The following is a 141,475-nucleotide window of genomic DNA, read 5'->3' as shown; positions in this document are numbered from 1 at the left end:
ACTATTCATTGCACCACCAACCCAGCACACCTGTTTACCGTTTGTAATCACCCGGTCTATTTAAGCTCACTCAGAACGCTTTCGTGTTGTGAGGTATTGTTAACACCGTCTGCATACTGAGTGTTTATTCTGTTCTGTCTATTGCCCTGTTTTTGACCTTGCTTGTTTTTTGTGTTTGTGAATGTTTGCTGCCTGCCCTGACCTACGCCTGGATTATTGACTTCTGCTTTTGGATTTCCTTTGATGTTGTTGTTTGCCTGATGTGTGACCCTTGGCTGTCTTGGATATTGCCTAATAAACCAGCACTTGGATCTAACCTGTTTCACGTTTGTGACAGAATAAATTGCCTTACAAGATCCAGCAGTTTATTGCATCCACCCTGGTTTCATCACTGCATCAGCCATAAACCCAACGACCAAATCCAGCATTCCCAAGTCTTCCGGCACCTTCTCTGACCACTGATCTAAAGATTCAGCAGTGATATTTCCCCGTACTGATTGTTGTGTTCCCGTACCCCGACATGTACAGATACAGCGGCATACAAGTTCAAGTGTTACCCCCCTCCACTGAAGAAGAATGGTGGGACAGGTTGGATGACTTGATGTCTCTCCGCCAACAAGGATGAGTGGTGAGTGGTTTTGCACAATTGTTCTGGACATGTGCGACTGGTTTGAACCTCAGCAACGTGGAATTAAAGTTGTACTTAAATGACTGTTTGGATGAACCTTTGTCGCAAGCAGAAATGCAAAGCTTACAAATTTTGGACTTTGAGTTATTTCAGCAATTTAGAAAGTCGAATCTGATTGAACTTGTGGGAAACCCCGGATGGAAAATCGGGTGACAATATGGCCGCCACTATGCTGGTCTCTGTCCCTAAACCAGCCGCTGCCATGCCTGCCTCTACTCCCAAAATGGCCACCAACACGCCTGGCTCAGATCATAAAATGGCCTCTACTATGCCTGAACCCTTGTCTAGGAGGGCAATCAGAAGAGAACGCTTCGCAAGCCAGGCTGCCGGGTCTGCAAATACCCCTAAAATGGCTACCATTTTACCTGCCCCTGTTTTCAAGAGGGCTACTACTGTATCTGCACCAGCTGTTAAAAAAAGCCACTGTCCTGACAACACCTGTCCCTCAGAGGGCCGTTACCATCCTGGCACCTGTTGTCAAGGTGGCTGCCATTTCCGCATCCCAACCACTTCACAAAATGGCTGCCACATCCCAACCACTTCACAAAATGGCTGCCTCACCTACCTCTCCTGTTCCTGCAAAACTACTAGTTTCTAGTCTACTGGACCCCCAGATGATGTCTCTATGGGTGTCTAGGAGTCAAAATCCAGTTATGTCAAGTTTAATGATTCCCAGGGCTACAGAGGTACGTTCTCTCGGTTCCATGTCTCCTGTATTGGCCATGGCACCGCGGTATGCTTGCTGCTCTTCTGTTTCACCAGGCAGTTCCCAAATCCATGAGTCGGAACCATCTGAATCTGCTGCTGAGTCCTCTGAACCAATGGAATCAGCTGATTCACCCAGACCCACTGCATCACCTGGACCATATGGACTGAGCTTCTTCACTGAGGATGATGTGGAGCTTGTTGACACACTGACAATTAACTCTTTGGAACAGTTCAAACGTTCACCCATGGAATTGTTTCGGATCGACAGCGGTGACACCTCCCGAGCGCTGTTCTCCACATCAGTCCAGGGCTCTGAGGTAACGGAGATCATTGAGGATCCTTTGGAGATTGAAGTAGTGGAGGTTAAAGGTCACTGTGGCGGTTCGATAGCAATCAGGGCTCTAACGAGTCCATGCCAGTGATTTCTTTCAAAGAGGCCATGGTGAAGGATGCAAACATGTCTTGTATTGATGAAAAGACTTTGGAGTTGAGTTATCCAAAAGCTGGTCAAAACATTGCTGGTCATACGCCATACCACATATCCCCTGAGGAGACTTGGGCCCCCAGTGACCGCAGCAGCTTAACGGCTAAGATGTGCTTGGGATCAGACAGTCAGCAAGGAGCATCAGAGTCTGGATGTCCAAAGAGTATACAAGAGAGCAACTCCAGTTCTTCTAAGGAGAAACACTCAAGTTTCCTGTCTTTGAGCTGTTTCAAGGACATTATTCCAGATATCACCCACAGTGACCACCACCACCCACTCAATGCCTGCTGAAGTCAGCTCACCACCGTCCTCTGAGGTTGAGGAGTCTCTATCAATGTCTGTTGAGCAGGGGATTCCTACGGCGAGTGAATCGACGAACGAGGACGAAACGTCCTACTCTAATGGACACGGTAGATCCTGATTTTAAAGTAAACATGTCTTTACCTGTGAAGATGGCCAACTATGAACTCTCTGCCTGGCCCAAGATGGTCATTTCTGGGTTCCCTGAACACTCTGCCTGGCCTGAACCAACAAATTCTCCTGTGGTTTTTCACCTGCTTTGCCTGTTCCTTTTTACAGACCCAGAATACCTCCAGCACCGCCTTGTATTGTGATGCTGACCAGTCTACCGAGTTGCTCTGCCTGCGGCTCCACCCTGGTCTCCAGTCCTGCTCTGGTCTCTGGCTCTGCCTGCGGCTCCACCCTGGTCTCCAGTCCTGCTCTGCCTGTGGCACCACCCTGGCCGCCAGTTCCCCTATGGTCTCTGGCTCTGCCTGTGGCACCACCCTGGCCGCCAGTTCCCCTATGGTCTCTGGCTCTGCCTGTGGCACCACCCTGGCCGCCAGTTCCCCTATGGTCTCTGGCTCTGCCTGTGGCACCACCCTGGCCGCCAGTTCCGCTATGGTCCCTGGCCTCGCCTACAGCATCGCCCAGTCTACCTGCTCCACCCTGCCCTCTACCCCCACATGGACCTGGCCTACCGTTCCGCCTCCGTTCCACCACCCTCCGGATCTACGTTGGAGTGTCTGGAATCCACTCTTAGCTCTGTTATGTGACAGCTGTATTTGTCAGTCCTTTATATTTTAAATATCTATAATATTGATATTGCACATTTGCTGACTGCTGTATTCAACTTAACGTCATGCTCAAGTCGGCATCTTATGACATCAATGTTTGCAGCTTAACTGCAGTGATATTTTAAGAGTACACTCTAAAAAAAACGATTCGTTGGCTGAACAACCATTACTTCTAAAAATAAACTAAACACAAATAACAAAGTAATTTTAACTTTCCAACCTCTACTTGGCATATATAGTCTGTAACATAAATATGTTACAAGGTGAACCTAAGTGTATGCCAAAATGTCACATCAACTAGTATTAAAATTGCATCAAATCTAATTATAACATAATATTTTAAGCATACGACTGAGCCACGTGATATGCAAATCTGGAAAAAATGATGGATCCATCTGGGGATGCACACGTGAAGACGGTGGAAAGAGGTAAGCTTAACTTTCTATAAACTAAGCAAAATATTTGATTTTGAGGTTTTGACACAAAACACTTGTTTGTAGTGTTAGGTGAAGATTTTTTTTTCTGAAACAGAAAGACAAGATGCTGAAAAGAGGTAAGATTTGTCGTTTTAACGTACATGCATTTGTGTTAATGCGTTTGTGGTCTAGTAAGAAACCTTTTTTAAATTGAATTTCTGAATTGCTACGAATTTAGCTTCAACAATTAGAAATGTGTTGCTTGAATACTTAAAGTCTAGTTTGTACAAGTAAGTTATTGTATGAAAGGAGGAACAAGTGTGCATGCGATTGTGTGACTGCTAAAAGCAGTGTGCTTCCATGGAATGAATGTTCTAGTGGTTAATTTGTTTATTTCAGAAGAATATGACCATGCACGTTTGCATTAAGAATTCTGTTCCCGCCCTGGTCCTTGTAATTAGATCATTTTACTATATACAATCTTTTACTGAAAAGGTCTGTTAGTAAGACAATGCAATGTCTTGCCTATTCATACTAAATATAAAACTTTTTTTTTTCTCCTTCTAGTTCAGAGCAAGAAAGAGTTGAAAAAGGGGCAGCATAAAGGAAGTGTCCTGTTGGAAGTGAACTTTCATTTGACATTTGTTGTACATTCATGATGTGTGGTTTTTGGCTTCACCATTGCATTGCAGCCTGTTTCAAAAAATAAAGTGAAATGCTTTATTTTGTGATTTGCATTTGTAATTTATTTTAGTGAAGTGACATGGTGACCCATACTAGGAATTTGTGCTCTGTGTTTAACCCATCCAAGCAGCAGTGCAGTATGCAGACCAATAGCTGAAAATCTACAATAAGTTAAAATTTTACATTGGTTCAACTCAATTAATTGTCTTTTTTTTTTTTTTTTTTTTTTAAAAACATAAATGAGCTTAAATTAAGTTAACTTGTAATTACTTAGTAGATTCTATCATGTTACATATATTTTAAATAATGTTGAGTGTACCCAAAAATTTAAGTACATAACGGTGTTCTGGTTAATTTTAAGTCATTTTTTTTTTTCCAAGTTGGGTTTACTTAAAGTGTGATGCAAAAATGGTGCATACATATTTTAAGTATATCCAACACATCATTTTTACCAGTGTAGCAACCAATCTGGTTTGACAAGCAACTTCAGATATCAACAGACAGGAGTGTATATGTGCCTCGGCATGCTCTCAGGTATCTAAGTAGTATTTAATGCCTTTGAAATGTTAGCGTTAGTATCACAAATCCAAATTCTTTAAAGCAACCCAATACACATTTAACTAACGTAGGCATGTGTACTTTGCATGCTCAGCTATTCCAAGTAAACAAATATTTAAACAGCTTGACTTACTCTTTAAAAATGTTACGTGACAGCCTGTCCAACAACCTTTCTTCCTTATTAGAGGTTTAACTTCCTCAGACCTTTGGTTGCTTTGCTCCACCCTCTCTCGCTTTCTAGTATTACTGCTTATATTACTGGATCGGTGTGTTTCATGTTTTCCCTTCAAACTCTTCTGAGGCCTGGTCATACAATAATAACAGTTATTAATTTACACAGTATCTTGGGAAAAACACCAAACAACTTGAAGAATTAAAGTATTTAATTAAACATAAGAAACCGTTTTACATTTGTTTTTTACTTTTACAGCATGGATTATCCATCTTGCCCTACATATGTTGGAGTATTTTTTTTATTGAACTTAATGGCCCCTTTTTATTTGCAGCTCCAATTGACTCTAAAATATTGGTTATGAAACTATCACATGCTGGTATGCGCACCAGAGAGAACCAAAGCTATTTTATGTTATTTATTATATAATTGGTTATTAACCACTCTGGACCTTTGTACCCGGGTCTTGTTGGCGCTTTCGTATAAACCCCTGAGCAATTTAAACCTCTGGTGCATTCCACTTGGGCTTCCTTTGGATTGTACTTATGTAACAAATTGGGATTGAATGCCTAATTAATAATTTGTAAGCTATGTATATCAAATTGCTTGGGGAAATGTAATTCTTGAAAAGAAATAAAATCAGTGCATGTGATATTTGCATATTCAAAGTTCAATAGAGCTTAAATGATTTTTATATGAACCACAGAGCTACAGCAATGCTCTGTAGACATTTAAAGAGTGAGAAAGTCTAGGAAGTAAGAAACAATGCAGACCATGCAAATTAACCATATCTTTTAACATATAAATCAGTTACCTAACTAAACAAAATGAATTGTTCACATGATTCCATCACTTTTCTTTACAATTTAAAATGTAGACAGAATGGTCTCTGAGTAAAATGAGTCAACAGGTTGTCCTAAATCTCTGTGCGGAAGCTTAAAGTTGTATTCTTCATCCTCTGTTTGTAATGTTTGTCAAACTGCTCGTTCTGATGCACAGTGAAGTGATTCTTCCAGTCACCAACTTTACCTAGAGGAAATAAAATGTAGAAACAGAGAGAAACAACAGACTGTAGAAAAATACAAAACAGATTATCAACATCTTACATTTTGTTTACGGTTACTTTGCATTTCACAGGAGTAGACATATGTTCACTTAACTTATGTGCCCAGTACCGTGTCTGACAGCTTCTTGGCTAGTTACATGCATTAAAAGCAAACAGAAATCATGAATTATATGAATTCTTGCATAGGGGACAGCTCAGCAAAAGCTATTACACTACAAATATTTACAATAGATATTATAATAATAGAATTAAACATGAGAAAACTCAACTTAGAAGATCAGCTTAGTTTCAACTCTTATGTAATAAAGACAATGGAATACTTACTTAATGTTTAAGCTTTAGGACTTAATATACATGACTTCAATATCCAAAAATTTTAAATTAGAGTTATGACAATGGCAATTAGGGGTGAAGAGAAGAAATATGTCCATATAACAATCAGGCTATCACGTTTTAAAGTGCAAGTCAGGAAGTCATGTTTCATCATTTTACCCAGCATATGCTTATAGAAATTTTAGAGTTGGAATGTGGAGAACAGGTTATCCAGATATTAAACACGTTATAATAAAGTTTCCTAATGTAAGGAGTTATGTTACACAAAGATCATAAAATTATAACATTCAGGAAACATTATTTTATCCTACAATTACTGTTATTGTGCAGGCTGTAAATGTAAATATAAATATTAACAGCAAATATTAACATAAATATTAACAGCCCATTGAGATTTGAGGCATGTTAACCTTTACGCATAAATGGTGAGATCTTAAAATCCATGGCAGAAACTGTGGAGTAGTTGGTCATCTGGTTTTCCTTCATGACATCAAAATGGACATTTTTGGTAATCTTCTCTCGCTCTTCTGTTGGTTTAGATAAACCGAGGAAAGAGCACAACTGCTCTACCTCACGACCAGTGTTCTAGATAAAAGAAGGAATTATTGTAATCAGAGCTAAACAATATTGAGCACAATGTTAAAGCTGTGCTGCACCTCTACACAAGACAAGACATCTGTACAGTATAATCTATAGACAAGCTAATGTACTTCCCTACCTCCACCATATCCTCGAAGAACATGTAGTGAAGATTAGCATAGGTCTGCTTCTTCTCCCAGAAGCCGCAAACATGATCATACCAAGGTCCAAACACAGCTAATAAAGGTCCAAATAAGTAAAATAGGTGTCACTAATTCACTCCGCAAGTGATCACATTTGATTGACTGTCTTACTCACTCTTTCCATCCATGAACATCTGTAGATAATTGTTCCAGTCTCCTGGATGAGGTTGTACTTTATTCATAAGATCAAAGTGGAAATAAGACACAGCATTGTCCTTGGCATTGCGAGCTACATAGATGACCTAGAGAGACACACAGATTTTGACAATCTGGACCACAGTATATAGAGCTAAATACACAGTATGTGCTGAATGTCAAATCTTTCTAAGACTTTTTTTTATTTATTAATTTGACCTCATCACAAGATGTTTGCCTGTGGACTGTAGACACCAGTCCCCCTTTCAGAGGTGGGTCCTAGTATCCCAAATCCAGGCATTTTTACTTGTGTGAATCTTAACTCATCCCTTTATTTCACTTTAAAAATACAGTTAAAGCGCATAGATTGAAGAAGTCTGACATTGTACAGTACTTTGCAGTTCTGTTCCCAGAAGGACTTGGGCACAAGCTGAACAGGTAGATGTGTTTTGATAAGTCGTGGTCTGGTGGGTAAATTATTTGCTAGTTCAACCCCTATATGAAAAGAAAAACATTAAATGTGAAAAGTCCTAGCATCAAGGTCTATGCAAAAGTTTCATTGCATATAAGTCAAGAGATGAGGATGAATCTGGCGATTACTACATTAATCATATGTGTATTTTACTGGAGTTAGCATGACTACTGACCTGTATCCATCTCAGGAATAGTCATCTCCAGGAAAGGAATACGCATATAGATGGGCATTGAGGTCTGACGCTCTGGTTCTGTATTGCCAAAATGAAGTAGATCTAAGATGTAGGAAACCCACGTGGTTCCTGGTGCAAATTAATTGGAGAGAGTGGCATTAGGTGTATTTTCTTACACCTAAGTATTACCGTCTAAAATCTCTACCTTCTCTCAAGGTTTCTTTCTTATATCATCTCATGGAGTTTTCCCTTGCCACTGTTGCCTCATTAAGGATAAATATAATTTTGCCAAATTTATTCAGGATTTTGTTACTTTAAAGTTGCTTTAAGACAATATCAATTGTAAAAAGCACCATACAATTAAATTGAAAAGAACTGAATTAAAATGTTTCAGAACTTTACTCAAAAAACATTACACATGGTACATAATTGTAACTGTACATGGTAATTGATTAAAGTTGTATATTTTCATGTCTCATTAACGTAATACAGTTTCTATTTAGATTTACTCATATGAATACTCTTGGTCATCAGAGTTTGAAATTAACAGCCACTCAAAAGCAGTTGTGGTGGGTAGCCTAGTGCTTAAGGTACTGGACTACCAATTTGAAGGTTGTGAGTTTGATTCCCATGTCCACCAGGCTACCACTGCTGGGCATCTGAGCAAGGCGCTTAACCCTCAATTGAAAAGGAAAGTAAAAGTTTTAATACAAAGTGGAAAACTATAACTCCACAAATCAGATAATGTATTATGAGGACTGCTGAACATAAGCTGTGACGTAATCAATCCGGTTTATTTATTTCTTGAAAATACACAGAATACCTGCTTTGGGGTAAGTAGCAATGAGGATGTCGTCTGGTCTTGTCTGGAAGTTCTGAACATTTTTCCAGTCATCAGTGAAGTATTGGGTCATAGAGATGCCTTCAAACTCAAGCAGTTCTGGTCGACCGGTTAACTGTTGCATTTAACATTATTATTAACTTAAAAGAACATCCTGACTTTACCGTTTGAATATGATTACATATCTGTTGAAACAGTAATTCATTAAATCTTTAATTTTTAAAATTATTAATTGCTAGCCTGCATTTTGTTTGTAATAATCTAAATAATTAGAATTCACCAACTATTTCATGCATCAATACAATTCTTCTGCCATTGATTCATAAAATGATCTTAATGGTTGTTTAAATGTTAAGTTTAAATAATTTTGCTTTTTGATGTTTGCCAGATAAATTCACAAAATTATTAAGAAAATGTGGATTTTTTTTTTAAAGAAGTTCACTAAATTAACATTGTTAAAACCCAGAAGATAATCAGCTGAACTATTTGTAAATTTCTGCTCATTCACCGCATCCATAATTCAATTATGAACACGTGTTATATAAGCTGTTTTCTATATATTATGTGTAGTATCATTACAGTTTAATACACTATAATATAACTATAATGTCATTTAACCTTATTTACTATTCTCTGTTTTGTTTTTTTTCATGTGGATTTTCCGTATAATGGATAAAATATACCAAGAAACAATGTATATAATATAATATAATATAATATAATATAATACCAAAAAAAATTCAGAAATAATTTTTTTTTATCTGACTTACCAAAGAAAAATCCAATCCTTTCATGATGAAATAAGAAACTGTTCTTTGTTTTATAATTTTGTTTTTCTGTCATTCGGGTGTTACTTTCTCTCAAAAGCTTTGATATTTGACATGCTTCCCATACACCACTCTCGTATTTATCCCAGCCGGCCAATTTGCCTACTTCCCTTTCTAACAGTGGATTATGAAACCCTTCATCATTTAAAGCCATCCGAGACATTCCTGCATTGCATAGGGCCTCTGCATGACAAAGCACACATACATAAGCTCTACCAGAATAGTCTTTGCCTCCCAGTAGGTTCTTATTCTCCAGTACTCCAGTGCCAACACCGCTGACACACCCTCCACCTCTTTTGAATTAAATATGTACAAATATTTAACATTGGATGTTTTTTTATTGACGCATTTAAAAATCAATCACACAATACATGCACACAAACTAATGCTGTGTCATTTTGTAACCTCCCATATTTAAATACAGCATTAAGTGTATAAGAATATTTGCTTTAAGTCTAATTTGTCATTTGCCTGATCCAGGTTTAATGATCTAGTGCCTCAGATTCCTGATCTTGGCTCACAAGAGTGGAACCCAATGTGATCTTCCGCTGTTGTAGCTGATCCTCCTCATGGTTTGATGTGTTGTGAATTCTGAGATGCTTTTCTGCTCACCACAAATCTAGAGTAGTTATATGAGGTATTTTAGCTTTATTGTCATTCCGCTACATTTTGGGACATGCAGTGGAACGAGATGTCGTGTCTCACAGGTCAACGGTGCAACATACATACAGACATAAAACATAAAACAACAACGAAGCAGGGGGACAGGTACAAACTTTGCCATCAGTACAAACAATACACTCTATGTATTTGACAGATACATAGGCCGGAGCAAGAACAGACTATACAGCTAGTACAGACTATACAAACTATGCAATAGCATACTATACATAGACTTTCAATAAATAAATAAGTGGACTATACAATGCTTCCCTTGGTATTGTACATGTGCAACAGGAGGCATTCAAAGTCAAGCAGCTGGTAGCAGGCTAGTACAAGATACAATGTGCAACATGAGCATGTAAACATGTGTATTGTCTGTGGTTGTACACCGTTTTTGTTTTTGATGTGCCAGTGTGCTAATGCTGTGGTGATGTGGTGGTGATGTGGTGTTCTGGTGGTGGTCAGGTGGGTCACGTCACAGGAGGCCTGTGTGTTTTCAGGGTTGGAAGTGGTGGTTTGAGTTCAGGGCTCTCACACCTCGGGAGAAGAAGCTGTTCTGCAGTCTGGCAGAGCGTGCTCTGATGCTCCTGTACCTGCTTCCTGAAAGGAAGGGAGCTGAAAGATGGAGCTGAAAGATGTTGTTGGAGGGATATTCTATATTTATCAATATAGAAAAAAAATCAGCATTGGTCATGACCTTATTAAGCTACTCAATGTAGACTGCGTTATAATTATGCATGTACATTCAAAGATGTATTAGCCCATGAAGATTTTATACATTTCTCTACCCTGCTTTCACACAACCGCTGCAGGGTGATAAACTGTATGCTTATGTAACATATCAGGCTTCTCAGAAACCCTTACGAATTTGTGAGGTCCTAACAATGATATTTCAGGCTCTGTATACAGATGATATTGAGGCTCTTGCTCTTTGAGCAAATGTATGTCTGCTCATAACAGTTGAAGGGTATGTAATTTCAAAAAAATTGTTCACTCATACTGAAATCCATAGCAATTTAGGAAGCTTAAATGGATTAAACTGGAAATAAAACACTACATTCTTCTATTAAAAGAACAAAGCAGGTTTGAATAAAGTTGCGGCTTTCGGGAACATTCCATTTTCAAATCCTATTTAACAAATCCATTACTAATGATTCTTCATGCCAGGGCCAAGTGTACCGTGTTTAGTAGAAACTCATTATTGCTAATACTTTTTCATACAGATTAGCAAAAAAAAAAATACCGATTTTACCATTATCTAATCCTGAATGACTTTACCTAACACCTAGACTTTAACTAGATATCTTTTTCCAGCTTTGTCTGGCAGGTTTTTTGATAAACTTTCACTTTCTCAATGTCTCTAAAAGCTGTAACATTTTATATGTTCTGCATGAAGTGCTGAAATTCAGACAGCTATGAAGTAATGCATTACATGGTAAAGAACAGATTATCCATAAGGAGACTGGGTTGTCCAAGTCCAAGCGGCATTAAGCATGGTGAGTTTCATGTTTTAGGTTTTTAAGTGAAAGGTCACTAGTTTGAATGTGATGAATGTGGTGATGAATTTTTTACTCTTTCATGTAAAACTATTGCTGTGCCATAGGGCTATGTTGATTGTAGGACTATGTTAAATGCTAATATTCATAAAGCCCTCATTTCATCTGCAGTTTTTTTTAATTCCATTGAACTTTTTTGAGTGACCTAGTGGCCAAAAATGGGAACTAAAACTATAACTAATGGAACCAAATTGATGCAGAAATCCATTCATCCGTTCATTTTCTGTACCGTGTATACTATTTATCACATTACATGTATGACATGAACATTCATCAATGCCCAGGCTCTACACTTTAGTGTTGGGATAAAGACATAAAGAGATAAAGAGAAGAACTTACTTCTCTTTGCATTGAGCCCTGACAATCGAAGCTCAAACACATCCATGTCAAATTTACGTTGCTATTGGTGTTGGGATCATCCCTCATAGAACATCACAATATTAGCTTTGGCCTGGATTACCCTTAAGCCGTTTTTTTTCCTGCAGAAATCCAGACAGGTCAAACAAGCATTTCAAGAACTTGCAAGCATTATTTGAAATTCTAGCTGACTTGTGCATACTTGCTAATACAACAGATAGTCTTTCTAAATTATGGAACATAATTTTTTTTTTACTTATTTCTCTGTGATTCATAGTGTGAATATAGGACTGAACTGATACCCATCAACTGTTTCAAGCTTCAATTTACAATAAGCCCTGCTTGGTGTAAATGGATATAAAAGAATAATAGCTACATTATTCTTGTCTGTAATAACATGTATTCAAATGTTTAGCTTTTGTCCAAAGTGATTTGAAGGAAATCCAAAAGAAAAACACCATGGTCCAGGTTAAAGGTAAGACGTCCAGTGTGGATTGGAGAAAATGCAAGAACTGAGTTGTGCTGCAACATTAGACAGTTAACACCTGGGTTTAACACTATTAGCTTGTGTGAATTTCCTTCGATCGCATTTAATTTACTACAATCCCTGGATACGTTACTCATTACGGCATTCAGTGAAGTTTAAAATGTACATCCTAAATCTATATATTTCTTTAAAGTTGCTATCTGACAAAGTGAAATGTTAAAAAGTGCATTACAATTAAAACTTTGTCGTCTTCTGCTTGTTATGCTCCTGAAACTTCCTTTGAGTCTATTTTTATGATTGTCCTAAAAATAACCCTGCACTTGCCTTGTTTGAACCTGAAGCAATTTAAACAATTAATACAATGATTCTTCCAAAAAAACATATTAACCTCACTTTTTAATAAGGTGTTTAATTTTCTATAACAGAAGCACTGATAATAGAAATAAAAGAAAATAAAGGTTGTGTTATGTTTAATACACTTGTTCAAATACATTATAATTTCTAGTGAAACAACTTAGAAACATTGTCACTAGCTCTGACATTTTAGACCCCATTAGTACAAAATCTTCATACTTAATGGAACATTTTTTGATATGCAAACAATTTTAACAATTCACTATATATGAAAATTAACCCATGAGCTCACCTGATGACTTCGAGTAACATTTTGAGTACACATAAACTTCTTTTGAGACCTATAAACTCTTCTCTGAAGAGTTTATAGGTTTTACAAAACTGCTCATGACCTTGTTTATGCTGTTCTAAAACTCTTTATAAAAACTTATAAAACTTTTGTAAAACTTTATATTGGTAGGAGAAGGTCAAAGCCCAAACCTTTATTATATTTGTATAATCTCTCTCTGTAAAGAAGAGAGACCTTACAGTTTGTATCATGTCACACTCAATATCAAGGTGATAGTAGAGTACATTTATATTTTTAAAAATACAATTTTTCTCAATAAATCAATCCAGGCGATATATCTAGGAAGATGCTGTTATATATCTGCACCTGCCTTTTTATATGATAAAAGTTATAAACATAACAGAAATTTATAACATATTTGATTTGTTTGTTTTATTCCCTTTCAGGTTTTGCTGCTTAACTTGACCTTAATAAAAATATAATGTAAAAAAAAAAAATTCTAAGATTCTCATGACGTCCTAAATCTGTGTTCGAAATTTTAAAGTTGTGTTTTTCATCTTTTCTTTGTAGTGTTCATCAAACTGCTCATTCTGGGCCACTGTGAAGTGATTCTTCCAGTCACCGACTTTACCTGGAGGAAATTTCAGAAAGAAAATAGAAATTATTGATCAAATATGATCATGTTATTAGCAAAACTAATAGTGAGATCTTCACTTCAATTACTTGAAATTCTTATTAATCAGTCCAGTGGAGTATAAACTGGATTATGAACCAGAATAGTTCATTTTAGTGACATCAGAATGATTTTTATATTAAACCTTCAAAAGTGTACTGTTTATGCCATACAGATTAACCTTGCACGGTCATTTCAGTGTATTCATATATCCACAATAAAAAATCATAGTAGTAATCAAGTAATAAAAAGAATCAAAGGACTGGGTTCAAGCAAATATTTGTACCAGCATGTGCTTGTAATAATTTCATTCGTTAATTTTCTACCGCTTATCTGAACTTCTCGGGTCACGGGGAGCCTGTGCCTATCTCAGGCGTCATCGGGCATCAAGGCAGGATACACCCTGGACGGAGTGCCAATCCATCGTAGGGCACACACACTCCTTGTAAAATTATTACAAGGATTGTGTGTGTGTGTGTGTGTGTGTGTGTGTGTGTGTGTGTGTGTGTCCTGCGATGGGTTGGCACTCCGTCCAGGGTGTATCCTGCCTTGATGCCTTATTTTTGCTCCATGAAGTAACCATAAACAATTTTTTTACGTCTCCTGTGGATTTAAAACATAATAACCTTTGCGCATGAATGGTGAGATCGAAAAATTCATGACTGGGAGTGTGGAGTAGTTGGTCATCTGGTTTTGCCTCATGGCGTCAAAATGGACATTTTTGGTAATCTTCTCTCTCTCTTCTGTTGGTTTAGATAAACCGAGGAAAGAGCACAGCCGCTCCACTTCACGATCAATATTCTAGTTTACAGAGAAAAAAAAATGGATGTTTGAAAGCTTAAATACAGGGCCCACTTTAATAAGCCTCAGGAAACAATACCACAGTAATGTGTACACTGTAACAGGTCTCCTTAACAGTTACATAGAGTACACTGCCAGTGGACAAGCTGTTCCTCTTTCCTTACCTCCACCATATCCTCAAAGAACATGTAGTGAAGATTAGAGTAGGTCTGCTTCTTCTCCCAGTAGCCACACACATGATCATACCAAGGACCAAACACAGCTAAGAGACAGAATAAAAAGAATTATACAGAAATTCTGATAATCAGGGGTAGAACTGTACTGTACTACATGTAACACACTGTAACTGCACGTCAATGTCTATTTCTAGTCATATTATTTTTATTTCTTCTCATTTTTGTTTACTTAGTTTCATACATTGCATTTACTTATGTATTTATTTATTTACTTACATCCAGATATTTATTCTTACCCTATGTTTAGAGATTTATAAAATGATTATTATTGTTGTTGATGTTGTTTTTATTTGGATTCTTTAATATTTAAAATTTTTAATACTTGTGCTTCTTCTTAATTACCAGGGAAAAAGAGGATTTGCTGAATCAGCTACAAGAATCCAAGAGGTTGGGTGCGGATGTTCTAACAAGAAGGCCTGGTGTACAGTTGATGTTTCAATTCATCCCAAAGGTGTCAGATAGGTTTGATATCAGGGTTTTGTGCAGGCCACTTGTGTAGTTGTGTAGTTCTTCTACATCTACCTTTGTAAACGATGATATCGCTTTGCCATGCTGGGGCTCAGCCACATAGACATTTTAGTCAATTATATGTTTACAATGTTGAGGCAACAAGACAACAAGTGTCCACATACAGTACATTTGGTCGTGTAGTGTAGACCTTAGCTCTAAGTCTTTAAAATAGTAAAGTTTTAACAAAGTAATAATAATTTAACAAAGTTTGTTTGATTCATTGATAATTTAGTTTACACAACTGGATAGACAGCAATTATATGATAAATACTGAAAACTTACAAACCTAGATGATGGTTTCAGGTAAAACAGCATAATTGCTTTAAAAAGTTATAAAACCTTTCAAACCTAAACCTGACTCATCTAATTTCACTTCTAACGTCACTTCTTAATGCTTGAAGCATTTTTTTTTTTATGGATTTTTGCTTTTTACTTTTTTTTTAGTTTTTTACTTTTAATTCCACTTCCATACCATTAATTAAGTATAATTACTTTAGATTATTTAGTACTTTTTCAACCACAGTTAATGATTAATATTTCTGTTACTAAGCCCCTCCTCCTGTTATCTTGTTTGATATAGTAACTTACTCTTTCCATCCATGAACCGTTGTAGATAATTGTTCCAGTCTCCTGGATAGGGTTGTATTTCATTCATGCGCTCAAAGTGGAAATAAGACACAAGATTGTCTTTGGCATTACGTGCTACATAGACAACCTGGTGAGAGACACACACACAAACACACACACACTGGCTGGAGCACAAAAGATGTGTAGATGTACTGAATATTGTCAACTATTTTTAATAACACATTGTTGTATGTTATATTTTGGGTAGAATCTTAGACCAAAGCATTACTGAGAATCATCCACTACACATGAAAGCATTAGTTTATGTACTACAGTTTTTATTAAAGAAACCTCTTTGTTTAAGGTGTAAACTTATGATGGACATTAAACTTAATAAATAGAGACAGTAAATATTAAGCGTTCCAGTTCCTACAGATCTTAGATTTGAATACACCCTGACACTTCCATGCACACGGCATGCACATCACAGTCCTTTTTTCCAGTCCGTTACTGTTATGCTGCATTAGATTATTTTTTACTGTGTTAACATTGGGTATTATTCTGTACAAAAAAGAAAATACTGAGTAATATTGAGTATAATTTTAATGATACGTGATAACTCAAATGTTGATTATCACCTTCTGAAGACAGCAATCAGTATAGTCAGAGTTATAGGTTTAACCAGGTACTGTCTGTATATTTACTGATCTAAAGCCAATACTGCTTTAAACTCATTTTAAAGTAGAGAAGCAGCTCTTTGGATCTGCCTGGTTGTTCTTTTGAATTATGTGTGCTCTGATCTCCTGACTCTTGTTCTGTAAGACCTGTTGTAATAAAACCTCCAGCATATGCAATTTGAGCATTTGAAACCCTCTACTGAATCTCTGTCATTACACTTCTTCACATCACTTTAATGGGTTGACAGTTAAAACCTCCATACAATTAACACCAGTAACCCAGAAGGACTCCCAATTATTGTACCTTGCAGTTCTGTTCCCAGAAGGACTTGGGCACCAGCTGAACAGGTAGATGAGTTTTGATGAGTCGTGGTGTGGTGGGTAAATTATCTGCTAGTTGAACCCCTGTACAGTGTAAGCAGCAAAAGCATTAAATGTACTTGTATGTGTAGTTTCAATGGATTAAATTGTGACAACAGGGATTAAGTTCTGATTCCCACATGAATCATATTGTCTGTTATACTGGAGTGAGTATGGCTACTGACCAGAAGGTATCGTTGGAAGAACAGCCTCAATGAAAGGCACTCGCATGAAGATAGGTATTGAGGTCTGACGCTCTGGTGCTGTATTGCCAAAATATAGTAAGTCTAAGATGTAGGAAACCCAAGTGGTGCCTGGTGAGAGTTGGAAAGTATTGGAAAGAAAGTGAAAACCTAGCGATTACATGAAGAACTTTGTCGAAGTGTAAAATTTAATAAGCTGTTTATAGGTTTTATATATGACATGATTAACAGCATTGTAAGTACAACTTCTTCTTCTTCTTCTTCTTCTTCTTCTACCGCTTATCCGGGGCCGGGTCGCGGGGGCAGCAGTCGAAGAAGGGATGCCCAGACTTCCCTCTCCCCAGACACTTCCTCCAGCTCTTCTGGGGGAATACCGAGGCGTTCCCAGGCCAGCCGAGAGACATAGTCCCTCCAGCGTGTCCTAGTTCTTCCATGGGGCCTCCTCCCGGGTGGACATGCCCGGAACCCCTCCCCAGGGAGGCGTCCAGGAGGAATCCGAAACAGAGCCTGAGCCACCTCAGCTGACTCCTCTCGATGTGGAGGAGCAGCGGCTCTACGCTGAGCTCCTCCCGAGTGACCAAGCTCCTCACCCTATCTCTAAGGGAGCGCCCAGCCACCCTGCGGAGGAAACTCATTTCGGCCGCCTGTATCCGGGATCTCGTCCTTTCAGTCATGACCCAAAGCTCATGACCATAGGTGAGGGTAGGAACGTAGATCAACCGGTAAATAGAGAGCTTCGCCTTGTGGCTCAGCTATTTCTTCACCACAACAGATCGGTATATCGACCGCATCAATGCAGAAGATACACCAATCCGCCTGCCGATCTCCCGCTCCATCCTTCCCTCACTCGTAAACGAGACCCCAAGATACTTAAACTCCTCCACTTGAGGCAGGAGCTCTCCACCAACCTAAAGGGGGAAAGCCACCCTTTTCCGACTGAGAACCATGGCCTCGGACTTGGAGGTGCTGATTCTCATCCCCGCCGCTTCACACTCGGCTGCAAACCGTCACAGTGCACGTTGAAGGTCCTGGTTTGAGGAAGCCAGCAGGACAACATCATCTGCAAAAAGCAGAGACGAAATCCTGTGGTCCCCAAAATGGACTCCCTCCGGCCCCATACTGCGCCTAGAAATCCTGTCCATATAAGTAATGAACAGGACCGGTGACAAAGGGAAGCCCTGCCGGAGTCCAACATGCACCAGGAACAAGCCTGACTTACTGCCGGCAATGCGAACCAAACTCCTGCACCGGTCATATAGGGACCGGACAGCCCTTAACAGAGGGCCCCGGACCCCATACTCCCACAGCACCCCCCACAGGTCACCACGAGTGACACAGTCGAAAGCCTTCTCCAAATCCACAAAACACATGTGAACTGGTTGGGCAAACTCCCATGAACCCTCCAGCAACCTGGCAAGGGTATAGAGATGGTCCAGTGTTCCACGACCGGGACGAAACCCGCATTGTTCCTCCTGAATCCGAGGTTCGACTATCGGCCGAATTCTCCTCTCCAGTACCCTGGCATAGACTTGTCCGGGGAGGCTGAGGGACTTAAACAGAGGGAGCACCATCCCAGTCTGACAGTCCAGAGGCACTGTCCCCAACCTCCATGCGATGTTGCAGAGGCGTGTCAACCAAGACAGCCCCACAACATCCAGAGACTTGAGGTACTCGGGGCGGATCTCATCCACCCCCGGTGCCTTGCCACTGAGGAGCTTCTCAACTACCTCAGTGACCTCAGCTTGGGGAATCGAAGAGTCCACAACTGAGCCCCCGCCCTCTGCTTCCTCAGTGGAAGACATGTCGGTGGGGTTGAGGAGAACCTCGAAGTATTCCTTCCACCGTCCGAGGATGTCCCCAGTCGAAGTCAGCAGATTCCCACTCCCACTGTAAACAGTGTGAGCTGGGCACTGCTTCCACCTCCTGAGGCGCCGGACGGTTTGCCAGAATTTCTTCGAGGCCAACCGATAGTCCTTCTCCATGGCCTCACCGAACTCCTCCCAGACCCGAGTTTTTGCCTCCGTAACCACCCGGGCTGAAGCTCGCTTGGCCCTTCGGTACCTATCAGCTGCCTCCGGAGTCCCCCGAGCCAACCAGGCTCGATAGGACTCCTTCTTCAGCTTGACGGCATCCCTAACTTCCGGGGTCCACCACCGAGTAAGGGGGTTGCCACCACGACAGGCACCGGAGACCTTACGGCCACAGCTCCGAGCGGCCGCATCGACAATGGAAGTGGAGAACATGGTCCACTCGGACTCAATGTCTCCAACCTCCCTCGGGATCTGATTGAAGCTCTGCCGGAGGTGGGAGTTGAAGATCTCTCTGACCGGAGACTCTATCAAACGTTCTCAGCAGACCCTCACAGTACGTTTGGGTCTGCCAAGTCTGTCCAACTTCCTCCCCCGCCATTGGATCCAACTCACCACCAGGTGGTGATCAGTTGACAGCTCCGCCCCTCTCTTTACCCGATTGTCCGAGACATACGGCCGGAGGTCAGATGAAACAACCACAAAGTCGATCATCGACTTCCGACCTAGGGTGTCCTGGTGCCATGTGTATTGATGGACACCCTTATGCTTGAACATGGTGTTCGTTATGGACAAACTGTGACTAGCACAGAAGTCCAATAACAGAACACCACTCGGGTTCAGGTCGGGGGGGCCGTTCCTCCCAATCACGCCCCTCCAGGTGTCACTGTCACTGCCCACGTGAGCGTTGAAGTCCCCCAGTAGAACGACGAAGTCCCCGGTCGGAGCACTTTCCAGCATCCCTTCCAGACACGCCAAGAAGGTCGGGTACTCTACACTGCCATTTGGCCCATAAGCACAAATAACCATGAGAGACCTATCCCCGACCCGCACCTATCCCAAGCCCACACCAGCACGCCACCTCTCACCATGGGCAACTCCAGAGTAGTAGAGAGTGTGGAGGTGAGCCCAACTATATCTAGTCGGTATCTCTCAACCTCCCGCACAAGCTCAGGCTCCTCCCCCCCCAGCGAGGTGACATTCCATGTCCCTAGTGCCAGATTCCGTGTCTGGGTATTGCGTCGCCGAGGCCCCCGCCTTCGACTGCCACCCAATCCACATTGCACCGGCCCCTTACGGTTTCTCCTGCAGGTGGTGGGCCCACAGGAGACAACTTACTTACTTAAGAAATACAACTTATGCTTAATATTAATTCTCCATTTCCTTTTTTTTTGCTCTTACTGAGTTGCTCTGTTAAAGGCACAATGTTTGAAAGACAATTTTGACATTTGAAATAACCAAACAAACACATGCCTAACCCAAATGGGTGTCAACCCTGTTTTGATAGCTCCGCCCACACATACATAAGCAACCCAGGCAATTATTATGGCAGAACCTGCTGGGGCAGGTGGCTGAGGGAATATTTTTATCAGTAAATTAACTCAATAAGTAATACTATGGTAATACAGGTCAAATGTGTTTTTGTAGTACCGTGTGTTGTAAACTGAAAGGTATAGCTCCGTTTCACGTGGAAGACGACGTTCAACACCTAGAACCTGAGGCAGAGGTAACGGCAGGTATCCACCATGTCAATGTTTCAATCGCTTTCTGCTAATGTCACACATGCGCACTGAACACTCTCTCCGCCGCATATTGACAAGACACGCCCCTTTCTGCTCATTGGATACACGTTTGTTTTGTTAGTTGGCCCGACTGGAGTTTGGAGTTTTCTGAAGCATTTTTCAAACATTGTGCATCCCGCCTTTAATAAACACCCCTGAAATGTTTGTGATTTGCAAAGGTTTCGTAGGTTAAATAATCACTGTATGCCTACACCTGAGTAAAATGATAGCTCATCTCATACAGATGCAAAAGTACTTTACACAAAGCAGACTGTCCTGAAGTCCCCTCTAAGTGTATGATGCAATCCCAGCAAACTGAGCACTGCTTGCATTTGTTATTCATTTTTAAATGTTTGACCACGTGTCACGTTCTTTGCTCCTGACTTCATGCCTGTTATCATTTGTTCCCAAAATCTATGGACGTTTTGAGTATAGCCTTTAATGAATTTTTCTTATTCTGCTATTTGTCCAGTTAAATCTGGGCCTTAGTTATCCTTCTTGATTTTGTTTCCTGTGATTATAGATGAATGTTTCTGTCTGCCTGTTCTTTGACCCATGGAATGGACCATGACAATGCTTTTTGGATTCACTCCAATAAAACACACAGTTTACTCACTGCACTTTACATAGAAAATGATCCCTTTCACACAGTTGATCCAGCACACATTATCGAGTATAATCAATTTAATAAACTTGATAAATAAATATATTTTTGATCCCCATTAACAGAGAATTCATTCACATTACAGTTACATTTCTAAATACACAGAATACCTGCTTTGGGGTAAGTAGAAATGAGGATGTCGTCTGGTCTTGCCTTGAATTTTTGAACATTTTCCCAGTCATCAGTAAAGTAATGAGTCATACAGATCCCTTCGAATTCAATCAGTTCTGCTCGGCTGGTCGCCATCCTCTGTAGGTTTAAACACGATTGTTTACATAGACAAACATCCTAGCCTTAACTTAACCTTACAACGATTATTTCGTATCAAGACCAAAAAAATATTGCAGTCCACATTAAATCTACACAGAATAAATACAATAGATGCAAAGTTTGCTAGTAATACTTTTAGTTCATTCTAACTAGATTTAAGTTTGAACTGAATAATAATCAGCATGCATTAAACAAATCTGGAGCCATTGTGTCCTTTCCTAAATAGTATACCTACAGTAAGCAAGTTGTAATGTTTGTTGCCTTTAGGTGTTGGATTGCTGCCTGACACAACTAGCGTGAAAGGGGAAGTCTATTTCCCAATAAGTTTCAAAAATATTTTCAGCTACTCACCGAAGAAAAATTAGGATCTTCCATGATAAAATAAAAAGCTGCAAGTTTGCAACTCAGTTCCTTTCACTCAAACTGTTTTAATCTGACCCACTTCCCTTATGCTACACATGTACTGTACATACCACTGGATTATATAACCACCCAAAGCCCTTCCCTCATCCAGCCTTTTTCAGTGCCAAGACAGACAGTCTTGTGTTGCACTGTATAGTAAAGCACATGCTGATAAGATAGTACAAACACTGTTAACACACCCTGCTTACAGCAAACATTTAGACATAGCATGTATAATAGTCTAGTAATCAAAAAGTATATCTGTTGTAAGGAATAAACATTAATTATAGACACACATACACACAAATAAACTGCTGCTGTGTCATTTACTCGCATCCAGATTATAAAGCAGCATTATGTACAATGTAGAGAAACATTTGCTTTACTGACAAGACGAGACTTTTTGTTCAAAGTTATTTTGGCAAACCTTGGAAAGGCATCCTTCTCAGCAGCCGCCTGAGACTGAAGAAAAAAACATCACTGAATGTAGAGACTAAGGAAAGGGTAGGAAATGGCATGCTTGCTGAATATAATTTCTAACAGAATGTTCTTATAGTTCTTATTCTTTAGCAAGTAATTCTTGCCCAAAGGTTATGGCTAATCAAGAAAAGGCAAAAATGAATTTCCACATAAGACACATAATATAATAACATTCACAAGTCTTTTTTAAAAGGGGTGGTGCTGGGCTGGGCATATCTTCAGCTAGACATGACTTGCACAGTAATACACTGACTATGAATGAGATAAAATGATAGGAAAAAATTTTGGCCTGGATGCTGAGATACGATTCTGCAGTCAGCAATACTGTAAGCAGATTCTGCTTATTCATTGTAGAGCAGTAATGTTACTCAAAGCAGACTTTGCCAGACTTTGACTTTGACACTAGAATGTACATTTCCTGAAGAAAATGTGAATGGTGCTTACACGTGGCAAGTTCCCCTCATCATGCTGAGTGTTTTGATATATGACATATCCATGTTGTGCTAACTTGTTGATTTCGCTTATTTTGGGGGCGGGGCTACACGTGACGTCAAGTGCATACCCGGTGAGGTGCCAATACTTGGACAAAAGTTGCTACTGAAATAAAACTTTGTCCGGAGCAAGGTCCTAAAGGAGATGGTCGAGTTTGGTGTAAATCACTCGAAAACTTGTCTAGTATTCTGTATTCTGGAAACATTTTACAATAAAGCCATCTGCCACTGGAACAATTCAGAAGTCCTGTAATAATCAGCTAAATTATTTACAAAGCTCCAATCATTACTTGCTTCCACAATGAAGTCTTGAGCCTGTTACATTCATCTAGCTTTTTTCACATTATCAAAATAATAATATTTAACATAATATAGAACAAAATAAATATTTGCTTTGAAACAGCTATATACCAAAAAATTTATTTGATTCAATATGGTAAAAAAAGAGAAAAAATCTCATAATATTGTTTACAGTATGTGCTAAATGTTGCAATGATCCCGGAAGAGATTGCCGATGAATGAATTGAGTTAACATTTTAAAATCAGAAGTGTCTTAAATCTCTGTGCGGAACTGTAAAGATGTGTTCTTCATCTTCTGCTTGTAGTGTTCATCAAACTGTTCATTCTGAGCCACGGTGAAGTGATTCTTCCAGTCACCGACTTTACCTGAAGATACGAGCAAAGGGGGAAAAAAGAGAAGCAATAAATCAAATAGAACCAAAATAAAGTGTAGGAAAAAGTTAATACATAAATGTTGGGTATGAGACAGTGATTGAAACTGACACAAGGTCAGAAACACACAAACTACACTGCGCCTGGAGCAAAGAAAGAGACGCTGTGACTGGAACACTGAGTGAATGTGAATCAGAACAGAACACACAACAAAAGCTGTGTGTTGGTGCTGAGATAAACAAAAATTATGAAAAGTAAATCTGTGTACAAAGGTTAAGGATGAGGAAACTTAAATTAATTAATGTCTTTTTAAAGAGGGGGATGGTGTTGAGCTGGGTGTGTCTTCAGCTAGGTTCAATCAGGTTCACACAATGACTATGAATCAGCTAAAATGATAGTAAACTGTGTGTGAAATGGATATTGAGATAGAACTGTGTAACTACCAGGAGTGTGCTTTGTCATGATGGCTTGGACAATTCCATGCCAGATCACCCGGCACACCTGCTACTTATATTTCCCCTGAAATACTGGGATACATATTTTCCTATACTTGCTTGACAAATATTAAAAAAGACTCGAGTTGACTTTGACTTGACATTCATGACTTGAGACTTGACTCGGACTTGAGTTAAATGACTCAGAAATGGGGACTCGACTTGACTCGAGTCAGACTTAAGTCGCAAATTTGAGACTTGCTTGACAAATATTAATAAAAGACTTGACTTGACTTTGACTTGACATTCATGACTTGAGACTTACTTGTGACTTGCACATGTGTGACTTACTCCCACCTCTGGTGCAAAATAATAATGGGGCCTGAATAATTTCTGAACCCACTGTATATTTGTTCTAATAGCACACCAACAAATAATCCTCATTCCCTCAGCCTGCAGCCCCTCTCACACACACCACTTAAGACTGCCGTGGAATGATCATTATGAAAACTAAAGACTATTCAGATAATCTAGCTGTTAATAAATAAACTAATAAATAAATAAGCACCCAATAAATGGAAGCCAAAGAGAAAACACAGAACCAAAGCCATAATATGTAGTTAGTCACCCACGCCTATGTATATAAGCCTATCAGTCAATCATTTCTAGGTATTATTATGCACAATTTGTACAGCAACCTGTACAGTTAGTACAGCATACTAACCTTTGCGCATGAACGGCGAGATTTTAAAATCCATGACTGGGACTGTAGAATAGTTGGTCATCTTGTTTTCCTTCATTTTATCAAAATGAGTGCTTTGTGAAACCCTCTCCCTCTCTTCTATTGGTGTAGATAACCCAAGGAAGGAGCACAATCGCTCCACCTCACGCCCTGTGTCCTGGAAAATCAAATAAAAATATTCCCTTATTGCCATCCTGAATTAGGAACCTGAAGGTACAAGAGTAGAGTAATTATTAACTCCTATGCAAATTAAGGCTATTCTTCTTTGTTTGAAGAGAACTGTAAAATGTATCTATCCTAAGGCTATTTTTGTATGTTATGATTTTTATAGCCAGTATACTTTCCACTTTCCTTACCTCCACCATATCCTCGAAGAACATGTAGTGAAGATTAGAGTAGGTCTGCTTCTTCTCCCAGTAGCCACACACATGATCATACCAAGGACCAAACACCTCTACCAATTCAAATGGAATATATTTTAGATTACATTTATTTCAAGACAAGACATATTTCCTTAGAGAATGTTACAGGTACTCTCTCACTTACTCTTTCCTTCCATGAAGTTCTGAAGAAAGTTGTTCCAGTCTCCTGGCTCAGGTTGCCCTACGTTCATGCGCTCAAAGTGGAAATAAGACACAGCATTGTCTTTGGCATTGCGTGCTATATACACAACCTAACGGAACACATTAAAAAGAAAAAAGAATTTAAGAAACTGGAAGAGAATATACAGTACATAACAGTTTAATGGCAGTACATTTAATGTGTATATGAAACTGAAAGGATACACAGACAGAAGAGTATTGCTACATTCACGCTTACAATGAACAGAGATTATGAGAACTGTCAACTTATGTCAACATGTATTACACCAACACATTATATATATTTATAGAATTTATATTTAAATGTTTTCCATCCAGTGTTTCATTTTAACTGCCTTGTCATGCGATTGGAAATAAGCAACCACCAGTAGTGACTTCAAAGTGTGTGAATGCAGCTTCTCAGTTTGTTCCACTACATGGCTTTGAACTACAAACCCTTTGTTCATGGGGTAAAAAAAGTTCAGCTAACAAAACAATGTAAAAAAAAACTTTCAGAGTACACCAGAAAGATGATCTTAATATCAATCTCTGCTTGCAGCCACCCTTTCATCGGTTAACAAACTCTTCATGACTGCCTTTATTACTAATTTTAAAAAATACAGACCCATCTTTTTTAACTTTTATATTTAATGTCAATTGAATATATTTATTTATTTTGCCAATATTTATTTCATTTTATTTTTAATCAAATGTATGCTTCCATGGCATGGAAGGTCTGCTGGATAAAAAAAAAAAGTCTTTCCCACAATAAGTGTTTTAATTAAGTGTTCATTTCTGTATTTTTGCACATATACTGTAGAATAAACAATATGTACAGTACTCTGGTTTCTGTATTGTCTTTGTGTATTGTCTTGTAGTGTTTGCACTAGGTTGCACAGATGCACTTTATGTGGCTAGGACTAACTTACTTAAGTCGTTAGCTCTGTGTTGTTCTATGTAGCTCTGTCTTTGTTCTATGTACAGTAGCACCATGATCTTGGAGAAACGTCTCATTTCACTATGTACTTCATCTGTTATATACGGTTGATATGACAATAAAAGATTTTTGACTTGACAATAAATCTAAGCCTTGGACTGTTGCTGTGAGTATTGTCATGTTTATTATTTACCTTGGCCTGATCTTTCTGTAATTGAAATTAGATCACTACTGCTTCTGTCTGTTTAATACTTGTACTACAATCTTGGAATGTTAAGCTGATATGCATCCTCAAGCTTTGTGTTTGTTTGCCTGGTGTATTCAAAGACTTCTAGGAAGTTGTTATCATGGATTATAGGAGGTTGATTTTGTGGTTTATCTGTGTTCTGTCCTCCTGACTCTTGTTCTAGGACTTGTGTAGGAGGTGTAATAAAATTTTCAGCACAAGGAGTCAAAATCTTCTCCCGAATCACTGTTGTTAAATCATGCGTAGGTTTGATGATTAAAAATACCATTTAATCAAAGACCATAACCGGAAGGTGTCCTAAATTCTGTACCTTGCAGTTCTGTTCCCAGAAGGACTTGGGCACCAACTGAACAGGGAGATGAGTTTTGATGAGTCGTGGTGTGGTGGGTAAATTATCTGCTAGTTCAACCCCTATATAAGGACGAAAAGTTGTTACTGATAATTTTTATTTGTTATTGTTAGCATCATTTATCTGTGTGCAAGTATCATCACTGCTTATAACTCTGCATTATATGTGCTCCTTGTGAATGTGTATATTAACCTGCTGGGAACCCAGGAAAGATTGACTCAAGGAAAGGCACTCTGGAGAAGATGGGCAAGGAGGTCTGACGTTCGGGTGCTACATTGCCAAAATAAAGAAGGTCCAAGATATAGGAGGCCCAGGTGGTCCCTGTAGGAGAAGGAAAAGATGAATAAGAATAAAGTGCTTGTGTGGCAAAGTGGCATAATAAACAAAAGGCTGATATGAACTGTACTCCACAACATACCCCTGTGTCTTATCAAATTAACATAAACTTGTGTATGTAAATTAAATTCATTTTAAGTAAGTAAAAACAACGGTGTATTAGAAATGTCAATTTAATGGTATATTTATCCAGACTAGATATATTTGGATTTATCTGTCCAACAGTAGTTAACCATTTACATGCTGTTGAGATACAGTTTTGCCAAGTGATTTGCAGAAACTTGGCTCAATTCTCAGCAGTGTATAAGATCATGAGCATGATGACACTGGCGGCGGTGTTAGTGCGGAATTTGACCTTTGGAACCTGGTCTATTTTAACAGAGTGTACAGATGTGGAGGTGAAAGTACTGAACATACTAAAAGAGTTAAGTGTGCTACACCAGTCACTGTAGGTAGTGATAAATTCACGTGATTATTATGTCACTATCAATCAAATAACAATCAAATGAAAGTGTGGTTCAGGACAGACCTGTTCGTGTGATGCCAGACTAAAAACATTAAAATTGTATTGTATTGTATTTGATGGTGCTCCAATTTACCCTTTCTAATCAGAAATAATTTTTGTAGTTTGATGTAAATAGCCACCTTATCTACCAGTATGTTAAATGGTGAAACGTTTAGAGTTTTAAATCTGTACATAAAGTATGTAGGTATTTCATTTTATTGCACATTATTATAACAGATAATAAGTGCAATAGTTAAAAAAACTGTTTGCTATTTGATTGAACATAACAATTAAGAAGGAAGCATTACAATTCCTGAAGGGTCACAGCAACAAAAATTGAGAGAATCAATGAATCATGACAGCCTGTGGCTACAACTCATTAGCCCTTTTAGAATTTTAGACAAATATTCCAACTTAGAATACCTGCTTTGGGGTAAGTAGCAACCAGGATGTCATCTGGTCTGGCCTGGAAGTTCTGAACTTTCTCCCAATTGTCAGTGAAGAAATGAACCATAGAAATGCCCTCGAATTCAAAAACTTCTGGCCGAGTGATCGATTTCATCTGCAGTATTTAACATGATCATTGATTTACAAAATACATCAGAGCATTAGTTTTAAATCATTAATAGCAACACAACAATTTAATTTTCATTTCATTTTGTAAAAACAAATTGCTTAAGTATGTAAATCACAAGGAATGTTACAATGTCACAGGATGTAGTATTAACCAATAAAAGACAATTATTTGCTTATGTTAACAAATTGCATTATTCAGAAGAGGAGGAACAGTAACTTGGTGTAACTGAACTGTAGATAAACTGAAGATAAATCAAGATTTCAGTTTGGGATACAAAAAGCACCAGGCAGAAAGAGAGGCAGATAAAATCTAGCAGCTGCAGATGTTTTTGTTATGTTGCTATAATAAAGTATATTATCCATCAATAGTGTCCATTAATAATGCTTAGGAATCTCTGGGATATTTATGCAGGCAAACTTACCGAAGAAATATCAACTCCTTCCATGATGAACTTAGTTGAACAAAACTTTCTTGTTACAGCTTTTGTTAAGAGTCTCCTTTTGTATGTATCACAGCAGAGTGCTTACTCTCTCTCTCTCTCTCTCTCTCTCTCTCTCTCTCTCTCTCTCTCTCTCTCTCTCTCTCTCTCGCTCTCTTCCTTCCTCCTTTGACTTTGGCTCCTCCTGCCACAGATGTCCCACCCTCCATGAAGTCACTAAAAGCTGTCTAAATGACACACTCACACACAATCACTACTACAAAAACTCTGCATTCATTTCCATGTAGATGAATTAATTTCCATTGTCTTTTCATTTTCTAATACTTTTAATACTTTCTAGGGTATTACTTTGCAATTGAGCAGTTGAGGGTTAAGGTGTTTGCTAACAGTCTTGTAATTAGCATTTACATTTATGGAATTTGGCAGATGCCTTTATCCAGAGGAACTAACATTTTATCTCATTTTATACAACTGAGCAATTAAGGGTTTAGGGCCTTGCTTAGGGGCCCAGCAGTGGCAGATTGGTGAACCTGGGATTGGAACTCAAAACCTTCTAATTAGTAGTCCAACACCTTAAACACTAGGCTACCACATCCCCATTTAATAATCCAGATCCTTAACCAGCAATAGTCCTTAAAAAAAGGACACCAAATTACACATAAATGTAATTACACCAAATTACACATGTCTGTGTTTGTGTTGTTAGTGCTCTTTTGCTTACTTGAATTATAATGTAATATAATATTTGTAGCATTATTTTGGATGATACATTCAACTACTTTCTTCAATTTTAAGCATGCTTTACATCTGTCCGAGTCTAATGTATAGTTGGGTTATAATACAAAATGAATGCGGCTTTGGTAAAATGTAGGTCAGGATGTAATAAGAGAACACACTGTGAATATGAACTTGTCACGTGACTTGTCATTCAACAGCTTGTTTTAGTGTGCCTCCTAAGAGCAGTGGAATTCCTGGAATATTATTCCTGTTTGGGTTTTCTTGCGTTTTGTCTCATGAGCTATATCAGGCAGTGTTTTGTCACGAAGCTTCACCAAAACTACTTCTATGTTTTTTTCTATCCCTTGAGATTTCCTTTCTGGCAGCATATCAACAACTTAAGTTTCAAATTGCTTCAGAAGTTGGATTGCAACACCATACTGAGCTTTTGTAGTAACATCTTGAGAGGAGTGTTCAAAGGGTACTACATGTAAAAGGTAAAGGTGTTTATCTGAGCTGTGTGCATGAGAATGTGAACGAGAATGTGCGTGACAATGCCCTCTAGATATGAAGAAAGTTTTAGTGTGTCCTTCCTCCATTCTCACATTCTCACGCAAGCTGGAGGGAGAGGCAAATGAAGTTGTCACGACAGTTTATTTGACCAGTGTTTAATTCTCTCTCTCTCTCTCTCTCTCTCTCTCTCTCTCTCTCTCTCTCTCTCTCTCTCTCTCTCTCTCTATTGATCTCTATCTCTCCACATACTGCAAATTTTTGTATGATTGAGGACAGTGGGGTCAGTTGCATATGGGTGTTTAGGGGTGCCAAAAGTAAAACGTTTTTTGATACCTTAGACAGCGACTCATATAAAATAACATATATTAAAGGTGTAAATTTCAATGGCAATCTACATAAAATTCTAAACACAATTAGCTGTTAATATAATACTAATAAAAATATAAAGCTTGATGTTTATATAAAGATTACGTATGTTAAATGTAAATGTTATATATGAATAGAAATGTAAAATATTTTTAATATACAGTAATATATTCCAAGAATCAATACCCACATACTACTCCAAAACTAGTACAATATGGCATAAATGGGCAACCCTCTCAACCCTGGCAGTGGCTGTGTTTACTAAATTATGCAGAACACAAAGAAGGCAGCTTGATTCATCTATGCTTCTTAAACATTTTTCACATTATCTTGTAACCATTTGGTCTAAAATTAAAGCATTATATTTGGTGCAGATTAAATACAGCCCAATCCCAGGGAAATATTATTCTTACCATCAAGAATGTTAAGGCGTTATCAATTAAGCAGTGTTAAGGGTTTAGAATATAGCAGAAAAAATACTTATACATACATACAACAAAAAAACATTGTGTTACTTTTGGGATTACGAAATTGCCAAAATTTCAACAATACTTTCTGGTAGCACTGTAGTAATATAAGCACTATCTAGCTCAAATATACACTGACGTTGGTGCGTAAAATGAGCCATGTACGCTTCTCGCTTGTTCCTTTTCTGAGACTTTTATTTTAATTCACAGCATGATATTCTTTCCAGTGTATTTGTTTCCAACTAACTTTATCACAACATAATCACATGGTGGGACATCTGGGCACCAACAGCATATCTAACAAAATGCTAAGAATAGTGTATCACCATCATAAGATGTCAGGCACAAATGCACATCCTGGATGGATCCAGATTTAGATCTTACAACAGCTTATGATTTCAACATTGCTTTTTTTTTTTTTTTAAACTTGGCAAGAACGACTGAGTAAGGAATTTCGTTTCTGCTTGAGCATGCTTCTGACATTATGCTTTTTCTGAGAACTGGATATGTGTTTCCTATCGGTCAGAGCAGTTTAGGTATTTCTATGATTGAATATGCTGCTGATCTACACAAACATAAACTAAGTCTTTAGAAGTGATCTGTAGAAATTGAATATCCAAGAGGTTGCTTTATAAGATGTGATGAATTTTTACTGTGGAGAGGTTTATTTGAATTGATATCCTGGAGGGGAAAAAAATCACACGAATCCTTTCAGTATGTATTTCCTAACAGAATAATCTTGACTACACAAATGTGACATAAGTGTTCATTAAACTGCTTATTTTGAGCAACAATGAAAAGATTCTTTACCAAGGGAAATAAATATAGAGGTGGCGAGTTGAATGTTTTGCATTTGAGATTTGTTTTTTCACTCACAACCAGCGCTTCCTCTGATTCTCTGGCCATAATGACCACCCATCTCCTTCCCAATAGGAATGCAGGAATGTGGCTCCCTGACCCGGCTGCTCACTATTCTGTTATCAGGGGCCTCTAGCAAAACATGTTATAGTGAGTTGTTTCACTCTCATTGTAAAAGAGCATAGGTTTTTACTAGATAAGAAGCCATTTTGATACATTTAATACTGCATTATCTGCAGATTTGAGGCCAACTTGCATTCAAACAAACCTCCTTAATTTTGTGTGTGTAGACATCATGAGAAACAGCTATCATAAAAAGTAATTACATATGTGTCTTAAGAAAAACTCTGTGCTTGAAAATCTGCAAATTCAAGTAAATGTCTGAAAGTTTCATCATACATTTTCAGCACACACAAACACACACACACACACACACACACACACACACACACACACACACACACACACACACACACACACACACACACACACACACACACACACACACACACAAATCACAAAAATCAAAGTGAATTAAATTAATCACATTTTGAGTAAAACCTCATTGAATAATCTAGTAAAATTCAATAATTAAACAGGTAGATATGCAACTTTTTCAGAAGACTGTCAAACACATTATATCACTATATTACCATAGTTAAAAACATGCAGGAATTGGTAGAGATGTAGTAACTGTACAATCACACTTTCATTCCATACTGTTTGAAAAGGCCCTTTCTTTATAAATGCCATTCATTTTTGTGTATGAATGAGTAGAGCAGTGGCCATGTTGTTAATATTGGACTAAAATAAAATTTGTCTTTTAATTAAAAAGAACATCAGCTTACATTAAATAGTATTTCTGTTATATTGTATTTACCTCCACCTCTGATTTTCTTCTCTGAGTAGCCATACACAAGGTCCAAACACAACTAAACGAACAAGTCAAAGAGATAAGTTGTCATTTTGTATTGATTTGCAATGACATTTCCCTGTAAGAGAGCCCAAATTATTCGATTGTTCACTTTGCTAAGTAAAAGTGGCATTAAACACCACAAATCACAGGATTCTGAAAGTTTAGAGTCTTGCCCTCTTGGCCTAATTTCACTATTTCCATGGTAGCTGCCATTTTGTTAATTTTTCTGCCTGCTTTACTGTTACAGCCATGGATAATCTTTCTGTGCAACTTCCTGTGTTCTACCTCTAAACCATATATATTATAACAATCTACTTGTATAGAAAAGCAGTGTCTGTAACCTAGCTTTCTAACCTATTTTATATGGTGTGCCACAAGGCTCTGCTATCGGCCACAGTTATACTCTGTGTATATGCTTGCAAGATCAAGCTATCAAATGACTAGTTAGCTTGAATAGTTAGAGTGTGGATGGCTGCAGCAACAGGAGTACATAAATTGTCTCGCTCATTTAAAAAAAAAAAGAAGGTATTTTTACACTTGCTTTATATTTCATTCTTTTGTATTTGTAATTTTTGCTTTTTTTTTCGTTTGTTTTGCTTATATTTTACTTCCTATAAGCTAATGTTATTAATTTCATTAGATTTAAAGTTTATGTTTTATACAGATGTTATGAAGTGAGTTATTATTATTATTATTATTATTATTATTATTATTATTATTATTATTATTATTATTATTATTATTTTTATTACCGTCATCAGGGGGCAATGTGGTGCAGCAGATTTGTGTTTTGAATCACAAATCCAGGGTCTCTGGATTCTAGTTTAGTTTACTGTCTCTGTCACCTTTTCTCCCTTTGCACTTTTACTTATCAGCACAGATTCCGATGTCATTCATACCACAAATTTGTTCAAATACGTATTGTACATAATGTCTGCACTGTAAATGCCCTATCTCTCCAGCAAACCTGATAACCGTATAGTTCACAGAAAGGCACCAAAGCTGAAGAATAAAACAATTTTAATTCTGTCACGCTAGTCAAGTAAAAAAAAAAAAAATCAGTTCATGGACAAAATAATTAAATACTTCATTGGAGCAAGACGTGATAGTCTTGTGATGAAGTCATGCTAACCACTAACTATTCATCTCTCCACCTTTCTGTGTCTGCTAGACAGGAAGGTTTAGCTGATGCATGAAAAGCAAACATCTTTAAGAAATGCAAGTGGAAGCTTTTGGAACTCGCTCTCATGGTAAACTGACTTCAAAATAACTGCAAATATGGAGGTATTTTAATAACCTAATAACATCTCAGAAGTAGAAGCTTCTAGTTTAAGTTAGTGCAATAGACACTGAGTGTTTGAAAGGTATTATGGTCATATGTAAGATATTAGATAACTATCTTGACTAAGTTTTAGAGCTATGTGAGTGAAAGTAAATGATACTGTCTCATGCAAACATAAAGTAATTGGCAGTAAGCCAAAATTACACCAAAGGAATCTGGCAAAGAGAAAGGAACTACACTGAATATTTTCTAAACAGCACAATTTCTGCATTTTGTGTAGCTGAACAGTCTATTCTCTTCCGTTAGCAGTGTTTTGTTTGTTTGTTTTTTTGTTTTTGTTTTTTTGCTATTTTGCTTGCAAATTTTCTTTCATGGTAATTTGCTTTCTAGTAAATTAACCAGGCATATCATCTGTGAGCAATATTCTGGACAAATCTTTTAAATACAATAAACACATTGTGTTGTGGTATTTTATGCATTTATTCATGCTTCCATTCTTTCCATCCATTCATCAATTTTTAGCAATTATCCTACACAGGGTCACAGGGAGCATGGAGACTTACCCAGAGGACTCAAGTGGGGGCCAACCCATCCCAAGGCACAATCTTACACCCATTTACACACTACAGATGATTTAGAGATGTCAATCAGGCTACAATGCATGTGTTTGTACTGGGTGAGGAAACTGGGGAACACAGAGGAAATCCCCAAAGCACAGGGAGAAAATACAAACTCCACACACACTGTGTAGAGGCAGGAATCAAAGCCATGACCATGGAAATGTGCAGCATATGTTCTAACTACTAAGCCACTGTAAAAACAAAGAAGAACTTATAGAAAGTTCATATCAGGGGTATGTATAGTTAAGGCTGTCTGGAATGTGTTAAATGGGAATCTAAAAGTGGTTTTGTTTTCATTGTATATCTGTATATATGCTTGCAAGAGCATGCTATCAAATGACTAGTTAGCTTGAATAGTATGGATGGCTGCAGCAACAGGAGTACATAAATTGTCTTGCTCATTTAAAAAAAAAGAAGGTATTTTTACACTAGCTTTATATTTCATTCTTTTGTATTTGTAATTTTTGCTTTTTTTTCATTTGTTTTGCTTATATTTTACTTCCTATAAGCTAATGTTATTAATTTCATTAGGTTTAAAGTTTATGTGGGGGGCATGGTGGCTTAGTGGTTAGCACGTTTGCCTCACACCTCCAGGGTTGGGGGTTCGATTCCCGCCTCCGCCTTGTGTGTGTGGAGTTTGCATGTTCTCCCCGTGCCTCAGGGGTTTCCTCCGGGTACTCCGGTTTCCTCCCCCGGTCCAAAGACATGCATGGTAGGTTGATTGGCATCTCTGGAAAATTGTCCATAGTGTGTGAGTGAATGAGAGTGTGTGTGTGCCCTGTGATGGGTTGGCACTCCGTCCGTCCAGGGTGTATCCTGCCTCGATGCCCGATGACGTCTGAGATAGGCACAGGCTCCCCGTGACCTGAGAAGTTCAGATAAGGTAGAAAATGAATGAATGAATAAAGTTTATGTTTTATACAGATGTTATGAAGTGAGTTATTATTATTATTATTATTATTATTATTATTATTATTATTATTATTATTATTATTATTATTATTATTATTACCGTCATCAGGGGCAGTGTGGTGCAGCAGATTTGCGTTTTGAATCACAAATCCAGGGTCTCTGGATTCTAGTTTAGTTTACTGTCTCTGTCACCTTTTCTCCCTTTGCACTTTTACTTATCAGCACAGATTCCGGTCATTCTTACCACAAATTTGTTCAAATACGTATTGTACATAATGTCTGCACTGTAAATGCCCTATCTCTCCAGCAAACCTGATAACCGTATAGTTTACAGAAAGGCACCAAAGCTGAAGAATAAAACAATTTTAATTCTGTCACGCTAGTCGAGTAAAAAAAAAAAAATCAGTTCATGGACAAAATAATTAAATACTTCATTGGAGCAAGACGTGATAGTCTTGTGATGAAGTCATGCTAACCACTAACTATTCATCTCTCCACCTTTCTGTGTCTGCTTTTAATCTCTTTATATAATTTAATCTCTTTATATAATTTAATATATAATTTAATTATACATAATTTAGAATAGTTTCATATCTTTTTAAAACAGTAGTACACCTTGCATTTCCATCGCTGTTACTAAGTAACAAAAAGGTTTTGACAATAACATAAGTTATTATATACAGTACATATTTTTTTTTTTAATTACACTTGTATATACATACCATAAATAGTACATGTAATGTACAATATTTAGTAATTTTCTTTTGTATTTTGTTTACCTCAGCAACATTTTGGGGGCTGAGGTAAACAAAATACAAAAATAAAAACAAATATTATTATTATTCCTCTTCAAGTTGTCACAACAGGAGTAAAAAATGGTGTAAAATAATAATAAAAAAATTGTTTTTTTTATTTTACACCATTTTACTCCTATTGTGACATTAATAAATTGAATTGATAATAAATGTACATGTAATATATCATCTTTTATCTCAGAAGAATTACAACATAACACTCTAAGCGTTTGATTGACCCTGGACGCAGCACAAACGGCTCTTTTCTCCTTTGTTAGTGCACTAAATAAAGTATGCGAGTCATTTGGGATTCATCCGGAAGAGAAGCGGTTCACGCGCCTGACGTACAAAAAAACTACAACAAAGATGGCGGCGCCCGTGGAAGAAGCGTTGGTCAGCACACACGTGGAGAAAAAGAAAAAGGTGCGAGTGTGTTTACGTTTAAAACAATGAGTCTTCTCGTTATTTAAAGCTTGTCAACGACTGGCAAAGATGTTGTTTTTGGAAAACCGAGTAAAACTATTTATAATCACTGCTACAAACGTGCTGCACTGCTACTAGCTGCTAAGCTACTGAGTCAGTTTGTGCATGTAATCATCAAGTACAAATTGTTCTCTGTGAAGCTATTGAGGTATCTGGTGTAATGTTATTTCTGTGTTATGTTTACCTCACAGCCCCCAAAACGATACTGGCAAGAAGCGAAAAACGAAGATGACACACATACAGATAAAGAAAAAAACAGTGAAGCACCAAAAGAAGTCACGGACAAAAAACAAAGAAGAACTTATAGAAAGTTCATATCAGGGGTATGTATATTTAAGGCTGTCTGGAATGTGTTAAATGGGAATCTAAAAGTGGTTTTGTTTTCATTTGCTTAGCAACCTATTAGCATCTTTACATATAAATGGTATGAACTAATTCATTAGAATTTGTACCCATTTTATCTAGTATACTTGGAAGACTATTTCCTGAGTCGAATTAAGGCTATATTGTGTTAAAAACTATACAATTTAAATGTCTAACCTCCATCCTAACAATGATGATAAAGTATAAGGAAAATATGAGCGAGAGTCCAATATAATACTCCAGTAAGATGGAAAGAGATTTTTTTCCCTCTTGAACATGTACAGCATTTATTTTTCCCCTAATGTGATGATTGATTATTGTACTTATTGATTTAATGTCAATTCCAAAGAAAGAAGACCCTTTCCCTGGTGAGGCCCCTATTCCAGAAGAGCAGCTGAAGAAATTCCAGAGAGGCAAAAAACCTGAGAAGGTGAGCTGCAGAAGTCCGATAGTAACATATTGAGAAGACTTTATTCTCTCTGCATATACATCCCACACTCTTTGAATGAATAGCATTATTTTCTTGTAGGAGTGAAGATTTGTCATTATTTAGTTCTACTGAATGTCAAAGGAGAAAAAGGCTGAATCCTGAATTGTAAATTGTGAATTCTTGTGTTTTTTTTCCATCAGTTGAACAAAGCCAAACGTAGGGCGAAAGCGATCATCGCCCGGTCTGAGGCAGCGTCTGATCTAGTACAGAAAGAGGCAGCAAGATACGATCTCCTACTCCCAGAGGATGCTGGGTAATGTCCCTGAATCTGAAAATTGTACACTTTTGGCACTGACAATTGTTGGTTGTTCATGTAAGCTCACACTGACATAAGCACGCACGCACTCACTGTGCCACCAGGTTCCTGGAGGGAGATGAGGGTGAGGACACGTGCACTGTATTACAGGAAGACATTGCAGAGGCTGTTGATATTACATCTGGAGCAAAGGTGACACTTAGAGATATCTTTATATTTTAATGCAAAAGTTTTTAAAGATGATAATGTTTTTAACTTCCATTTCAGACTCTGGAAAACGATGTGCATTGTCTAGGCTTGTTGTTGTCTTCTGGTGCTTTCTATATCCATAATGCATTCTCTCTCTCTCTCTCTCTCTCTCTCTCTCTCTCTCTCTCTCTCTCTCTCTCTCTCTCTAAGACAAATGGGATGAATGCTGAAATAAGAAATTATTAGAACTAAACCCTGTAGCTGGAAAAATATGCATCCACCCTATTAAATCCAGATAGGTGTATACAGGGTGTCATATAGGCCACAATAGACTGACCCATGGGTATTTATTGAAGAATTGTAAAACTTATTTTTTGGCCAGCCAAAAATAACATGAGACTGCATGTTTTAATCAGACATACTTTGAGACTTTGGACCCTGGAAACCTTTTTATTTTTATTTTTATTATTTTTTTTAAACCTTTTATAAAGTGAATTATATGAATTGCATTAAATGTTTATTGTCTGCATTTGTCAGAAAATAGTAATTGAAGCTGGTATTCCAATAAATTTAAATACAAATCAAATCTCTATGAAAATATCTTTCTCTCTCTTGCAGTACTTTAACTTGCATCTGAACCAGTTTGGACCATACAGACTAGACTACAGCAGAACTGGCCGGTCAGTGCTACAAGAGTGTTTATATTTCTGATGCTGATATTGTTGTGGGTTTTACAAATGTTTAACGTCTAAACGATTGCTTTCAGGCATCTGTTGTTAGGTGGAAGGCGAGGTCATGTGAGTTGCATAGACTGGCAGACCAAAAACCTTACGTGTGAGATGAACGTCATGGAAACAGTTCAAGATGTCAAGTGAGTGCAGACACACAAGTACACATACTGCAAACACACTAATGCATACAGACAGATACATTTTCTACCCACGCCTATACGAAATCCTAAATGGAAAGTGTGGAATTTGCACATGACAGTGCTGGAAAACTGTGTTAATGTCACCAGCATCTTCAAAATGTGAGGTGAAGTTTCATCTACACGATTTACTCTGGGAAGAGAGATATAATCTATGTTAATAGGTCAATTTTACTTTTTAGCCCTTAGTTCTGTGGTGTCTAATGTAACACCAGGGTCCTGGATGAACGTTGTTTCATTTCGCTGTGTACTGCATCGGCTATATATGGTCGAAATGACAATACAATCCTCTTGACTTAATCCCGTTTATGTACAACCTGAATTCCTTGTTACATGATTTGATTTGTTTTCATGTCTGTAGCTGTTTGTCATTTAATTGTTCCTTCCTTGTATGTAGCTGGAAGCTTATTAGAGTAACCCTCGAACCATCAGGATCAGATTACTTTCAAACAGTGAACTTTTGGCATCTATGCTCTCTTGAAGCGAACCCTATATATCTAGCTCCATATGGACCAGATAACTGTACTTGTATTTGTATCAGTTTAGAGTTGTTTATTGTGGATAATGTATTCAAATTCGCTCGCATCTCTCATGCTCACATGTGGTTACTGAGAGTTAATGCTCTGTCCATTAAACTCTAATTTGCTCTTTCACATTCATCCACTAGGTGGCTCCACACCGAGTCCATGTTCGCTGTGGCTCAGAAAAAGTGGCTCTATATCTATGATTCCAAAGGCATCGAGCTGCACTGCATCAAAAAATTCAACGACGTCCTACGCATGCAGTTCCTCCCCTACCACTTCCTGCTTGCCACAGCGGTGAGTCAAGACAAGTGTTTGCATTCCAAAACCTCCATCATAAAAAAAAGGTTATGTTATGATATTTTTGGTATGTGTTCTCATGTGCATCTTACTGTCCCAGAGCGCCACAGGTTTCCTGCAGTACCTGGACGTGTCCGTAGGAAAGGAAGTGGCGGCAATCTGCACAAAGTCTGGCAGGCTTGATGTGATGGCACAGAATCCCTACAATGCCATTATCCACCTGGGACACCCGAATGGCACCGTCAGCCTGTGGTCTCCCAATCAGAGAGAGCCATTAGTTAAAATGCTGTGCCACAGAGGTGCAGTCCGTTCGCTCACCGTGGACAAAACGGGCACGTACGTATTGCTGATGTTGTGAAATTGTTTGTAGCTGGCTTCAAGCATATAGAGCAAAACTGTTTTGGCAGGGATGTTGGGTAATAGTATGACATGACAGCTGAGATTTGCTTTTTGTGTGTGTGTGTGTAACAGGTACATGGTGATGTCAGGTCTGGACAGGAAGCTGGCTGTGTATGACATTCGAGCATTTAAGCCACTTCATACGTACTTCTTGCCTGCTGGAGCCTCCTGTCTCTCCCTCAGTCAGAGAGGACTGCTTAGTGCTGCTACTGGAGATGTAGTACAGGTACACACACATGCACACACGGCTGCTACTGGATATGTAGTACAGGTACACAAACACACAGCTGCTACTGGATATGTAGTACAGGTACACACACGTGCATACACACAAGGCTGCTACTGGATATGTAGTACAGGTACACACACGTGCATACACACAAGGCTGCTACTGGATATGTAGTACAGGTACACACATGTGCATACACACGGCTACTACTGGAGATGAAGTACAGGTACACACACAAGGCTGCTACTGGAGATGAAGTACAGACACACACACAAACGGCTGCTACTGGAGATGAAGTACAGGTACACAAGTACACACAGCTGCTACTGGCTATGTAGTACAGATACACGCACTCATACCACACACACACACACGGCTGCTACTGGAGATGTAGTATAGGTACAAACGCACACTAAGGCTACTAGGTACATACATAGGTATACACACAGCTTAGCACTGCCAATGGATTTATAGGAGTGGCAGTGTCAGGTTTCAGACAATTTTTATGTATCATGAAATATTGTACTCAATGATCACCCTCAGGTTTACAGAGACGTGTGGGGAGGCGGGCCGATATCCAAGCCCTACATGGCACATCGTGTAAGGGGTTCAGTGTGGGGCGTTGGGTTTTGCCCCTTTGAGGATGTACTCGGTATTGGACATGGAGAAGGATTCACAAGTATGATTGTGCCAGGTTAGTACAGCAAACAATTGTTTGCACAGTCCTGTACAGAAACATCCAGTTTTGAGATGTGATCCAATTGCAAAACAGTTCCCTCTGAATACACAAGTGACAACTCGGGCCGAACTTGTACAGGAAAACTAAAAGAAAAAGTGTCACTTTTTTGTCAAAAGTTTTTTCTTTCATACAACATAATTTACTAATGTCAGAATCTATTTCTGTTTTTGGATTTGCACAATATCAGGAACTTATGTAACAGAAAGTTATATAATAATCTATTTCCTTGCCTGGAACAGTGATATTGTCTGTTTCCTGAAGCATTATTAGGTTGTGAGTGAAAAAAAAATGTTCAAAACATAATCCTAGAACGATCAGAGTTTGTATTATATTATAAAATCTAAAATGTTTATCTGTGTGGTCACTGTTTCCTGAGAGAGATTTGAGTCTGGAATCCGATCAAGAAACAAAAGATTCATTAGAGCAATGTGTGTACACGTCGTCCTGCATCATACTCGCTTGTGCACAGATTAGCCTTTTATTTTAATAAAACTGTGAGTATGTGTGTAATGGTGTGTTTTGTGTATTGATTGATTTATTTTTTAATAGGTGCGGGTGAGCCAAACTTCGATGCTCTAGAGGTAAACCCATATCGCAGCTTAAAGCAGAGGCAGGAATGGGAGGTCAAGGCTCTCCTGGAGAAAGTGCAGCCCGACCTGATTGGCCTGGACCCAGGGCTGCTGGGTAAAGTGGACCAGGCCACGTTTGAACAGAAACAAAAAGAAAGAGTGGAGGCATTGGTGAGTTCACTGTGTATACATAGAGTACGCCTGTTGATATTTAAGAAACAGATACATAGAATTCACATCACATCCCTGCTGCAAGTGTTCATCTATCTATGTATTTATTACAGCCAGAGAGCCAAGTAAACCTTTAAAAAAATCACAAATAAAACATTAAAATTGTCATTAAGGCAATTAAAATGATACATTTAAATAATATAAATAATATATATTTTAATTACAAGACCATTCAAACTAAACCACTGTAAATATGTTGGTTAAAATTTTCCAGTTACTCCATTTTTGTGATTTTGCGATCTGAAAAATTAATGATAAATAAAGCAAACGATGCAATATTTAAGGAGCTTGCACTTTTTTTAAACTTACCACCAAGTTTCTGCAGATTTGTGCCAACAAGTATCAAGTGACATTAACACAACACGCATGCTAACCACTATGTGCCTTCACTGGTAGAAGGTTACAAGAAGAATCTTGTGTTTGTAGTCTCAGCATTTATGCAAGTATTTTTATGCAAGTAGTTTTATGCAAAAAATAGACCAACTGCAAATTCTGGATATATTGATTTTTCACACTTGACCCAAATAAATAACTCTATCAGAACAATTGTAACCATTTCTGTGCTTAATTGGTACCAACAGTCAAGCAGAGAATAACTGATTTCTGAATTCACAGAATATCTTTGTGCAGGAAAACCTGCGAATGAGGAGCTGTTTATACAGACAGTGAGCTAATTATAGTGTTCCAGTCCTGTGAAAGTGTGATTCTTTATATAAATAAATATGTTCTGTCTCGTCTGCTGGTCACAACAACACTTTCACATAACAATCACCTTGCAGGGAGACCATCAGTCAGACAATCTGTTTGTTTTTTGTTTTGTATGTATTTTTCAGGGCTATGATCCACTAGCAACTAAAAAGTTTGAGCCGAGATTTAAAAAGAGAGGCAGAAGTGCATCTGGTGCTGTGGAGAAGAGGAAGAAGAAAGTGGCCCATGAGGATCAGAGGGTATTTCATTACACTCAAACAACAATCTTTTCTTTTGCTCGAGGTCTTTATTTTAAACACAATTCAGCACAGCTCCTTTTGCTCATCTGTAATGTTGTGTTGCTGTAGGACGTGATTCGAAAAACGGTCAACGAGAGAATGGAGAAAGAAAAGAAGAGGAAGGAGAGTGCCAAGCGAAAGATTGAGCAGGAGAGGAAGACTACGCTGGACCGCTTCAAGAAGTAGGAAGAAGCTTTGTGTCGACGACTTTACAGGAACAAAGGACTTATTCAGAACGCTGGACCAGGCCCAGTGTTGCAAAAATACACACACACACGCACACACACACACACACACAGTGACTGTCTTCAAATCCTGTAATCTAAGTGGCATCTAACTTTAGGACTGCTTTCCGTCTTGTGTGTGAGAGACCCTGAGAGTCATTTTTCTTCCAAATACCAACTGAGAATTGTCTAATTAAACTGATATGCGTTGAACTATAAACATCTTTTTTCTGCAAGGATAAGTTGGTGCATATGTAAAATTTATTTCTCTCTCCATAGTGGTCAGGGTCATGGTTATCCTAATTTCTCAACCTATTCTGGAAACACTTGTAGTGAGATGGAAATACAGTCCATCGCAGGACTTCATATACAAACATTCGCTTTCAGACATAGTGGAGATTCAGCATGTCTTTGTGGTGGGAAGAAACCTTAAAAACCCTTAATGACTCTTGCACAGAAACTTCACCCACTTATTCTGTATAGCACCTTTCATTTGAATTTCAGAATTTCCTGAGGTTTCATTTCCTCTTGGATCAGTAAAGTATCTATCTGTCTGTCTTAAAGCTACATCTTAAAATCACAGCACATTCCTATAAAAAAAAATTATTTTATGTCATGAAAAGTCCATTTCTCATCAACACCCCCACACTAGCACATTCTCAATTAGAGTCAATTTAAAAGAGCTTCAAGCTTCACCCAGAAGTTTATTCACCTGAAACACTGGAAAACACCTGGACAATTGTAACCAAAAGGACAATTTGGAATGTCCTGAAATAGAAAGAAACCACTGGTGCACTTACCACCAGAAACGGTCAACCAAGAAAAACGACGACAGCAACTGATGAAGAAAACATTTTGAGGAAGAAGCCAAAAACTAGTGTGTTCTCACCACCAACCTCCACATGGCAGGGCTGGAAAATCACAGTTCACAGTTTGAAGAAGACTCGGAGAGCAGAAATATATTGTCTATTCAAAGAAATGCAACCCACTCATTAACAGTAAGGATCATATTGGAGAGCAGATTGAAAATACAGAGATGAGCCAGAAAGGTCATGGAAATAAGATTATCCTCTACCAAAGTGATGGAAAGGCCAAAGTGTGGAAAAGGAAAGGCATCTGTTCATGATCCAGGCTCAACAGTGAAACATGGTAGAGATAGTGTCATATATTGGGTGTGCATGACTGTCTCTGGAACAGCCATGTAATCATTACTGGTGATGTGATTAATGATATTTGTAGATGAGTTCTGAATTAAATTTCAGAGTTTAGAAGTCTACAGAAACATTCTGTCTGCCAGTTTAGAGAAATGGATCAGGTATAATAGAGATGTACTTCATCATGCAGTAAGACTATAATCACATACATACACAATGCCAAAACAACAAAGGTCATCAGGTGAAAAAATTCTACGTTTTAGACTGGCCAAGTCAATCACCAGACCTTATATGAAGCTCGCCAGGGAAAGCAACAGAAAAGAATGCAGCAGTTTGCTGATGTCTGTGAGTCATGGGATTGATGCAGCTACTGCAAGCAAGGGATCTGCAGCCAAATCAAATATTTACGTTAATGTCTGTTCCTATGGTTTTGCTCACCTGGGTGGTTTGCCACCAAAGGTGCCATGTAAAAACTGCCATACAATTATTATTTTTTTTTTAAACACATCTAAAACTGAGATTTTGAGCTATTGTCAAATCTCCTTTAAAAAAAAAAAAAAAAAAAAAAAAAAATCAAAAACAAATGAATCATCCTGGCTGTTCCAATACTTTTGGAGGAGACTGTGGCAGTCTTCGTTTAACGGCATAAAATACGTGTCTGCATTTTCCTGCTCAGATGAGATGGACAAATAATAAATAAGCTCACAGACTGTAAGAGTGTTTTATTTTGAAGTCTGTTACAGGTAGCTCACGTTGTATTGAGCGGATAACACAAAGTCACAGAAGGTCTTTAGATAAGACAAAGCAAGCAGTACTAACCAAGAGGACATTTTAACACAATACACCATTTCAAAAAGCATATTATAATATTACAAGATACATTTTGCACATCCAGTTTTATATGCTTCGAGCATCTTGGATGCCGTGTGTTCAGCTACATTGTGATGATACAGAAGACGTTCACTTGACCATAAATGTAAAATTGAGCATTAAATAAAAAGTGGAAATTTATTACAAATGTTAAGCCCCCCACACACAATTTTTGCTATACAGATTCTGATCACATCCTTATGGCTTTCAGTAGTTGTGAAATTAATTAATATTAATTGATATTAATTCCGGGGGGCACGGTGGCTTAGTGGGTAGCACGTTCGCCTCACACCTCCAGGTTCAGGGTTCGATTCCCGCCTCCGCCTTGTGTGTGCGGAGTTTGCATGTTCTCCCCGTGCCTCGGGGGTTTCCTCCGCGTACTCCGGTTTCCTCCCCCGGTCCAAAGACATGCATGGTAGGTTGATTGGCATCTCTGGAAAATTGTCCGTAGTGTGTGAGTGAATGAGAGCGTGTGTGTGCCCTGTGATGGGTTGGCACTCCGTCCAGGGTGTATCCTGCCTTGATGCCCGATGACGACTGAGATAGGCACAGGCTCCCCGTGACCCGAGGTAGTTCGGATAAAGCGGTAGAAAATGAGTGAGTGAGTGATATTAATTCCACTCGATTTCTCTGGGTTAGTATCTCAACGTCCAGCCTGGACAGTTACTTCATATAGTTTTTATAAATACTTCTTTAGAAAAAAAACTAACAATGAGTTGCAATCATTTGAATTCGTAAGCATAAATATGCAGTGCTATCTTCTTTTTTCCTTCCAACTATCCATCCATATTCTGTACAGGGTCTCAGGGAACCTGGAGTCTATCCCAGGGCACAATTGCAAATATTACAGCCAACTTAGAGATAAAACCCCTAAAGAAAACTCCTAAAGCACAAGAAAAACATGCAAACTCCATACACAGGACTCAAACCCCCAGCTCCAAAGCAGCAAGGCAAACATGTTGAAAAGTAAGCCACCCTGCCCACGTCCTGTGGATTATTAGCAATGTTATTCATTCATTCACTAAATTCAGGGTCACTGTGGATTCTGAAATCAGGAACACACACTTAATGAAATCATCAGGAGAAATTTAGTTTCCACAAATTTTGAGCCAATCCAAAGAGGCGAGTTTTTGGACAGTAGAAAGAAACTTGAGAACCCAGAGAGAACCCAAACACACACACACAGGAAGAACTTCTCCACACAGACAGTAACCCAAACTCAGGATCCATAGGCACAAATTCGTTGATTTTAAATAAAGCTCCCCATGTAACCTCTGTCCCTTTAATATGTTGCCTGAATCCATGTTCTTTTGATTATTTACATTTTCCACATAAGTGAAGTGACATAAGGCTAAGTATGGTGACCCATACTCAGAATTCGTTCTCTGCATTTTTGACCCATCCAAAGTGCGCACAAACACACACACACACCGTGAACACAGACCCGGCAGCCATTTATGCTGCTGCGCCCGGGGAGCAGTTGGGGGGTTCGGTGCCTTGCTCAAGGGTACCTCAGTCGTGGCCAGCCCGAGACTCGAACCCACAACCTTCGGATTACGAGTCAGACTCTCTAACCATTAGGCCCCACAATTGTCCCCTAATTACAGGAACTTGCATACCTCTTCACATATTCAGAATTTTGTTTACTTTATGTAACTGCATTTTGTTGTCCTAGATACTTCAGCATTATCCCAGTGACTTAACAGATTAACTGTCCCTGAACATAGCTATATATCTGGATGTGGATAAAACTACAATAAACTATTTTCGGCTTTGCTCCCAGCCTTATGGATTAGCATCAATCTACCTGTGGTGATGGGTCACATTTGACTATGTGCATGAGCCAGTGTAATAAAAAAAATACATAAATACGCACTGCATTCAATAGTATAAATAATAGCAATGGAACTATGCAAAAGCTCTTATGAATATTCACAGTCTTGCCTTTCAGTGTTCCACTGTATAAAGCCATTCACAGGTTTTGAGAGCAAGGTCAAAAGTTGCATTTTAACACCTTTCTTCCTAGAAAAGATTTTTTTTATCTTCAAAATCCAAAAATATGAAAGTTGAAAGACAAAAACTGGTCAAGCCCAGAAATCTCACTTTAGTTTGCATTCAGAAATTTTGTTGCTTTGCCCTAGTTGTAAAACACGAGTCATGAAAAAAATCTAGCTATAAATTCAGACAGTGTTGTAGTGAAGCACAAACAGTGTATGGTGTTTTTGAAGGTGAAAACCAAGTGCTTGTAGAGGGAGTGTAATAAATAGCACAGACATTCAAGTATGTGACAACTGGTACATTATTCAAGATAAAGCTATAAAACAACTATACATGGGAGTTTGGCACATAGATCCATTTGGGTTTCTTCATGCTCTATAAGTGTGTGTGTGTCTAAGAAATACTGCATAATCTTCTTGGCTCTCCATATTTATAATCCAGGCCATAACAAGTCTCCTAGAAGTGCTCTCAATTTACAAACACCAAGTGAAGTCCGGACGCCCACCCAGGAGCATGGAGCTTTGGAATGCATGTCTGCCCAGTACTGGAGCATTTCCTCAGGTTGGGTATGATGGACAGACACCATGGCCTGGTAGCAACAGCGTGAATACGGCACGGGTGGTCCTCCAGAGAAAAGTGGGGAATGGGTGGGTGTGATGCCAGCTGTGTGGGCACACAAACCTACAAACACATCTTCTGGGGGCAGGGGCTTGGGCAATGGTGCAGCAGCTGCTGCCAGAGAGAGCTTAAGCACAGCAGGACGGGAAAGCACGTACGCTGTACCGCTGCAGTAATCAGGGAAGACAGTACCTGTGAAAGCATCTTTAGAAAAATAGTGCTTGCTGGCTGGATTATGATCCGGTGCCACCCTCAAGTGAACCCGACCGAGGTAGAGTTCATCAATCTCCCGCTCTTGTGCCCCCCAAATGATGTTGATGTACTGTAGCAGTGCACTAGGGTTGAACATCACATCATCATCCACCTTGGCTAGGAAGCGAGCTTCAGGGCAAAAACGCCGTGCCCAAGCTAACATGGACAAGGTCTTTAAGGTCAGGTTAGCATAGGAGTCCAGAAAGCGACCCTGCACCAGGTCTGCCTGTTCCCGTGCCTCATCTGTCAGTTGTTTGGTCAAAACAGGATCTGATGTCTGCCCCAACATGAACAAAGTCATGACCCGATAACCTCTCACGTGCACTTCACCACCCCAGGTGTCACGGATTGCCTGACGAGCTTTCCTGTTCGCAGGAGCTGAGGTCACCAAGGTGATGAGATAGGGCTTTGCGCGCTGGCAAACAAGCGGACTTGGCATAAGGAGGTATTCCTCTGGACGTGTAGGGGGCACGCTCTGAGGAAGAATCCCACCGTGGGTACCTCCGACTCCATTCATTCTTAGAGAAGTAACCCATGACTCTATGTAATCGATGAAGAGACCTGCAAAAAGGCAGACAAAGACCAGGAGGCACAGGAACCGGGTCAGCCCAAAGTGCTTCACCAAACGGATTTTACAAACCCACAGGCCACGGATCACCATTCCTGCAGACACAAGTTCAGCCACAAACCATCCGAAATGTTTCTCTTCTTGTTTCGCAGTCTCACTCCTGTTTCAAACGCTGTGAAGAAGTCTTTAGTGTCGATGGTTACACCCAAAAGTGCCGCAAAGCATTTGCACAGGCAAACGAGCGCATCAGCATATCTTCAACACGACAGCCTGTTTAAGAAAAAAATAAAATAAAAATTCAACCTATAACTATAATACTAGAAATTCCTGTATTCTAGATATTCTAGAATTATAATACAAGTGACTCACACCGAAGAAATGATTTACACTGCACAGCTACAATAACATTTTGTGTGCTTAACATAACAAATAAGTATAATTCAATTATACAAGACAAAACAACACAGCACAATTTATAAAGTAGCACCTGTCTGTTTACACCACAGAGATAAACAGATCAGACTGATTATATAAAAAAACTATTTCAGCTAATTTTCTTATATTGATGTATACACCCATATCTATTATGTATATAATACTGTAGCTAACTTGTATCTAAACTGTATTATTTAGAAAACCTGCAGCATGAGCTGAAATAACCGGAAATAAGATAGATGGATAAAACCATCAGCTACAATGTTATTTAACAACAACAACATGAGATCTGATGACTTACTTGAGACGCACCTTTTCTTTGTTGAAGTTGCTATATGTGGGTTGTCAGTGACCAGGACTCTTTAAGCAATTACTCTGCATCTCCTCTTCAAACGCATTCATCTGGATTTTGGCTTGTAAGAGACACAGGAAACGTATCAACCCCAAAACGTTGGTACACAATCGTCGCTCATGCAGAACCGAAACTGGGTCGTGCGGTTTTGTGCGCCATCTAGCGGCGAAGTTGGGTATCGTTGTGCTGAAAATAAAGTGCTGTTTGACGAATTCATCAAAGCGTGATTTCTACTTTTGCAGTCAGTTTTTATGTCATGCATATTCTCTCGTGCATTATTTGTTATGGCTTTGAGGACAAAATGGAAAAGAAGATTAAAATAGTTTTATTGATCCCTATCAGATGTTCCATATCAAACTCTTCTGTTGTCTGTACACACACAATGAAAGAGAGAGAGAGAGTTTTTCCAATGCTTCGTTTTGTACTTGCTTTGGCAACACAATACAATACAATATGCAATAACTTGTTATGCCAACAGAGCACATAAAAGCTGAAACAGAGCTTCTGTATTACATTAACTCTATATTGATCACTAAAGTGTTTCAGAAGATTTAATCAGATTGCTGAACCTGTGTGCCGTTTTGTGCATAATGTCACTTTAGAGTACCACCTCTTACAGCTGGTAAAGATGTTCTGACAGGTTGAGCAGCTCAGACTGTGTTTTTTCAGCTGGTCAGACTAAGCTAAATCTACAGAAAATGCTCTTGCACTTGTATTTAGTGGTTTATTTAATCATTTCTTGAAGGCATTGCATTACACTGTAAACAACGAAAACAGATCAGAGCTTCAAAGGATTACAGGGCGGTCACGTGCAGTGCATCAGTCTGACAGCATTGTTCAAGTGCACACTGTGTTATTAAACCTCAATGTGGAAATCCACCAATCAGCGCGCGTTTGTGGCGGCAGGCGGGATGACGTCAGCAGGTTTGGTCGTCGTGGCTGATGCGCGCGAGCGAAGGCGAAAAAGGGGGGCAGAGCGCGAGCGCGCGACAGAGAGGAAGAGAAAAAACTCCCAGCAGGCCGAAACGGGGTCACGAACTATGACCTTTCACAGGAGAAAAACAATAACAAATCATTTGGATTAACCGTAACGATTATAAAAATACGTCAACTAACTTCACAGGTAAGTCGTATTTGTATTTTTTTTTGTTCCCAGCGACCGTGGACGGTGCGTTAAATAGGCAAGATAAAAAGCGTTTTTCTGTCGCTTATCAGCTCGGGGAAGGATCCCGGTAGTACGGAGAGTTAATGACAGGCCCTGTGATGCTGACAGACCGCATGTTTACTAGCCGCTGGCTGAAAACAAGCGTGTCGATCACATTGTGCCATCTTTTGCACACACACACGCCTTCCTCAGCAGCTGTTTTATTATTATTATTAATTTATTTATTTTTACAAATAAACACTCATGTAGAATGTAGCTGGAATTTTTATAGGAAAAATATATGCGCGCGACGTAGTGGACTGAGAATTAGCCTATTAGCCAGTAGGCTAACCCTATCGGTGTGCTGCAAAGCCTGACTTCTATACTGTTCATCACTTGTTTCTACCCGTATTCCTGGAAACCGACATTCTGCGCTTCTATTGGCTATTACAAATGATCTGCCTGATTGGACGGTTCAGTGGCAAATCCAAGCGCAGGAGTCGGGATGATCTTCAAATCATATCAGAAAGGGCGGGATCTGTCGCAATATGGGTGGGGAAATAAGGCGACCCTTTTACCTTTGCCTTCTCGGGGAGGATGTTTTTTTTTTTTTCTTTTCTCCCCCCTATCCGAATATACAGTATGCACGAATCCGTTTATAATTCGATAGACTTGCATGAAGTAACTCCCGACGAAAAATAAAATAAAATAGATGTTTCAAATTGATTTTAAGAAACGGCATGCAATATTTGAGTGTCCTTATTTTGGCATTCCGCCAGATTCACCATTTTGTGTCTTTGCCCCTCTGATAGGAGTGTGGGGGATTTCTGTAGTTTCTCTGCTGTCATAATACAGCACGAGTCAGCGTTTCTAAATAAAAAAAAAAACTTATTTAAGTTTTTAAAATAGATTAAAAGATAAATTGTGCTTTAATGTGTATATTTAATAGACGCTGTATGACATGATTTTAGGTTCAGTATCTTAGTGAAAATGCAGCGTTCAAGAGCATTAGGACAGATGACTTATGTGAATTAAAATATAATAGCATTATTTATATATATACAATTTTAAAACGACCATTTGCTTGTGTATACCTCACAGGGGTGTAACTACTCTTAAAATAATGTGAGCTACCGTTATAATAATGTACTGAACCTTGCATGGCATGCGCCTTCTTTCAAATAATCCACTGTACTTATAAAACAATGCACTCTACTTTCACAACAATGCTGTATATCTATAAAGTAACTGAATGTTGATGTGTAATGAATCAGTTTGACTTGGAGGTCATAATGTCATTCGAAGAAGTTAAAAAAAAAAAAAAAGCATTGCCTGTAAATGTGCAAGATGATACCAAACTGTTGGAGATTGGAGTGTGATGTGTCAGTACAGCAGTACATCTGCTACAGTAGTATATCAGATTTAAAACTGAAATCAAACATTAACGATGATTTACCAAATGTCCAGTTTGTAAGCATGCTGACTGTGCAGTCTCCTTAAACTAACCCTCAGTGAAGTGCATACCCTTTCATTGTTATTTCAAGTGTTTGAATGGTTGTAATAGTATAAAAACAAAACATTAAATCTTGAGTTTACATTTCTTATTTTATTTATTTATTTATTAGACAGAGGGAAATAGTTAAAAGCGCTATACTAATAAATTGAATAGAATTTTTTGAATTTAAGTTTTTTATGTTATGCCACATTCTGCCACGGTGTTGGGCTACGAATCAGAAGGTTGTGAGTTTGATTCCTATGTCCACCAAGCTGCCGCTGCTGGGCCCCTGAGCAAGGCCCTTACCTCTCAATTGCTCAGTTGTATAAAAATGAGATAAAATGTAAGTCACTCTGGTTAAGGGTGTCTGCTAAATGCTGTAAATGTAATGTTACATAAAGCTTTAAATAACATTATTTCTGAGCTGACTTTTCTGGTTGACCCTGTAAAAATATGAAATATGATAAATTGGTAATGGTGTGTTCTGGTTTTCAATTTAACATAAAAGAAAAAAATAAACACACAGACACCATGGCTGGGCTTGTTGCCCTGTTCTTAAAATGGCTCGTGCTTGATTGAAGTGAAAACCGACACCTGCACCAGGTTTGTCTGGAAAAGGTTGGACACCCCTGGTTTATAGTTACCTCAATATTGTTTACAAATCCTGGTACTGACATATAGTATACAGACTATATACAGGTAATACACAGACCAAAAACCTTTAGTTGGTGAGCATGCCAGATGCCAGATGATTCAGTGAATGTTTCTGTGTACATAGCTGTATGAGTGCAGTGTAATGTTTGACATGTGCTGTTCATCTGGTGAACAGGTCCATCGGGACATAACAGATGCAGCAGTGGCCTTGCTTCAGTAAGACACTTGCTAATGACCTTATATCAGCATGACAACCAATCTGGCGATGCTGGCTCAGCAGATAGTGACCACTGAGCAGGTAGCCGAGGTGAGTGACCTTCGTGTAAATGTGAAGGATAGATTGAGTGAGACAACAGCCTCTGTTAAAAGTGTAGATTAATCAGAATTCTTCCTTGTTATTTCTTAAAATAGAAGATTTATCCAGGATGCGTTTTTTTTTAATATATTATAAATTTACTGTACTGTACACATGGCATGCACATATATTTGAAGTCTTGAAAAAACTTGAGTTATCCGATGTTTCAACAATCCCACCACCTTCTACAGAAAGTTTAATCAATCCCACCACCTCCTGCAGAAAGTTTAATCAATCCCACCACCTTCTACAGAAAGTTTAATCAATCCCACCACCTTCTACAGAAAGTTTAATCAATCCCACCACCTCCTGCAGAAAGTTTGATTAATCCCATCGCCGTCAGCAGAAAGTTTGATCAATCCACCACCTTCTACAGAAAGTTCGGTCGGTTAATCCCACCACCTTCTACAGAAAGTTTAATCAATCCCACCACCTTCTACAGAAAGTTTAATCAATCCCATCACCTTCTACAGAAAGTTTAATCAATCTTACCACCCCCTGCAGAAGGTTTAATCAATCCCACCACCTCCTGCAGAAGGTGTTGGTGGGATTGATCAAACCCACCACCTCCTGCTGAAAGTTTACTCAATCCCACCACCTTCTACAGAAAGTTTAATCAATCTTACCACCTCCTACAGAAAGTTTAATCAATCTTACCACCTCCTGCAGAAAGTTTAATCAATCTTACCACCTCCTACAGAAAGTTTAATCAATCTTACCACCTCCTACAGAAAGTTTAATCAATCCCACCACCTTCTACAGAAAGTTTAATCAATCCCACCACCTCCTGCAAAACGTTTGATCAAACCTGCCACCTTCAGCATAAAGTTTGATTAATCCCATCACCGTCAGCAGAAATTTGGATCAATCCCACCACCTCTAGCAGAAAGTTTGTTCAATCCCTCCAACCCATACAGAAATAGACTAATCTCACTCCTCCAACAGAGAATCAGACCAATCCCATTTATTTCAGCAGAAATTTTAATCTTTCCCCCTGCTCCAGCAGAGATTCAGACGAATCCTCCTTGCTCTACCAGAATGTTTAATCAGTCTCAGCTGCTCTTGATCAACACCTTAATATTTTAAACTAACCAAGAAACCAGTTCACAGAGAATCCACACACCAGAAGCCAACAGTATCATGACTGGAATTTGACAGTTTAGCACGTCACGTGACATTAGATTATGTGATTTTAGATTCAAGTTGGTATGAAAAAAATCTCTGTGAAAATATATTATTCTACTTAATGTGAAAGTCACCAGCATGCGTGTTTGTACGGCTCTTTGTGGCTCTTTTTATTGCATGGCTGGTCTCCATGGTAACAAGGCACACATTATGACCCGCAATGGACGAGTTTAACGAGAGGACATCTTGCCCCCATTCTCTTATTTGCTTTGTGTGTGATATGCACATTTTGATTTAAATGTCTAAGGGTGTTTGTGCTTTGCAGACACAGGCATCCCCAGCAGACAGCCCGCTGATGAGTGCTTCTCCACAGCGCATTCAGATCATCTCCACTGACTCCTCTGTCACCACACCGCAGAGAATACAGGTACATGACTTTTATTTCTACACATGGGTCACTTTTAAACAGAATATAAGAAAATGACTTTGATGACTTCATGTGTCCAGGAAAATTTGTAAATGTTTTTGACTTATGGCTGGAAGTGAATATCAGGGAAGTATTAGTAAGGTGCAAACACTCGCTTTTAGGTCGTTTAAATGACATATTTTTTGCATATTTCCATTTCAGCTCATATATTATTTGAAATATATAAAATTAGAGGAAGTCACCAGACTTTTTGTAGTTCAGTGACTAAGGTTCTCTTCTGTCTTGACCAATCACCTGCATTTAAATAAATGATTTACTCAGTCCTGAGAGATAGAGAGGACTTTTATTATGTTGGCTTTGTAGCAGCCAGCATTCTGTTTTCCTATTTAAGATTAGACAAAAAATTATAAATAGTAACTCCTCCTAGGGCTTTCGAGCACCAAATGATGTCTGATGTTTGTTGCGATTACATTTCTAAGCGATTCAAGTACCAGTACTTCTGGTACCAGGTCTCACAAAGTGGCCTTTTTTCCCCCATAGACTCCCATTATAAATTTTGGAGGTTTATAACTCGGCAAGCTTTCAAACTATCTACACAAACTCGGTCAGCTCCTTTTGGGTGATACTCTGAACAAAGTTTTACATTGATATACTGGCCTTTTGGTTGTCCCGCAGCTCCACCCTCAAATTATGCAACATCAAAAAACTTTTTTCCAACATGGACATGTGACATATCAAAACACTCAGAACAATGAGGGGAACTTCCTCACGTGTATTCTGATGATGTCACATGACGTCACGTGATGTCACATGAAAATCAAAAAATAGCACAACATTAACAGGTAACATATCAAAACAATCAGCCCAATGTGGGGAACTTCCTCAGGAGTATTTTGATGATGTCACATGCTTGTCTCAGCTTAGCTCCAAATGTTTTGGCAACCTAGCTTTCTGTCCACTTGCCTCCAAAAGCAATACTAACCCTTATGTCCCCTTGCCTCCAAAAAGCACCATCTGTTGCGAATACTTGCATCGTCAAAGCCAACATCAAAGTTTGTTGCAACGAACTTTACAAATCTAGTTTTATTTACTCTTTCTCTTTTCTGACTAAGTGTTGAAATGACAGGTTAAAAAAACTATGTTATGCAAACTGAATTGCAGAACAGCCTGCATTTATTCTCCACTTCACCCTTTAAACAGTGGTTCCCCTGTTTAGTGTAGAAGTGTGTAAAAAGTAACACAAACGTGCTTCAAATATGAATCTTGTTTGTGCAGAGAAAGGTCACGTTCTTTAACAAGGAAATTTGATTCAATGTGCACATTTACTGCATTTATTCCTTCATTGCACTAGTTTGTCTTCTAAACTTATAGGTTAATCATGACAAGAGTTAGTTTTAGCTAAACGTATGTGTTATACCTTCATCCTAACAGGAGAATTTTACTGAGCTAGAAGTTCTTTTGTAAGTCTTCACACACAGTGTAATATTTCATTAAAACAAATGATCAAATGAAAATTGGTTGCTGTATTATTTATATTTATTTATTTTAGGTCCTTTGCTCATTAAAAATCTTAAACATGGCATTGACAGGATCTTTTGTTTTGATTTTGCAATGTCTTTTTTTTTTTTTTTTATAAACAAAACTACCTGAATTGGCAAAATTACAAGCACAGGATTCTTCTCTCAAACTACTACCAGTGGAAACACATATATGACTATATGACAGCTGTACTCATGTTTCATGCACATGAATCAAAGAGGGATTTGGTTCGTCTAGCTTGATTTTGCGTCGTCTGCAAGCTATGAATAAAGTCTTCTATAAGGAAAGACAGCTTTTACGTTGACTTCTAAATCTTTTATGTTACAACGTGTCAGATTAAATGTGGAAGAAATCAATAAATATAACCATATAACTTTAACTTTGATTCTGTTGAGATACAGGAGGAGAACATACTTCAGTTCAGGAAAGTCTGTGGTCTTCAAAATTATATGTGAAGGGTTTTTCCAAACTGCCTTGAAAGATTTATGAGAAGCAGGTAGATTCATAAAATGTAGGAGAGCTCCATTTTCTGGACTATAATACAAATAATCACATTAGCAGCGAAGAGGGAAGTTGATTACATTAACATGCTTCTGCTCAGATTGTGACGGATCAGCAGACGGGACAGAAGATCCAGATTGTGACGGCTGTGGATCCGGCAAGCGTGCCCAAGCAGCAGTTTATCCTGGCTGCTCATGATGGAACTGCAACGGGCAAAGTCATACTGGCGTCCCCCAGCAGCCCTAGTACTAAACAGCTCATCTTTACCACAGCTGACAGCCTGGTGCCTGGTCAAATACAGGTACGTGCACACACATGTACACACGGCATGTAGTACATACCTGCTTGTCGGCATCTGTGGAAAACAACCAATAATCAACTACCAACAAGATATTGTTTGGGAAGTGGACTATTTGTTTCACTGCTGCACTTAATTACACACACTGCAATGTCACTACAATTTTACTAGTCACTGATATGTTGAGAATAATCCAGTATACAAATAATATCTGGCCTAGCTATTCCTGTTTTATAGGTTATAACTAATATAATGAACTCCATACATGGGTTAAAGATGATGTATTGAACAAATATGTGTTTTTGTTTTCCTTATGTGGTGGTGCAGTTTGTCACAGATGCAGTCTCGGTGGAGAGGATTCTGGGTAAAGGAGGAGAAATAGGCCGGCAACAGCCTGTAGAGTACTGCGTCGTGTGTGGAGACAAAGCCTCCGGTAATAACACACACATTTACATTTACAAATAACAGTCATCACATGCGAGTTTACCTTCTTCTGTATAGCATATCTAATACCTGTGTGTGGGGGTTTGGTGGTTTTTAGGGAGGCATTATGGAGCTGTTAGCTGTGAGGGCTGCAAGGGGTTCTTCAAGCGAAGCGTCAGGAAAAGTCTGACCTACAGTTGCCGCAGCAACCAAGACTGTGTAGTCAACAAGCACCATCGCAACCGCTGCCAATTCTGCCGCCTCAGGAAGTGCCTCGAGATGGGCATGAGGATGGAGTGTGGGTGTTTTTTTCTTCTTTGCACATACTTGCACCTTACACATACTTTCATTCAAGCTTTTTGCATGCACCAAAGCATTGACATCAAGCGATAGATAGATAGATAGATAGATAGATAGATAGATAGATAGATAGATAGATAGATAGATAGATAGATAGATACTATTACAATGACATATATAACAGATATTTTATTAATAACACTGTACTAATACTGAATATGGCCTCACGTTGGCTCTCAAAACAGCCTTGGTTATTCATGGTGTTGGAAACTTTCATGCTGTAAATTTCTATCACATCCCAATGGTGTTCAACTGGATTCGGATCAGGTGACTGGGAAAGCGACAAGAACAAACACTGAACTCCTTGTCATGTTCATAAAAGCAGTTTGAGACGACATTTGATCTGTGACATGCTGGATGTTACCAACAGAGGATGATAAATTGTGGCTATGAATGGATGCACATGATCAACAACAATACTCAATTAATCTGTCGCATTTAAGTGACAATTTGTTGGTATTAACAGGCAAGCATTCCAAGAAAACATTTCCCATTCAAAGCAGGTTGAGTCCATGGAATCATGCAGTTTGTGCCAAATTCTAACCCAGGCATCTATGTGCTTCAGTAGAAGCTGAGATTACATTACATTACATTTACAGCATTTAGTAGACGCCCTTATCCAGAGCGACTTACATTTTTATCTCATTTTTACACAACTGAGCTATTGAGGGTTAAGGGCCTTGCTCAGGGGCCCAGCAGTGGCAGCTTGATGGACGTAGGAATCGAACTCGCAACCTTCCGATTGGTAGCCAACATTTTAAAAACTAGGCTACCACATGCCTCATCAGATCAGACTTTTTTCCAGTCTTCATCTGTCCGGATTTGGTGAGTCTGTGCTCACTGCAGTTTCAGCTTTCTCTTGGTGGCTGATGTGATCTGCTGTAGTTGCCCTCATCCACCTCAAGGTTTAACATGTTGTGCATTCTCAAATGTGTTTCGGCACAATTGTACTGAGTTATCGGTTTTGTGCTGAATCCTCTGTATTACTGTAACCTTTCTGTCAGCTTGCATCTGACTGGTTATTCTCAGTTGTCCTCTCTCATCAATCAGGGGTTTCAGTCTCTAGAACGTCACTTATTGGATCTTTTTTCCTTATTGCATCATTGTGAGTAAACTCTGAAGACTGTTGTGTGAAAATCCAAGGAAATCAGCAGTTATAGAAATACCAAACCAGCCTGTCTGCCACCAATAATCCTGCCACATGATGTCAAAATCACTGTGCTCCCATTTTTTCTGCATTATTGTATACATTGCACTGCTATCACATGGACACATTAGATAGCTGCCCGAATGAGCAGGTGTACAGTCCAGGTATTCCTAATAAAGTGTCTGATAAGTACTGTAGCTTACCTGGTTCTGTGTGTTTGTGTGTAATACTGCAGCTGTGCAGAGTGAAAGGAAGCCGTTAGACCTTCCTAGAGAAAAACCTGCGAATTGTGCTGCATCAACTGAGAAGATCTACATCCGAAAAGATTTGCGAAGTCCCCTTATAGCAACGCCGACATTCATCACAGAAAAAGACGGCACACGGTAACACACACTGATTTCTTTGGGTTACATTGTTAGTCTCTAAAACACAAACACATACTATGTTTCAGGTGTGGAGATGCTTAATCATAGTCCCCATTAGCTCAGAAGTAGCTTTTTTGTAAATCAAAATCGAGTGTTTTTAACGAGTCTTTTTTATTTCATGTGTAAACGAAAATTGGTTGTTTAAATACATATAATTTGTCTAGCTCTGGGTTACTGGACCCTGGGATGCTGGTGAACATCCAACAGCCTGTCATCCAAGCAGACGGCACGTTACTCTTAGCAACAGACACCAAGGTAACATACTCTTCCAGTGCATTGTTTTATAGATGAATATATTTATCGAACTGTAGTCATGGATACCAATGTACAAATGAGTCTAATCAAATTAAAACAAAATCTTATCTTGGGTTAATTTACATAACTTGTGTGAATTAATGATGATTTGACCTTTAGACAGAGAGCAGCCATGGGGATTTAGGCACACTGGCCAATGTGGTGACATCATTAGCAAGTCTTAGCGAGTCACTCAATAATGGGGATGGAGACATTACAGCCAGCCAACAGGAGGAGTCTGCTAGTGAAATCACACGGTACTGACTTTCTGTGTGTGTGTGTGTGTGTATGAGAGAGAGAGAGAGAGGGCATCTGTATATTTCAGACAGTGTGGGTTAAAGGAAGTCTCCTTGTGTGTGTGTGTGTGTGTGTGTGTGTGTGTGTGTACACAGTGCCTTTGACACTCTGGCCAAAGCGTTAAACCCTAACGAGGAAGGGGAGGGGCAAAGCCTGTCAGAGGCGGAGTGTGTGGGCGGAGCAACTATACAGGTCATCAGCAGAGATCAGGTTACACCTCTTATAGAAGTGGAGGGTCCTCTGCTCACGGACACGCACGTCAACTTTAAGGTGCGTCTCTACACGTGATCAAAATGTCACTGCCATGTGTTTTTGTATATACAATGAAATGTTTTAATAGGGACAATACATGAAAAACGACGTCTACTCCAGAACCAAACCTGAAATTATTACAACATGGTAGCATTTTTATATGCCCTCAATCTCACTTGGTAATTTCTACTATTTACCCCATTAAATTATTTACCTGCAATAGAATTGTTTCCGGCTCCTAATGTTTCTGACTGCATGACCGATTCTGCTTATGGTTCTATGACCGGTTTAAAATGTGTGTATTTGTGAACAGAGCAGGTGTTTTACAATAATTGCATGCAACCTGAGAGTGAAAAAAAAAGAAGGACAAATGCAGAAGAGGTGAAGTAGTAGATTTAATAAAGCTTCTATGCTCTAAGTGACCGAAACCATGCTGTTCTCTATTAAAGCATGCTCGTAGAGAACAGTTTCGGTCTGAATACTGCATAATAAAAGAGCACATACAGTATAATAAACCCTTACATCATCCTATTTATGATTCTTTACATCTTCTGCTAACATAATTGACCTTTTGTTTATGTATACATGCACATTCACACTTTTTTTTCTCTAGTTTACATAGTGTAAATATTGCTATGTATGTACATTCCATCTCATTTCATTTTATACCCATGCTGAGTAGAGTTGCATCTCTCTCTCTCTTTTTTTGCTTCTCATGTTTGTTAAAGTGCCGCATTTTTCTGATGCCACGTTTGCTCTCAGATTAAAGAATCATACAGACAACATTCTTTTGAAATCCTTGATAAAATATATGTGGAAGTAGAGTGAGTGTCTCTTCACAATTCCATTAGCAACTAGACACAAAAACGTAGCACAGTAACATTACACTTGCATCAACTCATGTTGCACATATGCTTAAATGCACAAGTATAAATCAGCCTTATCACTAAACAAAGGAAGAGTTTACAAATCTCTGTCTCTGTGTCCTTCCCTCTCTAGCTGACAATGCCCAGTCCCATGCCCGAGTATCTGAATGTCCATTATATTTGCGAGTCTGCCTCCCGCCTGCTGTTTCTCTCCATGCACTGGGCACGCTCAATCCCAGCCTTCCTAGCTCTCGGGTGAGAGTCACTGTATGTGTTTTTGGCCCTATTCAGACCTGGAATTATGTGGACTGTCTCTGTCTGTCTGTCTGACTGTCTGCCTTTTTACTTGTCTTTCTGTCTGTCTGCCTGTCTCTGTCTGTCTGTGTGCCTTTTTACTTGTCTGTCTGCCTGTCTGTCTGTCTGCTTTTTTACTTGTCTGTCTGTTTGTCTGTTTGTCCCTTTATCCGTCTGTCTGTCTTCCTGTCTGCCCTTTTACATAACTTTCTGCCTGTTCCTTAATCTGTCTCTGTCTGTCTGTATGTTCGTCCCTTTATCTATCTGTCTGTCTGTCTGAATTTTTACCTATCTGTCTGTCTGCCTGTCCCTTTGTTTGTCTGTCTCTCTGCCTGTCTTTCTGTCCGCCCTTTTACCTATCTGTCTGCCTGTCTGTCTGTCTGTCCGTTTATCAGTCTCTCCCTTTATCTGCCTGTCTGTCTGTCCTTTTATCTGCCTGTCTGTCTCTCCCATTATCTGTCTGACTGTCTGTCCCTTTATCTGTCAGTCTGTCTGTCCCTTTACCTGTCTGTGTGTCTGTCCCTTTATCTTTCTTTCTTTCTTTCTTTCTTTCTTTCTTTCTTTCTTTCTTTCTTTCTTTCTTCCTTCACATTATAAACCAAAACATAATGTTCTGATCAAATGGAGCTACAAAAATGTAGTGGATTTAGTGAAACATAAAGGTCATCCTAATGAATATATATACTGCATATATATATACAAAAAAGAAACATAACCGTAAGCTCACTTTAATGTTTGTTTTTACACAGCCTTGTTTTCTTTACAAACCCGTCATTTCCTTCCGTCACAGGTCTATTATTAGAGGAACTTCATTGTAGAATCTGATGTGATGAACACATCATTACTCAGTCTGTTGTAAAATTCGGGTATGAATTTATCGGGATCTCGTACCTCGTGACATTAAACTTTAAAGACTGATGACATCACACTCTGTTACACTGGATTAAGTAACTCCTTTTTAATTTAAAGAATTCCACATGTTGATTGGATGCCGCTGATTGGATGGTTAAATGTTGCATTAAATCTTTAAAATGTTATCAATGTAAAGAAATTTGAATTGTAAATTTGCCATAGCTGCCCAAACCTAACAAAAGTTACGGCAGACTATATTTAAAGCCGAGTTGTTTAAAAACATTTAATTGAAAAAAAAAAAGATTTTCTAAATTTAGCAACAAACAGTGTATGTAAAAGTAAACCATTGTATGTTGAGCATCTTTAATCTTGAGTGTACAGTATCTATCTATATATATATATACATATGTATGTATGTGTTGGTGTGTTGCAGGCAGGAGTGTAACACGTCTCTGATACGAGCTTGCTGGAACGAGCTGTTCACTCTCGGCCTGGCGCAGTGTGCTCAGGTCATGAGCCTCTCCACAATCCTGGCTGCCATCGTCAACCATCTGCAGAGCAGCATCCAGGAGGGTAGGTCAGCTCTGTAATGCTCTTGGTTTTTGGTTATTACAAACAATTTTTCTTTTTTATGGAGAAATGTGGCAGTCCTTAATGCTCCAGTAACTAATCACTCCTGTGATACTTAAAGACAAGCTGTCTGGTGAACGAGTGAAGTTGGTGATGGAGCACATCTGGAAACTGCAGGAGTTCTGCAACAGCATGGCCAAGCTGGAGACAGACGGCTATGAGTACGCCTACCTGAAAGCCATCGTCCTCTTCAGTCCAGGTGAACACTCTTTCTTACACAGGCTAAAGAATTAGGGATAGTTGGAAAGGTGTTGGCTTACTGCTCAAAAAGGCTGTGAGCTCAAATCCCAGGACCATCAAGCTACCACAATTAACCCTTAATTGCTGAGTTGTTATAAAAAGAGACACGTCGTTCCATCAGTAAATGTTTTGTTCCTTTTACACCACAAAATATTTTACTTTGTATTCTTTTGTACATAGGCGGTAAAACAGGTATATAATACGTCACCATTTTTCTCAGAAAACTTTAAGATTCGAAGACAAAAATCACACTTGAGCAATGCATTATTACACATAACTTAATGTCCGAGCTGATTTGTTTTGTTTTCTTTGTATGGATGGATTACTTGGGTTGTTACAGACATCTGGTAAAAAATTCATGTCAACAGCAGCTTTAAAAATATATTTAGTGAGAAGAATACTGACGTGTTCGATGCTTATTTTACCTTTATCTTTATTTAGCGCTGTGGAATGTCTGCAGTACAAGTTAGTAATAAACAGTCATTCACTTTCCGGCTTAATATTTATCATGAAGTTAATAAGATGAAAACACAATGCATGTCTCATGTTTATCAAGAAAACCCAAAGCTTAAACACCTCCTTCACTCTGTAAGACCACCCAGGCCTGAACAGCAGCAGCCAGATCAAGAAGTTTCAGGAGAAAGCTCAGATGGAGCTGCAGGATTACGTACAGAAGACTTATCCAGATGACTCATACAGGTATGTATTTTAATCTTTGCCTCGTTCAGCACTCTGGTCATACTCTTTACCTTATTTAATTACTTCTTCTGTTTGGATGGGCAGATTGGCGCGAACGCTGATGCGTCTTCCGGCTCTGCGTCTGATGAGCTCCAGCATAACGGAAGAACTTTTCTTCACCGGACTAATCGGAAACGTACCTATTGACAGCATCATACCCTACATCCTCAAAATGGAGACCGCCGATTACAACAGCCAAATCACTGGTCCCATCGCATGACTCCAGAGCAGCCTGTTTTGATCTACAGGTGCAGACTGAAATCCTACAATCTCCCGTCGTCACTTGCCTTCATTGCAAAGCAATGCAAAACTTAGGACCATTACTTTGTTGTTGTTGTTGTTGTGTTTTTTATTTTCCCGTTGTGTCGAGCATTTCATTTTCCTAACAAACAGCTGTATCAGTCACACTGTCTGTCTGACTGAATCTTACTTTTTTTTTGTACTTTATTCTAACTCTTACTTAAGGTTTGCATTTCAATTTCACCTCGTTTTATTTTTCCGCAAAGGAAATTCGGCTCTTTTTAAGCACTTGATATGACTAAGGAGAAAACTTATCATGCGCACGCTTTTGTATTATTTTAAGAGCTATGTATTAAGGATTTGACTCCACAGTGAACTGTACTAGTGTTTTAGTAGTGTAATGGAAATCAGGCCATGTTCAGTTGGGATCCTGAAAATAACCTCATTGTGAATTCTTATGCAAAAGAAGTTACATGGGTCTCTCTGTGACCCGGGGTCCAATCCTGCCTTCTATTACGTATTATATATACATATATATATATATATATATATATATATATATATATATATATATATATATATATATATATATATATATATATATATGAGAGGGAAAGAGCAGGAGAGAGAAGGAGAGATGAGACCCTGATAAACAGGCACTATTAGTTTTAGGATCTATTTCGCGGACGTACATTAAGCTTAGTAATGTCAGCGCTGATCCATTATTTATAATGTAGTTTTAAGCCGTAGTTCCGGCGTACTTCATGTTTTACATATACCAGATACATGCAAACTCAGTTTCTTTAACTGCTATGGAACCTCTGCTGTTCAGACAATCAGCCTATAAAAGGATAACGCACTTATCCTGGACGATTCATCACTTTTCCATCATTTACTATGCTAATATTTCCTCCATCCTTCAACCTGTCAAGTTGTATTTATTTGAACAGTCCCTCGTTATATATCAGCTCCGGTCTTCTATCAATAGGTAGTAATTTGATAGCAGTCTCACGTTATAGAACAATCTGAGAGCATTCTCAGTGGAAAATAATGTAGTGAGCTTTATTGTACCAGCAGGTTTCACACAGTTAGTATTCCATTATGCTTTAATTTATTCATCATAAACAAGCCGTCGGGGCTCCTGTGTGTTTTCTGCCATATGAAATCATGACAGCTATCTTCTGTGAAACGTACTCAAAGTACAATCATGCACTTATGAATATTTTATGAGAGTTTGAAATGCAACTATTTGCCCTTTGTAGGGTGAATTTCAAAGATAAGGAGATGAATATCTACATACCGGAAATGTATATGTACTGTATAAAAAGCCTACCTAAATATTTGGGTTTAAAACCCATTCAGACTGTTTTTAATTGCTGTTGTGATATCATGTTCGATGAGATTTCTACTACATGTAATTTCATTCAAATGAATGCATGTCTATTTTAAACTGTTTTTCATTCGATCTCTCTGGTGACGAGATGTTAAACTATTGGTTTTTGTATATAATGCATGGAATAGTTAATGCATTTTTGTTAAATGCTGTACCAAGATGGCGTATAAATGTCGTGGCTTAGAAATACATATTTATGTGCCAGAGACTATAAGCAAGCAAGTTATCTTTTCTTTTTTTTTTTTTTCTTTTTTTTTTTTTTTTTTGATGATTACTCATTTATGTACTTTGCAGAGAAACTAATGACCTCAGTATCTTGTCAACAAAAGCCTTTTTTATATATATAAAAAAAACAAAGCAAAACAAAAAAACTGTCATGTATGAAATATTTGTCTTGGATGTGTCCTCTTAAGATTATAAAAAGATTAACTAAAAAAGGAACATATGTTTTGACATTTGATGGGTGTCAAATCACATTATTTGTGATGACTTTCTGCACTTTTTCCTATTTTTCTGTAAAAAACAAAAAACAAAACAAAACATGTGATTATGGTTTCACTTTCACACTGAGGGTGGAAAAAGTCCTAAAATGATTTATCTCGATTTCTTTTTTTATTACATCACAAGAAAACCTGCCATTTTAACATGATGTGTAGCCATTAATGATTCTATGTATGGATTACACTGTATGGTTTACATTGCTTGTGCCGTCCTTCAGCTGCTTCGACTGTTCGAGGTCGATTCAGCTGATCATCTGATCCATCTGTTCATCTGTTTTTTACATCAGATGCCCTTCCTGATACAACCATTGATTCAACCATTGCATGTGTGTGTGAAACAAGATGATGTTGTTTAATATGAATGCATTAACTAAAATAATATGGTGTTGGGGGGGGGGGGTTTATGTGATACAAAGCTTCTGCAGTGTGCTGTATAGTCCTTAGCCTTGGATTCTCCCATCCCATGACTTCTCAGGAGGCTGCTTTAGTGTGTGTGAGATGTTTCAGGACCCCAGACTGTTTGAATAAAAAACAACAGCAGTTTGTAGGTGAGTTACAATTTTACTTAAAAAGTGAAAAATATCCATTTTATATCCTTTTACTTAAATTATGTGATTTTGACACAGTAACTATACATTCACTTAAGAGTTTTTTTTTTACATAAGTTTGGCCCAACACAGTACAGAGAGAGGTAACTCTTATGAACAGAAGAATGAGTAATAAAATTGTCACGGAATAATAAAAAAAATCAAGGCAAGTCGTGGCCTAATGGTTAGAGAGTCTGACTCGTAATCCTAAGGTTGTGGGCATTGCAGTGGGCATTTATGCTGCGGCGCCCGGGGAGCAGTTGGGGGGTTCGGTGCTTGCCCGAGACTCGAACCCCCCAACTGCTCCCCGGGCGCCGCAGCATAAATGCCCACTGCTTCGGGCTGCCCACTGCTTCGGGCTGCCCACTGCTTCGGGCTGCCCACTGCTTCGGGCTGCCCACTGCTTCGGGCTGCCCACTGCGTCGGGCTGCCCACTGCGTCGGGCTGCCCACTGCGTCGGGCTGCCCACTGCGTCGGGTGTGTGTTCACTGCTGTGTGTGTGCGCACTTTGGATGGGTCAAATGCAGAGAACGAATTCTGAGTATGGTTCACCATACTTAGCCGTATGTCACATCACTTTAAACAAAAGTATTCCCATGATGTGTAACAGAAGTCTCCGCCGAGCCGCTGGGTGGCAGTGAGTTTGTTGTCCTCGATACAGTTAACATGGAGCAGAAGAAGAAGAAGAACATGAGCTGGTGCTGAGGAGAATATTTTAGACTCGCGTGTCAATTAAAACAGATTTTTAATCATGCCGATGAAAGGAAGGTTCCCGATACGGAGGACATTAGAATATCTACAGAAAGGAGAAGTAGTCTTCAAAAACACAGTGAAGATTATGACCGTAAATTACAACACGCGTGGAGAACTGAGTGAAGGTGCAAGGTCAGTCTGTTAGCCTGCTAGCTAGCTCCTGTCAGCCTGCTAGCTAGCTCTTGTTAGCCTGCTAGCTAGCTCTTGTTAGCCTGCTAGCTAGCTCTTGTTAGCCTGCTAGCTAGCTCTTGTTAGCCTGCTAGCTAGCTCCTGTTAGTCTGCTAGCTAGCTCCTGTCAGCCTGCTAGCTAGCTCCTGTTAGCCTGCTAGCTAGCTCCTGTTAGCCTGCTAGCTAGCTCCTGTTAGTCTGCTAGCTAGCTCCTGTTAGTCTGCTAGCTAGCTCCTGTCAGCCTGCTAGCTAGCTCCTGTTAGCCTGCTAGCTAGCTCCTGTTAGCCTGCTAGCTAGCTCCTGTCAGCCTGCTAGCTCTTAGCTAACCTCAATATCTATTTTTTTTGCCGTGTTGGTGGTTCATACGTTTAAAGTATACACATACATATATTCTGCTAGTACAAATAGTTACAAATCCCTTGCTATGTAAAGGATATAAAATGATTTTAAATATTATTAGGATGAAACGTTATTCTGTGTGGAGATGTTCCTAAATAAAGAAAAATGGAAATTCCTAAATAAAGATAGTCAGGAGACTAGTTCTCTAATGATGCTAAAAGATCCTGAGGACACGTTCATGTAAACAGTTTGTTTATTAAGTTGTTTGTTTATTGTCATTTGCAGGAAATTTGTGTTCTTCTCTGTGCCACAAATCCAGTACAAAAATCCCTGGGTTCAAATAATGATGTTCAAAAATATGACCCCGTCACCTTTTCTCAGATTTTACCTTGGTAAATATTTATTTATTTATTTATTTTTAATTATAGTATAGTCTACTATATTATTTAATATACCTATGATACACCTAAATGTCATGCTGAATCTTACACAACCTTATGCAGTTGTTAGAAACTGACTTCAGTTTAAACAGTAATAATAATAATAATAATAATAATAATAATAATAATAATAATAATAAACTCTCACAAGCAGACTGCATGAAGGTTGAATATATTAGGTCCATTGGAAAGACAAGTCTCTGGGTGATTTGTCACCTGTCCTAAGATGTTTTTATGTTTTGGTAGATGATGGAGAGCAGGTATTGGTAGATGTAGAAGGAAAGGACTATAAAGATATAACCCAGCATGTCAAGAAGATCCTGGGAAAGTCAGAGTAAGTGGTGTTTTGCAGTCTTTAATGTCTCAAATGCTAGTATTGTGTTTTTATTTGTCATTGATCAGACATCTTTTGCTAATTTTTACCACTTGCTCTCAAGGAGCTTCATTAGCCCTAATTTTTAGCTGATGAATACACTAACACTCTTGAATCACTTCCTGTGTTTCCTCACAGTAAAGTTTTGCAAGCTGAAGCATTAGCCAAGATGGAGTCCTCAAATCCTGCAAACTTTGGGCCAAAAAAATACTTCCTGCGTGAGTGTATAAGTGAAGTGGAAGGTCAGGTTCCTCACCCAGGTCGTGTGCCCTTGCCAAAAGAGATGACTGGCAAGTACAGGACCAAAATGGCTGCTGGCTCTGAGGAATAAACCGCATTAGGAGAAAAATAAAGGAGGATCGGATAGTAACTTATCCCTCAGTAGATTCTTCTGCCTGAATGGACTGCAGTCACCATGTGTGGAAATGCTCTTAGGCTTTCTCATACTGAGAAAATATTAAGCAGCAATTGTGTGTTTTTTTTTTTTTTTTTTGTAAAATAAAATATGGACTGTTGCTTGCTTACTACTTGCTTTTCATCAAGACTTGGTTAATACATGAATAACGCCACAATACAGATTCACTTGACCGGAGTATTTTTATTTGATCTATTTTATTAGTGCAGTGTTTTGCATTCTGAATGTGAACAGGCTTAATGACTCAAGTGCTATCAGACCTTCCAATGACAGTCACAAGCACATCATTTAAGGCTACTTATCACCAAAACAAAACAAAATACAAAAACGTTCTTTATTTGTCCCTGCACAGACATATTCACTTGAAATACTGCCTATTCATGATAAATCAATCGATCTTGTGACTACTGTTAAATTAACTGTATTGCGATTCTCTCCTAAAATGTACATGATAGACCTGTCAGTGCAGAACTGGTTTAGTGTTACTCAACATATCCATTGTGTAAAGTGTAGTTCAAATATTTAAGCAGACATCCAACATTGGCATTGAAAAAGAGACTTTCAAAGGTGCAGCACACCATGCCGGAAAGCTAGTACAACGCTATTTAAGCAGATTTGATAGAGTTAGTTGCATTACCCAGGAAAGTAAAATGGAGTTGATAATCTGATCAGAAATGAATGAAAATGTCACCATGCAAGGCTGACAAACTCATTTTAGCAAATGCCTTGAAATGATTCATACAAGTCTTAAACCTGTGGAGCACGTTCATTCCCATGTCTGCTGTACACAATATCTACAGGCAGTTACATCAGGACATGAAAGGGTTCTTCAAGGTGCGCAGACCTTGCAATAAAATTTTCATGAATATTATCTTAAAAATCGTACACTACTATTGATCACCCATGATTAAATTCACAAACATTGTATATATTCCCGGTTTGTCATTTGTTAATCATGGCATGGTCACCTTTTTAACATCACAGATGAAAAAAAAATCACCATCAGTGTCTTGTTATTCTGAGAAAACATCTCATATTACATGAAAAGCATCTTTTAATATTAGAAATAAATTGAGAAAACAAACATCAATTTGAAGAAATATCTCATTGAAAACATTGAGAAGATAAATATTTATCATTTTTACAATATAATCCACAGTTCACAATGCTTTTCTATAATAAGATGCTTTCCTGTAACTAATATTGAGATTTCTTTTCTCTCTAATAATACTGGTGAGATTTTTTTATCTATGGTGTAGCAGCTGTGCATTTCCATACAAATGAACCATCAATCAAATCAATCCTAACCAATCAGCTGTCTTCATGATGGTTTCTACGATTAGACGAATTGCCAAATTTCTTTGAATGTAGTGGAAAGTCTAATCATGATCATATTCTTAACATGTTGTGCACCTCTTTGCCAACATTTCTGTCATACTTATAGTGTTATGATGAAGTCGTTGAGACTCTGTTTTTAAGTATATTACCTATTTTACCTGAGGGCAGGCTTCATGTTCTATGTGGTGACCTTTGTGCGAGAAAACATTTTTGTTGGTTTAGCTCACACGTTGTAAACGAAAGTCTAAGCAGTTTCCTCTGCATAGACTTGTTTAAACCACAGGCCACATCTATCAATGTTTTTTGCAAAAGCATTTCAATAAGCAAGATGTTCAAAATGAATAAAAAACCTGAGCGTATTTGTGGAGGTTTACGTGTAAGGAGGCGCATTGATGTGAAGCTTTAGAATTGCATCATTGCTGATTCAGTATTGACAATCGGTCATTTCACTTTAATGACTCGAAAGACATCAATTCAATACAAATATAAATTATGACAAGACTAGCTGGTCACTTAATGACAAAAACCCTGTAAAAGGTGGAAGAAAGACACTTTTTACATATTCTATAGAAGTAAGTAAACGCTTCTGGAGCCTTACTGGTGTAGAAAGCTAATCCACGAGAGGGCATCAAAATAAAGCTGGCAGCAGAACTGAGATTTTAAAAAGGGCTGCTAGTTGCATCGCAGTCTAGATTTTGGACAAATTCTACATGCGTAGTCTAGAAGTCCACTTCCTGTGGCGGACACCTTGCCATTGCATGCACTGGCTTGTGTAGAGTATCTACCAGGCCTTAGTGTGTGCACTGCAGTGGCTGTGCTGCATTATTGGTAGATTTAGCGTGTTTTATTTACTCTCTCGCTGTTTAGTTGTCATTGTGCTGTGCTTTGCTTTCAGTTTTTGGTGTCGCTTAGTGAACATATCTGTGCTGTAAACGCAGTTGGTCAATTCTAGGTGGACAGCACATGTTTATCATGATGCAGGTTAGTATGGTTAGTATGAAGAAAATTTGATTTACTAAAAGCTTTGTTTGGTTTGTTCTACGAAAACATTTACACACGCTTGAAGATTAAAGATTGATAAATGAGGTTTGATAAACCTTAGCCCTAAAATAAACATCTTTATGACCTATATAATATATAGGAGCATGTTAATGAGAGACCTATGGTTTTGTACATATGAGTAAAGTTAGATATTCTATGTAGAAATGTTACCAAGTCTTTGTTTTGTCCAACTTACTTCATATGGGTGCATTCCAACAGCCTGAAAAAATGGCAAAACATACAACACTTGTAAAATGTATCTTTTCTTCCAGTGTCCTGATCCCAAGAGAAGAAAAACAAAACATAAATTGACAATGGTCAGTGCGCTTTCCTCTTCTGCTCCTGTAAAGTGCACTGTAGCTCCCTCAGGTTTTGGGACAGTAGCTCCACTTCATCTGTGCGTCCGCTGAGCTTGGCATCAAAAATGTACGCACGGATGTTATCGATCTGCTGAAGCAACAGCTCTTCCTCAATGATGTCCTCCAGTGCAGGGCCGTCGTCGTCGTCTTCAAAAGGATTGGTTGGGGCGGAAGGCGTCTCGCCAGATGTCTCTTTAAAGGGATTACCTTTGTCCTCATGTTCAAAGTCGTGCTCAAAGGGGTTCTTCCTGGCGTCTATGTCCTGCTCCTCATCCTGACCTTCCTCGAAAGGGTTGTACTCTTTGGGTTTTCTGACAGCTTTCTGCTGCTGCTCTCTCTGGATCTCTTCAATAAAAGGGTTTGAGGAGTCGTCTTCAACTGGAGTGGCATCATCATCAAACGGATTTAGAGATGCCTCTCCACCAGGGGAAAATGTAGTGCATTCATCTCGTTGTAAAGGTGGTGAATTGCCCGGCAAACGTGGAAATGAGTTTATTGACAAAGCATTGCTTTGAGGACTTGTTTCCAAATCCCCCCATCCACTCTCGCCTCCTTTCTCCCACGTTCCCATGTGTCCTTTGATGTCCTTTGAATCGCCCAAACCGGACGAATCCAATTTGGTTGTTTTGCTCTCCAGCTCCATCTGCTGAAGATGAAGGATCTGGCTTCTTTGTAGGTCCTCCTCCTGGGCTTGGCGCTGTGACATCTCGATGGCTTGGCTCATCTGCTGAGCGTCAAACTCCTCCTGAAGCTGCCGTAGGTTGTCTTCCAGCATGGCTGCCTCATCGGTGCGATTCGCTGCTCGAGCCTGCTGGAGAAACGACTCGATGTTGTTAATCTGCTGCAGCAGCGGGTCGTCCAGTTCACTGGCTGATTGAGAAGTCGAAGAAGGCAACCAGCCGCCGCCTTTGGTCACGCGAGGGCCTTGTGCGGGCCGAGGGGCATCTCCGTTTGCACTGTGGGTTACACGGTTCTTCTCTATTTCCAGTCTACGCTTTTGTGCTTCCAGAGATGCCTGAAACAGCAAGACACAGTCACATGAGGATGCTATTAACATGGTGAAAGCTTCTTTGTGATTGTTAACAGCTTGATTTTGATGCAGCTTTTTTTTTTCTTAAATTGTGCATTTTTAAATTGGTAAAACTACAAAGGGTTCTTCTTTTAAGACTACCAGTGAAGATACTTATGTAAATACATTCTATGACACTCATAACTGTAGTCATGTTTGACCCACGTGTATCGAAGAGGGCTTTGGTTGAATGGAAGTCACAAAAATTGAGATCACAAAAAAACGAGCCAAATTCTGCGGTAAATTCGAAAAATTTTAAGTTCTTTTGTATATTACAGTTTGCATGATTTTGTTTAATGTCTACATTTTCAAAATCCTTGCTTATGGATCTTATAGGGGATAAATCTTCTCCAGTAGGAGATCCTAACTGTACCTGTCTATTGTTTGACAGCCATTTATTACCAGTAGATTGTTTGGGTTCCAGAAGACTGTTATGCTACATGAACATCTCCACTAAACACTTTTCCCCTGATCTCGGTCCAGCTTACTTTTATTTACCGCGTTAGAAGCATTCAAACACGTTGGTGAGTTCAAGGAAAATCTAACAGTGTCTACTTTAAAAATCAAAGTAATATATAATGCCTTAACTTTAAACAGTACAGAGTGATCTTCTCATCTCCTCACCTGTCTCTCCTGTTGGAGCTTCTTTTCCTGTTCCTCTTTCCTTTTCTCTTTCAGCTCCTCGTATTTCTCTTTCGTAGGAAGAGACATCAGGCCCAACAACTTCTCCTGTACAAAGAGGGACAGGAAGATGCACGTAAATATGATCAGACTCATCTGGGCATCTGACCATTACACCTACATGTGGATCTTCTCCAAATTGTTGCAACGAAGTCAAAAGAAGAAAACTGTACAGAAACATTTTATTTTGCCAGAGCGTATATAAAGTACTCACCTAACGTCACCATCTACCAGCGACATGATATAACTAATTAACTGCTGATAGGAAAAAGTGACATTTTTGGTTTATAGTAATCACAGCTGGACTGCTGATTAGACATGGAGTACATTCATGGTTAAGATTGTTTGTGACTTTTCCCTCAGCCTCCACAGCTGGATCTCCTCACATCCTCCATCCAAACCCCACCACCCCACTGAGCCAGTAGTCTGAAACACTGAAATTGTTTTATATTATATTCATCTTTATTCATTAAACCTTTAAAGTTGGGGAGGTTTGCAAAACATATTTTCATTATTAAGAGGGTTCAGAACCGCTGGTCTAGAATGCTTTTTTTTTTAATGCTATAGCTTTAACGTTTCCCTTTACTCAAACTAAGAGGGCAGACTTATGGTTTGCCAAGATAGGACCGCAAGAACTGAAGCCCTGACTGACTCATTCCCACGGAACACCTTTAGGATGAACTGAAACACTGACTGCACACCAGACATCCTCACACAACACCCATGACTGACTAACTATTGCTACTGTAGCTGATCGAACACAAATCCCTCACACACACTCCATAAATTGTGAAAGCCTTCCACTAGGTTGGAGGTTAAAACAAGCGCACATGGGTGTAACTGGTCAGGTGTCCACATACTTTTTATAATTTGTAGTGAACAAATTAGATTAAGGCTGGATAATGCAGACTGTGTGTTTTTGTGTCACCTGCACAAACAGTGTCGCTGAGTAGCGCACCATCTTCTGCAGCTGGACTGCTTTTGGATGGGGTGGCATCTCGTCTTTTAGTCCAAGTGTTAGAATCTTCTTACTAAAGCACACACATATAGATGAATAGATAGATAGATAGATAGATAGATAGATAGATAGATAGATAGATAGATAGATAGATAGATAGATAGATAGATAGATAGATAGATAGATAGATAGATGACATACACTGAAGAAATGACTGACCTAAACAAAACCCAAATTTGTTTCTGTACATAAAAACCAAACCATACCTGAGAGCATCGATGTGCTCATAATATTTCTGCACCTCCATCCGAAGACCAGCAGCGGTTTCTAGGTTATAGGTGGTCTCGCCAGCACTGGGAAAGACAGAGGTGACATGTTCAATGAGATAAACCATGCTGACCAGAAATTGTGAAAAAAAAGTGCAAACTTTGTCTGACTCTATGTCAGTAAAAAGTTGAAAGAAAATTATTTGCTATATATTGACTATATATATTAAAAAAAAAAAAAAAAAAAAGACCCAAAGAATCAATCAATTATCAGGTCCACATTCACACTAGGGATCAGGTGCTGCCTTATGTACGGTTGCCTTTTTAACATGTCAGAGCATGTCTGTCCCCTTCCCATTTTTATTTTGACTAAAACAGGAACAAACCTACTGATCCGTATCTAATCCCCACCTGGGATTTTGGGAGTTAGATCTGCTCATGCATGGTACAAATCGTTGACTACACCCTCAGTTTAAAAATATTCCAGTATTAAATAATAGAATCTAACACAGTATTCCAATTACATCAAACATCAGAGGTCTTACTTGAGCGACTCTGCCATGCGAATGTACTCTGGCGCCCTCTCGTCCACTTTCTCCATGCACATCCTCAACCTCTATACAGACGCACAAAGAATACGGCTCAGAGACAGCGACAGAAACACAGGAATATCGACAGTCTTGAACAAAGAGTGAACAAAGTAATCCTGCTGAGAAAATCTAAACACTAGCTATGTGTAAAAAGTTATGTGTAGTGTATCTGAAAAGGTCTAGTCACAAACAGTACACTTGTATATGTGTATTTAAGGGGGTTTAGTTTTTAAAGATTTAAAGGTACAACATTTAAAAATTTACAAAATGACTTAATCTTAAAAATGAGTCATGGAATCAGCACTATTATGTCTTTTACTGACGTCGGTTGTGTTTGGATGTGCCGACCACCAATCATGCTACAGAGACGCTACTCTTTAAGCTACTGAAGATCATAGGGCGGAGCTTCATGAACATACCTGGTAATGAGGGATGGGCTCAAGGAGTAAAAAATAAATAGATAAATAAAAAAATTATAGATTGCTTCTTTATATTTAAAAATAAATTACTTCATAGAGTTTGACGATGTCTGGCACGTGGTCCTTCTCCTCCAGTTTGTGCTGGTAACGCAGCAGAGCATCCATGCAGTGACGGCAACAACGAATTCTGTCCTCGTCTTTCTCCTCCAGCACAGAACTCACTGATGAGAGGCTGGTGATAGAGCCACGCCGTGAGGTTTGCTGCACCGTAGGGCCTCCTCCACCAGGGGACGCTCCCTGCCTGGGACTGCCAGGCACACACAGGGCTTCTCGCGTGCCACTCGTTAACTTATCTGAAAGCAAGCAGGCAAAAGTGGATTGTAATTACGTCAAACCTCAAGGTTATAATACAAGAGGAATACTTAATAAATCATTATAATTCATTTGTTAATAATTAATTATAGAAAAGCTGTGTGTGTGTAAACCTACACGCCAGAGGGAGAGGCACAAATTCCATGCACTTTCTGCACATGATGGAACCACAGAGCCGGCAGTGATGACGTCGGTTTCTGATGTTGAATCTGTCCCCACAATCAGGGCAGAATGGTACGTCCTGATCGTTCACCCATGGCACAACCGACTTCTCTAGTGCTGCACAAATAAACAGATACTGTTTTGGTTATATCAGCATATGAAGCTCATAACAGTGTAAACATTGTCGAGGTTCATTTCTTGTCCCTCACCTACCTCTTATCTTCCCACCATCCATATTGGTTCTATCAAAGGAAATAAGCTGAAAAAAGAGAAAGAAACAAGAAATAACCATTTATATATGCTTTTTTTTTTTTTTTAAAGATATAGTCAAATCGTGGTGGACCTTAATGTTATTAGCAATATAGAATTACAAAATCGATTTTTATATAGGCGATAAAATCAAGTGCATGCACAACTCTAAGCCCAAACCTTCTCCAGGCGGATGATGCGCTTGTTAACCTCAATGACATAATGATCAATTCTAGCAGCTCTGTGTTTCTTAAAAAGTCCCAGGTGACTCCGAGTTGCTCCTGGTAAAACAAACATAATCAACTAACTCCTCAGACAGATCTTAGGATACAACCCAATGTTTGGAGCTAAACTAAGTATAAAAAAATTGTAAAAATAATTCAATAATTGTCATCAGTTGTTGCTCTAGTCAGAGTGTGTACTCAGTGCCTGCGTTTCGTCCTAATAAACACACACATCCATTTAGGTTGAAGGCACAAACGACTCACCCAGTTCCTGAGGCTCCCACATGTAGGGATCCACACCTCCATAGTAAAAGGACTCATAGCTGCTCTCATTCCTCTCATCTCCATCTCGTTTCAAGAGTTTGTCTTTGGCTTTCATTGCTTTCTGAACCAGGCCTAAGAAACAATATCAGAATATGAAGTATCACCACCAGCAATAGGGAAAAATTTTAATTCGAGTAGGGATGAAGTTAGCAAAAACAAAGAAAGCATAAGGAATCAGTCCCTCTGGGATTTTGTGATTGTAGTGTTAACACAAAACAAAGTGATATTAGGAAAAGCTTCAAAATGACTGCAGATTTGTTCCAAGACACATCATGTGATGTCACAATGCACATTCAGTCTAAGCTCTCTTTAGTGAGTACAGCTATCATGGACGATAATTTTTTCTGTCTTTACTGGAAGGAATTTTAAAGAGGAATACGGTACTTTTGACCACAACAACACAAAAACTCTGTAAAAACCTAGAAGGAAAAAGGTGCATTTGACAGCTGATATAAGAATAAACCTACACTATTTAGTGATTCTCTCCACAATCTCTAGTAAACCTGGAAAGCAACCAGATCTGTTTTGTAAGAACGTAACCCCACATCTATGCTTTAAATAGCTGCCTAGTCAGCACTTACTCTTGATTTGGCCGCCGACATGGCGGTTGTCTCCAGAATGTGCTTCTTCGTAGTGATCCTGCAGCTGGTAGAAGGACTGCAGGTCTTTCAGACACAGCGGGCAAAGAAAGCCCTCCTTCACTTCGGCCGAGCCGTCCAACTGAGCAGCGTAACTGGAGGCCATGAGAGGGGTGGAAGTCAAAACAGACTTGCGGGTGGATTATAACAGAGAAGACGCCCATAGTAGATCGTGCCAAACCTGAATAATCCAGAGCCTCTCCATCATTGTATGAGCAAAGATCATGGGATGAAAAAGATTTGCACAGAGAATCTAAACGTGGATGAGAGAAATACAGATTTCTTCAAGAACCAACCATTTGTATGTTAAGGTCAAGAATTTAGTAACCACAAAAACTCAAGGCCTTATTACTAACTTGGTCATTTTTTCAGGATCTACAGGGCAAAATTTTCTATTTTGAAAAATAAAAAAAATTAAAGGAACACAAACAACAAAAAGTCTCTTCAGACAATGTATTATTCTAAAATCTGTCAGATGTTCTGTATAATTGGTACTTGGATTTCTGTATAATAACAAGCCTATATACTTTTAGGTTTTACTCCAAAAGGATGGAATAAAAAGACTGACCAAACAAATCCTTCTCATTAACACTAACCCCATCATAACAAAACAAAGCTGAAAGCTAACTCCGCCCACATAGAAGCTTCTGGATCAACGTAAGCTCCACCCCTCTGTACATTCGGTTTGACTCGGGTCTCTACAGACTGGGCTAGAAAGCGTTCAGCTCCAGCTGCACACTGTTTTGTTCATTTTTCTTCTAAACACCGGTGGTTCTCTTGCTCCTGACACCACACAAATAATCACCTTTAAGAAATGTGTCATTAAATAATATATGCCAGAAACTAAACGTTTTATAAACTCTTATTATTGATTGTTTTTAACACACAAGGGCTCAACCATGCTAGTCCAGTTAAACCTGTAGACATTTTCAAGATTTTATTTGACCAGATTTAAGACTTTCGCTGGTTTCTTGCTCTAAATAACAGCAACATGCGGTTGAAATAACAATAATAGCTTCTCTGTTCCTTTATATAGAGCTGCCCAAGTCTAGCTAGCTAGCTAAATGTCTTTAGCGTACAAAGGATTAAAACCTGTTAGGTTGGAAATTAAAATCTTATTTATGTTATTTAGTTAACTCAAAATAAAGGCTGAAGCCTATTTATGCCACATAAAGTAAACCATTTGATCAGACTGGGAGTCGTATTGTGTCTGATAACCGTTACAATGAAAGACGACAACAAAGCTAGCGCAATTCTGAGCCAGCTGCTAACTGTAAACAGAATAATAAATCCACCTAACACAAACGAGCGTGAGGTGAACGGAAATCTTACCGAAACAAATCTCAAGGTCCTTCAATTGCTATAATAGACTGTAAATAATCTGACAGTTTGTAACAAGGTAACTCCAACTGGGTCAGATTGAGAGTTATTTTTCCCCCTACCTGTATTAAAGAAAACCCCGCCTCCTGTGTACGATTGGTTAATACGGTCTCCGATTTCGTTTCGGATTGGTTTATAGTCTTCGATCCGCCAATGTTCGCGAATCCCTGAGAAGAAGGTGGGATGTTCACGAAAACGGGTAGCTAAAAAAAAGATAATATAGAGCCGAGGAAAGGGTAGTGGCCCATGCTTGTCATATGGTGGTCATGTGATCAACGTCAGCTACGGTGCCACGAAAGGGACAATAATTTTATAAAAATAAAAAATAAAAATAAAAAATTATATAAATGTTGGGCCGTTGAACTTTATATTGTTAAGACTTTGAATATAAAAGCATTTCACAATTTTTGGTATTAGATTATTATCCATTTATGAATCTGATACATTATATATTATGTAGAACTGTGCAAAAGGTGTAAAACCGGGAGGTGGTGCTCAATACATGCCTGACTGCATGGCACAATCTCTCTCTCTCTCTCTCTCTCTCTCTCTCTCTCGTTCACACACACACACACACACACACACACACACACACACACACACACACACACACACACACACACACACACACAATTTAGAAATACCAGTTAATTTTCAATGCAATGACTTAGCGTGTTTGAACTTGGAGTCTTTTTTGTGAAAAAATAAATAAAGAATAATAAGAAAAATCACCAAATAATGAAATAAAAGTCTGCAATATTTTATTTCATTATTTGGTGATTTGTATTATTATTCTTTATTTATTTTTTCAAAAAAGACTCCAATATATATATATATATATATATATATATATATATATATATATATATATATATATATATATATATATATATATCAAAAGGATTGCAGTGTGTTTCTCTAAAAATAAATGAATTTCATTTTGTCGTTTTTAAGAAATATAAAATTATATAATTAAAGTAGAGTTCATATTTTGCTGGAAATCTGACAATATCCTCAAGGTAGGTCTCAGATACAGACAGATGCTCAGTTACACTGGTGTGACTTATATTATCATTTATATTGCTTTATCTGTAACCACAGTGGGCAGCTCAATGATTGTTTTAAGGGCAGTCACACTCTGTGTTGATCACACATTTTTATTTATTTTTTTTACTTGTCTGAACATGGAAGAGAAAGTGTGATGTTCTCACAAACCTGCATATCCATCTAACATGTCTGGGGAGTTTGAGAAAATACTACTTTGATCTGACATATTAACACGTTATCATATTAAAGAATACATATTCATTATGATCAACGGGGCTTTTATTATTATTTTTTTTTTCAATTTTTTGGAGACAATATCACTTTTTTTTAAACTATTAGACTCTTTTTGTTTATTATTTTGGCATGGGCCCAACCTAAAGAAACACCATTGTACAGTTGTTTGAATATATTATTTATTCCCTGTCTGAAAATATACCAATACCGTTTCCTATAAATTATCTTTTCAGTCTTTTGGTTTTTGTCTCAATTTATAAAGGTATCAAATCACTGAATCCTGAGCTATAACTCTGTGCAGCTCAACCCTAGACTGGGTTGTAAAGAAAACTAGAATGTACATTTCCTGAAGAAAATGTGAATGGTGCTCCCCTCATCGTGCTGAGTGCTTTGATATATGACATGTCCATGTTGTGCTAAATTTTTGATTTTGCTTATTTTAGGGCGGGGCTACACGTGACATCAGTTCCCCTCATCGGGCTGTGTATTGATATATGACATGTCCATGTTGTGCTAACTTTTTGATTTCGCTTATTGTGGGGGCGGGACTACACGTGACGTCACATGAATAGCAGGTGGGGTGCCAATACTTTTGGACAAGGTTGCTACTGAATCTTTGGCCGGAGTAAGGTCCTAAAGGAGCTGGCCGAGTTTGGTGTAATCGCTCGAAAACTTGCCGAGTTATAAACCTCCAAAATGTATAATGGAAGTCTATGGGGGGAAAAAGCCATTTTTGAGCTTCCGTACCGGGAATTCCGGAATTCCGATCGCTTATAAAAGTCATAGCACACCTCTCCTCAGTGAGCCAGTCAATTTGACACCTCATTCATTGGTCTAGGACAAAAGCTGTGGGACAAGTTACGCGCCGAATTTTGTCCGGCACAATAACAAGAATGTTGCTTTGCAAGCACCATTAACTACTGCTGACATATTAGATTAGATTCAACTTTATTTTCATTACACATGTACAAGGCAACGAAATGCAGTTTAGGTCTAACCAGAGTGCAATAGTAGCAAGTGCAGGATATAGTATTTACAAAAGTTAAATATTTACATTAAGTATTTGCATATAAAATGTTACCATTGTTCAACTGTTCAGTTCAGCTGATCAGAAGAAGTTTTTGCATGGATGTAGTGTCCATATTCTACATTTTCCCCTAAACGTGCACTTTTATTCTTCAGTGTGTGATTTGACATTGCTGTTTTTTCCATTTTTGTACTGTGCCTTTAAGAATAATATGTTGAATTTTCTCTGTTCCATTTGCCTCCATGGATTGTGCTTCATTAAAAAAATATTCACCAAGAACACTGGAAAAAACGAGCTGGAGGATAAACAATATTATTAAGTATATTTCTAATATAGTTATTTGAGACTCTATTTTGTAAAATATTTAGCACGTGCTCTTCGTGTAATTACTTAGTCTCACCTCTGTGACGTCATATACAGCGCCCGTCATATAATAAAATATCACGTTAGCGGTTTTTTTTTATTTTAAGCTATTTTTCTTCGTTCATAGTACAACATAACTTTTATAACACATTATATTACTTTTGTCAGTGTTTTAAGTGCAAATATAATTATTGCAAATTACATTTTTTTTCTTCATCAGCTCAATTCTGACCTGTGTTACACATGCATGTTCCTTTTGTAAAGGAAAAAATAAACTAGTTAAATATTAAGCAATAAAACATCCAGCTACACAATCATCTCCTTGAGCAAGGGCGTGATGGTTTGAAAACATGAATACAGGAGAGTGAAGAAATAAAAATGTAAGGATTAGCAATTGTAAGTCACCATTGATTACGGTTCCAAAAGGGTGGAATTCTTCGTGTAGGCGCCCGTCATCCACATTGCAGTCAAGGTTCCTCAGAAGTAGTTTTACTGTCTGCAGAACAGGTAAAAGTCAACACCCAGTGTGTTATTTAAGTCAATTACTAAGCTAATGAAAGAAACAAAACAAAAAATAGCGCAGCTGAGAAGAACTAGTACAAAGGCTTAAACTTTGATGTCATCATTGTACCTTTAAGTACGATTGTCGCGTTTGCATTATGATAATAAGATTTAATGTGTGACATTTAACACCTTAAATAATTTAAGGATTGTAACTGATCATTTTCCTGATCATCTACATAGAAAAACTCTAATAGAAAATAACAAAGAACATTCATAGACTTTAACATTCATAGTGATTTAACATAAAACATTTAACATAAAACACTTTTGAACATGAATAAACTCAAACACTTCATTTCAAGAACTAAACATCGTATTATTTTGAAACTCACCAAATCCGGGGGATTTCAACACAATTAAATCAATCCCATCGGATGCTACTGGGTCCACAATCGACTATCATCCACTTCAATATCATCAATCATCGCACTAAAATAACCCAAATAAGTTTTACACAAGAGTTATAACATCATACAACATTATTTATGCATATTAAACAAGGATGAGTCTTCTTTGCCTTTTAATCCGCTTTGAAACACCCGCGACCTGCGAAGCACGTGCTCTCCTTTTTTATTTATTTATGTATATAATCAATTCACATCCCCAAATATAGAAGACCAGAAAAAATGAGCTGGAGGATAAACAATATTATTAAGTATATTTCTAATATAGTTATTTGAGACTATATTTTGTAAAATATTTGTATTAGCACGTGCTCTTCGTGTAATTACTTAGTCTCAACTCTATGACGTTATATACAGCGCCCGTCATATAAAATATCACGTTAGCGGTTTTTAAAAAAAATTATTTTAAACTAGTTTTCTTCGTTCATAGTACAACAGAACAATGTTTCTGTCAGTGTTTTAAGTGCAAATATAAATATTGCAAATTAATTTTTTTTTCTTCATCAGCTCCATTCTGACCTGTTAGTTCAGCTGATCAGAAGTTTTTGCATGGATATAGCGTCCATATTCTACATTTCCCCTAAATGTGCACTTTTATTCTTCAGTGTGATTTGACATTTTTGTTTTTCCTTTTTTGTTCTGTGCCTTTAAGAGTGATATATGTTGACCTTTCTCTGTTCCATTTGCTTCCAGGTATTGTGGTTCATTAAAATATTCACCAAACAACATTTTTTATGTGGATTTAATTATAAATTATATTAATTATAAATGATAACACATAACTGACACAATATCAATAAGTTAAATTGATTGTATTCAAATGTAAAAAAGTTTAAATATATGTGCAGACATTTTGTGAAATCTGAGGCAGTGATTGTCCAGAAAAATTAATAGTCCAGTAAACATTTCAAACACGTTTAAGCTACATTTAACATTCATCTGCTGGCTGGTGCAACAGAACGACGCTGTAGCTGGATGTTCTTTTGGGCTCCACTCCATCCTCTCTCTGTGCCATGCTCCATGCACCTCCTTGCTCTGAACCGGACTTACAGTATGTACAGTGGCCTGCTTCCTAATACCCTGCCATTCATCTCCATGATGGCATTTCTGGCTTCATCAGCAGATGCAAAAGTGACAAAGCCAGTGCCTTTGGGGCAGCCATTCTCTAAAGTATATTGATCTGTAAAGGATACAGGTAAAGAGATACCAAAAGCATAGAATGAACATTACATGCACTACAATACAGTACTGCAATATGATTGCTCTCAAAATTAAGCAATAAAACATGCAGCTACACATTCATCTCTGTGAGCTGCAAGTGCGTGCTGGTTTTGATATGAAAATGTGAATACAGGAAAGTGAAGGAATAAAACGAAGGGATTAGTAATTGTAAGTGACCTCTGCATTGATGACAGTTCCAAAAGGGTGGAGTTCTTCGTGCAGCCGTCTGTCATCCACACTGCAGTCAAGGTTCCTCAGCAATAGTTTTTCTGTATGCAGAACAGGTAAAAGTCAACACCCAGTGTGTTAATTGTGTCAATTACTAAGCTGATAAAGAAAATAAAGATTTCACCCCATGTAAGTTTTGGAGCAGCTGGAGATGTAGACTGTTGTAGTTCAGACATGGGATCAAGCTCCATAGTAGGCACAGAGTTGGAAATTGTTTGAATTTGGAGCTAAAGAAAGAAACACAGTTAGCTTTAAAGGTCCTAAATTCTTGAGGCACTTAAAGGTACTTTATATACTACTTTAATGTCTAAGGGCTACATAAGACCTAATCATGACTCTTTAACCTTAAGTAAAACAGCTGGGATTTTATGTTAAATCATTGTGAAATGTGAAACAATGTGACATATTATGTCCTCTACAGTATTTTTCTATTTCTTTTATATTCAAATCATGATTTATAAACAGATGGCTCTTCAATACAATGAAACAGAATTGTCCACATTTTAAGTACGTAAATATTTGAAGTACTTGTTACAACCTGTGATTTTGTGATTTATATATATATATGTATATCACTGTAAATTTTACTCACTGTTTCACTGGTAGGGGATTTAGCTGCTTTTATTTCTTTGGGAGTGGGTTCCTTTTTCCCTTGTGTGTTTTTTGGTAGAGAGTCAGGGAAGACCCACAGTATTTTTCTTTTCTTTTCTTTTCTTTTCTTTTCTTTTCTTTTCTTTAACTATTAGACTCTTTTTGTTTATTATTTTGGCATGGGTCCCGCCCTAAAGAGACGCCATGTACAGTTGTTTGTATAATATATTATTTATTCTCTGTCTGAAAATATACCAATACCTTTTCCTAGAAATGACCTTTCTGTCTTTTTTTGGTCTTTGCCCCAATTTATAAAGGTATCAAGTCACTGAATCCTGAGCTCTGTGCAGCTCAACCCTAGACTGGGTTGTAAAGAAAACTACTGCTGACATATATAATGTTATCATTGTTCAACTGTTCAGTTCAGTTCAGGTTACCGAGAGCAGCTGTTCTACTGGTATTTTCACTATTGCTGACAGGTACAGTGTTTCTTGGGTTATATCAGTGGTTCTTAACCTGGGTGCAGATCTGATTTCAAGCCCGGCAAAATTCAGCCTTCAACTCGACGAGACCACAGACGTTTCCAATCTAAGTGCGCTATGTGAAAGGCGACTTGATAAAGGAAGATTTTTTATTTTGTAAGCCTCTTACAACAACACCTAAGAAGAAGAAGAAGAAGAAGAAGAAGCTTTTTATTGTCATTTCAACCATATATAGCTGTTGCAGTACACAGTGAAATGAGACAACGTTTCTCCAGGATCAAGGTGCTACATAAAACAAAGACAGGGCTAAGGACATGTAAGTAGTCTTAGCCACATAAAGTGCAACTGTGCAACCTGGTGCAAACAGTGCAGGACAAGACAAGCAAGACAGTGCAGGACAAAAGACAGTGCAGGACAAAAAAAAAGGCAGCTGATGTGAAGAAACTTGTGGATGACTTCTTCAAAAACAACAATCTTTCGTGGGATATGGTTTCTGCAGTTTGTTCGGACGGAGCTCCAGTCATGCTGGGATGAAAGTCTGGTTTTGGTGCGCTAGTGAAAGCTGATGCACCACACATCATTTTTATGCATTGTATTGTGCACAGGCATGTGTTGGCAACAAAAAACGACACTGGCAGAAGTATTAAAAATTGTAGTGGAATGCGTGAACTATGTGCGAAATTTTGCTCTGAGACACCGCATCTTCAGTGAGCTGTGTAAAGAAATGGGCTCTGAATTCGCGGTACTTTTGTACCATTCTAACTTTCAGTGGTTATTCTGGGGACAGGTGCTGAATCGTGTTTTTGCCCTGCGTGTGGAATTAGCAGTGTTTTTGCAAGAGCACCAACATTTTCATGCAGATTGCTTGAAAAATTCTGAGTTCATTCTCATTATAGCGTACATGGCTGATATCTTCGCAGCTCTAAATCATCTCAATCAACAGATGCAGGGCGGTGGAGTCAACATCATCGAAGCGGAAGAAAACCTGAAGGCTTTTCAAAAAAGCTACCGTTATGGAAACGACAAATAGAGAACGATAACTTCGCAAACTTTCCCCTGCTAGACGACTGTGTATGTAAGATCGAAGATGCATCTGGAATCGGAGACAATTCTTTACCCGTGGAACTGAAGCAAGCAATTGCCACGCACTTAGATGAGCTTGCAAAGTCTCTCGACGGATAATTCCCTACAAAAGAGTCTTATCCAGCATGGGTGAGACAGCCATTCATGTTTAGTGTTGAGACAACAGATGTCAATGATGAATACCTGGATGAAATCATTGAAATTCAGCAGAGCCAGGTCCAACAGCAACTCTTCAGAACAACAACGCTCTCAACGTTTTGGTGGCAACAAATGGTAATGTACCCTGTTATTGCTAAGAAAGCTCTGGAGATTTTCATACCGTTTGTTACAACATATCTTTGCGAGCAATCATTTTTGAGGATGCTGGACATAAAAACGAAGAAAAGGAACAGACTTTGTTTTTGTTTTTGTGTGAAAATCATGTTTTAATGGTTTTGTTCTTTGAACACAGTGATGTTGATGCACGGTTCATTTTGTGCACCAGTAAAATATATACTTATGTTTTGAATTTGAAAAAAATATATATATATTTTTTTTCCAATTAAGAAGGGTTAGGTGAATGTGCATATGAAAGTGGTGGGGTTCAATACCTCCAACAAGGTTAAGAACCACTGGTCTAAAAGCTACATAAGGCCTAATCATGACTCTTTAATATTAAGTAAAACAGCTGGGATTTTATGTTAAATCATTGTGAACAAGTGAAGTGCTAACAAAGCAACTAAACTGCTAATTAACAAAACTTTATCAGAATATTATTTGGTTACAAGTCACCATTGTAAAAAGTCTAAAGAACAATCAAAAAACTTTTGTGGTAATTGAAGTCTGTGTTCTTGCTCAGCGATGTGTTTAGGTGTTTGTTTTTGAATGTTCAAGGCAAATTGACTTAATCTTTTTTTTGTTGTTGTTGAAGATTTTTGTTTATTCATAATTCATGTATGTATCTTGTACATTGCACATTATGATGTGTCTGTCTTTTGAATCAAAAGTCTTTGACCTTGCTCATGGTCACCTCCCTTATTTTGTAATGCTCTTTCTCTTATTTTAGGCTTGGGCGTTATCTATTGTGACGGCGGAGGATACACCGGAGCATGCACCGCCGCCTGGCGCAGCCAAAATACCGCTCCTCGCCCCCGAAAGGCTATAAAAACCCAGAAGGAATAGGTGGAGGTACAGCACCATGGACAGCGCCGCTGACAAAGCGCTAAAACGGATTCAGCGCCGCTGTATCAGCGTGCAATAGGGATATACTGTAGCTGCTTTTATTTCTTTGGGAGTGGGTTCCTTTTTCCCTTGTGTGTTTTTTGGTAGAGAGTCATAAGTCCCACTGTATTTTTCTTTTCTTTCACTATTAGACTCTAAAGAGACGCCATGTACAGTTGTTTGTACAGTATATATTATTTATTCCCTGTCTGAAAATATACCAATACCTTTTCCTAGAAATTACCTTTCTGTTTTTTTGGTCTTTCACTCAATTTTTAAAGGTAGCAAGTCACTGAATCCTGAGCTATAACTCTGTTCAGCTCAACCCTAGACTGGGTTGTAAAGAAAACTACTGCTGACATATATAATGTTATCATTGTTCAACTGTTCAGTTCAGCTGATCAGGAGAAGCTTTTGTATGGATATAGTGTCCATATTCTACATGTCCCCTAAATGTTCACTTTTATTCTTCAGTGTGTGATTTGACTGCTGTGTTTTTATTTTTTTTTTATTGTGCCTTTAAGAGTGATATATGTTTAATTTTCTCTGTTCCATTTGCTTCCCTGTATTGTGCTTCATTAAAAAAATATTCGCCAAAAAAACGGACAAGCGGTAGAAGATGGATGGATGGATTCACCAAAGAACACTTTCATGTGGATTTAATTATAAATTATATTAATTATAAATGATATAAAAAATGTACACAATATCAATGTTAAATTGATTGGATATAAATGTAAAAATCAGTGATTGTCAAAAAACAGTAGAAGTCCAATAAACATTTTAAACACGTTCGAGGTCCATTCATCTGATAGCCTGTGCAACAGAGCGACGCTGTAGCTGGATGTACTTTTGAGCCTGGTGTGGATTTGGATGGGGTTCTTTTTGGCTCCTCTCCATCCTCTCTCTGTGCCTTGCTCCATGTACCTCCTTGCTCTGAACTGGACTTATGTACAGTGGCCTGCTTCCTAAAACTCTGCCATTCATCTTAATGATGGCATTTCTGGCTTCATCAGCAGATGTGAAAGTGACAAAGCCAGTGCCTTTGGGGCGGCCATTCTCCATATTGATCTGTAAAGGATACAGGTGAAGAGATACAAAAAGCAAAGAATGAGCATTATATGCACTACAATACAGTACTAAAATTAGATTGCTCTCCAAATTCAAAAAATAAACTAGTTAAATATTAAGCAATAAAACATCCAGCTACACAATCATCTCCTTGAGCTGCAAGTGCGTGCTGGTTTTGATATGAAAACGTGAATAAAATGAAGGGATTAGTAATTGTAAGTAACCTTTGCATTGATGACAGTTCCAAAAGGGTGGAATTCTTCTTGTAGCCGTCTGTCATCCACATTGGAGTCAACGTTCCTCAGCAGTAGTTTTACTGTCTGCAGAACAGGTAAAAGTCAACACCCAATGTGTTAATTGTGTCAATTACTAAGCTGATTAAAAAAATAAAATAAAAAATAGCACAGCTGAGAAGAACTAGTACAAAGGCTTAAACTTTAATGTCAGCATTGTACCTTTAAGTCCGAATGTCGCTTTTGCATTACGATAATAAGATTCAATGTGTGACATTTAACACCTTAAACAATTTAAGGATTGTAATTAGTTATTTTCGTGATCATCTACATAGAAAAACTGTACCTTAGTGTTCTTGCTGAGACGTTCCTTATGGAGCTTCTTGTGTTTAACAGCCATCTGCATGACTTTGGCCTGCTCCTCTACCTTCTGCTCCTCTACCCTCTTCTCTACATTCTTCATCTCCACTTTCTGCTCCTCTACCTGGTTGATTTTATCTGTGCTCCAGGGATTCTGGTTTAAACATAAACAAGAGATAATTAGCATATTAAGAATAAGACACAACTGAAATAAGATTTATGTTATGTATACCCAACATATTCACAATCATTTTGTCTTACATAGAAACAGAAGGGTGCTACATTCTCCAGCGCATTGTCTTCAGCATCCATGATTTCACCCCATGTAAGTTTTTTAGCAGATGGAGATGTAGACTGTTGTAGTTCATACATAGGATCAGGCTCCATAGTAGGCACAGAGTTGGAAATTGTCTGAGTTTGGAGTTGAAGAAAGAAACAGAGTTAGCTTTAAAGGTACTCGGTTCTTGAGGCACTTACAGGTACTTTATATACTCCTTTAATATCTAAAGGCTACATAAGACGTAAACATTACTCTTTCCACTTAGGTAAAACAGCTGGGATTTTATGTTAAATCACTGTGAAGAAGTGAAGTGCTAACAAATAAATTAAACTGCTCATTAATATAGCTTTATCAGAACAAAAATCTTTATCAGAATAAACTGCTAATTAACATAACTTTATCAGAATAAAAATATTTATCAGAACAAACTGATAATTAACATAACTTTATCAGAATGAGATTTGGTTACAACTTACAATTGGAAAAAGTCTGAAGAAAAACCGAAAAACTTTTGTGGTAATTGAAGTCTGTGTTTTTGCTCAGCGATGTGTTTAGTTGTTTGTTTTTGAATGTTTGTTTTTGAATGTTTGCATGCTCAGTGTCACTCGGCAACCCGCCAAGCCCCTCCCACGACGCCCCCCCCACGACGCCCCCCCCCCCACGACGCCCCCCACCTGCACACTCTAAACCCCCCCTGCACACTCTAACAACTCCCCTTGTTTGTGAGGGAGAAAACTATTTATTAAATAATATGACACTTTCTGACTGTACATCAGGTTTTTCAAACTCAAGCTCTGCTCAGGTCGCATTAGTGGTTTTATAAAACCATTATGACCTGTAATAATGCATATATATTGCCTGGACAAAAAGAGTTGTTGGACATTTTTTTGCTTTGATTACAGAAATCATTCGCCAATCAGTGTCACAACATTAATTACCAATCAAGATCTTTTTTTTTGATGAATGAAGAGTTGAACCTCTGTGTAGTTTTCTCAAGCACATCCCAAAAAGATTCTCAGTGTAAACGTATTACTTATTATTTTAAACCTCGATGTGACACAACAGCGACACCTCCTGGTGGGTTCTCCAAAAGTTTCTTTAATTGTTGTATATGGTGTATAATATTAATTTTTAATATAGCTTGGCAATAATAATGGGAGTCTTTGTGGGACCGATCAGAATTAAAAACGTGTGGATAAAATCATATAATGTTCTCCATCAAATAGTGCTTTTATAAACATTGAAAAACATTGAATGAATAAAATCAATACCAAGTGCATGTATGCATTTCGGTATTCATCCAGACGAGGTGTTAAAGGCAAAATGAAGGAAACTTAAAATTAATCACTGGCGCCATCTGCTGGTCACGTCTTTTTCATTTCACACTTTGCCTTTTAATTTCCATGTTTACCAAATATGCAAGGTGCATGTGGGCATGGCTACGTTTACATGCAAGGTGAATATGGAATAAGAGATTTTAGCTAATATGAGCAGGCGAGTCCCAAAAAAATCCCAAAAGAGTAAATAACGTGTAAACTGCCTTTGATAGCTGTTTATCATAGAAAACTGGATTTTAACTATGTAAAATGCTGTTCATTTTAAACTATAAACTTTCAGACATTGTCTGTGTATTGTTTTGACCCAGGTTTGCCTTTTGTGGTGTTGCAGCTGCTTTCTTTCAGTCTTTTGCTAAAGTACCACCTTTGTTGCATTTCTCTGATTTAGTCTCATATAATAATAATGATATTATGTAGTTTTCATGACAAGAGTATTTCTAAAGTGTATATTTGTCCATTAGATCAGTCAATGACCACAATAATCACAATGTAGGTGATCCTATAAAAACAAGCACTTAAATAAAAAAACAAACATACAAATGAAGAAATAGAGATACTGTAATTTACTGTAATTTAGTTTCATGGTTTCACATTCTCTCTGTTGCTTTTAGCAAGTAAAGTATTTTGCCACAAACCAGGACAGTGAAAATGATATATATTTATACACTAGCCAATTTAATTATTTAATTACAACTATTTAGTTGATTTTGTAATATGTACCATGCTGACTAGTCTAGATGTGGCATAAGCTATGTGTACACATTTAATTTTAGAACTGTGAACTTCGCACGTTTATTTCATCCTGAAGTGCATCCTAAAATCACAATGATACTGGAGAAAAAGTCTGTGTACTGCTGATGAATTCATAGTATTTACTGAATTTAGAGCAATTATTTATTCAAACATTTAATGTAAAAAAACAAAAAACAAAACAAAAAAAAGTCCTTTGTGAGTTCCAAAAATTAAGACAAATGTAAAAAAAATATAAATTTTGGTGAGTTCAGGTCTGAATTTTTATTGTGTGTATTATCTACAACACGATGCAGTCTAGAATATAAAGCTGGGATTCTTTGACACTGGCCCTGTGCATTTTCATAAACGCCTTATGAATGCGTTTTAACTGCATCGAACGTATTCGTGGACCTATGTGGCCTTATAGACGTTTCTATGCAGCATTAATCGTCTGAAATTTTGAGCATAGCCATGATGATGCTTAGCAACCCCCGACTAATGACAAAGGGATCCAGAGACCCCCACGAGTATTTGGTTTCGTTATGTGCACATCACAGCGAGTCGGTGTTTTAAGAATAATAATTCTTCAACAAGAACCGACAAAGAACAAATGGGATTGTAAGCTAAGCGAATGTACAGCTTCCTGCGTATTCGAAATGCATGTTGCGTATATTTTGTTCTGCTCCTATCACAAATGCATAGGCTGTATTGTCTGAATTATTCATTTACAAAACTCTACGTAACGGAAACTGTTTATGTCCTGGAGATGATTCAGTCACATGATTTGTTTCTTCTTTACTTCCTCTTTTTTCCTTTTCAAATTTATCACTAAAGACCCATGTGAAAGCAAAGCCCTGCTGTTATTATGCTAACGGTGCTACATTCATAAGCACCGATAGCGATATTTGGCATTTTGTGTAAATTAGACAGTGGTGGAAAAGGCAGATATAGAATACTGAACAATTTGATTAACTGGATCTATTTACACTTCATCATCCTGCATTCAGGGGAAGAAACAGAAGACTTAATTTATTACTAACTTTCGAAAGGTTCTAGGTCGACAGAAGTTCTTTCCACCACTGCACAAACTGATGTTTCTAAGTTTTGGTAGATTTCAGCGTAACTCTAAAAGATGTAAAAACCAGATGTGACATCAACATGATCTAAAAACCCGAACGTCATCGTGATCCGTCACTCCGTGCAGGATAAACCTACTTTGGGTTGGTTATAGAGACACCGAAGGGATGTTGGGAAAGGGAACAAGAAGAGGAATTGGGTGGAGTGTGAAAGGGAAAAGGGTGGATGGAGTCTGACGGGAAGGAGGGGACGTATTGGTCCGTTAGTGAGAGTGCATGCTGTTCATGATGTGTTCCTGGTGGATGTCCAGTGTGCTGCTGTGGTCCTGGTTGTGCTGCCCAGGGCTCAGGTCCTCTTCTCAGAGCTGGGCGTTCTTCCGTATTTCGTCCAGGGAGTACTCCTTAAGGATGGTCCCGTTCTCAAATACTGTCACAAGCATGTCCTGTGCCACACACACGGGCAGTGTTTAGTAAAATGATCATCTCTGTATTTCCGGATTGTTTGAAAATAGATTTGTTAACCCTTTTTGTTTGGTGTGTATTATTTTTTCACATTGAATTAACAACAACAACAAAAAAATAAAACCCCTTTTCCCTTTCACAGGAAAATGGTTTATATCTACATTTATATTTGATCGTAAAACCTCACTCACCTCCTCTGGTTTGCCTGCCCCTTGTTCCACCGTCTCTATAAACCCGTTCGAGTTTCTCCTCAGTGACAGACGATCTCGCTTCGATCCCTTAGACGGGTCCATCACTGGCTGCTTGTACACGTGTATGACTTCTCTCATGTAAAAATAATAATAATAATAATAATAATTTAAAAAAACAGTAACTCACCCCTTTGCCGCTACTCTTCACTGGATGATGCGCACGTAAGCACTTTATAGCCTACAGAGTTCAGGGAACAGCCAAAACACTCCTCTAAAATCTTAATCACCTGCAAAGAGAGAGAGGGAGAGCAAGAAAGAGAAGATGATTTTTATTATACAAATAAAAAAATGAACACAAGGCTGTGAAATCACTAGAGTACAATACATAATCTTTCTCTCCTTCCTTGCTTTTTTGGTTCCACCCCTCTTTTTTTCATTCCGTTTCACTCCATCTTTCTTGCATTCCTTGCGTTACAAAAGAACAGGTCGTTTCTCGGACAAAAGACCCCGATGCGTTTACAGAAAACAAAAATCCAATAATGTGTGAAGTTTGAAATCCAACAGGAACCAAATGCAGACTGAAATGTCCTTCAAATGTCCTAATGTTATTCCCTTTAGAAGATTCTAGAAGAAAAACAGCATAGAGATGTCCTAATGTTATTCCCTTTAGAAGATTCTAGAAGAAAAACAACATAGAGATGTTGCTGAGAGAATAAGTAAGTGTTCTTTCCTCGGTCATACTTGTACTATTTATTACTTTCGCTCTTGCCCTTCTCTGACTTTGCTGGTTGCAGATGTTCACCACCAGATCACCCTAAACACTGGAGGTCACCTACCTTCAGCAGCGTCTCAGTGGGGTCTCCCGAGTCGGGCCGGATGACGAGGGCCGAGTCTTCACTGCGCTCCAACAATCGATCCTTTAGCTTGTCTCCCCAGATGTGCTTGCAGGCCTTGAAGATGTCGTAGCTGTCGCTGACCACCGCCATGGGGCCTGAGGGGAACTGGTCCAGCAGGTACTCATACGCCTCCTTCTCTCTGTTCCGGCCCCAGGAGATGATGGTGCTGCAACACACACACACACACACACACATACACACACACACACACACACACACACACACACACACACACACACAGTTTAATTCATTGATCTAAAATGCTAAAAAATGTCACTCAGATGATAATGATTGAAAAAATTCACAATTTAGAAATGCTTATATTTGAATATATGGAAAGAAAATTCATTATATTATAATTATATTTCATTTCAAATTAGAATTTTAAATGTAGTGTTTAAAATGTTTCACTCATTTTCTACCGCTTTATCCGAACTACCTCGGGTCACAGGGAGCCTGTGCCTATCTCAGGCGTCATCGGGCATCAAGGCAGGACAATTTTCCAGAGATGCCAATCAACCTACCATGCATGTCTTTGGACCGGGGGAGGAAACCGGAGTACCCGGAGGAAACCCCCGAGGCACAGGGAGAACATGCAAACTCCGCACACACAAGGCGGAGGCGGGAATCGAACCCCGACCCTGGAGGTTTGAGGCGAACGTTCTACCCACTAAGCCACCGTGCTCCGTAAAATGTTTCATTTGAAGTAAAATCTAAATATATAATTACATTTTATTTCATTCCTGTTGATAAATTTTCTGTCTTATAGTTTATTTTTTGAACTATTTTAACTATTATTTGAAGCTCGAAAAAAATTTTCATTTGCTCTAAAAATAAAAAATTAGTTCTTATTTATTATTTTATGTATTATAATGTATTTTTTATGTACAATGCTCTTCATAAGAACTTTGGATATGCAGATAAAAAGAAAGTGAAACCTGAGTGTGTGTGTGTGTGTGTGTCACCTGTGCTCAGCAGCAGGTATGGGGAAACCAGCCATGGGGCAGTTGTAGTAGCGCTGAACCATGAGGACCCCGGCCACTGTGTCCGTGCTGGAAAAGTTCACCAAGTGAGCGGCTCCTCCCAGCGCTGCTGACTGCACACGTGTATGAAAGAGATGGAAAAATATTATGAGCTGCGTGTGCACGTATGTGAGTGTGTGGAGAGGTCACCAGTTTTTCTGTCCATAAAGCAGTTAATGCTCGTTATTTAGATGTACACAGTATTGATTTTCAGTACACATGATTATTTATTGGTCCTTATTTAATGGTCCTTATTATTAAATATTTAATGGTCCTTATTGTTAAAGTCCGATATCACAGATAAATCCGTTTTTACTATTGAAGACGTTTTTGCTTGAAGGTTTTGTTCATTATCGTTGTTTTTTTAATAGTGGTTTCTTTAGCAATGTTCTCTGGGCTGCAAATCTTCCAGCTTATCTTTTGTATGTTCACAACAGATATAATGATGCTACGAAATTCTGCTGAATACGCATGCAATAGATTTCTGTCTAACTATTGGCTCAACAGGAAATAGCTGTCTGGACAAGAAAGCAGGAAGTGCTCGGAGTTAAACCGGTCAACATACGGTTTTGTCATGTTAGAATCAGAATACGATTGTGAATGAAACATAAAAGGTAAAGTGAAGTGACATATGGCTAAGTATAGTGAATTTGAATATTCAGAATTCGTTCTCTGCATTAGACCCATCCAAAGAGCACACACACACACACACACACACACACACACACACACACACACACACACACACACACACACACACACACACACACACACACACACACACACTCTGTGAACATACACCCGGAGCAGTTGGGGGGTTCGGTGCCTTGCTCAAGGGCACCTCAGTCAGGCCGGCCCGAGACTCGAACCCACAACCTTAGGATTATGAGTCAGACTCTCTAACCATTAGGCCATGACCTGCCCTTTATTACGCAGTTCCAGTGAAGAAATCTACACAGATAAAGAAATTGTTGCGTTATATTACAAACCAGAATTGGGAAATCAGCTCCAACCATCTCGAGTCAGACTCTGCGATACTAAGAGGAGATGTGAACTCCATGTGAACTTTTGCAACAACACAACATTTGTTAGACTGCATATTTATAATCACACCCTCCAGTGTCACCCATATGAGGAGGGTTCCTCTAAGGGAGTTTTTCCTCCCCATTGCTGCCTGAGTCACCTCAGACTTGCTCATTGCTCATAAATACATACACATTGTGAACTAAATCTATCTAATATTAATCTTGAATTTTGTGTTCTATTAATCTTTCTATTATTCTTTATAATAACCATTTGTTCTATGTTTATGTTCTGTAAAGCTGCTTTGAGACGATGTCAGTTGTAAAAAGCGCCATACAGATAAATTTGAATTGAAATGTTATATCTGGAAAAACGTGCTGAAAAAGCAGCATCCAAACATCTCATGATGGGTAGAGTCAAAGAGCTCTCCCAAGACAGAACAAAGGCACCGGATTACCGACGGATTCAACAACCCCTAAATGCTCCTGTAAGCACCACTGGGGCAATTATCCACACTTGGAAGGAATGTCACTTCGCTATCGACCAGCCACAAACAGCAGCTCCTCAGAAAGCATGTTGAATCTCGTCTACGTTTCACCCACAACGCTTGTAAAAGCTGCTGCCTTACGCTGCCTTGCCTCGGTGTACTGCTTTTTCTTAGTGTGTCTTAGTTCATATTAACACACCATCAAAATCATCGATATTATGATTTCTTTATTTGTGTAGATTTTTTTAAGGCCGAAAGCTCACACGAATTGCTGCACTGAAACTATATTTAATTACGAAAACAAATTTCCCCCATTGTACATATTCTTATTCATAGAACTGGCTGATTAATATTCCAGATTGGACTAGAGTTGGGAATAGAATTGCTGTAGTTTGTATATCTAGAGTTGTGCAGATAAAACTTAATAAAGAGGGAGATAAAGAGTGATAGAAACAGAGATTGCAAGAGAACAAGAAAGAGAGTGAGAGACAGAAAGAGAAATGCATAGAGAGAAAGAGAAAGAAAGAGAATGAGAGATATCAAGATATACGTAGAAATAGAAAGACAGGCAGAAAGAGATAATGAATGAGAGAGAGAATCAGAGAGAGTAAAGGAGAGTAAACAGAGAGACAGAAAGAGGAAAGGCGGTTTCCAGTTTCTCGGTAACGTGACGGCTGTGTGTGTACGGCCGCCGTAACTTAAGCAAGTTGTTTCAGGGCCAAACAATAAACGTATAAAATGTGTGAGGTGTCGTTCTTCTGTATTCTTACATGACTGTATAATGGACTGTGTGTCCAGACAAGCAGTGATTCTCTTTATTTTTTAAAACAGATAAATAAAAACGACAGGTTTGTGAGCATCGTTCTGCACGATCACACACACTGATGACAGACGTTCTGCTTTACACTATCATGCAGTGTGAAAGTTAGGTCAGCGAGGTTGCTTTTCCTTTTTCCTCTTATCTCAGGGAGTGTCTTATTGCCTGTACACCGTGTCACTGTTCTGAGCTTCTTAAACAAGGGCAGATCAGCACACAATGGCATGGTGTTTATCACCTGAGACAGACGTCTGCTGGCTTTTCAGACACATACCCTTGTCTGTACCCTCCAGTGTCATGCTTATTACTCAACCCAGTCATGTCAGGTTTGAGTGAATGCTTTCCTAAAATATACCTTAATTGTATTATTAACCCAGTTTAACACACAGTGATTCAAAGTGCACAATCAGCATGGCTCATGCTGGAAGCCAGCCGAAGGTATCAGAGACTTTTCCCAGTCTGTTTCATTTCATAAAACTAGCTGTATATTAACTCACTTTCTTACTGATGCCATTTTATTTACGACCTTCTCTAATGTGATGATTAATAGATTCTGGCCACAAAGTCACGAGTGTAAGCAAGCGTGTTTGTAAACCGACTCCGGAAAGCACTATAACTCATCGTAAAGTAAAGAACTTCAACGATAAACTTGCTTTTTGTTAATTGCAAAATGTCGATTAGGATGTTTGTGCCTAAGCCATAATAAATTAGCGTTAGCATGGACTCTTACCTCCTGAGAAGAGACTCCTCTGTAACCGAAATCATGCAGTTTGTACTCCAGACCTTCCAAGCTTCCTGATGTTGCCTTCAGATGTTTGGCGAGGATCTTTTTGAATTCCTGGGAGATGGTTGCCATGGTGATGGGGTACCACATTTGGACCAGCATAGTCTCTGAGGGGACAAAGAGAGCAAGGGGGAATGTGAGAGAGAGAGAGAGAGAGAGAGAGAGAGAGAGAGAGAGAGAGAGAGAGAGAGAGAGACTCCCTCTTGAACTTAACGACCCCTGAGTTTGATTAACTGCCAAAATGGGCTTGCAACGTGACTAAAACTGACAGAAAACCTGAGGATTTTCTATGGGAAATAAACTGCTCATCTACAATCTAGGTAGAAATGTAGAACAGATATACCTGTGTATTAAGGACAGACAGACAGACAGACCACCTAAATGGTATACCATCAGATCAATCAACCAATCAACAGACAGACAGACAAACAGATTGTCAGACAGATTACACCAACAACGTATATACAAGTGATTGACAGTCCGACAGCCCAAACACACAGACCGACTGACAGACAGGCAGACGGACTGACAGCGCCAACTTAATGACAGACACACCAATTAGACCCTGAGACAAAGACCAGGTTTCCAACTGATAGAGAGGTTAATTGACTGACAGACAGAAAACAACTGACAGATTTATTTGATGATGATAAATTGCCAACCAATCTGAAAACTGAATGTATAAATAATGTCTGTCAACATGGATGCTTGCTGACTGACACAAAACTGACTCACAGACAGACAGACAGACAGACAGACAGTTAGTCCTTTGCCTTTTCTTCAAGTCTGGGTTGAAAGCAGCATAAAATCCAAGGACTGCAGTCTACTGCACATGATAGAGCGCTTGGTTTTAGTGTATAACATTTTACAGTTGAATAAAGTTATTATTCTAAACTGAGCATTTGAATGTGAGGTTTGAGAGCCTCCCTGTTCAGGTTCACTGGGTCATGAGTTCAGCCTCAGTGACCGCCGGCCATTATAATCAAAGCAAGCAGCCAAGTATGTGCTGGAAAAGAAAAGAGCCTGAGTCAGACTCGGCCACTTGCACAATGGCACAACAGGACTGTGATTAAAACACACCCAGAGTGTTAACCCTTTAGGGCAACATTTTTGTAAAGCTAAAAAAAAACAAAAAAACAAACAAACAAAAAAACATCAAAACATGTTGCAACATGTCTTTAATATTGTTTCCTCCTTGCTGTGGTTTTAGAACAATTAAAAAAATAATAAGCGTAATACGTAGATTATAAAGATTGAAAGTCAATCTGTAGCCTGTACGCAGTTTGCTGATCAAGACTTGAATTTAGCGAGAAAGGTCACAACTACAAGTTGAAAGAGACAAATGGGAAACCAATACCTGGGTTTATATAGGCACAGAGCAGTTCAACTCCGCGAGCACTGAGGCACTTTCTTTCCCCTTGCTCAGCACTGCCTAACCGTTGTCCGTGAGTCACGTGATTGTTAAAGAGCCATGGTAGCTCGTAGATGTTATTTTTTTTAGTATGTGTTCACATAAATATTCATTTTGAAATGTCAAAGCTAAAAACAGTAATCATAAACATCATTATCTCCCCGTCCTCAGTTATAACACATAACTACGACTCTTTAAGAAAAGAAGAAATACCTCAATGTAATTGGTGAGCCAGAAGAAGTCGGCGTCCGTGTTCTCTGTATTATGTAGAACTGTGCAAAAGGTGTAAAACCGGGAGGTAGTGCTCAATACATGCCTGACTGCCTGGCACAATCTCTCTCTCTCTCTCTCTCTCTCTCTCTCTCTCTCGCTCACACACACACACACACACACACACACACACACACACACACACACACACACACACACACACACACACACACACACACACACACACACACACACAATTTAGAAATACCAGTTAATTTTCAATGCAATGTCTTAGCGTGTTTGAACTTGGAGTCTTTTTTGTGAAAAAATAAATAAAGAATAATAATAAAAATCACCAAATAATGAAATAAAAGTCTGCAATATTTTATTTCATTATTTGGTGATTTGTATTATTATTCTTTATTTATTTTTTTCAAAAAAGACTCCAATATATATATAACAAATATATATCAAAAGGATTGCAGTGTGTTTCTCTAAAAATAAATGAATTTCATTTTGTCGTTTTTAAGAAATATATAATTATATAATTAAAGTAGAGTTCATATTTTGCTGGAACTCTGACAATATCCTCAATAAACCAGGTTAGTGTGAGGTCTTAGATACAGACAGATGCTCAGTTACACTGGTGTGACTTATATTATCATTTATATTGCTTTATCTGTAGCCACAGTGGGCAGCTCAATGATTGTTTTAAGGGCAGTCACACTCTGTGTTGATATTGATCACACATTTTTATTTATTTTTTTTACTTGTCTGAACATGAAAGAGAAAGTGTGATGTTCTCACAAACCTGCATATCCATCTAACATGTCTGGGGAGTTTGAGAAAATACTACTTTGATCTGACATATTAACACGTTATCATATTAAAGAATACATATTCATTATGATCAACGGGGCTTTTATTTATTTATTTTTTTTTTGAGACAATAGTACTTAGTTTTTTTTTAAACTATTAGACTCTTTTTGTTTATTATTTTGGCATGGGCCCAACCTAAAGAGACACCATTGTACAGTTGTTTGAATATATTATTTATTCCCTGTCTGAAAATATACCAATACCGTTTCCTATAAATTATCTTTTCAGTCTTTTGGTTTTTGTCTCAATTTATAAAGGTATCAAGTCACTGAATCCTGAGCTATAACTCTGTGCAGCTCAACCCTAGACTGGGTTGTAAAGAAAACTAGAATGTACATTTCCTGAAGAAAATGTGAATGGTGCTCCCCTCATCGTGCTGAGTGTTTTGATATATTTGACATGTCCATGTTGTGCTAACTTTTTGATTTTGCTTATTTTAGGGCGGGGCTACACGTGACATCAGTTCCCCTCATCGGGCTGTGTATTGATATATGACATGTCCATGTTGTGCTAACTTTTTGATTTTGCTTATTTTAGGGCGGGGCTACACGTGACATCAGTTCCCCTCATCGGGCTGTGTATTGATATATGACATGTCCATGTTGTGCTAACTTTTTGATTTCGCTTATTTTAGGGCGGGGCTACACGTGACGTCACGTGAATAACCGGTGGGGTGCCAATACTTTTGGACAAAGGTTGCTACTGAATCTTTGTCCGGAGTAAGGTCCTAAAGGAGCTCGTCGAGTTTGGTGTAAATCGCTCGAAAACTTGCCGAGTTATAAACCTCCAAAATGTATAATGGAAGTCTATGGGGGGAAAAGCCATTTTTGAGCTTCCGTACCGGGAATTCCGGAATTCCGATCGCTTATAAAAGTCATAGCACACCTCTCCTCAGTGAGCCAGTCAATTTGACACCTCATTCATTGGTCTAGGACAAAAGCTGTGGGACAAGTTACGCGCCGAATTTTGTCCGGCACAATAACAAGAATGTTGCTTTGCAAGCACCATTAACTACTGCTGACATATTAGATTAGATTCAACTTTATTTTCATTACACATGTACAAGGCAACGAAATGCAGTTTAGGTCTAACCAGAGTGCAATAGTAGCAAGTGCAGGATATAGTATTTACAAAAGTTAAATATTTACATTAAGTATTTGCATATAAAATGTTACCATTGTTCAACTGTTCAGTTCAGCTGATCAGAAGAAGTTTTTGCATGGATATAGTGTCCATATTCTACATTTTCCCCTAAACGTGCACTTTTATTCTTCAGTGTGTGATTTGACATTGCTGTTTTTTCCATTTTTGTACTGTGCCTTTAAGAGTGATATGTTGAATTTTCTCTGTTCCATTTGCCTCCCTTAATTGCGCTTCATTAAAAAAATATTCACCAAAGAACACTTTCATGTGGATTTAATTATAAACTATATTATAAAGCATATAAATAATTGACACAATATCACTTAGTTAAATTGTCTTTATTTAAATTTTAAAAAGTTTAACTATATAGCAGACGTTTTGTCAAATCTGAAGCAGTGATTGTCCAAAAACATTAATAGTCCAGTAAACATTTCAAATACATTCAACATTCATCTGCTGGCCAGTACAACTGAGCGGTGCTGTAGCTGGATGTTCTTTTGGGCTCCTCTCCATCCTCTCTCTGTGCCTTGCTCCATGCACCTCCTTGCTCCGAATCGGACTTATGTACAGTGGCCTGCTGCCTTCATCTTAATGATGGCATTTCTGGCTTCATCGGCAGATGCAAAAGTGTCAAAGCCAGTGTCTTTGGGGCGGCCATTCTCCACAATGATCTGTAACGGATACAGGTGAAGGGATACAAAAAGCAAAGAATGAGCATTACACAGTACAGTAGTAATACAATACAGTAGTAATACGTAATATGATTGCTCTCCAAATTCAAAAAATAAACTAGTTAAATATTAAGCAATAAAACATCCAGCTACACAATCATCTCCTTGAGGAAGGGCACATTGAAAATGTGAATACATAAAAGACCAGAAAAAACGAGCTGGAGGATAAACAATATTATTAAGTATATTTCTAATATAGTTATTTGAGACTCTATTTTGTAAAATATTTAGCACGTGCTCGTCGTGTAATTACTTAGTCTCACCTCTGTGACGTCATATACAGCGCCCGTCATATAATAAAATATCACGTTAGCGGTTTTTTATTTTTATTTTAAGCTATTTTTCTTCGTTCATAGTACAACAGAACAACTTTTATAACACATTATATTACTTTTGTCAGTGTTTTAAGTGCAAATATAATTATTGCAAATTACATTTTTTTTCTTCATCAGCTCAATTCTGACCCGTGTTACACATGCATGTTCCTTTTGTAAAGGAAAAAATAAACTAGTTAAATATTAAGCAATAAAACATCCAGCTACACAATCGTCTCCTTGAGCAAGGGCGTGATGGTTTGAAAACATGAATACAGGAGAGTGAAGAAATAAAAATGTAAGGATTAGCAATTGTAAGTCACCATTGATTACGGTTCCAAAAGGGTGGAATTCTTCGTGTAGGCGCCCGTCATCCACATTGCAGTCAAGGTTCCTCAGAAGTAGTTTTACTGTCTGCAGAACAGGTAAAAGTCAACACCCAGTGTGTTATTTAAGTCAATTACTAAGCTAATGAAAGAAACAAAACAAAAAATAGCGCAGCTGAGAAGAACTAGTACAAAGGCTTAAACTTTGATGTCATCATTGTACCTTTAAGTACGATTGTCGCGTTTGCATTATGATAATAAGATTTAATGTGTGACATTTAACACCTTAAATAATTTAAGGATTGTAATTGATCATTTTCCTGATCATCTACATAGAAAAACTCATAGAAAATAACAAAGAACATTCATAGACTCATTCACAAATGAACTCTGAGACACAAATATGACCATATATAGAAACAAAGCATGTCCTGTCAGGCCTTGATCTGCAGACAGACTTTACTGCTGTACCGTTCCTTGTGGAGCTTCTTGTGTTTCACAGGCATCTGCTGGACTTTGGCCTGCTCCCATTCTTATAAAGCTATGTTAATTAGCAGTTTAATTGATTTGTTAGCACTTCGCTTGTTCACAGTGATTAAACATAAAACATTTTTGAACATGAATAATCTCAAACACTTCATTTCAATAACTAAACATCGTATTATTTTGAAACTCACCAAATCCGGGGGATTTCAACACAATTAAATCAATCCCATCGGATGCTACTGGGTCCACAATCGACTATCATCCACTTCAATATCATCAATCAACGCACTAAAATAACCCAAATAAGTTTTACACAAGAGTTATGACATCATACAACATTATTTATGCATATTAAACAAATATGATTGTCATATTTGCCTTTTAATCCGCTTTGAAACACCTGCGAAGCACGTGCTCTCCGTTTTTATTTATTTATGTATATCAATTCACATCCTCAAACATAGAAGGCCAGAAAAAATGAGCTGGAGGATAAACAATATTATTAAGTATATTTCTAATATAGATATTTGAGACTCTATTTCGTAAAATATTTGTATTAGCACGTGCTCTTCGTGTACTTAGTCTCAACTCTGTGACGTCATATAAAATATCGTTAGCGATTTTTTTTTTATTTTAAGCTATTTTTCTTCGTTCATAGTACAACAGAACAATGTTTCTGTCAGTGTTGTAAGTGCAAATATAAATTGCAAATTAAATTTTTTTCTTCATCAGCTCCATTCTGACCTGTTAGTTCAGCTGATCAGAAGTTTTTGCATGGATATAGCGTCCATATTCTACATTTCCCCTAAATGTGCACTTTTATTCTTCAGTGTGATTTGACATTGTTGTTTTTCCTTTTTTGTTCTGTGCCTTTAAGAGTGATATATGTTGACCTTTCTCTGTTCCATTTGCTTCCAGGTATTGTGGTTCATTAAAGAAATATTCACCAAACAACATTTTTTATGTGGATTTAATTATAAATTATATTAATTATAAATTATACATAACACATAACTGACACAACATCAATAAGTTAAATTGATTGGATTTAAATGTAAAAAAGTTTAAATATATTTGCAGACATTTTGTGAAATCTGAGGCAGTGATTGTCCAGTAAACATTTCAAACACGTTTAAGCTACATTTAACATTCATCTGCTGGCTGGTGCAACAGAACGACGCTGTAGCTGGATGTTCTTTTGGGCTCCACTCCATCCTCTCTCTGTGCCATGCTCAATGCACCTCCTTCCTCTGAACCGGACTTACAGTATGTACAGTGGCCTGCTTCCTAATACCCTGCCATTCATCTTCATGATGGCATTTCTGGCTTCATCAGCAGATGCAAAAGTGACAAAGCCAGTGCCTTTGGGGCAGCCATTCTCTAAAGTATATTGATCTGTAAAGGATACAGGTGAAGAGATACCAAAAGCATAGAATGAGCATTACATGCACTACAATACAGTACTAAAATATGATTGCTCTCAAAATTCAAAAAATAAACTAGTTATTAAGCAATAAAACATGCAGCTACACATCTCTGTGAGATGCAAGTGCGTGCTGGTTTTGATATGAAAATGTGAATACAGGAAAGTGAAGGAATAAAATGAAGGGATTAGTAATTCTAAGTGACCTCTGCATTGATGACAGTTCCAAAGTTCCAAAAGGGTGGAGTTCTTCGTGCAGCCGTCTGTCATCCACATTGCAGTCAAGGTTCCTCAGCAATAGTTTTTCTGTATGCAGAACAGGTAAAAATCAACACCCAGTGTGATGTGTCAATTACTAAGCTGATAATACATAAATAAATAAATAAATAAATAAAAAATAGCACAGCTGAGAAGAACTAGTACAACGGCTTAAACTTTAATGTTATTATTGTATCTTTATGTACGATTGCCGCTTTTGCATTATGATCAGATTCAATGTGTGATTTAACACCTTAAACTATTTGATTATTAATTTTCCTGATCAACTACATAGAAAAACTCTAATAGAAAATAATAAACAACAACATATTCACAAATGAACTCTGAGACACAAATATGACCATATATAGAAACAAACATGTCTTGTCAGGCCTTGATCTGCAGACAGACTTTACTGCTGTACCTTAGGGTTCTTGCTGTAACGTTCGTTATGGAGCTTCTTGTGTTTCACAGGCATCTGCTGGACTTTGGCCTGCTCCCATTCTTATAAAGCTATGTTGATTAGCAGTTTAATTGATTTGTTAGCACTTCACTTGTTCACAGTGATTTAACATAAAATACTTTTCAACATGAATAAACTCAAACACTTCATTTCAAACAACTAAACATCATATTATTTTGAAACTCACCAAATCCGGGGGATTTCAACAGTGACAACAACCTTCTGAGCCTTCCAGTAGCCACAGCATGCCCCTACTGGACCATATCGATGGGCCCATTAACCACTGATAACATCCATTCAATAGTGTGATAACATTCGAAGCGGGTGATTAAATCATCCCATCGGATGCTACTGGGTCCACAATCGACTACCATCCACTTCAATATAACCAATCATCGCACTAAAATAACCCAAATAAGTTTTACACAAGAGTTATAACATCATACAACATTATTTATGCATATTAAACAAGGATGATCGTCATATTTGCCTTTTATCCGCTTTGAAACACCCGCGACATGCGAAGCGCGTGCTCTCCGTTTTTATTTATTTATCTATCTATATAATCAATTCACATCACCAAACATAGAAGACCAGAAAAAACGAGCTGGAGGATAAACAATGTTATTAAGTATATTTCTAATATAGTTATTTGAGACTCTATTTTGTAAAATATTTGTATTAGCACGTGCTCTTCGTGTAATTTCTTAGTCTCACCTCTGTGACGTCATATACAGCGCCCGTCATATAATAAAATATCACGTTAGGGTTTTTTTTTAATATATATATAACTATTTTTCTTCGTTCATAGTACAACAGAACAACTTTTATAATACATTATTTTACTTATGTCAATGTTTTAAGTGCAAATATAATTATTGCAAATTAATTTTTTTTCTTCATCAGCTCCATTCTGTCCTGTGTTACACATGCATGTTCCTTTTGTAAAGTGTTCCCTTTACAGTTGTTTCATTGGATGCGACTGTATTCCTGGTCTGAAAATTAAAGCAGGCAACAGATCTGCGAATGTCAACATTGTAGTCTGTAAGATTGAACTCTGTCCCTCTCTCCACCACAACATTTTCAGGGTAAAGGCTTCCTACATTTTGCTAATTCACATTTGCTATGTAGCAGGAATACCACATTTGAACTCATCATTGTTGAACTCAGCTCAAAACTGTGTTGTAAAGAAAACTACTGCTGACATATATAATGTTATCATTGTTCAACTGTTCAGTTCAGCTGATCAGAAGTTTTTGCTTGGATATAGTGTCCATATTCTACATTTCCCCTAAATGTTCACTTTTATTCTTCAGTGTGTTATTTGACATTGCTGTGTTTATCCTTTTTTGTTCTGTGCCTTTAAGAGTGATATATGTTGAATTTTCTCTGTTCCATTTGCTTCAATGTATTGTGCTTCATTAAAGAAATATTCACCAAACATTTTTTATGTGGATTTAATTATAAATTATATAAATTATAAATGATATAACTCATAAATAAATAATTGACACAATATCAATAAGTTAAATTGATTGGATTTAAATGTAAAAAAAGTTTAAATATATGTGCATACATTTTGTGAAATCTGAGGCAGTGATTGTCCAAAAACATCAATAGTTTAATAATTTTTCAAACACGTTCAAGGTATGTTGCCAGTCTGACAGAGCGACGCTGTAGCTGGATGTACTTTTGAGCCTGGTGTGGATTTGGACGGGGTTCTTTTTGGCTCCTCTCCATCCTCTCTCTGTGCCTTGCTCCATGTACCTCCTTGCTCTGAACTGGACTTATGTACAGTGGCCTGCTTCCTAATACCCTGCCATTCATCTTAATGATGGCATTTCTGGCTTCATCAGCAGATGTAAAAGTGATAAAGCCAGTGACTTTGGGGCAGCCATTCTCTAAAGTATATTGATCTCTAAAGGATACAGGTGAAGAGATTCCAAAAGCAAAGAATGAGCATTATATGCACTACAATACAGTACTAAAATTAGATTGCACTCCAAATTCAAAAAATAAATTAGTTAAATATTAAGCAATAAAACATCCAGCTACACAATCATCTCCTTGAGCTGCAAGTGCGTGCTGGTTTTGATATGAAAATGTGAATACAGGAAAATGAAGGAATAAAATGAAGGGATTAGTAATTGTAAGTGACCTCTGCATTGATGACAGTTCCAAAAGGGTGGAATTCTTCGTGTAGCTGTCTGTCATCCACATTGCAGTCAAGGTTCCTCAGCAGTAGTTTTACTGTCTGCAGAACAGGTAAAAGTCAACACCCAGTGTGTTAATTGTGTCAATTACTAAGCTGATAAAAAGAATAAAAAATAAAGATTTCACCCCATGTAAGTTTTGGAGCAGCTGGAGATGTAGACTGTTGTAGTTCAGACATGGGATCAAGCTCCATAGTAGGCACAGAGTTGGAAATTGTTTGAATTTGGAGCTAAAGAAAGAAACACAGTTAGCTTTAAAGGTCCTAAATTCTTGAGGCACTTAAAGGTACTTTATATACTACTTTAATGTCTAAGGGCTACATAAGACCTAATCATGACTCTTTAACCTTAAGTAAAACAGCTGGGATTTTATGTTAAATCATTGTGAAATGTGAAACAATGTGACATATTATGTCCTCTACAGTATTTTTCTATTTCTTTATATTCAAATCATGATTTATAAACAGATGGCTCTTCAATACAATGAAACAGAATTGTCCACATTTTAAGTACGTAAATATTTGAATTACTTGTTACAACCTGTGATTTTGTGGACTATATTGTGTTCTCAGTACACGTCTGCGTGCAGGTTGATTCTAGGCCAGAGTGTCCGGCCTGCCCTGATCCTGCCTCATATCGAGGTCCTCATCACTGATCAGCTATATAAAGAGGTACTGTAGCAGAAGAAGAAGGTGGAGGATGTTAGAAATGGTGTGTTTATCGTAGTGTTGTTGAGATAGTGATTACTGTGTTTCAGGATACTTCCTGTTCTGATTATGAGCTTGGATTTCCCTTTTTCACACACACACACACACACACACACACACACACACACACACACACACACACACACACACACACACACACACACACACACACTCTATATATATGTGTGTGTATATATATATATATATATATATATATATATATATATATATATATGTGTATATATATATATATATATATCACTGTAAATTTTACTCACTGTTTCACTGGTAGTAGGGATGTAGCTGCTTTTATTTCTTTGGGAGTGGGTTCCTTTTTCCCTTGTGTGTTTTTTGGTAGAGAGTCAGGGAAGACCCACGGTATTTTTCTTTTCTTTTCTTTTCTTTTCTTTTCTTTTCTTTAACTATTAGACTCTTTTTGTTTATTATTTTGGCATGGGTCCCGCACTAAAGAGACGCCATGTACAGTTGTTTGTATAATATATTATTTATTCTCTGTCTGAAAATATACCAATACCTTTTCCTAGAAATGACCTTTCTGTCTTTTTTTGGTCTTTGCCTCAATTTATAAAGCTATCAAGTCACTGAATCCTGAGCTCTGTGCAGCTCAACCCTAGACTGGGTTGTAAAGAAAACTACTGCTGACATATATAATGTTATCATTGTTCAACTGTTCAGTTCACTTCAGGTTACCGAGAGCAGCTGTTCTACTGGTATTTTCACTATTGCTGACAGGTACAGTGTTTCTTGGGTTATATCAGTGGTTCTTAACCTGGGTGCAGATCTGATTTCAAGCCCGGCAAAATTCAGCCTTCAACTCGACGAGACCACAGACGTTTCCAATCTAAGTGCGCTATGTGAAAGGCGACTTGATAAAGGAAGATTTTTTATTTTGTAAGCCTCTTACAACAACACCTAAGGCAGCTGATGTGAAGAAACTTGTGGATGACTTCTTCAAAAACAACAATCTTTCGTGGGATATGGTTTCTGCAGTTTGTTCGGACGGAGCTCCAGTCATGCTGGGATGAAAGTCTGGTTTTGGTGCGCTAGTGAAAGCTGATGCACCACACATCATTTTTATGCATTGTATTCTGCACAGGCATGTGTTGGCAACAAAAAACGACACTGGCAGAAGTATTAAAAATTGTAGTGGAATGCGTGAACTATGTGCGAAATTTTGCTCTGAGACACCGCATCTTCAGTGAGCTGTGTAAAGAAATGGGCTCTGAATTCGCGGTACTTTTGTACCATTCTAACTTTCAGTGGTTATTCTGGGGACAGGTGCTGAATCGTGTTTTTGCCCTGCGTGTGGAATTAGCAGTGTTTTTGCAAGAGCACCAACATTTTCATGCAGATTGCTTGAAAAATTCTGAGTTCATTCTCATTATAGCGTACATGGCTGATATCTTCGCAGCTCTAAATCATCTCAATCAACAGATGCAGGGCGGTGGAGTCAACATCATCGAAGCGGAAGAAAACCTGAAGGCTTTTCAAAAAAGCTACCGTTATGGAAATGACAAATAGAGAACGATAACTTCGCAAACTTTCCCCTGCTAGACGACTGTGTATGTAAGATCGAAGATGCATCTGGAATCGGAGACAATTCTTTACCCGTGGAACTGAAGCAAGCAATTGCCACGCACTTAGATGAGCTTGCAAAGTCTCTCGACGGATAATTCCCTACAAAAGAGTCTTATCCAGCATGGGTGAGACAGCCATTCATGTTTAGTGTTGAGACAACGGATGTCAATGATGAATACCTGGATGAAATCATTGAAATTCAGCAGAGCCAGGTCCAACAGCAACTCTTCAGAACAACAACGCTCTCAACGTTTTGGTGGCAACAAATGGTAATGTACCCTGTTATTGCTAAGAAAGCTCTGGAGATTTTCATACCGTTTGTTACAACATATCTTTGCGAGCAATCATTTTTGAGGATGCTGGACATAAAAACGAAGAAAAGGAACAGACTTTGTTTTTGTTTTTGTTTGAAAATCATGTTTTAATGGTTTTGTTCTTTGAACACAGTGATGTTGATGCACGGTTCATTTTGTGCACCAGTAAAATATATACTTATGTTTTGAATTTGAAAAAAATCTTTTTTTTTTCCAATTAAGAAGGGTTAGGTGAATGTGCATATGAAACTGGTGGGGTTCAATACCTCCAACAAGGTTAAGAATCACTGGTCTAAAAGCTACATAAGGCCTAATCATGACTCTTTAATATTAAGTAAAACAGCTGGGATTTTATGTTAAATCATTGTGAACAAGTGAAGTGCTAACAAAGCAACTAAACTGCTAATTAACAAAATTTTATCAGAATATTATTTGGTTACAAGTCACCATTGTAAAAAGTCTGAAGAACAATCAAAAAACTTTTGTGGTAATTGAAGTCTGTGTTCTTGCTCAGCGATGTGTTTAGGTGTTTGTTTTTGAATGTTCAAGGCAAATTGACTTAATCTTTTTTTTGTTGTTGTTGACGATTTTTGTTTATTCATAATTCATGTATGTATCTGTGATTGTACTTTGCACATTATGATGTGTCTGTCTTTTGAATCAAAAGTCTTTGACCTTGCTCATGGTCACCTCCCTTATTTTGTAATGCTCTTTCTCTTATTTTAGGCTTGGGCGTTATCTATTGTGACGGCGGAGGATACACCGGAGCATGCACCGCCGCCTGGCGCAGCCGAAATACCGCTCCTCGCCCCCGAAAGGCTATAACAACCCAGAAGGAATAGGTGGAGGTACAGCACCATGGACAGCGCCGCTGACAAAGCGCTAAAACGGATTCAGCGCCGCTGTATCAGCGTGCAATAGGGATATACTGTAGCTGCTTTTATTTCTTTGGGAGTGGGTTCCTTTTTCCCTTGTGTGTTTTTTGGTAGAGAGTCAGGGAAGACCCACGGTATTTTCCTTTTCTTTCACTAATCCTTAGACTCCAAAGAGACGCCATGTACAGTTGTTTGTACAGTATATATTATTTATTCCCTGTCTGAAAATATACCAATACCTTTTCCTAGAAATTACCTTTCTGTTTTTTTGGTCTTTGCCTCGATTTATAAAGGTATCAAGTCACTGAATCCTGAGCTATAACTCTGTTCAGCTCAACCCTAGACTGGGTTGTAAAGAAAACTACTGCTGACATATATAATGTTATCATTGTTCAGCTGATCAGGAGAAGCTTTTGCATGGATATAGTGTCCATATTCTACATTTCCCCTAAATGTTCATTTTTATTCTTCAGTGTGTGATTTGACTGCTGTGTTTTTAATTTTTTTTTACTGTGCATTTAAGAGTGATATATGTTTAATTTTCTCTGTTCCATTTGCTTCCCTGTATTGTGCTTCATTAAAAAAAATATTCACCAAAGAACCGGATAAGCGGTAGAAGATGGATGGATGGATGGATTCACCAAAGAACACTTTCATGTGGATTTAATTATAAATTATATTAATTATAAATGATATAAAAAATGTACACAATATCAATGTTAAATTGATTGGATATAAATGTAAAAATCAGTGATTGTCAAAAAAAAGTAGAAGTCCAATAAACATTTTAAACACGTTCAAGGTCCATTCATCTGATAGCCTGTGCAACAGAGCGACGCTGTAGCTGGATGTACTTTTGAGCCTGGTGTGGATTTGGATGGGGTTCTTTTTGGCTCCTCTCCATCCTCTCTCTGTGCCTTGCTCCATGTACCTCCTTGCTCTGAACTGGACTTATGTACAGTGGCCTGCTTCCTAAAACTCTGCCATTCATCTTAATGATGGCATTTCTGGCTTCATCAGCAGATGTAAAAGTGACAAAGCCAGTGCCTTTGGGGCGGCCATTCTCCATATTGATCTGTAAAGGATACAGGTGAAGAGATACAAAAAGCAAAGAATGAGCATTATATGCACTACAATACAGTACTAAAATTCGATTGCTCTCCAAATTCAAAAAATAAACTAGTTAAATATTAAGCAATAAAACATCCAGCTACACAATCATCTCCTTGAGCTGCAAGTGCGTGCTGGTTTTGATATGAAAACGTGAATAAAATGAAGGGATTAGAAATTGTAAGTAACCTTTGCATTGATGACAGTTCCAAAAGGGTGGAATTCTTCTTGTAGCCGTCTGTCATCCACATTGGAGTCAACGTTCCTCAGCAGTAATTTTACTGTCTGCAGAACAGGTAAAAGTCAACACCCAATGTGTTAATTGTGTCAATTACTAAGCTGATTAAAAAAATAAAATAAAAAATAGCACAGCTGAGAAGAACTAGTACAAAGGCTTAAACTTTAATGTCAGCATTGTACCTTTAAGTCCGAATGTCGCTTTTGCATTACGATAATAAGATTCAATGTGTGACATTTAACACCTTAAACAATTTAAGGATTGTAATTAGTTATTTTCGTGATCATCTACATAGAAAAACTGTACCTTAGTGTTCTTGCTGAGACGTTCCTTATGGAGCTTCTTGTGTTTAACAGCCATCTGCGTGACTTTGGCCTGCTCCTCTACCTTCTGCTCCTCTACCCTCTTCTCTACATTCTTCATCTCCACTTTCTGCTCCTCTACCTGTTTGATTTTATCTGTGCTCCAGGGATTCTGGTTTAAACATAAACAAGAGATAATTAGCATATTAAGAATAAGACACAACTGAAATAAGATTTATGTTATGTATACCCAACATATTCACAATCATTTTGTCTTACATAGAAACAGAAGGGTGCTACATTCTCCAGCGCATTGTCTTCAGCATCCATGATTTCACCCCATGTAAGTTTTGTAGCAGCTGGAGATGCAGACTGTAGTAGTTCATACATAGGATCAGGCTCCATAGTAGGCACAGAGTTGGAAATTGTCTGAGTTTGGAGTTGAAGAAAGAAACAGAGTTAGCTTTAAAGGTACTCGGTTCTTGAGGCACTTACAGGTACTTTATATACTCCTTTAATATCTAAAGGCTACATAAGACGTAAACATTACTCTTTCCACTTAGGTAAAACAGCTGGGATTTTATGTTAAATCACTGTGAAGAAGTGAAGTGCTAACAAATCAATTAAACTGCTCATTAATATAGCTTTATCAGAACAAAAATCTTTATCAGAATAAACTGCTAATTAACATAACTTTATCAGAATAAAAATATTTATCAGAACAAACTGATAATTAACATAACTTTATCAGAATGAGATTTGGTTACAACTTACAATTGGAAAAAGTCTGAAGAAAAACCGAAAAACTTTTGTGGTAATTGAAGTCTGTGTTCTTGCTCAGCGATGTGTTTAGTTGTTTGTTTTTGAATGTTTGTTTTTGAATGTTTGCATGCTCAGTGTCACTCGGCAACCCGCCAAGCCCCTCCCACGACGCCCCCCCCACGACGCCCCCTCCCCACGACGCCCCCCACCTGCACACTCTAAACACCCCCCCCCCAACTCCCCTTGTTTGTGAGGGAGAAAACTGTTTATTAAATAATATGACACTTTCTGACTGTACATCAGGTTTTTCAAACTCAAGCTCTGCTCAGGTCGCATTAGTGGTTTTATAAAACCATTATGACCTGTAATAATGCATATATATTGCCTGGACAAAAAGAGTTGTTGGACAGTTTTTTGCTTTGATTACAGAAATCATTCGCCAATCAGTGTCACAACATTAATTACCAATCAAGATCTTTTTTTTTTTTGATGAATGAAGAGTTGAACCTCTGTGTAGTTTTCTCAAGCACATCCCAAAAAGATTCTCAGTGTAAACGTATTACTTATTATTTTAAACCTCGATGTGACACAACAGCGACACCTCCTGGCGGGTTCTCCAAAAGTTTCTTTAATTGGTGTATATGGTGTATAATATTAATTTTTAATATAGCTTGGCAATAATAATGGGAGTCTTTGTGGGACCGATCAGAATTAAAAACGTGTGGATAAAATCATATAATGTTCTCCATCAAATAGTGCTTTTATAAACATTGAAAAACATTGAATGAATAAAATCAATACCAAGTGCATGTATGCATTTCGGTATTCATCCAGACGAGGTGTTAAAGGCAAAATGAAGGAAACTTAAAATTAATCACTGGCGCCATCTGCTGGTCACGTCTTTTTCATTTCACACTGTGCCTTTTAATTTCCATGTTTACCAAACATGCAAGGTGCATGTGGGCGTGGCTACGTTTACATGCAAGGTGAATATGGAATAAGAGATTTTAGCTAATATGAGCAGGCGAGTCCCAAAAAAATCCCAAAAGAGTAAATAACGTGTAAACTGCCTTTGATAGCTGTTTATCATAGAAAACTGGATTTTAACTATGTAAAATGCTGTTAATTTTAAACTATAAACTTCCAGACATTGTCTGTGTATTGTTTTGACCCAGGTTTGCCTTTTGTGGTGTTGCAGCTGCTTTCTCTCAGTCTTTTGCTAAAGTACCACCTTTGTTGCATTTCTCTGATTTAGTCTCATATAATAGTAATGATATTATGTAGTTTTCATGACAAGAGTATTTCTAAAGTGTATGCAGTTATTTGTCTATTAGATCAGTCAATGACCACAATAATCACAATGTAGGTGATCCTATAAAAAATCACTTAAATAAAAAAACAAACATACAAATGAAGAAATACAGAGATACTGTAATTTACTGTAATTTAGTTTCATGGTTTCACATTCTCTCTGTTGCTTTTAGCAAGTAAAGTATTTTGCCACAAACCAGGACAGTGAAAATGATATATATTTATACACTAGCCAATTTAATTATATAATTACAACTATTTAGTTGATTTTGTAATATGTACCATGCTGACTAGTCTAGATGTGGCATAAGCTATGTGTACACATTTAATTTTAGAACTGTGAACTTCGCACGTTTATTTCATCCTGAAGTGCATCCTAAAATCACAATGATACTGGAGAAAAAGTCTGTGTACTGCTGATGAATTCATAGTATTTACACAAATTAAACAGACTAAACAAAGCAGGTTTGTATTCAATGACATCTTGATGATACGTTTGACATGATTCTACTCATACAGTACATTCTTTGTGAGATGTAATAGTATAATAGCGAATTATAAGTATGAGAGAAATAATCTGTCACGAAAAGGGCTCTAATGCATGTAAACTTGCATCAATCCAATGAACATACAGAGGTCAGGCCATCAGAAAACAGACGTTAACAGACTAGGGTGAGAACACGAAAAACAAAGAAGAGAAACTAAGCTCAAATGAAAGGTAAATGAGAAACTGCAATCAGGAAACAAGGCTTGGTGTAGTGCGATCACAAGGATTACACTGATATATTGCACCTGAGATTCAGCAAAAAATGGTTTAATTACCGTAACAAGTAAAAGTGAAAAACAGTATGTGTGAGTATAATGACACGATCAGGGATCAACCAATAACTAGACAGAGACAAGATATTAATCAAAAACAAAAAACAGATTTCAATGTAACAACAAATCACCTAACAATTTAAACAAAACAGGGCCTGGAACAGAACAGGATACAAGGCATGGGGCAGGGTACTCAAGCCCCTTTCCATGATGAGGCTGACAGTGTGGCTTCCAGTGCAGTGTTCTCTCCACAAGCCTCTTAAGACACATTCTAAACCCTGCTCCAAACACTGTTCCACACTGAGGCTGACGTTCTAACTCCTGTTTCTTGATGAGTCTGACAATTTTCTAAGCCAAGCATCTTGTTAAGGCCAAAATGGTGGTCTGACAGGCCCTTTTCCAAAGCCAAGTTTTTGCTGAGGCCAATATGTATGACTTCAAAACACCCTGAAAGAAGATAAATGTTGAAGCTAAATGTTGAATCTGTTGCCCATGCCTGTGAGCATGGGCAATAGAAACACCAGCCACTCTCTCTTTGGTTTCAGGATCGTAGTGTTCTCAAAGTAAATTAGGAGGATTGAAATATCCACCAGTGCTATCAATGGTTATGTCCGATTGATTTGGTAGCTGGCATGATCACATTGGTGTTATACCTATCCCAAATTTTCGTTTTAAAAATTCCATAGAAAGTCTTGCTTCTTGAAAACCAAGAAGCAAGACTTTCTATGGAATTTTTAAAACGGAAATTTGGGATAAGTACAACACCAATGTGATTTTTTACACCAATGTTTTCCCTGTGAACATGTTCCTTGAGCATTAAAGTTTATGGGTAACAATAACAGTATCTATGACAAAATTCTGAATTCATGAATTAGATTAAAATATTTGTTCTGATATGTTGTTATTAGTAACACAGAGAGACACTGTGGCTATTAGGGCAGCTGTATCATGTAAACAAATCTAAAAATGTGGTGGTTATGTTTTCTGTGAGTAGGTGTTTATTTGAGGAGTTGTCTATTTATCCTATTTATCAGTCTTCTTGATGGAGAGCTTTGCAGTTCCTTGGTGATGTGACAAGCATGATTTTTTTTTTGTCTTATTAACTTCAAGAAAGAGAAAAAATAAGTGTTAATTAACTACTAACTTAAGTGATGACAGTAACAAGTGATAACATGTGTCAAATATTATTAAATTAAAAATTATAAAATACAATGTACAGTCTTTTAATTAAGAAAAATGCGAGAGGAATAAACGACTTCTGGATGTACAGTTATGATGATGAATAGTCATGATGATGAATAGTCAACACTGTCATTTATGGACAAGATCTTGTGTCCTATTTTTTTGGTCATTCCATCCAAGCCAACCACCATAGATTTAGAAAAGGAGGATCAAGAAATACTAGTCCAAATAGTTTGAAACATAGCTTCGCTTCATTGAACTTAAACAATGAATGATTAAGTTTGCTCTGCTTCCTGTGAGGCACTTTTAAGTTTTCGGAGACTTTGTCTCATTTTTACACAAGCAGATCAGAAGGTGCCAGACTGATGAGCAGTTATGACTCCCACTCCCATCACACTCCATCAGTGCCTTGTGCTTTCAACCTCACACATCTTCTACCTTAACACCACTCTCAAGAATTAACACTGATATGTGCTCTATATCCATTATCTGACTTGTTAGAGAGGACCATTTACCTTAAACCTTCTTCCCGGGCAAAATCAAAGATGAAAATGAATTTTCATTTTTCCAAGACTGTACGTGTGAGGTGTCTTTATTCTTTTAATATTTCAAAGATTTAAAGTTAAAACTTCAAGAAAACAATGACTGTGTTACTATAGAGTGACTTCATGATCCTGCTCCACTGCAGGAAGCAAGTTTGTTTCTTATTCTTAGCTCATAATTTGCTCATTAAACAAACTTTTTGTGTGTGTGTGTGTGTGTGTGTGTGTGTGTGTGTGTGTGTGTGTGTGTGTGTGTGTGTGTGTGTGTGTGTGTGTGTGTTTGTGTGTGTGTGTGTGTGTGTGTGTGTGTGGTTTGCATGCTCTAAATTGTCTGGAGTGTATGTGTGTTTGGTTTGTGCCCTTTGATGGGTGCCTTGCTGCCTTGTTCTGGGTGTCCCCTGTCTTGTTCCCTTTGATAGACTCCAGGATAATGGACTGATAGATATTCTAATTACTTCCTGTTATAAAGCAGGTTTCCTACATACCAAGCATTTTCAAGTGTTGCTAAAGATATGTTTTAAAAACGGAGCTTATTAATTATTAATGATCAATTGATGCTCTGTTTGATTCTTGTTTTAAACAGACACACATGCACACACAAGGCTACATTAATGATCACTGCACATTTAAAACAGCTGCAACACAGGATAAGCCGGGTTTTGTATTAATCCATAGCAATGTGGAACCGTACTGGTTGGATTCTCGCCAAAGGATTCTTAGCCCTCATTAGGCTACATGAAACATCTTTGAGCTATTAGAAAGAACAAAAGACCTAAAAAAAAAAAACCCATAGACACAGCTTGTTACCGCCTACACGTCAGCCATGATATCTCCCATTAATCACACTGTACCGCTACTGCTGAATCTTTTCAAAGCCTAACAACGGTTTCAAATCCAAACTAAAGGAAATGGAATAGCAGAAGAAATAAAGAGTTACTGTATGAAGTGTGGGTTGAAATCTAATGCTTATAAATATGAAGGAATAAAAGCATTTAAGTGATGTTTGTAATGTTGTAATGAATGATTGGGTATACTGGACATTCTGCTGGTACAGATGTCAATGTAAAACACTAATGGTTTCCTGAACAGTGCAGTTCATTTGCTGCAGTTATGTGAATAAATTAGAAATTTTTGCCACCTGATAATTTCACTCATTAATTCACTGTTTAATATGGTGTATAATTCTAAATTGTATTTAATTGTAAATATATCACAAAAGATGATTTTTATTTTGAGGGTCTTGGTCACAGCCTCCTATAGTAGGTATACCTACTCAGGATATCATCCCTCTTCAATGCCATACAGCACGCCTGGGTAATAGACCACTAAAAGGTGATTGATGATCAAATGCAAAAGACTGAACAGGCTATTTACGGTGATTGGGTATAATTATGTGGAAGCAGCACATAATCGGTCAACAGACTTCAATTGATTTGAGTTCATTAGCAACACAGCAAGCTCTTCTTGTTGCCTCTTTAGACAGGCCAAACATACTGTATTAGGTAATTCATCTCATGAACTTTAGGTACTTCAGTGGATATTTAAAGATTGCACGGTATTTGGAATCTAGGCCAACAATGGCCAAATAAAACCAATATTATATACTATTGAAAATCATTTTGGTCAAATATTGGTCCATACCATGTGTGAGATATGTTCATGGCTGTTTTGTCTGAGCATGTTGGTTTGTCTTTGTTCTCACCATTAATAATTGTTACCCAAATGGAGGCAAGTTGTAAACAGAGTCATCAAATATGTGCTTTTAGGTTAATTAGTTTGAGTAATTAATAAAGTAATTCAGCTAACACCCATGAGACACTTGATTACACTGTATATTAATACGCACATAAAAAAGAACACCGTCATTTTCCTCTCTAAAATCTATCTAAAAAAATTAAAACATAAAAAGCTGTTTTTGTAAAATTTTCTAAAAAAATAAAATGTGTGTAATCATCTTTGATTTTGCCTGAGAAGAACGTTTAACACAAATGGTCCTCTCTAACAAGTCAGATAATGTATTTCTTGCTGGGCAAATGTCTCCAAGAGGTCACGCGTCAGATTTGTCTATCCTTGTGGTTTTGTGGGGACATTTGCTTGTAACCAAGATATGAAAACATGACCTCACACACGCACACACACACACACACACACACACACACACACACACACACACACACACACACACACACACACACACACACACACACACACACACATATACTGGCCGTTTTTGGTCGTCAGCGCGCTTCCAGTCGTTCGCATCGAAAGCATTTTATTGTACAGCAATAACTGCAATTTACATGTGTGCTGTATATGGAACCAAAAATAATTTACAGATTGACAAACTCTCCAACTCATGCAGGCGTATAGTGTAGAAAAATAACTCGACGACCTTGTCTTGCAAGGTAATATTCGCTCGAATTTGACATACTACATTACATTACTAACACAAAGACTGGTGGAGGGGAAAAGCGGAAAGTGGTGCAGTTTGAGCGTTGCGTTGCCACATGAGATATCACCATAGTTTAGTTTACTATACATGTTCTATATAGCGAGAAATATGTGGCCAGTTACCACAACTATCCTTTTTGGCTGAAGTTGTGAGAAAGGTCTATAAGTATTATATTAGAAAATTGCAGCAGAAGAACAAGCTGCAACAAACTATCTGTGCGTAATATGGACAATTTTGGGCAGGTTTTTACGCCGCGTAAGTGCGTGTTTATGCTGAATTAACTTCTAAAATGACATGGACATTATCTCACCTGAAAGACATATTTAGCTCGGTAAATTTTTTTGGAGTTAAACAAACCCACGAGGATACGTATGATATATGCCAAACATTTATGGCCTATATCTCATGTGGCGTAAGGGCAGTAAGGGCAAAAGAGGAAGAAAAAAATGTACCCATGTGCCGATGTGAATGTACTATTCTTTCTAGTATCTGTGTCATTTCTTGTCACAGTGAACATGTTGCCTATTGCATCTCCTCCAGCTCTCCCTGCGCCGGCAGTCGCTTGCCGGGGTGCTGCCTCTTCTCGTTTGCGCGGCTTTGCTTCACTTCATTGAGCAACTGGAGCAGCAAACTGGCTTTCCTGCAGCCCGGCACATCACAAGGACTCCCGGTGGACACTTCCAACGGGTCCCAGAATCTTTTCCCTGGATGTTGCCGTTTGTCCACTTCCCACGACTCCAGAGCGCTCGCTGCGCCCTCCTCCGCCTCACGCTTGCCGGGATGCTGGCGCTTGTCGTACGCGTCGTACCGCTTCCCCGGGTGCTGCCTCTTAGATAACTCGTTCAACGGGTTGTTTTGTAGCGATGTCTGAGCTTCTAATTCTGAGCGCCTGCCAGGATGTTGCCGTCGTTGGAGCTCTACGAACAAGTCCGACTCGTCTTCGCGCTTTCCGGGATGCTGCCGCTTTTGCAGCTCCCCGTATTCCTCTTCATAATCGTCCTCCTCGCGCTTTCCGGGATGTTGCCGCTTGCCCGGGTGTTGCCTTTTTACCAACCATTCTGCCTGCACCGGAAAAAGATCTGGATATGGGGTATATAGAAACATATTGAGTCAAACACTAGTTGTGCATTTGAGTATTTTTCTCCAGGTTTCCGAATCGCGCCCATTTTCCACCAAGAATTTTTACATGCATGGAGACTGCAAGAGAAAATAAGCAAACACTCTCAGAAATAAAGTCACCAAACTGCATTCTTCCTTTTTTCCCTTGAGAGGTAACATCACTGGCACATCATTTGGTACGTTTAGTATGAAGCTGATATCTTATTGCATAACTGGATCACTGATGAATCTGTAAAGTTTTATTCTGAAAGATTAAAGGTTACATATTAAAGATCATGCATCTCGTCTACAGTTTGGTAACTTTATTTCTGAAAGAACAGGAAGAAAACTTTCTTCAGGACATTTAAGTTTACTGACATTAAACACCTATATGATTACTCAAGTTAAATAAATTAACATATTTTGTTGGCATTTCATCATTTTGTTGGCCTTTCAGTTGACTGTATATTTAAATCTTTTAACAGGATTCCTTACCTGATCACCAAAATGTAAGGTGCAACGCAAAAAAGTGTTAAAAAAGTTAACTAACAAGCATCTGTCTAATTGCACTTTGGAGTTAATCATATATGTGCTGTAATAACACTTCACAATTAAACTCAATTACATAACTAATTGAGGCTTGGGTGTGCTGTGCGTAATGCTGATGCGTAATGCTGATGCGTTGGAACTACAAACTTCACGCGTTTTAACAATCTGTGGAAGAAACACAGAATAAAACAAAATACAAACAAACAAACCAAAAAACAATCGATTCGATTCGAATGCACACCGTTTGCGCTCTCATCGTCTTCTTGTTTTTGGAGGAAGGAACGGATGAGCTGACCCTCGGCTCGCTGTAACACCTCGTCCAGAGTCGGATTTTCTCCACCAGAGTCATTCGGGACATTTTGGCATTGAATGCCGAAGACCGCTAATGATACGAGGATGAGGAGACACACCGCCCTCATTGCAACTTGGCTGAAAAAAATAAAATTGAAACATCTGATACAGTCACAACGTTCATCAAAAGGAACATTTTTCCTCTCACATATTCTGTACAAAGCTGTTGCCTTATGCGTAAAACCTCTTTAACAAACCTCTTGTTCAAAAGGAACTAATTTCCTCTCACCTGTTCTGTACAATGCTGTCGCCTTATGCGTAAAACCTCTTTACCAAACATCTTCATCAAAAGGAAAATATTTCCTCTCACCTGTTCTGTGCAAAGATGTTGCCTTATGCGTAAAACCCCTTAAACAATCGCGATCTTGTGTAAAATGTTCTAATCTTCTCTGCTCCTTCTTCTGACCTGCAAGGCCGGGATTAACTGTGTGCATCTTTAAAGTTTGGCTTATATAAGCGCTCGCGCCCCCGTCACACCGCACACACTTCAGCGGAAGCTTCGTCTCTTTTTGATGTCACCGATTCATCATGTGGAAACGTGTGTGCGTGACCTGAGGAGGGCGCAGTGCTTTCCAGGTTCGAAAACGTATTGAAACGAAGGGACTCATTCATAGAACGCAAAGCCTTAGAGAGGTATGCTTTATCAGAGAGTTATGAGTTTATACACAGACATCTCACGAAGAGATTTGGGATAAATGTTCATGGCGCATGCAGGCTCAGACTAGGTGTTAGAGATATCCAGACTATTATAAACCTATTACATAGGTAGGTATTGAAATATGACAGTGTGTAATGTTATTGATGAGAAATTTTAAGCTTCAACTGCTTGCTTGCTTTGACTGAAATATCGGAACACTCACTGAAAAGAAAATATCACCTTTTGAAAATAGGACCTTTCTGAAATAGAGGGACTCTATGTATGGTCACAGTAAACGCTAGTAGTGCAGTTCTTTGGGGAATAGCACAGTATCTGTTTACAAAAGAAAGACCTTAAAAATATTGCAGGTTTCTTTTTTCAATTTAATCTCTGTCTATCTTTCAGTCTGTACTGTCCTGACACAAGAATTTGAGAATTGTCACACATTTCCTTGTACTGAGAAAACTCTTTTATATGATGCATGTCTAAGTGCAGCTCTTCATTCAATTGAACAGAATTTTTTATTTGTGTTGCACTTTTTTTTTTTAACATAAAAATCTATTTGCACAAAATAGGTGATTAGAGGGGGGAAATCTCCATGAGAGAACATTGGGAAGAAAATTTGAGTTCTCAAAGGGGAATCCTTACTTTTGTGTGACACCAGATGGTAAGGTATTACATATGTTGAATGTTCAGTATAAACATTATAATGTCTTCAGCATAGGTACAGTGCCTTTTTAATAGGTACAAATCTACAACATGTAAGCAAAGGCTACTAAAGCAAATGGTTAAGATTTGGGAGTGCAGATCTTTAGGGGAACCATGTGAGATCATCCACAGCTACATGAGGTGACTCACAAGTGCAGAAAGCTCCAAGCAGAAGAAGTGCATCAGGATGAATCAGACAGGCAAGCAGGCGAGAGAAGCTACAGCAAGATCGGGATGTGTCAGGATATGGTACAAGCATCACATCACAACAAACTCCACCAACAAATAATGATATCCAACACATATTTAAATAATAATAATAATAATAATACACTGATTTTATGTAGATTTATCTAGTTTTATTTTAACATTGAAGCACTATGGCACCTCTGAAACACTTTCATATTTACTCTGAGCTACCTTGAGTTACTATGCTGACAACTGCTTACTGAATAACTCCTACATACAGTATCAAATCCAAATGCATATATTCCTGGGGAACGAAAGTATTCTACAATCTATTCAATAGTTGAATGTTTGCAGGGCCCAAGAACAATTATTACAATTCATTCATTCATTCATTCATTTTCTACCGCTTTATCCGAACTTCTCGGGTCACGGGGAGCCTGTGCCTATCTCAGGCGTCATCGGGCATCAAGGCAATTATTACAATTAATTAACAAATATCATTTAAGAATAAAAATATTATATATATATATATATATATATATATATATATATATATATATATATATATATATATATATATATATATACATACAGTATATACTTAAAACGTGAAGCTGGATTTGAAGTTAACTTGCAGCCTAAGACAGTATTCATATTTCCTTAACAAAAATAAGGTATAAACATGTTGCTGAATGTCATATTTACACTTCAGCAATTCACAGGTTAATATTTTCAAATAACTGGATGGAACTGTATCCAGGATATACTGTTCCAAATTAAATTTTTATAAACTGTAAAAGAGAAAGGGGGCACGGTGGCTTAGTGTTTAGTCGTTCGCCTCACATCTTCAGGGTTGGGGGTTCGATTCCCGCCTCAGCCTTGTGTGTGTGGAGTTTGCATGTTCTCCCCGTGCCTCGGGGGTTTCCTCCGGGTACTCAATCCAAAGACATGCATGGTAGGTTGATTGGAATCTCTGGAAAATTGTCCATAGTGTGTGATTGCGTGAGTGAATGAGAGTGTGTATGTGCCCTGAGATGGGTTGGCACTCCATCCAGGGTGTATCCTGCCTTGATGCCCGATGATGCCTGGGATAGGCACAGGCTCCCCGTGACCCGAGGTAGTTCGAATAAGCGGTAGAAAATGAATGAATGAATGTAAAAGAGAAATTAATTTCTTTTTTTAAAATAGAGATCACTAGGGGGTGCACACATTTGCACTCAAGTATATGGCAGACCTTTGAGTTGTCTCATATATAATTATGTATAATTAAATATTTTAAATAATGAAAAATGAGAAACTTTAAGCCTAACATCCTATTAATTTGCACATTTGCACATGCGGGATAGGGATTTGTGCCCAGGGCATGCAGAAGTTAAAGTAGGTCTTATTAACCAGGTTCAAGAAAAGATCATGCAAAAGTAGATTAAATATATTTATGCAGAGGAGATATCACATGTCGTTCATTCTGCCATCATCTCAGCCTCAACTGAGGATGGGCTCTCAAAAGACTGGAGCCTGCACTGCTTTCAGTACTCAAATATTCAGAAACCAAATTTTCAGAAACCAGGTGGGAAAAATAAGTACAGCATATAACTATGTTTTATTATTACATACTGTATTAATATTATTATATATTCAGTCTTCTGTAGAAACAATGTTAACAAAAACGTATTTAAAAAGAAACCCTTCTTTAGGAGTTTATCAGACTTGTCTGTACAGAATTACTGGCATTCCTGTTAACATTTGCTGTTTTGACTCACATTTGACTCAGAAATATTCTGGTTTAAAGTGGACTTTATTATTGTCTCAATAACTGAAAATTTACCAGGTCCTGGTGCTGCAGAAGAATCCTAAATCATCACATCTCCACCATCATTCTTGTATGAGGTGTTTCCATGAACATAAATCTTGACTGCGCTTACAGAGGCCCTAGGTCAAATGATGGGGTATTCTCTTGGGGTTTTCTTTATATCTATAAGCATTAAAAGGTCTGACCTCTGACTGATTTTCTCGGCTGCCTTCTGGGAAGATCTCAAAGACTACATGAGTTCTTTTCTTTGTTTATAGATATTGGTGAGGATGCTATTGTTATTCTGGTCCTGATAAATATGAACACAGAACTGAAGGAGAATGTGCATTATTTTTCCCATGACTGTACTTATGTACAGTATATTGTCAAACTCACAAACACAGCTTGGTGGTTAGCTGTGAAAACATTGCCGTAAAAGCCAGCCTTCTGCAAAACCTGAACACAACAAACACTAAATAAAATGCAGGTGCACAAACAGCACATTTATAGACTAACAGAAGGATCCCATAGCCATCTATGTCCCAGAGCCAAAGGAGCAAAATTGTCTCTGGTTACAGTGTGGTAGGTGTAGAATACCCCTTTTTTCCCATTTTCTCCCCTGTTAATCATAGGCATTTATGAGCTCATGTATGTGGAAGAGGGCTGATAGTGTTTCATGATACCCTCTTATGCAGCATGAACAGCAGCTTGATAAGAAGAGCTTGGCTGTCTCAAAGGAAGCACATATTAGCCCTTGTTGTGTATGGTGTGTGATATAAGGAAGAGACAATACATAACAATCAAAGAGACAAAGCAAACATACAATTAAAAATAACTGACTATTATGACGGCTCACTAAGTAAGCAAATTAGCACGTGGACTATGGACACTCAGCAAGGCTATAATAGATGTCTGTGTCATATTTTATTATTATGAGAGTCAATAATGTCAATGTTAAATGTTACCTTAATCAGAATAACATCCCATTTCATTCAACAAATGATCAGAGATGCATCCACATGTATAGTTGATTGGTGCCAGTGACATTTAATAGCGTCAGAAATGAACATATAAACATTGCTCAGTGTGAAATATGAACAAAGAGATAGAAATAGAGATCAGACATTGCAAAGTGCATAGAGACCTGGTGTACAGTACATATAGGGTGCATAGTAAGAAGTATAATTACAGGTACATTCTTATAAAGATTCTTATGTTATTTACACAAAACAGCTACCATTCACAGTTAACTATACAAAACAGAAAACAGCTCTAAAAACTAAATGCTAAAATAAGTCAGACGTTTTGAGATAGTGAGACAAGCAGAGACGGCTGTTCTAGGTTGAGTGAGTCTACACATGGAAATATATATTTTCTCTTTTTCTATATCCATTCTTAATGATGAGCTGTATCAACTCTGTTATCACTTTGTTCTTACAATATTCGACCATGAGATATATATATACATTTTGGATGAAAAAAAAAAAATAGTCCACCAATGACACCAATGAGTTTTTTTTTGCACATCTGGAAAATTTCATTCATTATAAAACCAAATTGTTAGTTGCTGGCAAGACTCTGGAGCTTTGTGTTTCATGTTCAAGCAGAACACATCACTGACACTTCTGTGTTTCAGGGTAATAACTGAAAGATCCATTGGGTGAAATCCCTGTGTTACTTGTTTGATGAGTGTGACTGAACAGTTGGGGCAATTGACTGGCCTGTGATACCACTGAATACCGATCCCATGGAAAACTTGTGCAAATAAATGTAATAGTAGGTGAAGCACTAAAGTAGGGCACAAAAGCTGAATCTAGCTGAATTGCATACACAGATATTAAAATAAGAGAATAACACTGACAGGAAATCAAGTCAGTGAAAGAGTGGGAGAAAATTGTCAGGAACACAAGACATAAGAGAAATCCGTAACTGACAAGCATGGTTAGTTTTTGTGATGGTTTTCATCCCACTTAAAGTTTTACATTTCCGGTGCTTTGTATGCTCTCTGGAAATCTCATTTAAAGCACATCAGGTCTGATTATTCGGATCTTTGCAGGCTATATACAGTACTTTATAGGCTGCTGGCCAACTATGAAGAATATTTTTAAATAAATTAAAGAGACGATGAAATGAATTAATTAGACATGACTATAACTTTTCATGGCAATCGGTCTCAGTAAAGAATATTCTTAATATACTGGGTTACTGTCGTGTGTTTATATTTATATCGTGAATGTCATGTTTGTCTAAGTTTGTTTAGTCTTCTGTTTGTCTTCAGGATAGGTTTGTTTGGCCAGTGCTACCATATTTTTATCCATAAAATGCAATTTTGCCTCTGCTTAAAGTTTTGTTCTGTTATGTTTGAAGGTTTTTAAAGTGTTAAAGTTACTCCTTATATACTTTCCCAGGTAAAGCCTGCTAATCACGTACCCTTGGGTGCACCTGGTGTATTTTCAGAACCTTGAAGTATACTTTAAAGAATGAAACCTAAAAATAACATTTTTCTGCAGTTATATAACTGCTTCAGAATTTTCTAGCAAAGTATACTGTGTTATCTCACTATATGGGTAATATCTGGGTACATTTGTAACTAGGTAACATTTTAAACGTTTCCTTTTAACTAACATCTTTCATACATTAGATGACATTAACAAACCAGAAACTTCATCATTAATAAACCATAAGTGATGTTAGCAGAGTAAGTTAGCATATGCATCTAATTTGTTTGTATAAACGTTAAAAAATAACTGCACTGTCTAATCTTTATTATTTATCCTTTACTAAAATATAGCCCTAAGCTTTTATTTTGTTATTTCTAATACTATTTTTAATTTCTACTCTATTTGTAATAGTTTGTTTTTCAGTTTAGTTTGTTTCTATGCAGAGTGGAGAAGTGGCTGCAAGTAAAACATCCAAAAGATATCCAGTGTTACCCAGTATATAGGTTATCCACTTTATAAACCTATCCTCATGCATGGAATGTACATTTTTAAATATTGTGTGACTTACCAACCAATACTCACCAACTTGAAAAACTGCTTATTCATTCTAAACACATGTCAGAATGTACAACGTTTGAAGACTGGAAAAATGACCATGTGATGTTTTTTCAATCTGTCCAGTTATGATGGGTTTGTGTCCACTGTGGCCTCAGATTCCTGTTCTTTGCTGACTGGACATTGTAACCCAAAGAGTGTGTCTTACATGCTGTGCATTCTGTGATGCTTATCTGCTCACCTACCTGTCCACATTCATCAATATGGCCATTTCCCCCGATCTATGTCATGAACATGACATGACATACCTGTCCAGAGAACTGAATGTGTTTATGATTTTCACATCATTCTGTGTAAACTCTAGAGTCTGTTATGTGTGAAAAATCAAGGAGCTCAGCATTGAAATACTCAAACCAGCCTCTGTCTTAGTAACATCTCTGCTATGGAAAAGTCTCAAAGATCACAACTTTTTCCCTGCTCTGAAATTTGATGTGTACCTTTACTGATGCTCTTGGCTTCTATCTGTATGAATTGAATCACTGTTACCATGTACAGTAATTTGCTGATTTGGATAATTGCATAAATAAGCAGATGCACAGGTGTTCCCATTAAAGTGACCAGTAAGTCTACAGTAAATAGAACGGTATGCATTCTTGCAAGACTGTGGAAAATGTGTGCTTACCGAACAAAAGTCAAAATGAGATACATTTTACAGTGTGTGCAATTTAAGGGAAATATAAACTGCTTTAAATATAAACCTGCATTGGCAGGACTTTACATCAGGGGAATGATATGATCTGAACCTTAATATAAATATACATACATATACATTTGACAAGTCAGATCAGACGGCAGTCTTTAGTTATCCACCACTCTAATGTGATCTATTATAAGCGTCCTTGAATTAACATATCTTCCTGCTGCCTCCCACAGGCACCCTCTCTGAATAATACTGAGACGGACAGGCCGCTAGAACATATTCGGGAAAGCAAACATTGCACTCATCTTCCTCAAAGCCCAAATGAATTAATTATACGTGCTCAGTCACTTTTAAATCCTGGTGAACTCCTGCTGCTGAATGGAGGAGGGCAATGAGGGAGATGACCACATAACAACGTAAATCATTACCTCTAAATGCGCTGTCACATCCAATATTTCAATCTGTCAATATCCATTTTGTTACGGTTTGAAAGACAGGATGAAATAAAAGCAGAAAGGTAGACAGTTAAAGGATCACTTCTCTTTTGTGAAACACTCAGGCGGTAGTAACAACATTATCCCAAGTAGCATACACAGCAGCATAGCAGTTAGCGTAGGCAGGCTGCTGGAGGGTGTGTGTATGAGTTTACATGAGACATTGAAATAAAAAAAATCCTGCTTCTGACCCACATATAAAAGTACTACAGCGTATTTTTGTAGTATTATTTGAGACCCTGTCCTAAAGGATCAGTTAACTATGGCAAGTAGATTGTAGTAGGTTAATCAGTATGGTGTGTGTTTTTAAATACTAGATTGGCAGAATGTTTCAAAATTTTTGGACCATTTGTTCTTGAATTGATTGACATTTATATACACGGCAGTTATGTAGAAGAAGCCTTTAGAGCACTTCTGCACCTTGGAACTCCAACGTGGATACCCTAAACATTTTTACTTCCCATAAATAGTTTTATAATTTTAAGTCTTGCCTTTTCTTCAGTGCAAAATCTTAGAAGCTCACTGAATTATTGTACATAAGAAATACTGCTGAAATCATATAGAATATTATGGGTTTGGGGTGAGCAAAGGTTATTCTTGATTACAGCAGCAGTTCTTAATTACTAATCTGTAGTGTCTAGTTGAAAAGTAAACTTAAGCACGAGTGAGTCTTGGACATAATCTCTGCAGCAAAAGTAAGTCATAAGTACAAAATAAGTGCATCGCCTCATTTAGCTTTAAAATTTCACAAAGATACAGTCACAGACACACACTTTTGCTTTTATAATGTCACCATCTCACATGCTTGCATTTACAGTGGTACAATTAGCAGGAGAAAAGATATGACCTGAGGGGCCATGCACTCAGCCAGTGCTCCAGAGACAGTAATTACAGCTTACACACAAGGACACACAAATACACATGCAAATACACCCCCATTTAATTATGTACTCATGAGTTCAGAGTAGAAAGAGTAAAGTTGAACAGCCAGCTAGGCTTTATAACAAGCAGCTTGTTTTTTTTTCTTCTTGTCTACGTATTTGTTTAGTCTGACACTAACAAGCAGCTTATATGATAATTTTCATATCTTCCTCCTCATCTGTGACTTACGAGGGTGTGAGAGAGAGCATCACAGTTCTGTCTTTCTCTGTGGCAGGAAAAATACAAAGCTAAAAATATCATGTCCTGCAAGAGCATCCCATGACAGTAATTTTTTTCACTTGTTTCTGATACCATTTTTTTTACTTGTTTAAAATATAGGCTTACATCTAAGTTCTTAATTAGCTGACTAAATATACACAGCTCTCATGATTCTCAGGAGTCAGTGAAATTTATCTTCAGGCAACTTGTACCTTAAACTCATTTAACTGCCAAGGACTCTTAATGCAAAATCTTTAACACGCAGTGCATACAAATGTTCTGCTGAAAACCTGCTGGAGATTATTAATAATAAATAAAACTAGTATTTGTTATTAGCAATAATCATTAATGCTACACACACGCTAGGAAAGAAACAACTCTAGCAAAACACTCTATAAATACCTCTTTTGCTTTGTCATTTTCACTCTGACAGGATCACTATGTTCACAATTGTGACTATAAAGAGATTTGAACCCAGTATATATTGGGGGCAGATGCTTAAAAAGTGGAAGAGAGACTGTTGCAACATCAAGTTAAGACACCAAATGATGTCCCAGGATACTGTATCCTAAAGAACGTATACTCTACAACTATAAAAAACTATAAAAAAAAATGTGATTCATATTATTCTCATGCTATGGATCTTGCTGGTTTCTTCATCCTATGCATTTGTCCATTATTCCATAAATAGCAATTCAATAACCTTTGGCTTTACTGATCGAGACACCACATGATGTTAATTCTCCAACCCCTTATGTCACATTTTTGACCTTGTCTTGCCGGGATGTAAATGTTTTCCTGATAACTTATTGAAATGGTACTCAACCCTGACTCATTTTTACTGTTGTGGCCTCTCTTGCATGGCAAACCTGCCTGATTCTTCCTAATTTCTGGTTGGATCTTCTCAACTTCGGAGTCAGCGCAAATAGGTCTTTACTGCATTGGATGATCCCACATAAATATCCTAAAGATTTCAAAACTGTTCATTCCCAAATGTTAACCTTTCTTCGGGGTATAATCTTACAGCAATACTGCAGATTTGTACTTAAGAATTGTTGCAGACTTTTTGATTTGTTGATCACACTGAACATACTTTTAACATACTGTTTAACATTGTAGAATTTATAATTACACTAGAAAAGGATGGCTTACTTTAGAGCCTTTTTCCATTGTGCAATGCACCAGATACCACTTATGAGGCACTGGTGATGATCCACAGGCACAGGCAACTATGGTGAGTAAAAATTCTAAGGACTTAAGGAAAAAAACAAAAGCATCTAGCTGATAATGGACAATGTATAGCAGACAGGAAAACTACCCAGTCACTGCCCAGTGCATTCTGTCAGTATCATTAAAAGGAACTTGATGTCTGGATGAAATACTTACATCTCCTAAGCTGGTATAAGAATTCTTCATTCTGTATAGTAATCCTCTTTCTGGTTGACCATGGCTCCAAATCTGACCCTGTTTGTTAGAAAAACCTTTCACCTCCAGCAAAGTGTCATCACTATTAGCTTCCTGAAATAGAGCCAGTACTACAGTTTGAGTGGCGATATATCTGCCACATGTTGGAATGAGAGAGTAGCTAACATTCTCATGGAACATCAATTGATACCAGTTAATTATGCTCTGCCTCAATATTAGGGGTCCCTTTTCTCAGTTACACTTGAAATTTATCATCATTGTATGTGCTAAAAATGCACAAATCTGAACCGTCTTGCTCCTTGGAGGGAGCGCAAATGATGCGACTGCAATGATTCCCCCAGACAGATAGACTGATGGTGCCTCTCCTCGGAAGACAAATCATAAAAAGCATTTGTGTTCTGGAGTGATGATATTAAGCATGACACAGTTCTACCAAGCTGAACCAGTTTAAACTGCCATCATTCTTATGCACAAAGGAGTATGTTGAAAAGCTCTTCTTGTTTTCAACTGTGGCGTCTCATTTATAACCATGTCTCTGTGCGAGCGAGAACAAACTTAATGGGTCAAAGCAACAACTTTGTTGGGGTCTGAAATCATCATGGTCCTTAGCCCTGAGATGGTGTATGGGAGCAGAAATGAAGTGTGTATCCCTGCAACATTGTTGTCAGAGCCTACTGATCTGATGGTGCATGCACAATGAGTTGCCTCGGGTTGTAAAGCAACCAGTCGCATGATCTCACTTGTTTCTTCTCACCTCATAAAAACGTCGTGGTAGGTAGACAGGCTACTCTAAATTGCCCCAGGTATAAATAAGTGTGTAAATGTATGCATGTATGAAGCTCTGTAATGGACTGGTGTTCTATGCAGGGTGTATTCCTGCCTTGTACTTTGTGTTCCCAGAATCCCAGGCTCAAGATTCACCATGACCCTTAGCTTGGTTTGTATCACAGAGCTGAACCAGATACAAAGAATTCCACCTTATAAGTGATCCTCATCTTTGTCTTTTACACGCAGTAGTATATTATTAAAGCCACCCTTTGTTCCTGTTTTATGCACAAGTCGAACAATAGAAGCACAACAATTAAGAGGCAGGTTTGTATTTGGAGACGGAGACTGTATGCTCTTATTAGGCTGACTGTCATGATGAGTCATGAACACTCACTCCCACTTTTGTCAGTGAAACTTATGAAGCTTTTCTCATAGATGTAAAACTACCAAGCAGAAACATTGTTGGAAAATAATTACTATAAGTCATTTGCTACTTCATTTTTCACTACATATTGGTTGTTTTTTTTTATGGTTCAAGTATTCAATTCTATGTGGTTACAGATTCTTTTAAATTATATAAAAAAAAACTTGAATCTTGATTAAAAAACAACTCTATCACATGTAAACTTGACTAATACATAGCATCAAGATATATAAGGCAGCAAATTCAAATCCAGCATGCCTTTGTCAACATATTGAGGTTAAGAGTAATTGGATTCGTATTACATGAGACACACAAACAAATTTTAAGTCACATTAGTTACAGCGCTTGCAGTAAAAAAAAAAAAGTAACATTTTACAGGAGAATATTAATCTACATCTCTGAAACATTTGCTGGGGACAAATATGTGGCTAAAACAAACAGCACAAAAGTACAACATTGCTGAAAACATGGTGAAAGGGGCAGTGGTGGCTCAACATTTGAGCGGCAGTGGTGGCTCAACTTGTTAAGGCTCTGGGTTGTTGATTGGAGAATCGGGGGTTCAAGTCCCAGCACAGCCAAGCTGCCACTGCTGGGCCCTTGAGCAAGGCCCTCAACTCTCCCTGCTCCAGGGGCGCTGTATCATAGCTGCCCCTGTACTCTGACCCCAACCTCATCAGTTGGGGTATGTGAAGAAAGGAATTCCACTGTGCTATACATTATATGTGGTGATAATAAAGGCTTCTATGCCCCGGCTTCTTCTTCTGAAATATAATGCAGAAATATCAATGCTCCTTGCTCATGGTGACTTTGTACACTGTGGGGAGTCTTGTGACGTAGTTCCACTCCAATGGGCCCCAACATGCAGCTCTGTGATCAGATGGTGCTCAATGGACCAGTTACTGCTGCTCCTTTGTTTGACTGTAAAAAACATGTTCAATATGCCTTTCAGCTGATCTCATACTGATCCCATAATGGATGCCAACCAGTATCCTGTGAGAATCTTTCAGACTCTTTTTTTCAACAACATTTGTGAGTTATGAGTAATAAAAAAACAATAACTTAAAAAATGTAATTCACCTACCTACACTTAATGCAGAATTATTAATCTTGTTTCTTCTAATTAAGTTTAATCACATAGTTAAACAGTATTGTTGAAATGGAGGCAGCAGTTTCTTTGTAGTTAGAGGCTCAGCTACTGATCAGAAGATGGAGAGTTGTAGATATGCTTTCACTGTTAAACCCTTGAGCAAGGACCTTATTCCTCACTGCTAGCAAATTTGCTTCACACCAGGGGGTAGGGGATTTGATTCCCATCTCCATCCCTTTTTTTCAAGGTTTTTCTCCGGCCTTGCCTTCCCCACTCATTCATTGTCAGATGATCGTTATCTCTACATTGTTTGAGTGTGAGAGTGTGTTACTGTGCCCTACAACAGGCTGGCATCTTGACCATGGTGTCTCTTGCCTTGGGTCTCCTGGGATAAGCCACAGACTTACACTGTGCGGGAATGTTATTGTGTTCACTAGATACTAATTTATAACGTAACATTAATATAAAAAGTGTATAAAAAGTCCAAATCTGTATCGTCGCTTTGCCTACTATGACAAGAAATAATGACATTCCGATAATGACCAAAATATCTGTACATATTTTTTCCATAATGAAGAAAATACTATATTATTTTACTGGGTCACTAGTCAAGTGTTGTTGAAAGTCTGCATAAATGCAAATACAAATAAAAATTATTATTACATGCTTCAGGGCCCAGAGCAAAATAACAGATAAAGGACAGAACAAACTTTAATGGTTGAATGAATTGTTTTTTTTGTGGGTTTTTGTTTTCTATGCCAAATTCAGACAAAGATTGTGAGCATTACTGTTCAGAAACTTTATTTGGAACAAACTAGTCAGTCCACTCAAAACTTCCAGAATGAAACAACACTTTAAGCACACATTCATATTGATGGGGAGCCAGCAAATATGCCACACACTGACAAAAATTAGAAAAACAGACACAAATAAATGCCCTGTCAATGCATAGCCCATATCCCCACACACTACATTTTTCCTTTACCCTTCCTTTCATTTTTCTGGTAGAAGTCAACATGATGATATTTGAATGACAACTGCAATGTGAGGACAACATAGCAAGGTCAAGGGGTGAGCTACAATTCTCTTGGAGACAAGACATATGCTTAGTCACCCAGTCACCCTTCAGTACACACACGCTCTTGCCAATGCTGGCTGACAGCAGCAGCCTCAGCAACTCTGATGGAAGTGATACTTTGGAGAGAGGAGACACTTAGATGACACATTGCTTGTGGACAAGAGGTCAGAGAAGTGTGAGGTCATATACAGTACGAAGGTAGGGTTAGGCTTCTTTAATTATTTTTTTAAAACTATTTCTGAAACCAATATTACATTTAATACACAGAAATTACATAATTTGTACTTTGTGTGATATTCTAGGGGAAAATTCACATTAGTTACCTAATATACAACAATTAAACATATAAAGGCCTTGTAAAATTTATCCAGCTGGAATATGCATTAATCACCTATGCTGCAGAAAACCTGTAGAAATTGCTGCATCTTTTTTTAATGCTTAAATTCTATATGCAATTTTCAGTGTGTCCAGACTTATACTGTAATAGCTTCAGTCTGAGTTGAATGGGTCCCATTCTGCCTTTACAGATAAAGGCATGTAGGTGGCATCAATAAATCTTAAATCTAAGCCATCAAACATAAGATCTAAAGTATTTTCTTAAACCTGCAGTTTGGAATGATTTTCAGGGTAGTCTGTCGTGCCAAAAGTCTGGCTCTTCTCGTCTGACAAATCTAGCAGATGTACAGTAGTAAATGCTGCCTAATAAGGTTGTGCTCAGAAGCAGGAAGGTGTCAATTCATGAATTGAATGTCTGCACAAAATGCTGTGTTCTTTGGTACCTTAATTTGGACAATATTGAACACATTTCATTATTTGTCCTATAGTACATACTGTACCTGAAAACCATGTGCATCAGCCAACCTGTGAAAAAGAAAATACCTGTAGCACCATGTTTATTTTTAAATAATTCACATGGCCTTGTTTTCTCTGATGGCCTAAGGCATTAGCATACTATTGTACTTGGACTGGCTTATACATGTCTGCCACCAAAGAGTGGGCCATTCATCATACATCCACCTTCCTCTCATACTTTGCTTCACTTAATCTCATGATGAACTCAGTAAAGAGGTTCTTAACACAAAAACTGTCTACTACTGTAGTTAGATTCTTTGAGAATATAGCACCATTTCACTTCTATATGTGGTAGACATTATTATGCTTGGCAATCTGATTCAGTCCATATCTGTACCAGCTCCAACTGTTGAGGATTCTTGGATGAGTAAAGGCAGCTTTTAGTACTTTTGGGCTTTCTGGATCTGTGAGCTTTTCAGAAGTGATACCTTCTGTCCAAGCAGTGCTGCTGTCCCAAATTGATGGAAAGACGAGTCACCTTCAACAAGATCATTCTGTATCAAAGGTTTTGACCCCACACTGTAAATCCAAACTAAGAACTGTGACCTAGCAACCTAGGAAACACTCCATAATAACCCTCTATTGTATTTATAAGATGAAGCTGTTCCATAAATTAATTGGATCATTTGCAAAATAATAAGTTTTCTTCTGGGTCTCTAATGGTCCATCTACTCAAACCTACTGTATATGTAGTAGCCATTACAGCATTTCTCTGGAGGCTCAAGAACGTATTTTGACCTTTTTAAAGTTGGACTCCTCCATCCTCCAGGATTCACAAAGAGTCTTGGGTTGCATTTTCTCCTTGTGCTTGAGTACTTTTATACTGTCATAGAGAAAAGACACAAGACACTCCCTTGTCATCACCATGGTCTGTATATGCCACTGAAATCCCACTGTGACACAAAACTGTAATGTGTACTATTGCAGTTATCTCAGGGTTGTGGAATGGCTGCTCAGTAACCATACTGTATTCATGCTGGTTTGCATACCGTGGTTGAATCCAGCAATGCTCTGTGCCAGATTTCGTAACTTTTAAGGTTTCAGCACATAAAACTAAACAAGTACTGCCTGATTGTCAACATTTTCAGACTGACATGACTAGTGCCATCATTAGTATCTAACTTATTTATACAGTGTGTGCATCTGCATCATGAGGCATCATACAGTTTGGGTACCTTTGTGATATGATTTGCAACAACACATTGAGGGTAGGCGGAATACAAGATACCTCTCATCATACAGTGAAAACCCAGCATGTGCCTTCATGAAAGAGCTGCCTTATGAGACATTGACATGATACAACTCAATGCAGCTGCCTTCTTTTTCATGCAAATAATTGTATACATTGCAGACAACATAGTATTCTGATTGATGAAATAGTTCCACTATGAATTGCCATATGCAAATAAATATTCTTTAAATATGCTCAATATATTTTATGGTTTAATTAATTCATTCTAGTTTTATTTTTATGGTTTAAATCTTTACAAATTATTTTCAGGGCCTCGTTGGGTGTCTTGCTAACTAATGCCTAATAGACAGATGCTACAAAAAAGGGGCATAAAATCCCAGGCCCACCAATATAAATGGGGCCTTATCTAGAACAGGACTAATAAGAGGGATGTAAATCCATCCGAGGTTGTCTCCAAGCATTTATGGATATTAGAACATGTTTGCCAAATTCTCCTTACACAACTATGTGATAATATTGGGCCAATGTTGCCAAATGGAAACATTTCATAACTCATAACAAGTTGGACCAGTGCTGGGCAACACAATGTTAAGATAATATTGGACCACACAGTATTGACCACATTGCCGAATTTCATTAAGGTGGAATTAAATGTTTGTCAGCACTGGTGGCCCCTGCAAAATGACTGAAACTGGCCAAACTTATTTTTTGCTTATTTTACAGTAGGATGATGCATAGATTTTCCACAAGTAATTAAAAAAATGGTATGAAAACTTTTAAATGCTTAAGCATGGTGAAAGTCGGGGGTTTATTGCTTGCCATTTGTCTTATAGTATGTCTTCATTCCTACAGTTTTTCCCATGTTTGATTTCTCTCTTAGCCCAGTGGCATAACACCTCATAAAAAATGGGGGATTTCCATGACAACAGATCAGTCGTAGCATTATAAAGCTCTAGTGGATTCTTGGTCGTCTATGTGCCACACATTGCTAGTGTTGCGATGTCCCTGAACTAGACATTAACCTGCAAAATGAGATATCAGACAAGGTCTTAGATTTTTATAATTCATACTCAGAGGGATTTGCAGTTTTTTAAAAAATAGCTTGTGAGTTGAATTTTGATTTCTGCTCAGTGAAAAATGACATTAAAGTCTCTTTCAGGCTATTTCAGTTTGAGAAACCCTAAATTACCTGCCTCTCTGGTTGGTCACTCATGGGAATGAAGTTAAATTGTGTCATCAGTGAAGGCTGAGCTCTAGCTTGATACAGAGAAATCAGATCAATCTGGCATTATTGCCACAGACTGTGCCATTAAAAGTGAAGGTAAGAAAGAAAAAAGAAAGCACAAGACAAATATAAAGAGAGAGGAAAGAAGATTAAAACAAGAGAAATGAAAAGAGAGGCCTATTTGTGCATAGTGTTACTAGAGTTAAATAAATTGTACACAGAGACTGTAAAGACAGACTGAGAGGAAAGACGTTCAAGCTGTGTGTATGAGCTGTAGAAGCAGTGCAGTGTGAAGTGAGGCTGTGCTGTAATCACTGACTAAAACTACTGAGACAAAACAGATTGTTTGAGTTATTGAAAGATAATATCCTGGGAGATGAAGTGTCTGCAGCAAAGGTTTAGCACAGATGGCATTTTGCAAATAAATAATGCAAAGATTATCTTTTTTTTTTTTTTTACATCAGTGCTCCGGGTTTTTTGCAAGAGAGTACGAGAAAGATTAGAGTGAAGTCGATGATATATGAAGGCATCTTTTGTCGTTCAACACAGGCTAAAGCATTTTGCATACATTGACAAGCAATAAAACAAGACTGGCAGGATTATACATCATTTTCATTAAAAATGTATGCACCGGTATTGGGCTGATCTGTGTGATCAGATCATAAAAACGACAACCCAAAGGTGGAAATGATTTAGCATAGACATACACCGATCACACATGTGATGTAAAGCTAGAGAACTAATTGGGAATTATGTAATGTGGTCCTCTTGTTCTCTTGGAAGGTATCTATCCTTACATCCTTGTTTAAATATCTCTTAATTTTAGGTTGTCAACACTGCAAACATTAAAGTCCTCTCGTATTCTTTGTTAGGGGTTAGGGTTAAGTCCTCTTGTATTCTTTGTTAGGGTTAGGGTTAAGTCCTCTTGTATTCTGGGTTAGGGTTAAATCCTCTTGAATTCTTTGTTAGGGGTTAGGGTTAAGTCCTCTTGTATTCTGGGTTAGAGTTAAGTTCTTTTGTATTCTTTGTTGGGGGTTAGGGTTAAGTCATCTTGTATTCTTTGTTAGGGGTTAGGGTTAAGTCCTCTTGTATTCTGGGTTAGAGTTAAGTCCTTTTGTATTCTTTGTTAGGGGTTAGGGTTAAGTCCTTTTGTATTCTTTGTTATACTAGAGTTAAGGATGTTTACCTAGTTCTGGATCTCCCACAACCTTGACTAGGATGAATCAGTTGCTGGAGATGAATATGTAAACCTTAAGGAGCATAAATCAAAGATTTTTAAATGACAGTTGAAGACCTACTTATTCAGGAAACACTTTCCCTAGTTTTTGCATTAAAAAAACAACAAAAAAAGCACTTTTAAACTTTTTCATTGTAGCTATAAACAATGTTTTAAACTCATGGTATCATAAGTATGTAACCTAGTGAACCAGCATTAATGTATCCAATGTTAGAGTTTTAAGCACTTCTGTACGTCGCTCGGGATAAGGGCGTCTGCCAAATGCTGTAAATGTAAATGTAAATAAATCCAGCGATGAAAGTGTGCAGTAATATATTTTTTCCTTTTTTAACTTCCTGCCCATTTTCATTTCATTTTCAACATACATACTGCTGCTTTAAGTTGTATTGGCATTTCAGTAAGGACTGAAATGATGTGAGGCAGTGCCTTGTTTGAAAGGTTTTCATTATCAAATAAACACACAAAAGCCTCAACTGTCTATTAACCTTTTTTGTTTCTGACCTTTAGATACATTCTACAAACATCTATCAAACATTCACAGCTCACACTAAAACAATAGGCTGTCAACTCTGCTCTTTGGCAATATGGCTGCCATGACAGTTTGTATGAAGCGGTTACAGAAGATGAAGCTGAGCCTTGATTATAATATTACAGAAATAAATAAATACAAGGGACGGGAGGATGATGGCATGGAAGATTTCACAGCATGACAGGCACATGCATTGTTCGTACCAGAAAATAACTTTGGCATGCACATACACCAGAAAGAACAAGGCTTGTAGGCTTTAGCAAAAGATCTGTATGCTTATAGTGCAATTATATTATAACAATCACTTAATATTACATTTTATTTTATTTGGTCAAACTCAATTTGACAAAATTTACACAAAAAGCTGTAGAAATAAATAAACAACACATGTTGAAGTGTTGGATTCCTCTTATAATAAAATTATTAAAATTATTTAATTGAATGAAACAGCAGGCTTTTTTTTTTTTAGTCATTTACAGATAGATGGAATGTTGTGGAATGTTCATTCCTGATGTGGAAGTTAGTTCCAGGTTAAGATTAGGTAGATCCCTTACCACCCTCTATTTTTTTCTCTTAACAAGACCAAAAAACATAGTAATTTTATGGAGAAATCATATCTGAAAA

The 141,475-nt window shown here is 38.0% G+C and overlaps 13 protein-coding genes, 2 long non-coding RNA genes and 1 pseudogene across 30 annotated transcripts in view; 5 read left to right on the top strand and 11 right to left on the bottom strand.

The window, feature by feature from the left end:
* The window catches only part of LOC113656075, a 4,315-nt gene extending 70 nt beyond the window's left edge, over window positions 1–4,245 (top strand). For both annotated transcript variants that reach the window (XR_007137671.1, XM_047799802.1), the window contains exons 1-2: window positions 1–2,290; window positions 2,460–4,245. The exon at window positions 1–2,290 is cut by the window's left edge. Coding sequence is in view for 1 of the 2 variants with exons in the window: in XM_047799802.1 (XP_047655758.1) it covers window positions 2,282–2,290; window positions 2,460–2,966 (516 nt within the window). In the remaining variant the exon portion in view is untranslated. The remainder of the gene's footprint in view (window positions 2,291–2,459) is intronic.
* Window positions 1–4,895, bottom strand: part of LOC113656115 (cytosolic sulfotransferase 2-like) — an 8,606-nt gene extending 3,711 nt beyond the window's left edge. Inside the window, exon 1 of one of the 2 annotated variants that reach the window (XM_047799807.1) lies at window positions 4,748–4,895. The gene's annotated coding sequence lies outside the window, so the exon portion shown is untranslated. The remainder of the gene's footprint in view (window positions 1–4,747) is intronic. The other variant, XM_047799806.1, reaches the window with a different exon arrangement.
* Window positions 4,896–4,979: 84 nt separating this feature from the next.
* Window positions 4,980–9,519, bottom strand: LOC113656074 (cytosolic sulfotransferase 3-like). Of its 2 annotated transcripts, none has more exons than XM_047799804.1 (8): window positions 9,361–9,519; window positions 8,573–8,705; window positions 7,750–7,878; window positions 7,485–7,597; window positions 7,083–7,209; window positions 6,904–7,001; window positions 6,596–6,770; window positions 4,980–5,815 (listed from the first exon to the last, which is right to left on the bottom strand). In XM_047799804.1, exons 1-8 carry the CDS (start codon window positions 9,382–9,384, stop codon window positions 5,703–5,705), a joined length of 912 nt encoding a protein of 303 aa, XP_047655760.1. In that variant the 5' UTR covers window positions 9,385–9,519; the 3' UTR covers window positions 4,980–5,702. The 2 variants fall into 2 exon arrangements, with proteins under 2 accessions (XP_047655760.1, XP_047655761.1); XM_047799805.1 differs by having other exon boundaries at window positions 7,497–7,597; window positions 9,361–9,517.
* Window positions 9,520–12,869: 3,350 nt separating this feature from the next.
* On the bottom strand, window positions 12,870–22,196 carry LOC113656202 (cytosolic sulfotransferase 3-like). 2 transcript variants are annotated; one of them, XM_027167319.2, is made up of 8 exons: window positions 22,025–22,188; window positions 21,514–21,652; window positions 17,133–17,261; window positions 16,892–16,992; window positions 15,932–16,058; window positions 14,762–14,859; window positions 14,423–14,597; window positions 12,870–13,754 (listed from the first exon to the last, which is right to left on the bottom strand). In XM_027167319.2, the coding sequence occupies exons 1-8, from the start codon at window positions 22,046–22,048 to the stop codon at window positions 13,642–13,644; spliced, it is 906 nt and encodes a 301-aa protein (XP_027023120.1). In that variant the 5' UTR covers window positions 22,049–22,188; the 3' UTR covers window positions 12,870–13,641. The 2 variants fall into 2 exon arrangements, with proteins under 2 accessions (XP_027023120.1, XP_027023121.1); XM_027167320.2 differs by lacking the exon at window positions 17,133–17,261 and having other exon boundaries at window positions 22,025–22,196.
* A 1,256-nt stretch (window positions 22,197–23,452) lies between these two features.
* LOC113656201 (cytosolic sulfotransferase 3-like) lies at window positions 23,453–29,008 on the bottom strand. The gene is made up of 8 exons (XM_027167318.2): window positions 28,848–29,008; window positions 28,273–28,411; window positions 27,201–27,329; window positions 26,970–27,070; window positions 25,441–25,567; window positions 25,251–25,348; window positions 24,877–25,051; window positions 23,453–23,712 (listed from the first exon to the last, which is right to left on the bottom strand). The coding sequence occupies exons 1-8, from the start codon at window positions 28,869–28,871 to the stop codon at window positions 23,600–23,602; spliced, it is 906 nt and encodes a 301-aa protein (XP_027023119.2). The 5' UTR covers window positions 28,872–29,008; the 3' UTR covers window positions 23,453–23,599.
* Window positions 29,009–36,579: 7,571 nt separating this feature from the next.
* Window positions 36,580–43,459, top strand: wdr46 (WD repeat domain 46). Its single transcript, XM_027166958.2, has 14 exons — window positions 36,580–36,733; window positions 36,985–37,116; window positions 37,506–37,586; window positions 37,787–37,899; window positions 38,007–38,094; window positions 38,710–38,771; window positions 38,858–38,962; window positions 39,687–39,837; window positions 39,941–40,176; window positions 40,312–40,465; window positions 41,012–41,162; window positions 41,757–41,947; window positions 42,841–42,954; window positions 43,063–43,459. Exons 1-14 carry the CDS (start codon window positions 36,677–36,679, stop codon window positions 43,177–43,179), a joined length of 1,752 nt encoding a protein of 583 aa, XP_027022759.2. The 5' UTR covers window positions 36,580–36,676; the 3' UTR covers window positions 43,180–43,459.
* Window positions 43,460–47,522: 4,063 nt separating this feature from the next.
* b3galt4 (UDP-Gal:betaGlcNAc beta 1,3-galactosyltransferase, polypeptide 4) lies at window positions 47,523–49,674 on the bottom strand. 2 transcript variants are annotated; one of them, XM_027166960.2, is made up of 2 exons: window positions 49,425–49,674; window positions 47,523–48,947 (listed from the first exon to the last, which is right to left on the bottom strand). In XM_027166960.2, exon 2 carries the CDS (start codon window positions 48,768–48,770, stop codon window positions 47,670–47,672), a length of 1,101 nt encoding a protein of 366 aa, XP_027022761.1. In that variant the 5' UTR covers window positions 48,771–48,947; window positions 49,425–49,674; the 3' UTR covers window positions 47,523–47,669. The 2 variants fall into 2 exon arrangements, with proteins under 2 accessions (XP_027022761.1, XP_027022760.1); XM_027166959.2 differs by having other exon boundaries at window positions 49,414–49,639.
* A 746-nt stretch (window positions 49,675–50,420) lies between these two features.
* On the top strand, window positions 50,421–64,619 carry nr2c2 (nuclear receptor subfamily 2, group C, member 2). Of its 5 annotated transcripts, none has more exons than XM_047823078.1 (16): window positions 50,421–50,587; window positions 52,933–53,064; window positions 54,563–54,664; window positions 56,805–57,005; window positions 57,330–57,435; window positions 57,544–57,723; window positions 59,168–59,315; window positions 59,522–59,612; window positions 59,772–59,908; window positions 60,044–60,218; window positions 61,200–61,321; window positions 62,646–62,785; window positions 62,904–63,041; window positions 63,524–63,547; window positions 63,639–63,781; window positions 63,866–64,007. In XM_047823078.1, exons 2-15 carry the CDS (start codon window positions 53,005–53,007, stop codon window positions 63,770–63,772), a joined length of 1,758 nt encoding a protein of 585 aa, XP_047679034.1. In that variant the 5' UTR covers window positions 50,421–50,587; window positions 52,933–53,004; the 3' UTR covers window positions 63,773–63,781; window positions 63,866–64,007. The 5 variants fall into 5 exon arrangements, with proteins under 5 accessions (XP_047679034.1, XP_027022758.1, XP_027022756.1 ...); XM_027166955.2 differs by having other exon boundaries at window positions 50,422–50,587; window positions 63,676–63,781; window positions 63,866–64,618; XM_027166957.2 differs by lacking the exon at window positions 52,933–53,064 and having other exon boundaries at window positions 63,676–63,781; window positions 63,866–64,619.
* Window positions 64,620–67,191: 2,572 nt separating this feature from the next.
* Window positions 67,192–69,128, top strand: mrps25 (mitochondrial ribosomal protein S25). The gene is made up of 4 exons (XM_027167018.2): window positions 67,192–67,425; window positions 68,086–68,192; window positions 68,487–68,574; window positions 68,752–69,128. Exons 1-4 carry the CDS (start codon window positions 67,292–67,294, stop codon window positions 68,942–68,944), a joined length of 522 nt encoding a protein of 173 aa, XP_027022819.1. The 5' UTR covers window positions 67,192–67,291; the 3' UTR covers window positions 68,945–69,128.
* A 63-nt stretch (window positions 69,129–69,191) lies between these two features.
* On the bottom strand, window positions 69,192–82,710 carry LOC113656051 (rabenosyn-5). 4 transcript variants are annotated; one of them, XM_027167012.2, is made up of 13 exons: window positions 82,666–82,710; window positions 82,175–82,265; window positions 77,662–77,971; window positions 77,021–77,152; window positions 76,713–76,813; window positions 76,497–76,542; window positions 76,239–76,400; window positions 75,840–76,102; window positions 75,286–75,356; window positions 74,741–74,827; window positions 74,445–74,547; window positions 73,460–73,564; window positions 69,192–72,781 (listed from the first exon to the last, which is right to left on the bottom strand). In XM_027167012.2, exons 3-13 carry the CDS (start codon window positions 77,822–77,824, stop codon window positions 71,726–71,728), a joined length of 2,289 nt encoding a protein of 762 aa, XP_027022813.1. In that variant the 5' UTR covers window positions 77,825–77,971; window positions 82,175–82,265; window positions 82,666–82,710; the 3' UTR covers window positions 69,192–71,725. The 4 variants fall into 4 exon arrangements, with proteins under 4 accessions (XP_027022813.1, XP_027022814.1, XP_027022812.1 ...); XM_027167013.2 differs by lacking the exons at window positions 82,175–82,265; window positions 82,666–82,710 and adding an exon at window positions 79,161–79,315; XM_027167011.2 differs by lacking the exons at window positions 82,175–82,265; window positions 82,666–82,710 and adding an exon at window positions 79,051–79,181.
* On the top strand, window positions 82,143–88,148 carry LOC125146346. Its single transcript, XR_007144809.1, has 2 exons — window positions 82,143–82,276; window positions 87,388–88,148. It is a non-coding gene; the product is annotated as an uncharacterized LOC125146346 (long non-coding RNA).
* A 59-nt stretch (window positions 88,149–88,207) lies between these two features.
* LOC113656238 (polyadenylate-binding protein 1-like) lies at window positions 88,208–114,194 on the bottom strand. Of its 3 annotated transcripts, none has more exons than XM_047823121.1 (5): window positions 114,090–114,166; window positions 89,468–89,617; window positions 89,193–89,360; window positions 88,838–88,933; window positions 88,208–88,613 (listed from the first exon to the last, which is right to left on the bottom strand). In XM_047823121.1, exons 2-5 carry the CDS (start codon window positions 89,591–89,593, stop codon window positions 88,347–88,349), a joined length of 657 nt encoding a protein of 218 aa, XP_047679077.1. In that variant the 5' UTR covers window positions 89,594–89,617; window positions 114,090–114,166; the 3' UTR covers window positions 88,208–88,346. The 3 variants fall into 3 exon arrangements, with proteins under 3 accessions (XP_047679077.1, XP_027022818.1, XP_027023193.2); XM_027167017.2 differs by lacking the exon at window positions 114,090–114,166 and adding an exon at window positions 89,963–90,084; XM_027167392.2 differs by lacking the exons at window positions 88,208–88,613; window positions 88,838–88,933; window positions 89,193–89,360; window positions 89,468–89,617 and adding exons at window positions 112,375–112,740; window positions 112,965–113,060; window positions 113,320–113,487; window positions 113,595–113,744 and having other exon boundaries at window positions 114,090–114,194.
* On the bottom strand, window positions 91,823–99,903 carry LOC113656116 (annotated as a pseudogene).
* On the bottom strand, window positions 102,276–103,910 carry LOC113656055 (polyadenylate-binding protein 1-like). 2 transcript variants are annotated; one of them, XR_007144808.1, is made up of 3 exons: window positions 103,799–103,907; window positions 103,325–103,415; window positions 102,276–102,627 (listed from the first exon to the last, which is right to left on the bottom strand). XR_007144808.1 is itself a non-coding variant. In XM_047823122.1 (3 exons), exons 1-3 carry the CDS (start codon window positions 103,856–103,858, stop codon window positions 102,517–102,519), a joined length of 267 nt encoding a protein of 88 aa, XP_047679078.1. In that variant the 5' UTR covers window positions 103,859–103,910; the 3' UTR covers window positions 102,276–102,516. The 2 variants fall into 2 exon arrangements, 1 of the variants encoding a protein (XP_047679078.1); XM_047823122.1 differs by having other exon boundaries at window positions 102,276–102,632; window positions 103,799–103,910.
* LOC113656056 lies at window positions 104,783–106,683 on the bottom strand. Its single transcript, XR_003443853.2, has 4 exons — window positions 106,145–106,683; window positions 105,919–106,007; window positions 105,443–105,542; window positions 104,783–105,208 (listed from the first exon to the last, which is right to left on the bottom strand). It is a non-coding gene; the product is annotated as an uncharacterized LOC113656056 (long non-coding RNA).
* Window positions 114,195–120,163: 5,969 nt separating the features above from the next.
* On the bottom strand, window positions 120,164–122,827 carry trh (thyrotropin-releasing hormone). The gene is made up of 3 exons (XM_027167400.2): window positions 122,692–122,827; window positions 122,272–122,459; window positions 120,164–121,462 (listed from the first exon to the last, which is right to left on the bottom strand). Exons 2-3 carry the CDS (start codon window positions 122,447–122,449, stop codon window positions 120,906–120,908), a joined length of 735 nt encoding a protein of 244 aa, XP_027023201.2. The 5' UTR covers window positions 122,450–122,459; window positions 122,692–122,827; the 3' UTR covers window positions 120,164–120,905.
* Between the last annotated feature and the right edge of the window lie 18,648 nt (window positions 122,828–141,475).

The sequence above is a fragment of the Tachysurus fulvidraco genome, chromosome 14 (assembly GCF_022655615.1).
Source record: "Tachysurus fulvidraco isolate hzauxx_2018 chromosome 14, HZAU_PFXX_2.0, whole genome shotgun sequence".
Lineage (NCBI taxonomy): Eukaryota > Metazoa > Chordata > Actinopteri > Siluriformes > Bagridae > Tachysurus > Tachysurus fulvidraco.
This window is presented reverse-complemented; position numbering and strand designations above follow the sequence as displayed.

Excerpts from the sequence above, each read along its gene's own strand:
- mrps25 (XM_027167018.2), top strand. The coding sequence starts at position 67,292 with ATGCCGATGAAAGGAAGGTTCCCGATACGGAGGACATTAGAATATCTA. Across the intron at positions 67,426-68,085 it reads GAACTGAGTGAAGGTGCAAG|GAAATTTGTGTTCTTCTCTG; the intron begins GTCAGTCTGTTA and ends TGTCATTTGCAG. Across the intron at positions 68,575-68,751 it reads AAGATCCTGGGAAAGTCAGA|TAAAGTTTTGCAAGCTGAAG; the intron begins GTAAGTGGTGTT and ends GTTTCCTCACAG.
- trh (XM_027167400.2), bottom strand. The coding sequence starts at position 122,449 with ATGAGGGCGGTGTGTCTCCTCATCCTCGTATCATTAGCGGTCTTCGGC. Across the intron at positions 121,463-122,271 it reads AGACGATGAGAGCGCAAACG|ATCTTTTTCCGGTGCAGGCA; the intron begins GTGTGCATTCGA and ends CCCCATATCCAG.
- wdr46 (XM_027166958.2), top strand. The coding sequence starts at position 36,677 with ATGGCGGCGCCCGTGGAAGAAGCGTTGGTCAGCACACACGTGGAGAAA. Across the intron at positions 38,095-38,709 it reads ATATTACATCTGGAGCAAAG|TACTTTAACTTGCATCTGAA; the intron begins GTGACACTTAGA and ends TCTCTCTTGCAG. Across the intron at positions 40,177-40,311 it reads ACCGTGGACAAAACGGGCAC|GTACATGGTGATGTCAGGTC; the intron begins GTACGTATTGCT and ends TGTGTGTAACAG.
- b3galt4 (XM_027166960.2), bottom strand. The coding sequence starts at position 48,770 with ATGGTGATCCGTGGCCTGTGGGTTTGTAAAATCCGTTTGGTGAAGCAC.
- LOC113656051 (XM_027167012.2), bottom strand. The coding sequence starts at position 77,824 with ATGGCCTCCAGTTACGCTGCTCAGTTGGACGGCTCGGCCGAAGTGAAG. Across the intron at positions 76,543-76,712 it reads GCATCATCCGCCTGGAGAAG|CTTATTTCCTTTGATAGAAC; the intron begins GTTTGGGCTTAG and ends CTCTTTTTTCAG. Across the intron at positions 73,565-74,444 it reads CAGCGACACTGTTTGTGCAG|GAGAAGTTGTTGGGCCTGAT; the intron begins GTGACACAAAAA and ends CTCTTTGTACAG.
- LOC113656238 (XM_027167392.2), bottom strand. The coding sequence starts at position 113,720 with ATGGAGCCTGATCCTATGTATGAACTACTACAGTCTGCATCTCCAGCT. Across the intron at positions 113,488-113,594 it reads TAGCACCCTTCTGTTTCTAT|AATCCCTGGAGCACAGATAA; the intron begins GTAAGACAAAAT and ends TGTTTAAACCAG. Across the intron at positions 112,741-112,964 it reads GAACTGTCATCAATGCAAAG|ATCAATATGGAGAATGGCCG; the intron begins GTTACTTACAAT and ends TATCCTTTACAG.
- LOC113656055 (XM_047823122.1), bottom strand. The coding sequence starts at position 103,858 with ATGGGAGCAGGCCAAAGTCCAGCAGATGCCTGTGAAACACAAGAAGCT. Across the intron at positions 103,416-103,798 it reads AAGAAGCTCCACAAGGAACG|ACAGTAAAACTACTTCTGAG; the intron begins GTACAGCAGTAA and ends CCTGTTCTGCAG. Across the intron at positions 102,633-103,324 it reads TTTTGGAACCGTAATCAATG|TACAGATCATTGTGGAGAAT; the intron begins GTGACTTACAAT and ends ACCTGTATCCGT.
- LOC113656201 (XM_027167318.2), bottom strand. The coding sequence starts at position 28,871 with ATGGAAGGAGTTGATATTTCTTCG. Across the intron at positions 27,071-27,200 it reads CTTTCCTGGGTTCCCAGCAG|GGGTTGAACTAGCAGATAAT; the intron begins GTTAATATACAC and ends GTCCTTATATAG. Across the intron at positions 25,349-25,440 it reads GAACTTCATGGAAGGAAAGA|AGGTGTTTGGTCCTTGGTAT; the intron begins GTAAGTGAGAGA and ends TTGAATTGGTAG.
- nr2c2 (XM_027166955.2), top strand. The coding sequence starts at position 53,005 with ATGACAACCAATCTGGCGATGCTGGCTCAGCAGATAGTGACCACTGAG. Across the intron at positions 59,909-60,043 it reads TCTGCTAGTGAAATCACACG|TGCCTTTGACACTCTGGCCA; the intron begins GTACTGACTTTC and ends GTGTGTACACAG. Across the intron at positions 62,786-62,903 it reads GCAGAGCAGCATCCAGGAGG|ACAAGCTGTCTGGTGAACGA; the intron begins GTAGGTCAGCTC and ends TGATACTTAAAG.
- LOC113656074 (XM_047799804.1), bottom strand. The coding sequence starts at position 9,384 with ATGAAAGGATTGGATTTTTCTTTG. Across the intron at positions 7,879-8,572 it reads TGCTACTTACCCCAAAGCAG|GAACCACGTGGGTTTCCTAC; the intron begins GTATTCTGTGTA and ends AATTTGCACCAG. Across the intron at positions 7,598-7,749 it reads TATTCCTGAGATGGATACAG|GGGTTGAACTAGCAAATAAT; the intron begins GTCAGTAGTCAT and ends CTTTTCATATAG.
- LOC113656202 (XM_027167319.2), bottom strand. The coding sequence starts at position 22,048 with ATGGAAGATCCTAATTTTTCTTCG. Across the intron at positions 21,653-22,024 it reads AAGATCCTAATTTTTCTTCG|AGGATGGCGACCAGCCGAGC; the intron begins GTGAGTAGCTGA and ends TTAAACCTACAG. Across the intron at positions 13,755-14,422 it reads CTCACCATTCATGCGCAAAG|GTAAAGTCGGTGACTGGAAG; the intron begins GTTATTATGTTT and ends AATTTCCTCCAG.